This window comes from Protopterus annectens, chromosome 4.part0 (genome assembly GCF_019279795.1).
Source record: "Protopterus annectens isolate FY-2018-M chromosome 4.part0, PAN1.0, whole genome shotgun sequence".
Lineage (NCBI taxonomy): Eukaryota > Metazoa > Chordata > Ceratodontiformes > Protopteridae > Protopterus > Protopterus annectens.
This window is the reverse complement of record NC_056733.1, coordinates 312269795-312413973: the sequence shown is the minus strand read 5'-3', so window position 1 is coordinate 312413973 and position 144179 is coordinate 312269795.

The following is a 144179-nucleotide window of genomic DNA, read 5'->3' as shown; positions in this document are numbered from 1 at the left end:
TGTCATCTACATGTATACCCAGTAAATGCCATACTAGAATGTATATGTAGTTCCATTATCCAGCTGGGCCAACATTCATTACTAATACAATTTTGACTGCATTGTCCACAAATGCACACTATACTTTACCTACCTCCTTGTCAGTATAATCATTGAAGGACTACCCACTTTGATATAGCAGCTAGTGAACAAGTCAGCATTTATTTGATGTGACTCAACAGATGTTGAAGGACTCACCACCTGACAAAGGTATTAATCTAAAGACCTCTGGATTACACCAAAATATTTATTCAACCTCTTACACCAAAAAGGAGCAAACACCTCTTCTCTTTGTATCACTCAATAATCACTCTCTTATGTCTATCTGGCTGTCTCAGTGCTGACTTCCAATAACCTGTACCACCTAAAGCATCTCAGGCTAAAGTGTCCTCTGCTACAGTTAGTACAGACATGTAGAAATTTGCAGGCTATCAAGTTACATTTTTTTTTTTACTGAAGGCTTAAGAGGGCGTCCTAACAATTCTTTTGTCCTCCATCCATTGATTGTCTGCTTCTTATCAACCATGACACCGAGCCATATGATGGGATACATGACATCCTAATGAAAGGACTAGTCTATGGCCATCTTATGTCAGAAAGCTTGATTAAAGGTTGATTATAAAGTAGCCATGCTTCCTGACCCCCCATTTGATGTGTTTCTTATTAACAGGTCTGTCAGCATTAAACGGCCTGGTCTGACTTATTCAGAAGAATAAAAGCAATAATGCTTTGAAATTATGTTTAAATAAATGTTCATAGGTTCATAGGTAGGTACGAGACTATTAGCCCTAGGGCCTATATAAGCCTAGCCAAAAAGGTACCCTGGCTTTTGCCACCCAAGAAAATTATTTTCCTGTGCCCCTGTTGAGCAGAGCCACAGAAGTGATCCCTGGGGTGAATTTCCTATTTCCCATCTAATCATCAAGATTTTTCTTGAAGACTGCTAATGAGGAACTCTGTTTGACAGAGATAGGTAGTCTGTTCCAGAGTATGGGAAGTATCTGGGACAGGAAACTATCCCTCCAGCATGTTCTGTTTATTGTGGTGACAAGGTTTAGGTCCCTAGCGCATGTAGCTCAGAGGGATTGGGATTTCTTTAAGTGGAGCATGTCCAACAGCTCTAGTTTTGACATAGCTTTGTATGTTAGGCAGAGATCACCTCTGAGTAGGCGATATGCGATGGAGTAAAGCTGGAGTTTTTTGAGAAGGTCTGCATAGGGCATCTGTTTGAGGCCAGTAATCCTCTTTGTGAGGTATTTCTGTGGCCTTTCCAGTTGTTATAGATGTCTTGTGAGGTACATACCAAAAGGGGCATTGCACTCTATACTGGATCTAATGAGTGATGAGTAGAGGGGAACAATGACCTATTTTTTTCTGGATGAGAAACCTTTTGTGATGAGGTGAGCCATGTTGAAGGATTTTCTGACCACTGTGGCAATGTGATTATCAAAGGAGAGACTACTGTCCACCTGTGTCCCAAGGTCTCTTATCACATTTTCGGCATTAAGTAGATTTCAAATTTCAAAGCCATCAAGATAACAGCAAAACAAAACCAGTGAGGGTGGGTGGGGAACTAACTGAAAAACAGAGTCAAAACTGCCACTTCAGTTAATATTCAATGCAACACAAATAAATCAATTAAAATGCTGTATTATTTGAAAAAAGTGCAGATAAAAGGTACTTAAATTCTCTTATATGTCCAGTTGAATACAGATAGATCTTAGCAGGCCAAAGCCAAGGTTTTAAGCAGAAAATATTCCAAAATGTACCACTTAAATAAGCAGTAACGGGATATCAATGAATGAGACTATCCCCAACTATAATTACTGTCTATGCAGGAATTCTAACAGGCAATAAAATCTAGCAAACACTAACTGAAAAAACAGAGTCAAAACTTCCATTTCAGTTAATATTCAATGCAACACAAATAAATCAATTAAAATGCTGTATTATTTGAAAAAAGTGCAGAAAAAAGGTACTTAAATTCTCTTATACATCCAGTTGAATACAGCTAGATCTTAGCCGGCCAAAACTCAGGTTTTAAGCAGAAAATATTCCAAAATGTACCACTTAAATAGGCAGTAACAGGATATCAATGAATGATACTATCCCCAATTGCAATTACTGTCTATGCAGGAATTCTAACAGGCAATAAAATCTAGCAAACACTAACTGAAAAAAAACAGAGTCAAAACTTCCAGTTCAGTTAATATTCAATGCAACACAAATAAATCAATTAAAATGCTGTATTATTTGATAAAAATACAGATAAAAGTTACTTAAATTCTCTTATACGTCCAGTTGAATACAGCTAGATCTTAGCTGGCTAAAGCCCAGGTTTTAAGCAAAAAAATATTCCAAAATGTACCACTTAAATAGACAGTAACATATATCAATGAATGAGACTACCCCCGACTGCAATTACTGTCTATGCAAGAATTCTAATAGGCAATAAAATCTAGCAAACACTAACTGAAAAAACAGAGTCAAAGCTTCCAGTTCAGTTAATATTAATGCAACACAAATAAATCAATTACAATGCTGTATTATTTGAAAAAAGTGCAGATAAAAAATACGTAAATTCTCTTATAGGTCCAGTTGAATATAGCTAGATCTTAACCGGCCAAAGCTCAGGTTTTAAGCAGAAAATATTCCAAAATATACCATTTAAATAGGCAGTAACAGGATATCAATGAATGAGACTACCCCAGACTGCAATTACTGTCTTTGCAGGAATTCTAACAGGCAATAAAATCTAGCAAACACTAACTGAAAAAACAGAGTCAAAACTTCCAGTTCAGTTAATATTTAATACAACACAAATAAATCAATTAAATGCTGTATTATTTGAAAAAAAGTGCAGATAAAAGGTACTTAAATTCTCTTTTATGTCCAGTTGAATACAGCTAGATGTTAGCCGGCTAAAGCTCAGGTTTTAAGCAGAAAATATTCCAAAATGTACCACTTAAATAGGCAGTAACAGATATCAATGAATGAGACTACCCCTGATTGCAATTACTGTCTATGCAGGAATTCTAACAGGCAATAAAATCTAGCAAACACTAACTGAAAAAACAGAGTCAACTCTTCCAGTTCAGTTAATATTCAATGCAACACAAATAAATCAATTAAAATGCTGTATTATTTGAAAAAAGTGCAGATAAAAGGTACTTAAATTCTCTTATACATCCAGTTGAATATAGCTAGATATTAGCCGGCCAAAGCTCAGGTTTTAAGCAGAAAATATTCCAAAATGTACCACTTAAATAGGCAGTAACAGGATATCAATGAATGAGACTACCCCCGACTGCAATTACTGTCTATGCAGGAATTCTAACAGGCAATAAAATCTAGCAAACACTAACTGAAAAAAACAGAGTCAAAATTTCCATTTCAGTTAATATTTAATGCAACACAAATAAATCAATTAAAATGCTGTATTATTTGAAAAAAGTGCAGATAAAAGGTACTTAAATTCTCTTATACGTCCAGTTGAATACAGCTAGATCTTAGCCGGCAAAAGCTCAGTTTTTAAGCAGAAAATATTCCAAAATGTACCACTTAAATAGGCAGTAAAAGAATATCAATGAATGAGACTACCCCCGACTGCAATTACTGTCTATGTAGGAATTCTAACAGGCAATAAAATCTAGCAAACATTAACTGAAAAAAACAGAGTCAAAACATCCAGTTTAGGTAATATTCAATGCAACACAAATAAATCAATTAAAATGCTGTATTATTTGAAAAAAGTGCAGATAAAAGGTACTTAAATTCTATTATATGTCCAGTTGAATACAGTAGATCTTATCCGGCCAAAGCTCAGGTTTTAAATGTCCAACACTCTCAGCAGTATGGAGCATCACAATTGAGTTGTGTTGCTTATGGAATGATTGCAATTGTAGCTATTGTGTTTCTTCTGGCATAACATTAATAGCAGACACCTATAGAGAACCTAGTGATAGCACCCACTTGATAGTGGTTCATAAACATAAATGGAAGTCAAAAGCAAGCAGACAAGCCCATAAGCAGGAAAGTTGACTATCAGGCATGCCTAAAAAAGGGAGGAATAAATTTTAAATTAAAACAACTGAGTCCAAATCCCACCACTAAACACCAGTCCTCATTCAGTAATCATCAATCAATCTGTGTGTTAGTTTTACATTTGTAAAGACATATATGGTTTCAGTTTGGAAATATGGATAGGAAAAGTATGTATAAGAGAAAATGTGATTGCATACCATTCAAACCAGATAGACACCTTTCCATACCACAGACTTCAGCAGCACTATAACTGTATGCAGTGAACACTGAAAATGTAGTGCTGTATGAATATGTGAATTATTTTGAAAACAAGTGAATGGTAAAAATTACAGGTTATGTGTCCTGAAATATGCAGTCATAAAAATGCTGTACTGTCATGATATCCCAAACAAAAGATAAAGAGGTCCAGAAAAGCAGAGCCCACTAGTTTCCTCTATCCTACCAATGTTTGATGTAAGTGAGGCTGTAAAGCAGATGAAGACCAAACCAATAAGTCATAGCAGAGTCTGTTGCTATGACATCTGCTGAAGCATTGAAAGCTTCCCACAGTTAAGAGTTTGCTGTCACAGGCAATATAGCAAAACAAATAGTTTAGTCAGATACATGCCAAAGAAACTGCTTCTGAGCTTTACAATGTGCTACCAGATAAGAGATCTCTGATGTTTGCAGAATTCTTGATAAAGTCTATCACTGCACAGATATTAACAGCATTCTACTAATGCTGACAATAGAAGAGAACCTGAAAAACCTCTACAGGACAACAGTCTTTGGTAAATCGCTGGCATCTTTGCAGTACAGCTGTTATTATACAGGTAACTCAACACAATGCATACTCATATGGGACTACCAGCAAAATATGATATTGTTGGTGTATAGCATGATGAAAATAAAACTGAGAAAACATACAGTACCCTCTTTAACTGTGTGCAAGAAATGACCAAATCCTGGCCCAGAGTTGCAGCCTCACTTCATATTAACTGATTTTGAATGGTCAGCCATTTATGTAACCTAGTTCAACTTCCTGACTACCATTCCAAAAGGTTGATATTTTTGTTTCCATTGGAATATCTGGTGCAAATGCAAAGCAATGGTGTGATGAAGATTATGCCATTTCACCTCTGTCTTGTCTTGAATATGAATCAGATGGCAGCTTTTGCATTCCTGGAAGTAGAAGAAATCGGTGAAGCCCCTATGAGAACTTGAATTTGAGCATATCTAGCTTCTTGTTTTTTTTCCTAGAAAGTATGGGGCAAGATTCTCCATGAAAGTGTACCTTCCTCCTGCAGACGCACTCTACTTTATGAACAGTTTCAGATTTAGTTGCTGTTGCCCTATCTCAAACTTGGAGTAATGTAATAATTTAAGAATTGATGTAGGCCCTTATGTAGCTAGTAATTTTTTTTATTGTATTAATGCATCAGATGTTCATTGATGTTTATTTTTTATTACCTTTCATATATTTACTTATTTTTTTTCTGTTTTGTTTGCCTTCTGCTATTTGACATCTGTTAGTACCTGAAGTCTTTCTTCAATCTTCATAGCCAAAATCACTCACCAGTGCTCAGACAGCTTCTCCTGCTACAAGTGAAAAGAATATTTTGGAAATACTGGTGGAGTGAAGAGAAAAGAGTTATGATGCCATCCTGTTGGCAACCAAAAGCTTTATGTTTGCCCTCAGTGTGCTAATTCATGGCAAGAGTGCAATGCCTGCAGTGTAAAACTTGACTGTGGACAATTTGCCAGTGCATTCAACATACTGCATCTAAGAGGCAGCTTCTGGTTTCTTCCTTGGGCTGTAGCTCTAACTAGAAACCTTTGTCTGCCACTGGAAAAGAGAAACCAATAAAATGCAACTAATTTTCACCTCTGTGGCAACGTGTTAAAAATAGGTCTACTAATCAAACTCATGACTCCTTGGTAACAAATCAAGACTGAATCAAGCTACCCCTCGAGACTAGAATCAATGTGATCTTGCATGCCACTTGTGAGGAACAGATATAGACAGCTGCAAAACACACATCTGGGAGCCCAAGCTGTGCCACACAAACAAAAATCATTGTGTTAAAGGAGAAGAAATGAGCAGTAGAACGTGTTCATGCCATAACACACAGTGTTGCACACATCTAAGTCAAATGAACACGTTTGAGTTAAACCACACTGCTCATTCTTTCATGCAGGAACTACACCTGTTTATTCATTGGATGAGCTAGACTGTTGCACTTAACATGTCCTGTCTCAGCTGCACAGCTCATGCATGCAGTTTTGGTACATACTGCTTAGCAATTGCTGTATTTCCATATTCAGCATCTCATCCTTTGGGGCAAAAGTGCTTAAGACACATCCTACAAGCATGCCTGCTTTTATATGCTTCAGCCTTCTGTACATGATTTGTTAAGAAGACCAATCTCTGACACTCAAATAAAGATTTACCCCTCCCAAAAAAACACAGTAATTTGCACACTTCCCATGATAACCTACTTTCAGAGATTGATGCTGCCTTACTTTGACAAAAAAAATAATTTTCATAAACCTATACAGCTGGAAATGGAAACCCATTGTTCATGCCACCTGGGTGCATTTTTTAGATTAACCAAGCTTTCAAGGGGAGGGGAAGCAATTAGCACTGTACTGTCATGTTATCTGACCATCAAAGAGGCTGTACTGACAAGTTTTTCAAATTATTTAAGCCAGCTATAATCTAGTTGTTCTTCACGACCTTCTTGTTTTAATACTTTTTTTCTTTTCTAATGAAAGCCCACCATGCTTTTGTAGATATGTTTCACATCACTTATGTTATAACTGATTCAAATAAAAATGTGGTGTAAAACTGTTATAGATTTTATATATTTAATATTTTTAGCTCTTTGTGAAGGTTAAAGAATGCATCATCTTTTGCATATAAAGTTACTATTTGAATGATTAATAATTATCCATGGCCCTTTCAGTATTATTCCTAAAAGAACTGTTGATGAATGGGGTTTACCCCCTCCAAGCTGCTGGTTTGATAGGCTTTGTTTTCGTTATATCCAAGTGTTTTAACTTTCATCTGGTGGTTAGGGATCTGTTAGCAGTTGCCTCAGAAAAGTTTTAAGCAACTGTAATTGCCCTTTTAGAACGGCCTAACCAATGGCTAGAACAATACATTAAACATGCATTTGAGCAGCTACCTTTATTTATTTTCTTTCACCCTTCCACTTGATTTGCTTACAACAGCAACATAGAATAGGCCACATGGTGAGTATCAACCACAAAAGGAAAAGAAACTGTTTAAATTCCTTTGAAACTTTGAATAAGGTCCTTTGAAAGTGTAATTCTACATTATGATGCTTGGAAAGAATCGCAAAAGCAACTAGTTTTGTTTCCATGGCAACATGCTACTCACTCTGTCTCTATTGGGTAGTCAAACTGATTGACACACATCATGTCAAAGGCCCTTTGTCAAGTTTGTTCTTGTCTGTTAGGAAAACACTGGTCTCCTGTGGTTTTCTTTTACTTTTCTTTGACGTATTCACTTGCTGTCTCATATTCAGTTGTGTTGCATCCCCCACCACAAAGAATACCTCACCCTGATTACTAGCCCTACCCATTATGATGAGGGGTTATTCCTTATACCAGATAAGATGTGTTATACTGATTTTTTTAGAAAAATGCACAAGGGACAAGGAACATGGGAAGTCATGAAATATAAAGTAAGAAGAGTTTGAGAGATGGTCATTGTTTGCATTTTTCCTTATTTTAAATACTGTTTTTGTTTAAATGGGTGAATGAAATGACACAATATGGACCTTTTTTAGCTAGACTTCAGCCTATGACAGTACATACTTGCAATACATAATTAAATCAAATCACAGAAGATGATACTTATAAGTCGGAACTACAAGTGTGAAATTGGTATGAAAAACAGCACAAATCTTATTAAAAACTGTAACAGACAAAAGCAATCACATACCAGTTCTCTGAAACATTCACCTCCATTTAGTGTAAATCTAAAAGCATTCATTTTCACAGTCCTCTTGATTATACAAAGTGTCTCTGTGTGGAAGTCCCAAGGAGAGAAATGTCCGTATCACTAGTTCTGATGTGCAAGGGAAGACATCTCAGTTGTGTAGATATTATATACATAGCTATAGTTACTCTGCAGTAGCCATGACTTTTCTACTTATATATATAATGGGCTGCATTAAAGGTAGCTATGTAACTTGTGCTATATTACAGTAATCGCAAGAAGCAACGTTTAATTCATTGTCATTGTTTTGCATGATTAGTGCATTGGTGGTACAAGCACAAACTAGCTGAAAAACTTGCACCCATGGATACATCATTATCTGTTTCTGAATGATGCATAATGAAAGTTGCATATCACAGTACTAACAAAGGTAGTTTGGGTTTTATAATGCATGTGATAAAAAAGTCCAGGCAAATCTCTCTACACTTCTGAAATGCCAGAGATGATTCTCCTTACATTATTTGTTATAGGTGTATAAAATCTATATCTTGTTAACTTCTTCACTCATTTTCATCTCCTGTATTTGCGTCTGTCTTTTTAGCTGTAAAAGAAATGAAAACAATTTACCTCTGCCTACTTTTTACTTAATGAATAAGCTTAGGTTCATATGTTCATGGGTAAGTACTAGGCAATTAGTCTACAGACCGTTAAAATGCCTAGGCAAAAATTCTATCCAATAATTCCTTCCAGCCTCAAGTGGAGAAAAACAAACTAGACAAGGGGAGAATTTAAGATGGTCCATCCAATTATGTAGGTTTACCTTGATGGTGGCAAGGGTGCTACTCTGCTTGACATGTAGTAGATGTTTGTTTAAGAGGTGAAGAATGTATTTAGATAAGAATCTATAAAAAACAAGTAATCTCAATGGTATCCCCGAAGTCTCAAAACAACCCACTAAAGTGTAGTGGTTCCAAAAACAAAACAGTGTAAGAAACATCTCTGTGTGGAAGATTTTCAGTCCATATATTTCTAGTTAATCACTGTATATTAATCAGATCAGACAATAGTAGTAGAAGTAGCGAACGTAAACTCGTCTTAAGTCAAAACAAAACAAAAAGTAATAATAGAAAATATATAATTGTACAGCATTACTAAGTATTCAAAAGTAATCCAAGCAAGGCAGGCAGTCTGTTTCCAGTCGAAAATCCTTTATTAAGTACACAGACAAGCGATCCAAGTAAAACAAAAATAGAGTAATAATTTCCTCACAAGCTTTCTAAATATATATATACTTTTTATCAGGCATGGAAGTGGTTTATTGTGCTGTAAAACAAAGTGTTATTGGTACACGTTAAATTCACATCCCTTCTCCCATCAATGTGACATTCGAGCTGGTCCTGCCCTACTTAGTAGCTGTCATAATAATATATAACCCTTATGTACTTTAAATAAAATTTATAATGATGTGGTACCTCTTATTTAACCAAATTATTAAGCAGATTATTAAGTCTGTGATTTTATCCAAGACAATATACTACATGGCTGGAAATATATCAACCTTAGTTCATTTGGCAATCAAAAAATATATATAAATATATACATATACATTTTGCATGTAAAAATCAATTTCTATTTTCATAACCTATTGTTAACAAAGATCGCTTTTGTCCTTCTAGACTTCTTCAGGTCTGTGTACAAGAACCCTAAAAAGCACTTGAATTTTCTAGGCATAGTCTCTTAATTTCCTTAATAGTAAATACTCTAATTTTTGCTGCAAGCACTAGAATCTCTAGCAACCTTTCAACTGAAGTGCCTAATATGACTGAAGTTATTTAAAATCAGGAGTGGCATAATCATGCAAAAACTCACGTCTATACCATATTCTACAATTATGCAACCCATTTCTGCTTTTCTTAAGGTCTAGTAGACTCAATTTACTCAGACCATTCTTTCTCAAATGCATGTTTGCTCTCTGAATCTATTGAGTTTACATTCTGAATCGCTCAAATACCATCTTGAATCCCACCTCTAAACAATGATGTTGCAATCACCATAGCATGATCCTTAGAATAGATTTTCTTAGGATGGTACTTAATCATAGAATCTCCATTTATCAAAATCCCTTGGTTCTGAGCAAGTGAGCCTTTTTCTAGCATAGCATCTGTAAAGGGAGGAATAACCCCTTCACTTAATGCACTCTACACTTTCACAAGAGCTTTTCAGCATACAGCTGATTCCTACTACTCTTGCGGGATGATGCTGGTACAATCTCAAAATCTAATAATGGATATATTTTTAATATTAATAGTGTTAGTGAAAGGATCACTGATATACAGTGATATTTGATTTCCTTCACAATAGGGTTCAATTGCGATTATTATGTAACAATGCAACACAAAGGGTAGTAAGCTGCTACTATTTTATGATAAACCAAAACTACGAATGCCCAATAAAAGACATTGGGCAGGATTCACGAAGGCTTGCACGGAATCTAAGAGTAGTGCAAGACTCCATGCAGCCCTTGCGATCCAGGAACAGCCCAAAATTCCGTGTAAGAGACCAGCTAAAATGTCTCTTACATGGACTGGGCTTGGATATGCTAATCACCTCACTTGTAGCCGAAAGGCTTGCAAATGAGGTAGATTAGCGATTCAAGAAGCCCAAACCAGCCCGTGTAAGAGCCGTGTTAGCTGCAGAAATGTACTTAGTTGACAACTGAGTACGTTTCTGCAAATAACACAATGGGGCCATGTCAGCTCCAAATAAAGGGTGCATATGTGTTAGGCAGCATGCCAATGGCCAAATATGTGGCCATTGGCAAGGTACCCCGATGCAAATATGAGAAACGCAGCGCAGCCATGCGCAAATGGGCTGCGCTATATAAAACATAAAAATGAAGGTTATAAATCCACAAATGTGGGTTTCATATAATACATGGATTTACAATGCAGGGACCAGCAGACCAAAAACAACATGGCCACTGTTTAGTGGTTGCTAAGGGAGGAAGCTGAGTCTAAGACATGTAACTAACCATTAGTAGGCAATCTGATGTAAATGAGTGTTAGGATACTGAATCCCACTGTCACATAGCAAATGAGCACATTCTGAGTAGTGTAAGAGTTACATAAGGGGGAGGAACAGAGTAGGAGATAGGTGACATCACAGGGGGGAATGGCAGAAAGAAATGCAGTTCATTGGAGGTCAGTGTTACATGACAGATGTCAGACACATATCATGGAAAGAGGAGTGCCACAAGATAAGCATGGGAAAGTCAAGAAATGGAAGGTGTACACTGTTGCTTACACCAAAGTTTCTTTCTGGGCGCATGCATGTGCATGCCATGAGGTGCGAGTAGGGCAGTGTGCGCGTGTGTAAGGCAGACTGAGCATGTGGGAGCCTGTTGGCAGACTTCTAAGACTGTTTGCGCTGGTGTGCGCGTGTTTTAACCCGAATAAGAAGATTCTAAACCGTGTAAGCATGTGTGCGCGCGTGTAAGCCACTGTGAGCGTGTTTCTGCTGGTATGCACGTTGCTCCCCCCTGAGGAAACAGAAAGGAAAAAGGAAGCAACAGAATTAGTAGGAAGCTAGCAGGGAATACTGCTGGAGCTAGCAGGTGAAAACAATTAGAAGCAGGCAATTACACAAGCAGAATAGTAGCCCAGCCAAGCACTTAAAACTCTGCAAACAGCAGTGCAGGATGTTTCTCTCAAGAGACACTGCAAGACAGGAGTAAGCTATTAGAAGTGAAAACTGAAAAAGCTGAACTCAGAGCAGGAATGCTAGGGGCTGCCATAGCTGTCATAAGGAGACATAGGCGACTTGCTGAGGGTGGTGACAATGAAAATGGTGCCAGACAACCCACAGTGAGGAGACGGAGAAGAGTGTACAGGCCCAGGGTCACCTACCATGGGTTACATGAGCTGGAGATAGTGGAGCACTATAGAGTGGACAGAGACCTCCTGCAGCAAATTGTCGAGCTGTGCAGGCCATGCCTCACACACAGTACCAACAGAGGGGAACCCATCCCAGTGGAAACCAAGGTATGTGTTGCCGAGGAATACTAGCAACAGGTACCTTCCAGGGACCAACTGGTGATATGATGGGGATATCACAGGCATCAGCCTCCAGGGTACTGCACCAGTTCCTGGATGCCATGTCAGCACATGTCGGTGATCATGTATATTTCCCCAATGCCCGTGAGGTATTGGCCAGCAATATGCGTCTCTTCCAGCAAATAGCGGAATACCCTGAGGTAGTGGGTGCAATAGACTGCACGCACATACGCATCAAAGCACCAGCCGGTGAGCAGGGTAGGGCCTACATAAACCGCAAGGGCTTCTCCTCCATCAACTGCCAGGTCATGTGTGATGCCCAGGGCATAATAATGAATGTGTGTGCTGGCTGCCCTGGGAGCTACCATGATTCCCATATCTGGCATTTGATGCAGCTGTACCAGACTGTACCAGACATTTGCCAATGGGGACATCCCACATGGACACCTAGTGGGGGATGCAGGTTATGCACTGGAGCCGTGGCTGATGACACCCATCAGAAACACACACACATCTGAACAGGAATGCCATAATGAGGCACACGCACAAACACGTAATGTAATAGAGCATGTGTTTGGGCTGCTCAAGTCATGGTTCCGGTGTCTGGACACATCTGGTGGAGCCTTGCAGTACTCACCAACTACATGTACCCAAATTGTCATGGTATGTGCTATGCTACATAATATGATCTTGCGAAAACAGCTGCAGCAGGACCAGCATAGGGCCGGGCCAAACAGCCCCCCACCATTGCCAAGGCCAACACAGGCAGAGCGTGACTCAGAGGAGGAACAAACTGAGCCTGCCCCAGTAGGCAGAAGGAGGCATGCCCAGTATGCATAGCACATACACTGGCTCAGTAGGAACCCTGGGAATTATACCCCTCTCTGACTCACTCATATAATAACAGGGATGCCTAAAATGACATAACCTGCTCTCAAATATGTACAGGGAGTGTAGTATGTGCATCTGACAGAGGCAGCCCTGCAGCACCACCTGAGGCATGAATGCCATGTGTTAAGCAATGTAACACCATGTAGTATATGCAAACTTGATGACCCTGACTAACATCTTACCCTCACCAAGCATGATGCCACAATATGACAATGAGATGATCAATTGCAATAATTGGCTGAAGTATTGCTGTTAGTCAAAGGGGATCCAATGTTTGCCAGCCTGGGATGACATGCTGAGCATGACATGATGCTCCACCTGCTAGGGGTGGCGTGCACCTATCAGTCCTGGCCTTATGGATACTGGCAAAGGCTGTTGTTACCCACAGCGTGCCTTGAATAGGTAAGGCTCAAAACACAAACCCACCTCCATAGGTATCACAAGGGATAAGAACCTAGATGTAATTCTACCCAATGCCAGAAGTCTAAACAGCAAGATGCATGCAGTCTAAACTCCCCCAGTATGGAGAATGTTGATATCTGTCCTGTAACAGAAAACTGGGTCAAGGCTCACAACAGCACCCTAACACTACCAGGTTACTCCTCATACTGTGCTGTACAGCCTCAAAACATGGAACAAGCTTCAAAAGGAGGGTGACTAGCAATAATTGTCAAGGATAACCACACCCCCATGTTGGTACCACAACAAGAAGCAGCATGGACTAGCCATGGTCAAGTAACAGTGGCTAAAACTGCCTCCCAGTTTATAGCCTGCTACAGACTACCATCCTAACACCAGGAACTGCACTTGGCCTATGTTGGAATACATGAATATATCAAGCCCTCCAAACCACATTATATTGGGTGACTGAAAATACCCAAACATAGACTGGGAGCATTATTCTAGCTCCAACACTGTAGGACAAAGGTTCCTAGAATCCATAAACCAAAATGCCCAGGAACAACGTACCACTCCCACAAGAGGGGTAAGTATACTGGATGTGATAATCAGCAACATGGGTACTGGATGGCAAGATGAGAAGTGTATCCCTCACTGGTAAGACCAGACCATAGAGTAATCACACCGGATACACACATCCTGACCACAGTCCCTGGCCAGAAAACCACAGTGAAAAACATGTGTAAAGCAAAAGTTGCACTCCTCCAAATTGATGTGGAATCCATTAAAGGCCCTGTGCAGGTGCAAAATATGGGCCACACCTCAGAACCTGTTATACAGGCATTCCATGAACACTGCCAGGAATGCATGGATTATGCAATCCCAAATAAAACCAAGACACAATGCCATACACGCAGGCATCTGGCATGGTGAACTCCAGCCATTACCAAACCATGCAAGAGAATGAGGAAGCTACTACATGATAGAGCAAACATAAAAATGGAAGTAATCTCTGATCAGTAGTATGGCAATAAAATATGTCCTCTCATACAATCCACTAAGGCCAGCTACAACAAGTTGAATCTGTGAATCTTGAGGCAATGTTACACCTGCCCCATGTACACAGACAACCCTCACCTCCCCCCAAGAAATACAAATATATGTGAGAGGTGCAACCATTTATCCAAACCGGAGGCTAAGCTCTCAACTCAGTACTGTCAAAACTAGTCAGGAGGAGAAGGTAACCACACACACCACAAACCCAGTCTCACATAGACCTATCACAACTGCAAACCAAAGACATAAACACAGAAAAACATTCCCGGAGGCTCTAATTACAAACACACCACATCAACAGAGGCCTCCAAAGCAGACACCCAAGCAACCACTACCTCCAAACATAGCACATGCAACACATAGTACACAAAGCTGGTGTGCCAAACAGTCACAGGCCAGAAGGAGAAACAACATGCCTGATACAGTTGTAATAGGTTACTCCATAGTCAGACACACTGCTGTCCCGCTCACCAGACTGAACAAGGGAAAGGGTACAGTAAGCTGTCTGTAGGCTGCTACAATACACCACATAACACAAGCACTCAGGTCACACCAAAGCAAGTAGAAATATGATGCAGTCATTGTCCATGCTGGCGTGAATGACCTGAGATGTACCTCCCCGGTACATGAAAAGAGACATAGATGAGCTCTCTGATTATGTAGTCCAGGCCGGTATGACACTGACCATGTGCAGCATCCTACCCTCACCAAGAATGATGCCACAGTACAAACACAGAATGATCAGCTTTAACAAGTGGCACAATTACTGGTGTCATTCCAAGGGGATCCAATGTCTGTCTGCTTGGGATGTCATGCTTGACAAGCCACGCTGCTGTGCCAGGGATGGCTTGCACCTGTTACCCCTGGGCGTCTGGATATTGGATAAGGCTCTTGCCACCTCCATAGAGCCTTTTGTAGGTAAGGCTGAAAAGACTAACCCACCTCCATAGAAAACATAAGTGAAAGAAACATAAGGGTAATGCTGCCCAATGCCAGAAGTGTAAACTTCAACATGCATGCTCCCGAGGCCCTCCCCAGTATGGAGAACATCGATGTCCGTGCAGTGACAGAAACCTGCAGCAAGGCTCCTGACAGCACACCAGCACTACCAGGTTATACCTCATATCATGCATTATGGCCCCAAAACCTGGACCAAAACATAAAAGGAGGGGGAGTATCCATATTCAGCACAGACACCCACACGTCCAGGTAACTGACAATGCATGAAGCATCGGAGACCACCCATGTGCAACTAACTGTAGGCAAAACTGCTGTACAGTCTGTAGCATGCTACAGACCACACTCACACACAGGAACCCCACTCAGCCATCCTGAAGACAGTGGACAGTATGAATGTCTCACCAAATACCAAACAAGGTACTCACAAATTACCACATAGGTGGTAATCCATTATGTACGGAAAGAGTAATCAGGGACCTAGGGACACAAGTGGACAGTAACCTGTCATGTGACACATTGCCAACGTGGCTAGGAAGACTGTCTATATTGGACACCTTATCATGAAAGGATTCACATCTACGTCAACAGAGGTCATTGTGCCCCTATCCTGTTCTCTTATCAGACCCATAATTTAGTACAATGCCTCATTTGGGATGTACCTTACCCGACACCTGCAGCAGTTAGAAAGACCTCAAAGGTACCTCACCAAGAGGATAAAGGGTCTCAAATATATGTAATATGCTGCCTGGCTGTAGACACCCCAGCTGTATGCAGTCACATACTGCCTACACAGAGGCATTGTATGCCTGTTGTACAAGGCCATGTCCAACACAGGAGTAATGGACATGCTCCACCCCAGAAAACCCAAATCCATCGGAGCTGTGAGAGTGAGAGATGTCAACCTCAACACATAATGAAATAGGATGTGCTGGAGGGACAGATACATAACCCAGAGGCTCCCTACACCCTGGAACAGAATCCCACTCCATGTTAGGCAGAGCCCCTCACTGACTCTCTTCAACAGGAATCTTGCCAAGTGGATGGGTGATTGCAGATGTACACTGGGGATCTTCACTGTGTCACGTCCAGACAGAGGCACAGTAAAGTAAATCCTAAATGGCCATAATATTCACATAGCAAGGGGTGGCAAAAGCCACACACACTCTGGCTAGGCTTATAAATGCCCTAGGGCAGATAGCCTAGTATGAACCTATGAACCTATGAAGATACAAATTGTACAGGACACTAAGGATAATCACAAGGCTTTCTTAACTGATGGTAGGAACCTTGTTGGGAATTCACAGATATGCTCTGAATCACTCAAATATTACAAACAGCATACCAAACACACACACATATTGCCAACATCCAACCTGACAGGTGCAGTGCAACCCCCCAAAATGCAAAATATCTATCCCAGCAGAGTGCTGGCCCCCTGACATTGCAGATGCTGAGGTAACAGCCAGCATCTACAAAGCAAAACACACAGCATCAATGGTACAAGATGGTGTCCTGGGCTGAGTCCAACATGGACTCCAAGAAGAATGGAATGCCAAATAACACTACTGCTCAATGTCAGCCTTACCACAGGATATGTACCCAAAGAGCAGTGTACAACAACAGTGGTCCTTCTCCACAAAGGTGTTGCCTGATTGGATACTGCAAACTACCACCCCAGAATCCTGACAAGCTTGGTCTGCAAAGCTATGGAAAGGATCAGCATGTAACTCAGACATAAAGATATTGGGGACCTACTGACACTGGACCCTACCCAGTGTGGCTTTCTTAAGGGCAGATCCTGCCCCTTAAACATGTTTGACTCATTTGAAACAGTCATTAAGGTCATTGATGAGGGGAATGTGGTCCACACAGCCTAGCTGGACCTTGCAAAAGGCTTCCATACAATACCCCACGTGTTCATTATAGATAAGCTCACCAGCTTAAATATAAACCCCTATGTCAGTAGAGGGGTTGCAAACCAGACCAAGGACAGAACTGACATGGTCAGAAATTCTGCAGCCATGTCAGACTACAAACCAGATATAACTGGCATCCCACAAGGCTTGGTCCTGGGACCTCCCTTGTTTGGTATATATGTCCCATAGGTACAGGCCAACATGAAAGGACTGTGTCTGAACAAGTTTGCAGAGGACTACAAACTGGCCACCATATCTGACCCTCCAGCTGACACAAGCATCCCACAAAAGGGCCACATAGAAACAGACAACTGGTGCCATAGCCATGTCAGCAAGCTAATTGCAGAAAAGTGTATAGTCAACCCCTGTGGATATACAGTAAGTGCCCACCAATTACCACATAGGTGTTAACCCATTAAGTACTTAACATGTAATAAGAGACCAGGGGACACAAGTTGATAGATATCTTGCATTGGACAAGCATGTGGCTGTAGTGGTTACAGAAACATACCATATACCCACCTAATCATGAAGGTTGTCAGATCTAGATCAGGGGAGGTCATTGTGGCTCTGCAGTCATCCTTCATCAGTGTCACAATTGAGTACAATGGCCCCTGTGGGATGTACCTCAGCAGACACCTCCATCAACTGGAAAGACCCCAAAATACCTCACCAGGAGTATCAAAGAGCTTGAACAGATGCCATGAGTTGCCTGATTAAACAAACTGCAGCTCCACACACTGCCATACTGCCCGCCCAGAGGCAAGCTGTGCCTGATGTATAAAGCCATGTCCAAGCTGAAATCAATGAACATGCTGCACCTTGTACAATCTGAATGGCAGTGAGCTATGCACATGAGAGACCTGTACCCCAGCACTGACATACATAGGACAAGCTGTACTGAATGATCCATAACACAGAAGCCACCCCCACTCGTGAGTAAACTCCCAGTACAGGTTAGCCAGAGAGTCACTCATCGACTCTCCTCAAGAGGAATCTTGATGAGTGGATCTGAGATGGTAGGTTTACCCTGGGTATCACTGTTATGTCATGGGTAGATGGAGGCACAGTATACTAACCATGACATATGTCATGGCAAACTCCAGTTACAATGTGTGTCGAAGGACAAACACACTCTCTGACTAGCATTAGAAATGGCCTAGGGCACATCGCTAGTGTTTGCCAATGTCCACCTATGTTGTGGAATACACTACCAATGTTGGACAAGCCTGGTTTAAGTAGTCCATATCTGAACATAATGCAACATGGTCATATGTGCACAACTGGCCCCTAACCAGTCTGTTGTGCTCACTATGAAAATTTAAAGCAGTGATAGGATTAAAGCCCAGGATACTGTCCACCACAGTGAAAGTACTGAACCAGTACACTATACGGTACTACAGTGCTAGGTCAGTATGAAAGGATGTTGACAACTGTATGCAAAGTATCCCATGCAAACCCTGCAGGCACAGTATAATCCCTGTTGTGTTCAGACACAAAGCAGTTGGACAGTAAGTACACAACACGACACACAACACACAACCATAAACGTGAGATATTGTTGAAGTTCACACTCATCCACAAATGTGGTGGACTGCAGAGTTCAACATATGGAAAGCTCACACTGGGCATGCTCACACACTTTGATAAATGAGACATATGTCAGACAACATGCCATGGAAAGCCTGAACTGGGCATGCTCACACACTTAGGCCATATCTCAGTTTAGCAGTTGGCCACACATATCTGGTATTTGTACGTGTTATTCCAGGAACCAACCACATTACAGCAATCTGCCCAGTGCACACAGTTAAATGACTACAGAGACATAAGTGATATAGTGGATCCCTCTCATATTCAAACATCTTCCACAGATACACAAGTTGTTCATAGTAACAGGGAATGCTATGGCAATAAAGGCCTGCAAACTATCAGCAACAAATATTGTGCATCTGACAATTAAACATATGGGTGTAGAGGTCAATACTAGGCTGTTTGCCCTAGGGAATGAAAGCTTAGCCAGAGTGTGCTTGGCATCTGCTTCTCCAGTACAGCAGGCTACTGTGCCACTGTAAAGTAGGTCACATAAGGCACTGTTTGAGGCTAGTGTGCTGTGCCTCCATCAAGCAGGGACACAGTGGAGATCCCAGGGGTTGAATTTGCTATGCCACATCCATGTTGTTGGTGTGTGCTGGAAGAGGGTTGGTGAGGACCTCTAACAGTAAGTGGGCATCAATAACAGACTGAGGGGAGCCTTATCTGCAGTGTCTGGACAATTTCACTGTCAACATTTTGTCGTGATGATTATGAGGGATTGAAGTGTCGTGCCAGTACTGTTCAGAGATGTCCTCCCTCTGTGGGCTACTGCTCTGCAATGTATTAGCTCACTCCATCTGTTGGACAGCTCATATATGGCTGGTGTACACCTGACAGGTGTCCTGTTGTGGAGGAGTCATGGGTATATTTGGGATAGCATGATCAATGCAAACCTTCCACATGCTCATAGAATGCAATTGTCAATGATTATGCAGAGTGGCCTGTATACTCCCCCAGCATGGGTCCTTTGAAGTCTTCCACCCCAGTCTTCACAAGTGCAAAGTCTGCTTTTGATAAATATACTTTGTTTGCAGTGACAACCTTGCCTGGGGGTGGGGATGGGATATGGATGTCCAGGGAAAGGTGGGTATGGTCAGATATCAACAATGGTGGTCTACCTCTGGTGTGGAACAGTGAGTACCCATGTTGCAGATGGTCAGGTGCAATATGTATTCCCCTTGTGGCTGTGGTGAGTGGTCCTGCCATAGCACATGGACTCACAAATTGTAGTGGCTGTAGGGTAATGTTGTAGAGGCCTGAGTAGTTCCCACACACAATATACCTGTACCTGACGTTAACAACTGGAATGGTGTATGTGAACACCGTCATATCTTGGCACTGTTCCCAGGGAAGCAAAGTGTGTGTCCTGGATGTGGGAGGGGTGGTCTGAACTGGTTGTGTTGTGTGTTACAGGTCCTGTGGTCACGAAGCATGGTATAGAACATAACCTGCCAGTGCTGATGTGCATATCTGACCCTGAAGTAGGTGGCTGCAAATGCATATATATGCTATCCCCCACCTGACAGGTAGTAATAGATACACATACCTCTGTATAAATAATGATGTCAGCACCCTATAAATACTGCAGGTGCAGAACAGGTACCCAGTAATTTGGATAGTGCGCTCTACTAATGCGTCTCTCTCAAGTGTCATGATATAGTTAGGTAGGGGTTTGAATCCTGCAAATGCTCAGTGTGTGGGTGAGTGGGGTTGGTGTGTGTGCAATTCTGTGTGAGAGAAATGTCCCTTTTGGCAACTAGGAGAACACACTACAGGATGCACATTCCCCTTTCTAAACACTGATGATGTCAGCACCCTATAAGTACAGCAGGAGAAGGGAAACCTCCCAGTAATGCGAATAGCATGCTCTGCTAATGCATCCGTCTTGAGTGTCATAACATAGTTAGGTAGGGGTTTGAATCCTGTAAATGCTCAGTGTGTGTGTGTGTGTGTGTGTGTGTGCAATTCTGTGTGAGAGAAATATCCCTTTTGGCAACTAGGACAACACACTATAGGATGCACATTCCCCTTTCTAAACACTGATGATGTCAGCACCCTATAAGTACAGCAGGAGAAGGGAAACCTCCCAGTAATGCGAATAGCGCACTCTGCTAGTGTGTCCGTCTTGAGTTCTGCTGTGGAGACCCCTAACCGGGAAAAGCTGAAAGAAGAACAACAACATTCTGTAATTCTATGGAATTCTTAAATTTAGAGTAGCCTCATAATCTCAGCCTATACCCCAAAGAAGGGTTGTGATAGTGAGGAAAAGAGTGCATTCATACAACAGTTGCAGGACCTACTAGATAAAGCAGGACAACATGAATTGGTGTTGATAATGGATGACTTGAATGCACATATTGGGACAGGCAGAACAAGATATAAGGACTGTCTGGGTTCACATGGGTGGAGCAACAGGAATAAAGGTGAGGCCATTCTAGACTTTTGTCTGGCACAAGTCTTGATAGTAGCCAGCACATGGTTCATAAAGAGAAACAGTCACAAGAGCTCATGTAAGAGTGGCCAACATGCAACTCGGGTAGACTTCCTCCTAATAAGGAAAAGGCACTGGAGTAGAATCAATGACTGCAAAGTTATCCCCAGTGAAACAGTCAGCCCACAGCATAACCACTGATTGCCACAATCAGCCACAAGCAGTGGTCAGAGAAGGCTCTACGGTCACATCCATCACAAAAGGCCTGATCAGATCATTCACGACTATTATTTGCTGACTGTGGAGATGGTGGCTTGAAGCAGGATGTCATTCTCGTTATTGGAGAATTTGACCTTCCTCTCCTGTGGCATGATTATCTGAAACTGAAAGGAAATACATCTGTCAGAATTTTTGAAGTTGTATCTGATATAGCTATGCATAGCTATAAAAATCTATGGGACAGGGATATCAAGAACCATGTGCCACTAAAAATGTAATGGTAGCTACAAACAAGTAAATGTGGGCTCCTTTGGGAGGTGTTTTCTGTGCATGGTCAGAGTGTTGCTTGCAATCACATAGTGCGGGTGTCACCATGTACTTTAGAGGATGACCCACTCTGCAAACATGCTGTTATGCAGCACTTCTTCTGTCACCTGTAGATGCATATCTTTGTAGACAAATGCCTATCCCTGTGTAGATGTAGGTATTACCACTCCCAAACTATGCACTGAAACACAGAAATCTGAAGTAGCATAGTCCTGTCATATAATGCCCTGTGACAGTATGCCACACCTGAAGTTCATAAATGTTACACAGACCATGGAGAGAGCATTCTCTTGTGTGATTTATCATCAAGCCCAAACAGATGCGTGCATGGAGGAATGGTTTGTATCCATATACCAGGGCATACATGATACACATCAGGTGTAAGTCCAAAGCCTCAACAAATTCAGTAATACCCCAGAAAACTCAACAACATATACAGTACATGTGCATTGGGGAAGTGAGTTGTGTCTGTACACTACCATAAACATTGAAGACCTGCATGGGTACGGCATAAAGTTCCACAATATTTACTCTATGTTCCACAATGCTGTCTGTTCCCTCCCACTTTCAAACATACAATCCACACTACAACACTTGCAGTGTAAAATTCTTAGCATTATGGCACATGGCAGATGTTAACTGTTCCACTGAGTAAAATATACATATACCTTCTCCTGCAAAACAGTATAATACAAGCAGTACTGTAGCAGCATCTGCTGTAATTTACACATGGTACAAGCCCTCCAGAAACTGTGATATCATTAGGCATTAAGTTGAATACTCAGTCCTTGACTTATGGACTGTAGCAACACACAGAACACACAGAAATGAAGTGGAAGTTGGCCTGCACCATCACTTACACCCCATTCCCCCTACCAGGGCAGTAGACCCTCAGTTAATATAACTCTCCCCAGCACAGTGGCACATTGCTATACCTTGGAACAGCAAGAATATCCTGGAGCATAATAAAAAGGATTGCGTAGCAAGCGATAGCAATACTATTTCCCCTACATTTACCTTTCAGAGACAGCTGCTGATTTTAGAAATGGTTCTCAGCAATTTTCAATAGTGCTTGGCTTGTTGCCGTGATATAATATTCCACAGTGCAAGTAGGTTCTGGTAAATGAGGAAGCTTATAACATACAGTTTCAAAGCCTCAGTTGTAGCCTGTATGCCAATGAGAAACAATATAATGAATCATTTTAACTTGCCCATTTTTCTCATTTCTGCAATAACCAATACCTTGTTAAGAGGCTTGCTGTCCTATATGCACATGCATGAGCACCTGCAAAGTGCAGTGAGCATGCATGGGCATGCCAGTAACCCCTGTAAGGATGTGGGAAAATATAATTTACTTCTGTAGTTTATACAGACTGTAAAGAGCAAACCTGCTATCAGTGATGAACACCTTGAAGCATGTTGATATTTTCCATGTAGTGCTCACACCATAACACAATTGTGCCATGCTAAGTATTTCTGTGCTATGTAATTAAAATAAAAAAAAAAAAAAGCAGTGGTACTAAGCCATAGGAATTTTTAATAAATCCGCAACAAAATCATCCTCAATAAAAACATTAAGCACTTTCGTCCATTAACTGGAATCCATCAGAATGTAGAAAAACAGAGCAGAACAGCAAATAAATACTTGTGCGAGCAATCCTATATGGCCTCCCATCGGATGTCAAGTTATTGCATTGCTCAGTTAAAAAAATTCACTTTACAGGTACGTGGCACTTTAAGGTTTTTGCTCTTTGGGTTTCAATAACCTTCAATCATTATTTAATTAACTGCGCAATGAAGTCCAGTTAATGGACAAAAGTGCTTAATGTTTTTATTGTGGATTTATCAAAGATTCCTATGGCTTGGTACCACCGCTTCATTTTTTTAATTTAATTTTTTGTTCAGTTCTTAGATTTGTATTCACTGTGCTATGTAATCGTGATACTGTGACTTGTAATACTAACCAGTTTTCTGATGATGAGTGTCATGTATAGCTAACATCAACATGCAGGACATTGAGATGGCTACAGTATATCCCTGTTATGTAACCTGTTGAATGGTCATGGCTTCTAGGCCACTGATGTTGGTAGAGATCCCAGGTGGTATAGTAAAGAAAGTAAGACCTTTATACTCACACTGCCAAGTGTAGAACCCAGGCCCCTCTCAACTATAGCACACTCCATTAACTCACCATGCTACACAGGCATTTTTTTGTTTTTTTACTGCATAGGAACTACTGGTAGCACCTAACTGGGGACTCCTATAAGGAGCCCAGTATAAAGTGACATCTGTCACTGTCTTCCCAGACTGGTGTCTGATGCTACCAGCATACTTCAGTCTGGTGAGCAGTACCATCTCTTCTACTGCAAGCTGTAGAGGAGCCATCCATGACCTTTTTAGTCAGCTGAAAAAAAATATTAGAGCAAGGGCTCCTGAGATATAATGAAAGTAGTTTCAGTATTTCCCGTGTTCTGTTTTTTCTCTTTCAAGTTATTCTGACTATACTGTCATTTAATAAAGGAGTTATGCATTGTTTTTCCTTCCTTGTCAGCTCAGGCAGTGACCACAAAGAACTCCTTCTTGTTCAAGAGGAGAATAGAGTGGCTCTCCAGGCAAACAGGTAGACAAGCTTTGCTGCAATATCAGAAAGTGTATCTGTAGAAGTAGTAATATTTTGTTACAGTGCTGCTGTTTGCTGTTTACATGTTACCAGTAAAGTAAGTCATATTTATCATAGGATCATAGGATCATAGGAGGTTACTAGGCTAATAGCCCTAGAGCCTTTTTAAGCCTAGCCATTCATGCTCCAATGCTCCTAATAATCAATGCCCACAGGCTAGAACAGCTTTGGTATATGCCCATTCCTTATGGCATCAAAAAACGTCTTCTGTCCATAAGGGTCATGGGAAACAAGTCAGGAATGAATTTGTGATTTCCCATCAATTGGTCCAACTTGCAGCTGAATAGGCTTAGAAAAGAGCTAAAATTCACATGAAATGTGAGTCTGTTCCAGAGAAAGTGAAATCTCTGAGACACATACCTGTCCCTCCAACTTCTTTTGTTTATGCCACAGATGATGTTAAGATACTTAGATTAGGTCATTCTATTGTTTTTTTTTTTTTTTGTGAAAGTGTAGCAGAGAACGGAGAATGTCTTGTAGCTTAGGAATAGATTGGCCCTTAGTAGTCTGTAGAAGACTGAGTACAGGGACAGGACATTGAGATGGTCTGCATAGGACATATTACTTACAACCTGTATTCTTTTAGCAAGGAACCTCTGTGGCCACTGCAGATGTTGCAAATGCCTGGTCAGACACATAGCGAAGGGTGCATTGTACTCAATTATTGGTCTAATGAGGGCTGAGTATAGTGGGATTATGATATCCTTAGATCTAGATGGCATGACCTTATTTATAAGTTGCACCACACAGAAGGTTTTTCTCACTACCATGCACACATGGAGAATAAAATTCAGGTTACTGTCAACCTGAGTTCCATAGCTGCTTACTATGGGGTCTACTCTTAGGGAGATATTATCAATGTTGTAATTTGCCAGGGTGGTCATCTTCCCAAAAGATATAATTACACATTGTTTGCATTGAGTTTTAGGCTATGGTTATGGCATCAGTTATTTGTCCGTGTTAGACCCTCCTGGAGGAAATCTACATCTTTAGGGGATCCAATGATTGTACCCAACTTGCAGTCATCAGCAAATTTGGTCAGCCAAAGGCCCTCTACATTTCCCTTGACATCAGAGAAGTATATTCCAAACAGGAGAGATCCCAGTACCGAACCGTATGGGAAACCATTAGTAACAGGCCTATTAGTGGGGTTGGATTCCCCCACCATAATCTCATGAGTCCTATCTGTGAGCCATTTAACTGTCCACTGGGTCACATAGGGATTTATGCCCAAATTTGTGTTTGTCTATAATACACTTTGCCAGGTCAAGATAGGCAGGATACACCATTTTGCCTTCATCCATGGCTCTAGCAACCTTCTCAAAGAAGTCCATAAAGTTTAGTAGGCATTTCCTGCCCATGATACAACCAAATTGGGATAGTTCTAGTGTTTGAAGATTTCCTATGAATTGGTTTATCACATCCACAATAATTCTGTCCATGGCCTTGCATATAAAACTAGTCAAACTTATTGGTCTGCAGTTTCCTGGGTATACTGATGGTCAGACTTTGTTTAGAGGGTTGGCTGATGCAGTCCTCCATTCCCTTAGGGATGAAGCCTATCTGAAGGCTATGGCTGAATAGAGACTTGAATCTGTGGGTCTGATAAGTCATGCTTGAAGCTATATAGGATGCATCATGGGATATTATCAGGACAAACTGATTCAGTGTTTTTAGCTCTGGAGGGTGCAGTGATGACCCATTCTTAGTAATATTTGGGGAAGAGGGTCTTTCCTGGAGAGGAACTGGGTGTAATAGGGCAGTGAAACTGGAGCTAAATTTATCAGCCAGCAAATTTATTATATCATCCAGTTCCTTTTAAGGTCGTGTACATAACTGAAAAATGCCTTATAGTTATCCTTACCCTGGGAGGCTATTTTTTTCCTTAATGTTGGCTTTGGTGGCTTTGATTAATTCCCTGAGTTGTTTGTTGAGACTGATGGGGGAGTTCTTTTGTCGTTTGGGCAAACATAGCTTTTCCTATTTTTGGACAGGATTTTATTTTTTTTTCTTGTACAACCTATTTATATTGGGGGTCCACCAAGGGGCTTGTTTTTGGAGTTTGTCCTAAGTTTATTTCAGTTTGGTACAGCAGCTAAATCTGGATCTAGGTGATTCAGTTGTGTTGACTAATGTCGCCAAATGGGCATGGATATTTGCTGGTAAGATGTGGGTTGAGGACCCAACCAACTCTAACCATTGCCAGGGACCCATGCTAATGTTGGGAGTAGTGTAGGTAATAAGAGAAATGAAAAATGCAAAAAAGAAAGTTAAAAGGAACACAAGCAAATTTTAAGTACTGTAGTACAGCTTGTGAAAAATATGTTTAAGAGTACAAGGTCTGAAAATAAGAGAAAATGGAAAGTAAAGAAATTTCCAGAATAAGTTAAGGAAGAAATTGAAAAAGAATTTGATGAAGTACTTAAGAAGGTAAATGCTGATTCAGTGTGAGGCTCAGATGATAAAGAAGCATGGAATGTTCATGGTTGAAGGAAGAGTTTGTTTACAAAGAGTTATGTAGAGTAGGAAGCACTTTACTATCTCGAAATACTGAAATCTCAAATTTCAGTATCTCAAGACGAATGTGCCAAAAGTGAAGTTGAGCGAAACTGCACTTCCTCGAATTAGAAATGTCAAATCAGCAGTTGTGGTGGCGCGTGATGTGGGATTTACTGTGTTGGGAAGGTGCAGTGCGCTGTGGGATATGGTTTGCGTGCCATTGTGTGGATATGTATGGAGATTCAGGTAAGTGCTGTTATTTTTAAGGGTTTTGGGTAGGGGGTTGAGTGTGTGTGAGTGGGTTGGGAAGTTGTAGGTGTAGGTTAGGGTAGGTAGGTAAGGGTGTGAGTGTGTAACTGTTGAGAGTGGTGGTGTTTGTAAGTATGTGATATGTTTGTGCAAGGGGAATATAGAGTATGTAGTGGTGGATTTAGTCTCTTTGCCGTTTTAGTGTGACATCAGAGTTAGTGTATATAAGTAGGGGGTAGGGGGCAGCCCCCCCCACATGGGATGCAGGGGGGTTTGCCCCTCTGCTTCTACTTATATGTAGGTTAGGTGTGTGTGTTTGTGTTGTTGTGTATATGTGTGTATTGGTTTGTTGTAGTGTGGGGAGGAGGGTGTGTGTATGTTTCTTTGTGTGCAAGGTTTATTTAAAAGTCGCGATTTTGAATTTTGCGTTTTTGGGATTTCGGTATTCTGAGTGTTTGGCTTTATAGTCTCAGGATACTGAAATTCGAGATTTCAGTATTTCGAGATTATAAAGTGAATCCGTAGTGTGATATTAACATTTATTTAGGTGATAGATAAGAATGAAATAAAAACATGGAAACCCATAACACTAAATAGCATGGATTATAACATTTTTATGGTAATAAAACATATGAGAACAGAAGGAAGGATAAGGGATATTATGGAAGAAAGTATACATGGAATAAAAGGGAAGGGATGTCAAGAATTGTTATTGCTTATGAGCAAAATTTTGGATAACATATATGAAATAGTGGATGTAAAACTTATGGTAGGTGATATTAGCAAGGCATTTGACACAGTAGGACATGATGCTTTGTGGGATTTTATGGAGAAGTATGGAATAGGTAGTAGAATAAGGAGAGTGTGTATGACAGCATATCAAAATAATAGAATGACAGTGTTAGTGAATAGGTGATTGAGTAAAGAAATATACAAAAAATGTGGTATAAGACAATGGAGGATGTCACATGAATAGAATATTGTTTGCATTGGTTATGAATGGGATAGTGAGTAAAGTAGCTTAAAAATGAATGATGATAGATAATGCAAAACAAGGAGGTGACCAGTGGTTTTCACATACACGGATGATATACTTGTAGTTGCTAAGGACAAACTATGGATGAGGGAATTAGTGGTTTGTATGAATGGATGTTGAAAGGAAATATAAATGACCTTGAATAAAGATAAAAGTAAGGGTTTGTGGGATGTGGTGAAAATTGAGGTATGTATTTTTCAATGAATGAAGTGTCTTTGCTAGATAAACAGTTTAGGAAATGATGTAATTATGGCTCATTGTGTGGGTTTCATAAAAGAAATAAAAGAACTATGTCTTCTGTGGAAGATGTATAGATTATCATTCCAAAAAATATGTATTGGGTGAATTCAGTACTAATGGGAAGATAGCATAAATGTCAAATGTTTGTATGATTCCAGTAAAATATGAAAAGAAAATTGTGTAATTGGTGTTTTCTTTTATATGGGGTTTCAGTGGTGTGTTGTACATGAGTGAAGATGAAGGGGGATTGAGGTCACTAAATTCAGTCGTTTATTCTGCTTTTTTAAACTTTTATAGGATATTAAAGTGGGCAAAGGAAGAGAATGAGAATTTAATAGGGAGAATGTTTCCATTGGGATTGGTATAAAGGTTAAGGTATTTACCTCACAGACACGATGTAGTAGGTTTGATTCTCACATTTGAAAGGGAAGTTAGCAAGGCTTAAAAGGGCAGCTAGTCTAGTAGTTGCCTATGATCGTGGGAACAATAATTCTGGGAGACGAGAATTAGAAAAAGAGAAAATTAATATGTAAGTGAAGAAATTTAAAATTATCAAGAAAATACTAACATGGAAAATAAAAAAAAAATGATGATACAGAAAAAGATAGAAAGATGTGGTATAATAACATGATAAAACAGTATTATTATGCAAAGCCATGAGAAAGTTTACCAGAAGAAGTGATTAAAGCCTTTAAAGTAAGTAGAAAAGGGTGTGCCAAAGTACTAGATTGTCAGAATTTCCTATGGAGACAGGCAATAAATAAGTTAACAGTAAAGGGGACTATGCCATATAAATCTAAAGTTGAAAGAATGTGATTTTGTGGTGAGGCAGGGACAGCATAGCATTGTTTTTAATGTAAATGAGGAGTGCCTAGAAAAAGCTGTATAAAGGAATTATTTTGAGTATATTAATGACATAAACAGTATAGATATGAATATGATTATGTATGGCTATCATAAGAATTAAACAAAAGTAGTTTGTGAGAAATGTAGATAAGAATTTATTTTACGTAATATGGGTTATTTGGAATGAAAAACTGAATTAAATGTGTATTTTGGCAGATATATTGCAGAAAATTAAATTATGGTTGTGGAAGAAAGATAGGGGTCGATTAAGGGAGAATAACAATTAGGATGTTTTAAGAAAAATGATAAATAGCAAGAAATAGAAATTGGCTACCAGTCACTTGACCATCAGCAGTATATTTAAAATACTGCGATATGAACATTGGACATCGAAAGAAGTCCCGAACAGTTTTAGATGACAGTGTTTATCTTCTTTTTATTTAAGAGTTGTTTGTGTTTTTAACTGTGGTACTTTGACTTTTGGATTTATCATGGTCTACGTGGGTTTGTCTTAGTGGTCTGATGCTTCATTTGTTTTCAGTTTGTCTTTCATGATTTACAAGTCTGTGCTTAAGAAATAGAAATGTCTATATATGTCCTATAAATATGCAAATTTTGTGAATATGTAAATATTTTTTTTATGTTGTGTTAAATAAAGGACCCCTACTCTTTTCAATAGGTGCCTTGGGATTTCCTACATCTACCAGAGCTACCAACAGATGAAGCATATGCGACCCTGGTTTAACATCTCATATGAAAGATGCCACATTCAGGAGGGCAGCAACTCATTTATGCTGGACTGTCCTGTCAGCAGTCCATCTACCAGGTATGGAAATACAACACACAACTTTCTGCACTAAAGATGAGTGTGCTAGCTGCTGCTTTTCTTGGCACAGCATTGGATATTTAGTTACAAAGCTGGGTATGTTTGGTTGGTTATTTAGGGATTTTAATGCTAGCTATGCATGTGTGCTTAGTGTAGGTAAAGACAGGTTATGATCAGGTCCTTGGGTATTAGCTACCACAGTAATCTCAAAAAGCCATTGTCAACTACCACTGTATAAACCTATTATGAGATACAGTTTTGATTTACTGCATGTAGATTGGACAGCTGAATCCTGTTTGCATTGTCAACATATCAAAATTCATTCAGTTGTTTTAGACTTTCTGTATAAGATTTCCTCTTGGAATCTCAAAGAAATTTACCTCCCAGCTAAAAGAACACTTTCTGGTACTTGCTATATAGTATAGATGTCTGAATCTATTGTATTTCCAAAAATCAGTCGAGTCATACTTAGAATTCATCCAAAAGGAATGGATCCCACACTTATCTGCAGGAGACTCTAGTACAGCAAGCAGTAATAGCAATAATATTTCAACTAAACTCTGATACTAAAATAATTGGCACCATATGAGGTCAAGAGGGAGGGTTTGCTGCATTAATGAACACATATCCAAACATAGGTTAACGCTGGATTATTATGTATGCTCTCTTTGTCAACAGAAAGTTTAATTTCTCAAAGATATGGCAAAATGTATTTTGACATTTCATTATCACCCATTTATTACAGCAGGAGATTGAAACTTAGCTTTAAGCTCATTATTAGATAAGTTGGATCCTAGCACAAACTTGACTAGCAGTGAATTACTGATACTGCAAGGAATAGTGCTGGCCTTTTGACTAACAAGAGCCATATATGGCAAAGTTCCCTAAAGAAACGAATTACTTTTATTTCCAGCCTCACACAGATCATGAGTTATATTAGAATATTTTGTTTTTCAGTTTCTGAATCTTTAACCTATTCAGCACAACAAGTACATGTGGGTCTCATTTCCTGTCGCTTGTCCTTGTCTAACATAGATGACAAGCAGGCAGTGTACTTCATTTAGATGCTTTAACACATAGAAACATATCAGGATGGATAGCAGCATCATAAAATATAAACAAACTGATTAACAGACAGACCTTACATACATACATGCTGACATCTCAACAGCTTACTACAAAATGGCAGTCAGGCTCACATGTGCTCAGTATTTATACACTTGTGCAAGTCCTTGGATAGCTTCTTAAAGGTAAATACACACACATTGATCTACATTCTCCCTCTTAAAAAAGATTACCTTTAGTAAAAACAACATTGGCGTTAGACATGCATTGTTATAGACATTAAAAACAAACACAATGTTCATGTCCAAGTTGACATCTATCTATTACATGGTCTGGATATGTGACTGGATCTGATAACATAACAACCTGTACTGGATTTAGCAACAGAGACAGTCTTCAGTAAACAACTCATATCAGGAACTTCTAGATTAGTCACAGGAATGGGAATATTCTCTAGAACTGGAATACTAGACAACTCACTCTGAGATAAAGAGTCTTTCTCACATGCTATGTGCTGTAGTATAGGCTTGAACACTGGCATCAAATATTTCCAGTTCTGCTAAACTCTGCTCCTTGTGATTCCACAATGTACAATTTTGACTCTTAGCAAATGTTCTTCACAACTCCAATCCAATCATAACCTTTGGACGTTTCCATCCTTACTACATCTCCTTCTTGCAATTTATTGGGTGGTTTTCTGTTCTTATCATAGTAGGACTTCTGGGTTAATTGCTTCTTCAACAGATTGGTTTTCACTGACCTGTTGTTCTTGACACATGGAACAAACAATTGACTACTGATTGGTAATGTGGTTCTGGTTTGTCTCAACAGAAGTCTCTGGGCAGGGGAACCAAGATGTTTATCACAAGAACTATTTCTGAGATTCAAGAGATTCAGGAAAACATCACTGTTGCCTTGTTTCTACTTCTCTAGTAACAGTTTTGCTCTTTGAACTGCACATTCTGCCACACCATTTGACTGTGGGCACTCAGAGTTATTCATGACATGAGTAAAGTCCAATTCTTTGGCAAATGTTTTGAACTGTTGGCTTGTAAACTGTGTGCCATTGTCAGAAATAACTTTGTGAGGACTATCATGGACTGCAAAATGACATTCTCTTGGTAATGACAGTACTGGATGCTAAGTTAGGAAGTAGGTCAATCTTGAACCAATTGGAGTAAGAGTTTACTAACACCAAATAATGCTGACCATTCCAATCAAAAATTTCAGTAGCTTCTGTCAACCAAGGTAGTTCAGGAATCTGGTTTAGCTGAAGTGGTTATTTCTGTTGATGTGGCTTAGTACTATTACACACATAAGATAAAAGTACTGTCTCAATGTCTTGTGACATAGAAGGCCAAAATACTAGTCCTTTCACCCTTCTTTTGGTAAAGATGGTTCTTGGGTGACTACAATGCAATATAGTAATGCACTTTGGAACAATTACTTTTGGACCTTTCATAATGATACCTTTGTCAGACAAAATCTCATCTCTGTATGGAAAATATAGCTGCACTTGTTTAGATAAACTAGATTGCTTTGATGGCCATCCTTGATTGATGAAGTAGTTGAGCCTCTGTAAAACTGGATCTGTGGCTGTGTGATCTCTCAGCTCATCAAGATGCATGGAAGAAAAAAAATCTCATTTCCATGACTTCAAAATCAAGGTTCTCATTCTCATGCTGTTCGGTGGTGCTTCTGGGAAATCTGGATAATGTATTATTATTTCAAACATTTTCCATAGTAATTTGAATATTTCTTATCAATATCAGACATATCAGTTTATTCGAATATCGTTTAGAGCGGTCTGTATGCCTTGTTTTATATTATTCGAATAAAACATTATTTGAGTAAGTTTTAACATCTGAAATTTGTTTCTGACCTGTTTTGCAAATTATACATGCAGTAGGGATGATCCACTCCTATATATTCCTCTAATACCAACTGGGTGACTCTCCAACTCAAATTAAAGAAACTGGAACTCTTTCTGGCAATAAGTCATTTTGCAAACAACCATACGCTCCGCAAGGATGGCATGCAAGGTCAAACCAACAATGTAAAACACCAATGACCAGCAAAAATGATAGTGAACATGCAGTAATGAAGAAATAATGATTATTTATTTGTAATTCCTCCAAATTCAGACCGGTTTCGGCTATTCAGCCTTTATCAATGAATACAATAAAGTTTTTTTTTAATGAAATGTAGCAGCCTGCATTTATACTAGTCTTTAATTACCTGGAAGCAGTATTACAGCACCACCCAGTGGCTGGAGTATCAAAGTGCATATTCCTTCTTAATTAAAGCATATGACCAGTGACATAAAAAAGCCAGAGGTGTAGAAATTAAGTCATATTTTTAAAGATAAAAATCCAAGCTCTGGAAAAGAAAAGGAATTATTAATAAGTCATTTTGGCCATACTTCCTTTCGCACCAAGGCCTTTTAGACATGCCACTTATGACACCATGTTGCTTGTCAATCTCTAACACAGATGACAAGCAGGATAGAAACACATCATGATGGATAGCAGCATCATAAAATATAAATGGACTGACAGACCTTGCTTACATACATGCTTACATCTCAACAGCTTACTACAAAATGGCAGTCTGGCTTGAATGTGCTCAGTATTTATACACTACATACTCACACATTGAACTACATATCCTATACAAATCACTTGTTAGTCACCAGTTTATTAAACCTTTCCAAATTAATGCATCCTAGTATAAACTAGAAACTGAATTTAAATCTTCTTAACATGATACTGTTACTGAAGCAATTAAACAAGAATACAAGGAAAAAACACAGGCCACGCATTTGCCACAGTCATACATCCCAGGGTCTGTTGCTATCCCTTCCTGTGGGGATGGGCATTTGTTTTTCTCAAATGAACATCCTAGGGAAGAGGTTTGTTTGAAGCAAAAGTTTGGGGCTGCCCCATGTACAGTTGTTAAGTATTTCTTTCCCTCAAGGATGTCCCAGTTGTTTATAAGGACTCCTCTAATTCTGAACATGTCAGTGGACATAGGCAGGGGAAACTCACCACCCAGTCCCTTTTGTTTGGCCTGTTCAGTGATCTTGCTGTGAAGCCAGTTTCCAGGCATGGCCTGTGTTTTTGTATGAAAGGGTAACATCTCTTTCCCGCACTGCAATAGAACTGTCCGATTTCATGACCACTTTGACGGCAACTCTAAAAATGTGGTTTACTGTGCTATTTCTGTAAACTGTGAAAGTTTTTATATAGGCAAAACCAACAGAAAGCTAAGTGATGGCATAAAGGAACACACCACAGCAATCCGCAAACAGGACAGTTTGAATGCCTTAACTAAACATAGCACACTCTGCCTGAACTTCACAGGCTTTAAGTTTACGGCATTAGAAAGAATAACTGAGATCATAGGAGATGTGGACACACTCTTGCAAGTCCAGGAGCTAAAATGGCAGATTGAACTTAGAGCAGATGTAAGTCCAGGTCTTAATGAAAGCTTAAACATCAAATGTGCCTTAAAATGGTATAGAGATTGAAAGTATTGAAATGTGAGTTAACTTGATTTCATCAGATGTATGTCATATAGTATCTGAAAGTATAGAAATGCGATCTGACTGGGTCTTATGAAGATAATAAAGTTTTTTTTTTTTTTTTTTTGCACACGACCCCACTTTGCACACAATACATCAGGCTTCTTTCCAGGTTTCTGTTCCAGGTACAAGTATTGCACACAACCCCGGTATGCACACGGCACTACAGGATTCACATGACACCCCACCTGGTTAATTGATCTACCTTTTTAATGATAATGAAGATGCACACAGCCATTGCAAGACTACTGTTGTTACATTATTATTGGATAGGAGCTGTTGTGTTAATTTAAATAAACTACTTGAAGTGATGGATTTAAACAATGTTAAAATGATTGCTTGTTTTAATGAAACGTGTCATTCTGAAGAAGTCTTAATATTGAAGAAGGGAAAAGTGCTAAATAATACAAGAGTTGCTGGTGTTTTCCTTTTAGTTCTTTTTGAATGCTTTTGTGTCACGAAGTTCATTCTTAGTTAATATATATATATATATATATATATATATATATATATATATATATATATATATGTGTGTGTGTGTGTGTGTGTGTGTGTGTGTGTGTGCGCATTGATTTTCCTTTTGTATAATAGTTTAGTATGATAAGATTACCTGTCACCTGTAAGTTTACAGATATCTTTATCTATTCAGGTCCCACTTTGTTAATGTACTTAAAGACTTAGTTATAATAATGCTCAATGATCAAATAATTTAGGAATATTTCATGGATATTTATACTACTATTACATAAATAGGTATAAATACTCTATTTATTGGATTATTTAATATTTTAATAAATAGAAGAAGAGTATTACACTTTTATGTAGTAGTGGGAAAATAGCTTTAAATGTCACAATAAATTAACATAATTTTACAGTACCTTATTTTTAACTTATATATAATATTATATTAATTATTTGTAAGTCACAGTAGCTTTTGGCTAGTGTTTTTTTTTTAATGATTTTTAGGTATTGGTTGGTAGAGACAGTGTACAGTAGTTTGTCTATTTAAAAGGCAAACTAGGAACTTTGATATCCATGGTAGGTTGTTTTATTAGTAATACAAACAGTTACAGTGGTAGACTTGTTTTTGTTTTTGTTATTTATAAATTATAGTAGTTTAATTTGTAGAAATGAAGAATTTAAAAAAAAGTGTAATATTAAGATAGTTTTGGAAGAATGCGTTACAATCATATACAATTAAATTAATATGGTGGATGAATGCGTCATCTTTTAAAATAAATCATTTTAATACACAATATGGATAGATTTAATATATTATCTATTAATTTAAATGGGCTAAATAATAGCAATAAAAGGAAATCATTAATGAGATATCTAAAATTAAATAGAGTAGGCATTCTTGCAAGAGACTCACTTGACATATAAAGATATACAATACTTAATTTAGGTTACAAAATGTTATCATCTGCTTTTTTTAACAAAAGGAGGAGAGGAACAGCTATACTTTGGAGAAAATCTAATGTAATACCTAAGGTCATGGAATTCATTAATGCTTTCAAAGGAATGTATATAATTGTAATAAATATAATGGCAAACTCTAAACACTAGCTATTTTTTACTGGATCCCTGGAATTGGTGAAAGAGTGGCTAAACATTGTTTAAACTTACTACCAAGTCACTGGAAGGGTAGTTTAATTCTAGCAGGATATTTTAACTGCGTATCTATTCTAAAAATACAAATGAAAAGAACTAAGCTAAAATCCTGGCATCAGCAAGAGCCCTAAACAGATGGATTAGTAATAATAATAATGTAGTTGCTTTAACAGTAAAAGTTGAAGATAAGTCATTGTTCTTCACTCATTATTGTTATACACATGAGAAGCAGACTAGAATTGATAGAATTTATGCCACTACATATTTACTTAGTAATGTAAATTATTTTAAACTTATTCCTTGTCCTTTATCTGATCATAATGCACTATGTATTAATATACAGTATTAATGGATATAAGGACAGTTCAGATTATTTATAGAATCCGAGTATATATGATGAAATTAAAAGTATTTAAGAGTTATATTAAGGAGCAACTTAAGATTTTTTTTTTATCTTTGAATGATAATGGTCGGAATAGTAATAAGGCATAATATGGAACTCCTTAAACTGTATACTAAATATAGAATGGGAAGATAAGCTAGTACTAAAATGAAGACATTAAATAAAGAGTTGTTAGAAATACAAAATGAAATACACAAATTGAGGTTTGAACAAAAAAGAAATAAATTAGATAATACTGAAGTCATTAAAATTAATGACAAAATATCAAACAGTTTTAATGCACAACGTGTAGATAGTTTAAAAAAATAAAATTGCACAGCTATTTGATGACTTAAAAAAATCTACATAGATTAGCTAATAGGAATAAGATGCTAAGCAAAAAGAACAAATCAATAATGTCTATGATCCTTACACTAATATGCTTACTTCAGGCATAGAGGAAATGCTAAATATTAAAAAAAATCCATGAGAATCTTGATAAAGATAATAATTCCAATGTTTACAAAATTGGCATGTATTTAAAGAAAAATGTTACTAATAAACTTAATGATCAACAAATATCTCTGTTGAATAAGCCTACTACCCTAATAGAAGTTAAAGAAGCCTTAAAAAGGGAAACATGGTAAAGCTCTAGGATTAGATGGCTTAAAGATGGGATTATTGAGTTTCCTTCCATTAAATATTTTAGAATTGCTGAGTGATATTTTCAGGATAATTCAGATTGACAAAATAATGCCTCCCTCATGGAAACTTTCTGCAATCTCACCTATAATTAAATACTGAAAGGATAATACAATTGTTTCCTTATTTATTGTTAAATGTAGACTATAAAATATTTACTTCCATCTTCACTATAAGATTAAGAGATATAGTAGGTAAATTAATTAATAAAGATCAAACAGGATTTATAGCCAATAGATTAATGTATGATAATATAAAAAAGGCAGTAACTATCTTAGTTAGCAAAAGGAATGAACAAGAAATTGTCCTTAATTAGCTTGGATATTGAGAGAGCTTTTATTGCAACTACGACCTTAAAACTTTAGAAGCATATGCATTTCCAGAACAATTTACTGGACTATTAAAAACTGTATAGAGACTCCAAAGCATATGTTAAAGTTGGATCTTACATTTCTTAAGGATTCACTTTAAACAAAGGCACAGAGGAAGGGTATCCACTGTCCCCTCTACTATTTGCATTAGTTATTGAATCATTAGTTAATAATATAAGAAGCAATGAAACAATTGATGTATTCTCAATTTTCAAGGACTGTAAATCTAAAATACAAAATTTTGCAGACAATATTTTACTAACTACAGGAGATTTGAATTATTCAATTGAACAACTAGATGATGAAATTGAAAAGTTTAAAGATGTATCACTACGGAAATTGAATATTAATAAAACTGACGCTTTAGTGTTAAATCACTAGATAGTAAATTTAAAGATAAATATAGTTTACTATCAAAATTATGAAAGCCGAACATCACATCCCGAACCAGAACAATGGAAACTGTCAAGCCAACTGCTTAGAATGTCAATTCATTTGGAAGGCAAGATTTGACATTCAACAGTTACAGGACCACTCACCATCTAAAAAAAACACCACTGTCCAGGCATATACATCTAAACTGTTTTGTGGGGGGGGGGCATGCCACCACACCTCCATGTGGGGGGCTGCACCCCCACACCCTCTGCTAATTATATATTGTAACTCAGAGATTGCACTACAGTGAGGAAAAACGTAATTTTTCTGATCTCCACTGTAGTGCAATCCAATTCAAAACAGTGACTCTTATAACTGCTAAAGCAAGTTACATGCCAATGTTTCAGAGTCAACAGGATTTTCATTTGCAATTTTGCCTACTTGCACCTTTACCCTTGACCTTATGAATGACAGTAAGGTGATTTCATAATTTTGATAGTAAACTGATAAATATAAGTATAATTGGTAACAAATAGAACTAAAATATCTAAAAATAAAAATCTATCAAGATTTCAGTAAGATTTGTAATAATAATTTTGAAAATAATTGTAAAGTATTAATTTTTATTAAAAATGGAATGATTTTTTTTTTGTACTTTTGAGGATGCATTAGTACTTAGTAAAATGATTATATTATCCAGGATTGTGTATATATATATATATATATATATATATATATATATATATATCTATATATATATATATATCTATATATATATATATATATATATATATATATATATATATATATATATATATATATATATATATATATATATATATATATATATATATATATATATATATATATATATACATATATTATATATATATATATGTATACGGGATCCGTACATATGCTCGACTGTATCTTTCACCGAATCCCAATTTGGTGAGCATACTTGCGTGAAAGTGCTGTTCGCCAAAGCAGCACTTTCACGTAAGTATGCTTGTTGTTCTGGTCATACTATGGTGCAGTAAGGGAATATTTAATTTTCCCCAATGTAGTGCTACTTCGAAGTGAGAATATTAAAGTAGGGGGGTGTGGGGGTGCAGGGGGGCTTGCCCCCTACATTCAACTAGATTTTGTGTTTTTTTTAACATACTTTAACAAAAGTGCTTTTTTGATGAAAGCACTTTCGTTAAAGTGTGTTTGGTGGTAATGGATTTGGGCTTTTGATCTTTTGATCAAAAGTCCTAGATCTATATATATATATATATATATATATATATATATATATATATATATATATATATATAGTGCATTCAGTAACTTTTATTCCTGACAAAAACTTTTAAGGAAAATGAAAAACCTGTTAACTTTATTCTTATAGCATCCTAAAAAGCCAAAAATTGCTTGTAGAAATCATATAAAATTATGGGATTATGGTGGTATTAGCTTTTCAGATGTATAATCTTATTCTATTGTTGCAGTTTTTAACAATATTACACTCTGGGTAAACTCAACTTCTACTAGTCAATAGAAAACCATTCAGGAGCAAATTTTTTATGTTCTTATAAGTTTGTCAAATATGGTAAATTAGAAATATGTAACAATCCTTTTACCCGGTTGATAAAATTTACCTTAGAAGAAAATTCTCTTCAATCTTTAGACTTTGCATATATGATTTCAATACATAAAACATTTAAGATATATGTTTTTAAAACTCCATTAATTTTAAAATGGAATTTTTGGTGCCTTCCCAATGCACACACTTCTAGACTCAGATCACTGTTAAAATTAATTTTCTGAAAAGGAATGGTCTGATTGCTTTGAAAAAGGAAAAGCTAAGTCACTAGAATATTTAACAAAGGATTATAAATTGGATGAATTGGTTACTCAATTAATACTATCCATCAATAAGAAAGTAAATGAATTTGTAGATAAAATTAATGAAGATGGACAGACCACTATCCCCATTATGTACGTGCTGTCATTGAAGGTAAACTGACTTACAAAGGAATCTTGTCAAAGTTATATGTCAATTATAAATTATAATAATAATAATAAGTTTGATGCAGAATTCTGGTCCATTTTAGATATTAGTGGACTGAGTATCTCAGTACATGGTAAGTGTGATGCTCCTGCACTGGCCCAGTAATCAAGGATCCACAATCTTCCCCACTGGCAACAGTGGGGAACATACACACTGGGAGGATGACAAGTACACACACAGTAAAGTGCAATTTCCCTTAAGAGCACACAGAGATCACAGTCAGTCTGGGGCTGGTTTCACCTTCTTTCTCCAGATCCCCAATAAGACTCCCCACTGGCACAGCTATAGAATTGAGATCTCAGCTGAGTGGCCAAGCTAAGACCTCCAGCACCCTGTCTGTCCAACCAGTGCTTTGTGTCCCTAACCAAGTAGCTGACACACACTTTGAGATTTGATTTATATACAAAAACACACACACACCTGGGAAAGGCTGGGCCAGGTTTACTAACTATGCCCCTTCTGTCCAGACTATAAGGTAGTTTCCAAAACCACCAGCAACTAATTATCAGCTACTTTAAGGCCCTTAGCAAAGGGTGTCTAATCTTACTGTGTGATGTTACTATTAATCCAAATGGTTGGTTGACCAAGGGCCAGACTATTAGGAGTGCCCTGTACAGTGTCACCAAATAGACATGCAAGTACTTTAAGAGCTTAAATGTGTCTCACAAATATCAGCTACAAAGATAGGTTTAAATATATTTAATAATAAATAATAAAAGAACAAGAAAATATTCAGTAAGTAATCAGTTACATCAGAGTTCAAAATCACAGGAAATATTTAAAACAACATTGCAGAACAGTCTCAAATAAATAAAGAAAACATCTAAGCTATACTTCACTATATTCTTAACTGTATCTAAGAGAAATTACAGTATCCTAGACTTACTTACAGAACAACAAGCAGGCAGAAGTGGTGAGTGGATGTTCTTGTTAGGTCAAAGACAAAATGCAAAATGCCCCCCCCCTCTCACAGAGAGTTTTAAATTAATATCAAATATTACTGCTGGGTTAGCTTGAATGACATCACTTTTTGTCACCTGACTTTTGCTCCCAAGCTAAACCCCCACTGTCAGAAACTGCCATCATTTAACATCTCTCTGTGAAAATACACAGCCTTCAGATGTCTGCAACTCCTAGAAGACATAAAGCAATAAAACACTTACAAAACAACACAGAGAGTCTCCTAGTATAGACATCCTGTCTCCTGTTGACTGAAACTGAAAGCTAACTTCTCTTGATTATGTTCCATCAATAAAGCACTTCAATCTCAATTATTCTTAAGTTTTGCAAGCTAATCTCCTGTTAAAATGTATACAGCTAAACAATTATAATAGTGTATAAAATATCTCTTCAGCACACATGTCTATGCGATATGATATGCAGTTCTAATATAGTGGTAACAGAAGCAATTGCACCCTGCTGATATTCACAAATGACATACAACTATTTACAAAATTCCATATAGCTCAGCTGACAACATCTCCTTATTTCACACTTCTATATAAATCATATTAATATTCTCAAATGAAAAAATTATTTACAAAATTCCAGATAGCAGGGCTGACAATGTGACACCCCTCTCTGAAAACTCAAGCTAGTTTTTCAAGTGACCCCTGAGAAACATTGCTTGAGTGGGTTCAGCCTATCTGGGAATACCTTTTCCCATTCCCTGTCTTGAGAGACCATTTATGTTGCCATTACTTACCCCACTGCTGTGCTGAACTGTCATATCATATGCCTTCAACCCTAGGCTCCACCTTAGTAACTTGGCATTTTGTTGGCTGGCTCAATATAGCCATACTAAGGGATTGTGGTCTCTAACTACAGTGAATTTTCTTCCATATAGATAAGGCTGAAATTTCTTCAGTGTCCACACTATGGCTAGACATTCCTTTTCTACAGCAGCATAGCACTGCTCCTTGGGTTGGAGCCTAGGACTGAGCTATACCACTTTGTGCTCTTCTCCCTCTGAGGAGACCTGACTGACTACAGCCCCCACCCCATGGCTTGAAGCATCTACCTGCACAACAAATAATTTTCAGTAATCTGGACTGGCTAACACAGGGGGTCCTTCCAAAACTCCTTTAAGGTTATAGAATGCCTGCTTACATGCTGGTGTCCACACTACCTTATCTGTCCTGTTTTTATTCATCAGATCTGTGAGCAGAGCAGCTATGGCACTATAATTGGGGACAGACTTTCTGTAGTACCTTGCTCTCCCTAAGATACCCTCACCTACTTTTTGGTAACAGTGGCACACCATGGATAAATGGCTTCCACTTTGGCAGGTTCTGGCCTGATCTTACCACTCCCCACTCTATATCCCAGGTGGGAGACCTCTGCCATACCCACCTGACATTTGCTGGGCTTAATGGTCAACCCTTCCCTCTGTAGTCTACCCAACACTTTCCTGACATGCTGAAGGTGCTCTTGCCAGGAATGGCTGCAGATAGCAATATCATCCAGGTAAGCAAGGGCAAAATCTCCTGCTTCTGCTAGGATATGATCTACCAGGCTCTGGAAAGTCGCTGGGGTATTTTTCATCCCAAAGGGCATCTTTGTGAACTCATACAACCCAAAAGGAGTCACAAAGGCTGACCTCTCTCTAGCGCTGGGAATCAAGGGCACCTGCCAGTAACCCTTGGTAAGATTAATAGTGGTAAAATACTTAGCCCAACTCAGCTGCTCCAGGAGGTCATCTGTCCTAGGCATACAGTAAGCAGCTGACTATGTCTGACTATTTAATTTCCTGTAGTCCACACAGAACCTGGTGTTGCCATCCTTCTTTGGTACCAGCACAACTGGAGAAGCTGAGGGACTGCTGGACATGTGGATTACCCCTAGTTCCAACATTTCCTGTATCTCCTCTTTCAGGGTCTGTTTGACTCTCTCAGGCACCCTATAAGGGGCCTGCTTAATAGGCCTTTGGAGTTCTGTATCCACATGGTGCTGCACAAGGTAGGTGCACCCTGGTTTCCCAGTGAACATGTCCTCAAACTCCTGTAACACTGCTCAGATTTCTCAAATCTGGGTAGGGGATTTCTGCTGGGACATTGTTACCCCTTCCACTGAGATGTCAGTCTGAGCATCACTGAGGAGATCAGTCACAAGATCCCCCTCAGACTCCTCCTGCCGTCCACTGCAAATACTCAGCACAAAGGCCTCCCTATCATGGTAAGGTTTCATCATGTTAACATGGTACAATTTATGCCCCTGGCACCTGCCTAGCAGTTCTACATAGTTAACATCACTGACCTTTCTTACCACCTTGAAGGGTTCATCCCAGGCTGAGTGCAGCTTGTTGTGTCTGACAAGAATGAGAACCATTACCTGCTGCCCCACAGCATACTCTCTAGTTTGAGCATTCCTCTCATACCAGACCTTTTTCTGCTGTTGGGCTTCTGCCAATTTCACCTGGGCCAAACCCATGAGTTCCCGAAGCCTTGTCTTGAAGTTTAGTATATATGCCACAGCAGACTCCTTGTGAGATTCAAACTCACCCGCCCAGTCATCTCGAATCAAATCTAGAGGCCCCCTCACCTTATGCGATACAACTTAAAGGGTGAAAAGTCTGTGGATTCCTGGGGCACCTCTCTGTAAGCAAACAATAGATGGGGCAGTTATTTGTCCCACTTCCTACTGAACTGGTCTGCAAATGCCTGCAGCATGAGCTTGAGTGTAGGGTTTAACCTCTCAACAAGACCATTAGTCTGGGGATGGTACGGGGTGGTCTTTAGGTGCTTCAACCCACAGAGCTTCCACAGACAAGCCAATAGGTCTGACATGAAACTGGCACCTCTGTCAATCTGTATTTCTTTTGGAAAACCTACCCTGCTGAAAATCTCTAACAAAGCATTTGACACCTTTTCTGCCTCAATGGAGGAAAGAGCCACCTGCCCTATGGTATCTGGTAGCATAATCTACTACCACAAGAATACACTTTTTCCCTGTGGAACATGGGGTGCTCAGAGGCCCCAGAATATCCATTGCTACCCCCTCCCTCTAAAATGGCTCCTCAATCACAGGAAAGGCATCAAAGGAGCTGTGGTCATGTCTTCTGCCTTGCCTACCTTTTGGCAGTGCTCACAAGTCCTGCACTACCCTGTTACATCTCTGCAAATCCCAGGCCAATAAAAGATCTGCATAATATGTCTCTTTGTACATTTTATGACCATATGACCTGCAAAGGAATATCATGGGCTATGGCTAGAAGTGCCAGATGGTAGGTTCTGGGCACTACCAATTGCTGTATTCTTTAAATGACTACCCCTCCCTCAGGGGTCTACTCTCTGTACAGTAAACCTTTGATCCAGTATACAGATTCCCTCTTTCCTTGAGAATCAGGTGCCTCACTAGCCTTGCAATGTAGGGTCTGAGAGCTGAGCCTTTCTCAGCTCTCTCTTTGTAGCCTTTCCCATCTTCCCTTCCACAGGAAGTCTGGTATTTTCTGACAGTGGTACCTCACTGTTAGCCTGGGTACTACTACTCATCTCTGCCCTTGCAGTCACTCTGTCCAAGGGAACATCAGTACCCACAAGCAGCTGTGGCTCACCTTCAGTCTCACTACAACAGGGTAGCTCCCTCCCTGAATTAACCACCTCAGCAGCCCTGGCTGCAAGTCTGCAGTCTGTCTGGGTCTCCCCCAGACTACCAGACCCACATGCTTGTCTCCAAGCCTGACCGCTTGTAACTCCATGCACACAAGGTACTGCACTATCAAAATCATTCCCTGTCAGGACATCTACATGGATATCCTCAAACACACCTACTTGCTGGCTTCCTTTTCTACCCTCCCAGTCAAGGTAAACCCTAGCCAAAGGTATTTGGAATGGGGTTCCTCCTAGAGCTCTAACAGAAGTAGACTGCCCAAGCAAGTAGTGCTCCTCTTTAATCATTGCAGGCTTCACAATGGTTAGGTCAGAGGTTGCTCGTCTCTGAGCAATGGCCCCTTACCCATTTGCTAAGATAGGATATAACCTCTTTTAGTAGTTTGGTACGCTTGTTGTCTCGAGACAACTTACTACTAGCATTCTCTCTTACTGGCTTTCCTATCTTTTGTTCCCCACCTTGCCTCCATGGATATCTATATGCTACATGGCCACACTAGCTGCATTTAAAACATTTAACCCTTGGTCCTAGACATGTACCTGGGTTAGTGGCTTCTCCTGGTACTGGTGGACTTTGCTGGGGCAGTCTGGGCTGCTAATCATGGGTTTCCTTAGACCCATGAGCAGCACTGGGTATCCCTTTCCTGTGCATTGATGCCCTGCTTGCTAGGTATAAGTCTCCCTTTTCCCCAACTTGTCTGCTGTGTTACATTTTCTCTCCACTAGCCAGACTCTCATGTCCTCAGGCAAAGTGCTAAGGGCTTGTTCCCTCACCAAAAGTCTGCCAGCCCTTCAAAAATGGTAACCTGACATCCACTCACCCACCTGTGGAAATGAGTACTTAGTTCAGAAATATATTCAGACACACTTTCATCTGCCTTGCGTTTATGCTCACAAAACATTTTCCTATAAGCTTTAGATGTTAACTTAAAACATTCTAACAGACAATTTTTTAAAGTATTTTAATTTAAGCAATCAGTATCAGACAATTTAGAAATAACAGTTACAGCTTTACCATGGAGTAAGGAGGACAGGCGCTGAACCTAGAGCCCTTGGTCAACATTATACTGTTTACATACCCTTTCAAACATATGAATGATTTTGTAAATATGTTAAATTAATTAAAAAATATTTAAAAAGAACTGCCATCTGATCTATTTGATCAAAACATAGTCTTGAAAATAATGACAATGATCATGACAATGAGGTTAAAGTCAATAATTGCCTTATTATTTGAGAATCCTATACTAAAAAAGAACACCAAACTGCTGTACGTTTGAATTTTTTAATTCTGGTACCTCGGCCTTCGCCTTCTCCTGGAATACAATTCACATATCAAACACCACCCATATTTAAACAAACATTTAATTGTTTAATTGAAACACCATCCCCTAATTTTTCAATTAAATTTCCTTAATACTATATATAAAAATATATGTCTTTCTGGCAACAGCTTCCCTTTGCTTATATGGAATACAAAAACAATACATGACTCTTCTTTTTATGAATATAATAAATAAATACATAAATACATCAATGTGAATAGATCTTGTTTCCCTAAAAAACCCACACGGAAATTAATGCATGGATACATCAATGTAAATAAATAAATCATATTTCTCTGAAAAACCCACACAAAAACCCACACAAAAATCCACCCAAAAATTCTGCTACATATCACATATAATCTTGGTGGATAAACTATCCTAGAATATTTAGTAATATCTTCAAAATTTTAAATACCTCAGAATTTTCTTAAAATTTCAATATTTATGTGATTTTTAAATACCAATAGATATGTGGAATAATTTTAGACCTCCAAGTTCATCCCATTGGGAAACAAAGTTTTCAGATTGAAAATGAATCTGGATTCCATTAATAACAATTTCTCACGAAACATGGTTTCATTTCCAAATACATTGGGCCTACCTAGAACACCAAACATAAAACCCTCCGGAACCCCCTTATGTTGTTCACAAAAGTGTTTTCCTATTGGACTTTCTAACCTCTTATTTCTTATATCTCCCAAATGTTCAAGAATCCTGAGTTTGACCTTTCTAGTTGTCTGACCTACATACCATTTTGGTTTCTCACAACCACACCCAATAACATACACTACCCCAGTGGAATTACAGTTGTAATAGTCTAAAGCTTTATATCTGACCTCATTGATGTATCCATGCATTAATTTCCGTGTGGGTTTTTTAGGGAAACAAGATCTATTCACATTGATGTATTTATGTATTTATTTATTATATTCATAAAAAGAAGAGTCATGTATTGTTTTTGTATTCCATATAAGCAAAGGGAAGCTGTTGCCAGAAAGACATATATTTTTATATATAGTATCAAGGAAATTTAATTGAAAAATTAGGGGATGGTGTTTCAATTAAACAATTAAATGTTTGTTTAAATATGGGTGGTGTTTGATATGTGAATTGTATTCCAGGAGAAGGCGAAGGCCGAGGTACCAGAATTAAAAAATTCAAACGTACAGCAGTTTGGTGTTCTTTTTTAGTATATTGAAATTCGTGCAACTTGAGGAGGAGTGGTGGAGTTGTTTTTGTTATTTGCAACATGTCGGTGAACACCTCTTCTGTCACCCAGCCGGGTGCACCATCCATTCAACCAGTTAATCTGGCATCTTTATGGAGAGAAAGGGAAGAGAAAATGGCCACTAGTGACCCATGGGAGAGCGCTGCCACAGATTTTTCCGAGAGGTATGTGGAATTAGAGAGAGCTCTAATCAAAGAAGTCACAACCTTCTATGACTTGAAACTGCTAGAGAAATACATTGGGACTAACATCACACCGAGGGGTTTGAGGGTTGAGCGTTTGCCAGCCTTTGAGTTCTCCGAGGATGAATCGGATTTATCCCTTGAATGGAGAGACATTTCCATTAAATGTACTTTGGGATGGCTGGGTGTGCTAGCCAAAAGAAACGAAAGGGTGCTACAGAAAACTCGCTCTTCCATTTTGCTTTTACAAGAAAAATTAATAGAGGAGAGTTCCGCTTCTATTTTCAATAAAAATTTGGTGGAAATCAAAACTAAAGTGTCTAAAATTGAAGCAGAGGTTATATCCAGAAAAAAGAGAAAATACCTTTGTGATGTCAGGGATCACGATTCGGGTAAGCTGTTTTCCTGGCAGTACAGCTTTAAGAGGAAGCGAGGCGCTTCCCGTGATGTCATCAGGGGCCCGAGATCGTCTGCAGGAGAGACCTCAGCTTCGTCGGCGGATGAATCAACCAGCAGGAAGAGCGTTTCTTTCGAAAGTTTGAATATTGAGCATGAATCATTTACGGAGGCCAATGGAGCTGCAGGTGATTCCGAACAGAACTCAGTACAACAAAAAGGAAGAGGGCGCCGGTTTCAAGCGAAGGGAAGGAGAAGATAGTAGTGCATCGATAAAAGAAGAGGAGGGAAATGTTTTTCAAAAAACTGTTTTTTCCAATGAAAGGGAAGCACGACAAAATCTTATGCAGGACTATGTGCAGGACTCAATGTTATATGGAAATGTTGGTTTTGTGAGTGAAGAGAATGTGCTTCAAGAAATTCCATCAGGTTCTTGTAACAATACGGACACTCATGAAGGTGAGAACCATAATATAGTTAACATTTCTGATTTACACATTTCTGAGAGTGCTATGCAAGTCCTGTTTAAGGGTACTAAATTTGTGCCCGTAAGCTTTCCTTCTTTGGCAGATTTATGTATGGAAATCAAGCAGTTTTGCAGAAAGTTGTACTTAAGGGATTTTTTTGTAGATCAAAATTGTTCGTCTCATGATAAAACCCATGAAGCAAATGTGATTGATGTTGTTGAAAATTTTGATTACACAGAAAATGTTGAATGTTTAGAAGATTCTTTGCTAAATTTAACATTACATGAAAATGAATTTGTGGATATTCATGCACATGAGGAAGTGTGTGAACATGGGGGGGGCTTTTCTTTTAGTACAGGCTATGGCAGGCTAACAGTTCCCAAAATTCCCTATCACAGTGAATTTATGCCACCAAGAAGAAATTTGGTCATTAACGTTTTTGAGAAGACACTATTGAAAATTGTGGAAGAAGAACACAATAAATTTTGTAGGAAAAAGAAAAAATACAATTTAAATAGAGAAGAGTGGAAGGCTCTGTCACATTTAAAAGATGTTAATGACCAGTATGTGTTTTCTCAAGCTGATAAAGGTGGGAACTGGGTAGTTCTTTCCAGGGACAAATACAATTCTATGGCTCTGGAACTGTTAAGGGACACCATTACTTATTCAGAACTACCCATAAATCCATTAAGAGAATACAATGCTTTACTATTAGAACTATTGGAAAGAGGTGAAAGGTTAGGTTTTCTAACATCGGGGGATGTAAGGAAGTTGTATATCAAGAATCCGAGGATAGCTAGATTTTTCATCATTCCTAAGATACACAAAGATATGATTAATCCTCCAGGGCGTCCCATAGTCTCTGGCAAAGGGGGTTATTTACAAAATGTAGGAATATTCCTCGATTCCTTATTGAAATGTCATTTGGCTAGGGTACAGTCACATGTTAAGAACAGTGATGAGGTGTGCTTGGAAGTTAGTAAAATCGTATGGGATGATAATTTTTATTGGGCTAGTGTAGACGTCAGGTCCCTTTACACTAGCATCAATAGATTGCAAGGTTTAAAGGCAGTGGAGAAAATGTTGGGGGATGGACCTAGGACTTTCTACATTACCAGTTTATTGGACTTCTGTCTAACACACAATTGCTTTGGTTTTGAAGGGAAGCAGTTTTTGCAGAAGGAGGGTACAGCAATGGGGGCAGCTTTTGCGCCCTCATATGCTATTTTGTTTATGGCACATTTTGAAAACAATTATATTTATCCTTCTGAATTTTATAAAAACAAAGTAGTTAAGTATATGAGATTCATTGATGATTTGCTATTTCTATGCAGGGGCACTCCAGAGGAATTCACAAACTTTGTTTGTGAGATGAGGAATAATACCTGGGGACTAGATTTCACTTACATTGTGGGGGGCAGAAGTATCCAATATTTAGATGTGGAAATCTATTTAGGTCCTGAAAATAAAATACAGTACAAACCACATTATAAAAAGACCGCAGCTGAGAATTTTCTTCATGCATCCAGCATGCATAGTGATTTTTTGATAAAATCTTTACCTTTGGGTGAATTTAAGCGAATAGGTAGGCACACATCTGAAAAGAAACTGATTCTTAGTGAGTTCGATAAGGTTGAAAGAAAATTGATAGGAAGGGGTTATTCCAAAGGAAGTGTGAGGGAAGCCAGGAGGAAGGCAGAATATGAGTCAGGTCTTGGTGACCGAACCGGGAAATGGGGTGAGTCATGGAATTTTGGGAAATCTAGCATTGTTGATGACGATGACTATGGTGAAGATAGGTCTGGTGACAACATATTTTTTGTCACCAGATACTCACAATTTTCTAACACTCTCAGGGAAATAGTGCGGAGATTTTGGCCCATTATCAGTGAGGATGAAAAAATAGGAAAACTTTTTCCGTTGAGGGTTACCTTTTCTTATAAGAGGTATTTTGATCTCAAGGAATTGTTGAATTTCAGAGGGAACAACATACCTAATAAATGTAACAAAAGAGGAACATTTAGATGCGGAAAGTGCAAGGTTTGCATTTGGGTTAAAAACTTGGATGGTATCAAAATCAATGAGGTCAGATATAAAGCTTTAGACTATTACAACTGTAATTCCACTGGGGTAGTGTATGTTATTGGGTGTGGTTGTGAGAAACCAAAATGGTATGTAGGTCAGACAACTAGAAAGGTCAAACTCAGGATTCTTGAACATTTGGGAGATATAAGAAATAAGAGGTTAGAAAGTCCAATAGGAAAACACTTTTGTGAACAACATAAGGGGGTTCCGGAGGGTTTTATGTTTGGTGTTCTAGGTAGGCCCAATGTATTTGGAAATGAAACCATGTTTCGTGAGAAATTGTTATTAATGGAATCCAGATTCATTTTCAATCTGAAAACTTTGTTTCCCAATGGGATGAACTTGGAGGTCTAAAATTATTCCACATATCTATTGGTATTTAAAAATCACATAAATATTGAAATTTTAAGAAAATTCTGAGGTATTTAAAATTTTGAAGATATTACTAAATATTCTAGGATAGTTTATCCACCAAGATTATATGTGATATGTAGCAGAATTTTTGGGTGGATTTTTGTGTGGGTTTTTGTGTGGGTTTTTCAGAGAAATATGATTTATTTATTTACATTGATGTATCCATGCATTAATTTCCGTGTGGGTTTTTTAGGGAAACAAGATCTATTCACATTGATGTATTTATGTATTTATTTATTATATTCATAAAAAGAAGAGTCATGTATTGTTTTTGTATTCCATATAAGCAAAGGGAAGCTGTTGCCAGAAAGACATATATTTTTATATATAGTATTAAGGAAATTTAATTGAAAAATTAGGGGATGGTGTTTCAATTAAACAATTAAATGTTTGTTTAAATATGGGTGGTGTTTGATATGTGAATTGTATTCCAGGAGAAGGCGAAGGCCGAGGTACCAGAATTAAAAAATTCAAACGTACAGCAGTTTGGTGTTCTTTTTTAGTATATTGAAATTCGTGCAACTTGAGGAGGAGTGGTGGAGTTGTTTTTGTTATTTGAGAATCCTAGTCAGGATCTATGGAGGGAAGACAAATGCAAGACCATAAAGTAAAATTTGAATTAATATTGCAGTATAACACCATATTACATAATGATGGCACTCTGCACTTGACAAGGTATATATTCCTTTTGTAAGCAAGCTCTTAGGTAGCCAGAGCTTTCCAACTTCCTTTGTAGATTGTTTGATGCTTTATTCAGAATAATATCTACCTCAGATTTGATTAATGGGAGCATTTCACCCCTCCAAGAAATCAGTATGGGGGGATAGAAAATAATGTCATTTATCCACATGCTTTTGCATTTTAATTCCTGAACTCTTATTCAATATATGATCTTAAACCCTTTAGTAATTTGCATTATGTTTGCTAATCATTATATCAGTATTCCAGCATTTATGGATGAGTTTGATATGCCTCCATAATCCTAATGTTTCTTTTAAATATCTACTGAATATTGAATAATAGTAAAGTTTCAAATTACAAGCTTAATCCAGAGAAATTCACATTTTTTCAACTCAGCCTATGACTAATGACCTATGGCAGAACAAGATACGAAAATGTAAAAACACAAAAGCACCTACTATAAGGATGAGCGAACTCCACACTACAAAGAACGAAAAAATAAAAAATGAACAGTGCGGACTCCAAAACATGGCCAGTTCGTAATAACACTCCTTTATTACAAATACAAGGTAAGCGTTTTCATGACATACATGCTCGCTTCATCAGACCATCTATATGTCCTTTCATATTAAAAATCTCTAATGCTTCAGTTTATAAACCTGTTCATTACTCAACATTTCATGCATACTGTTATTATAAAAAGAAGTGTCCATGATGACTGGTGGTCCACCCTTATCAGCAGGTTTTATAATAATATTAACATCCCACTGTAGATCTTTTAAAGTTTCTTGCTCATGCCTATTTAAAATATAAAAACTTCTCTTATTATGTGTTTGATCAAATAGAGAATATAAATCATCTATACATAGCTTGCCAAATGCTTCTAACTATGGATGATTAATAGGCATGTAATTAATAGGTTTTACAAATGTTTGTATTACCAACAGTACCTGATTCAGATGCCAAAAATTGCATCTTCAACATCACATTCCGAATAAACATCTTTACATCCAATATGGTTTCAGTTAAATCCACTGGCTGTGGAGGTATAAAGGTCAGTCCTTTTTCAAGGACAGAGATTTCATGAACAGATAAAGTATTTTTGGAGATATTCCATACTAATGAGGGCTCACATTTCTCCACATCTTCTTGATCACTTGGAGCCCTTCTACTTCTGGTGTATGTTTTCTTATCCCTCTCCCCCCTGCTTCTGGATTGACACTGACTGTATCTTGTCCTTTGTCATATGGGAAATGGTAGCCCATAAAAGAAGCGTACTGTTTTTCTGAGGCATTTTTAGAGACAGTCTATGAAATGTGTTTCAGCTGTACAACTGCCTCTTCTCCAAAGTTTACCATAATAGTAACAGTAATGCCAGATGGAATATGAGTATTCTTATCTCTATCTATATCCTCTCCACAACTAGATAGCTTCTCTATTTCTTCTGGGATCAAACATCCATTTGTTATAGTGGATTCAGCCATACCAGAGTCTGCATTACTAAATGACACAGATGTGTTTGGACTGGTATGGTCACCTGCCGCTGTCTCCATAGTACTGGCCATAACAGTCTCTACCCTACTGGTGTTTTGTTGTTGATGCACCTCTTTCCCTGGTCTGGGCCAAAAGAATACTTTCCCCAGATGAAACTCCATCATGTCTCTTTCTATCTTTTAAAATTTCCCTTGTATGAGTCTTTTCCCATTCAGTTCAATAGTATCATATACATGTGCAAGACTGGAATCCAGAACCTGCCCTGAATATTTATGATACAACTCCACTTGTTTCCTAATGGTTTCTTTCAGTGACTGCTCTTCATGCCAAAAAAGTTTCATATACAAAAGCCCATTCTTCAAGTTAGTCACTTGCCATCTGGGAAATGCTCACCATGGCTAGGCATACTGAGTACCCTAAAACCATGAGGGACAATGCGGTACATCAAACATGCCTCAAAATGCTGTCTCTGTGCCTGATATCTCTTTAACTTATACATATTATCTTCAAGCGCATGTATACATTTATTCATTTCAAAGCTATTAGTCTGCAGCATTTCCAGTTCTAGATTACCCAAGGCTTCTTTATCCATACATAGCAAGGGATTATCTCTGATATCCAGCAATAAATCCAATATTCTGTGAAGTTTATTGGTTTCATAACAATGCTCTTCAGGCCTCCTATTGACACCAGCAGCCCCACCGATATGTTGGTTATGTATAGCTGCCTGCTCTGGATTATAATCCAGTTCTATAATGGCATTCCCTTCGGCCATGCTCCCAAGTAGATGCAGAACAAGATACAAAAATGTAAAAAACACAAAAGCACCTACTATAAGGATGAGCAAACTCCACACTACAAAGAACGAAAAAATAAATAACAAACAGTGCTGAGTCTAAAACACAGCCAGATTGTAATAACACTCCTTTATTACAAATATAAGGTAAGCATTTTCATGACATACATGCTCGCTTCATCAAAATACTATAAAACAAGGCAGACTTTTAAAATCAAATCATCCAATCAAAATATTTCTTCAGTGTCACACCCCTCTTTTAAAGAAACTACAAATTAGATATATTTAAACATCCCTACAACACAAAACGTGCACAAACTGTATGAAATTAATGTAATATAAACAACTCACACTTACTACATTAACTAAATATATAAATGCACATATAATAAGATATAATAAAACAAGACTAACGTTAATCAATTAAATCACTATAACAAATATATATATCAAATAGGACTCCTATAAAATATACATGGGTATATAAAACATATGAATACAAGTAAACATCCTATACTTACTAAATAAGTAAATAAAACAATTTATATGCATATCATATACATATAAATGTACAAATAAAAACATAACTCACATTCACTTAAAGATCTAGCTTTTAAAATGGGCTTCAATGGCATTTGTCCATTTAAGCCCATCTCACCATCTGCCTTAACTGGATAATCCACTTGACTTCATTGACTTCTGTATAATTACAAAAGTTTTCTTTTCGCTCTCTAATTTTTACTTGTTCAATTACCATAAAATCAAATTGGTTTTCAGTGGTGTTACAACTAACATGTCTGGCAAGGGCATTATTTTTATTTTGATTACTAATATTATATAGGTGTTCTCTTATTCTATCTCTAAGTCTTCTGTTGTTTTTTCCAACATAAGAAATATGGCACACTGTGCACTGAGCTAAATATACTATATTAATACTATTACAGTTGGCTTTCACATACAATTTATACTGTTTTTGTATGTCTTGATGAATAAACATACCACTGCTATTGATATATTGACAATAATTACAAGCTGAACAAGGCTTAGTACATCTAACTAATCCATGTCACCCATGGTCTTTATAATTATTTTCCCTATATCCATACAACAATCTCTTTATGGATTTCTTATTCTTATATCTAAAACTCGGGCAATCTCCCACTACATTTTTAACTTTCATATCAGTGGTTAAAATGCTCCAATATTTACTAATAATTTCTCTGATATATTTATTGTCATTGCTATAAAATAGTGAAAATTTCACATTATTATTCACTAGTGTCTGTGGCTTTTTTGCACATAATTCATTCCACTTTGAAAAATAGAGGCGAACAAAGGTGGCTCTTTCATGACGTACATTATCAAAAATAGGGGAGATATAAGAATCGCTATATCCTCTCCTTGTAAAATTATCATTTAAATTTAAATTCATTTGCAAACCCTACAGCAGATACCGTTCAATCTAGAAGCTTTAACAGCGTGCCCCTTTACTACATTGGCAAATACATAAGGGGAGGGTGCATGCTGTTCCTATGGAGCAATTTATTACAATAATACAATTATGAATGAGTTTGATATGCCTCCATAATCCTAATGTTTCTTTTAAATATTTACTGAATATTGAATAATAGTAAAGTTTTAAATTGCAAGCTTAATCCAGAAAAATTCACATTTTTTTCCACTCAGCCTATGGCTAAAGACATGTGACCAAGTAAGTATCCCCATGCTAGAACTGTGAATAAAGTATAACTCAGATATAAAGTTATTTTTTTCAATATAATATTACAACTCTATTAAAATAGAATACCAGACCTCGAAAAGAGAGCAAAATTAAATTTCATTTTTTTGTCAATTCATTTATCAAATAAACAAATTCCCTAATAAAGTCTTGCAAATTCCACCCACATATTAAAAAAAACACTTACTTTCATAATTTGTTTGGAAAGAGAAGCACCTTAAAATGAAAAAAGAAAAACTGATGGGACCAAATAATAACATCTGTCTGTAAATTTTGAACATGTATCTTTATTGAAATATTTCAAAATTTTTCTAACTACTTTCTGATTGCCAGATATATAAAATGTCTAATGATCAGTTACTATTATGGGTAAATCATTTCAGTTTTCAGCAGTTAATGAGGAACACCTTCCTCTAGTCTTATTCTTCATCCCTCAGTTTTCAAATTTTCAGTAGATTACTAACTTATGAATATTAAAATTTATTTTGATATTAGGTTTTTAGGTGGAATTTAACCTACGCCAACTCCATCTCAAAAACACACATGAGATAACAGATAAAAAGCCTTTATCATATTCAGACTTTCCCTTCCTCATGGGGAAAGTTTTATTTTAATACATTACAGAACTATGCATTAGCCTCACTTTCAGAATAAGAGAAATGTGGGGAGCACTGCTTCATCTCCCCTTTGCCACAAATGTTCTGATATCTCCATAATTGCAGAAATGGGTAAGACTGTCTTGCCATGGGTGTTGAGGCTTAAAGGTCCTCATTCCCTTTCAGATTTTTATAACAATATAGGGCCTGATTCACAAAGGCTTGCACGGAGTCTAAGAGTAAAGTAAGACTCCATGCAGCCAACATGTCTGCCGAGGAATCCAGGAACAGCCGGTAGGGGCGTGCAACAGAGCTCCCAAAACAAGCCCTACACGGACAAGGCTTGGATATGCAAATTACCTCAATTGCAGGTGAAAGCTATGCAACTGAGGTAAATTTGCAATCCAGGAAATCCAAACCTGTCCGAGTAAGAGTAGTGTTATTTGTAGAAATGTACTCAGTTGACAACTGATTACAGTTCTGCAAATAGCAAAATGGAGCCATGATAGCTCCAAAAAAGGGATTCATCCAGTTGAGGAAGCATGCCAATGGCCAAAAATACAGCCATTGGCAATGTTCACTGATGCAAAATAAAAATAAAATATATATTTTTTTTTCATCCCGATCCCCGGGGTTTAAGCATAGCGCAGCACGCAAACGTACTGCACTCTAAAAAACAGAAAATAAATAAGTAAGATGTGGATTTTATTGCTATTCTGAATTAACAATGCAAGGGAATGGCAGGCTGAAGACAACATGGCCACCGAGTAGAGGTTGCTAAGGGGGGAAGCTCAGTCAAAGAGATATAACCAAGCTTTAGTAGGCAATCCTATGCAAATGAGGGTTAGGATAGTGAATCGCAAGTTTACATAGCAAATGAGCACAGTCAGTGGAGTGTAGGAGTAGGATAAGGGGAGTAACAGAGTAGAAGATAGGTGACATCATGAGAGGGGTATGTATGAAAGAAGTGAAGCTCATTGGAGCAGAGTGGCATGCGTCAGCTGTCATTTGCACATCACTGGAAGAGGTGTGCCAACAGGTATGCTAGGTAAAGGCAAGAAATTGAAGGTGTATGCCGTGGATAACACTAAAGTTTCTTGCTGAGCATGTATGCGCGCGGGTGCGTGCCTGTAAACCTGAGTAAGACTGCGTGCACGTGTGTAAGTGTGTGTGCGCGCGTTTAAGTCGGAGTAAGCATGTATAAGGCTGTTTAAAGTTGTGTAAGTGTGTTTGTACTGGTGTGCATGCATTTTACCAAGAATAAACAAGTTTTAGTCAGTGTAAATCCAAAAAGTGCCAAAACGAAGCGTGGAGAAAAACTCAGTTTTATAAATTTATTAAATCCACACCAAAACAGATACAGACCAAATTAAAAGCACATACAAAACACCATCGCCTTAAACATTCAACCTTGTGTTTTCGTCTTTTTTACATAGACTTCATCAGATGACCAATATACTCAATATTGAAGAATAATTTTATATATTTTAATGGGGAATTTTATCAACAGACACAGGGGGTAGCAATGGGAGCTGCTTGTACCCCTACTTATGCTAATTTGGTCCTAGCAAAATGGGAGGAGAAATACATATTAAATACTGAATTCAAAACCTGCTGGACACTATACTGTAGGTTTTCGGATGATATAGTTATTTTTTGGACAGCGGGAAAAGAACAATTTGAGGAATTCATGGTGTATATGTGTAATACAACTAATTTTCTAAGGTTTACATACAATATCTCTGATACCAGTTTGCAATATTTGGACATAGACGTATATAAGATGGGGACAAAGTTTGAAACTAAAATATTTAGAAAATCATCTTTTTGTAATTCATTTCTACATTTTGAGAGTGCACACCCCATGCATTGTAAGAAGAACATTGACAAGGGGCAATTTGTAAGGGTTAGTCGCATGACTAGTTCTGAAAATGATTTTTTTAAGGAATGTGAGTTACTGGAAATGATGTTTTTAGAGAGAGGCTACTCCCTGAATTTTGTTAAGCAAATAAGGGAAGAAGTAGTAAAAGGAAGAAATAGTAAATTTAAACCCATACAAAAATGTAAGGAATACAATAATGAGTTCAAAGATAATAAAGAAAATAATGGGGATGAATTTCAACAGGCTTTAATATTAGAAAATAATGGTGTAAATAATAATGTTAATTTTTTTTTAAGGGAATGGGAGAGATTTGTTTCTCTTTCAGATTTAGAGAATATAAATAACATCCCACAAAAGGTAATTTATAAAAATTCACAATGTATCAGAACTATTTTGGAAAATAAACACAAAGGTAGTCTTAATAGAAGTAGGGTTGGTACATATAAATGTGGTCATTGTAATCAATGTACATACCTTTTGAATACAGAGAAGTACTACCTGAAATGTAGAAACAAATGGATTAATAGTTCTGACCATTATAATTGTGAAACCAAGGGAATAATTTATCTGGCTATTTGTAAAGTATGTGGGTCCTTCTATGTTGGAAAGATGGAGAGGATGTTAAGAAGAAGGATCTATGAACATACTTATGAAATTTCAGTGGGGAAGGAAACTAATGCCCTTTTTAAACACACTAAGGCATGTTCTGAATCACAATTTGGGTTTATGGTATTAGAACAAATTAAAAATGATATTGGGGGTGAGCCCGGGAAGATAAAATAGAATTTAGAGAGTTATGGTGGCAGGTAACCTTGGAAGCAGGTAGCCCCCTGGTTTGAATGATTACATTTCCATTTTACCATTATTAAAACTAAGGTCTGCCAAACTTTGAAGGAACATGAAGTGTAATATTAACAACAGCCACCAGATGGCATAAGTAATCCACTGTCACAAGGATTCTCTGTATTTCACAAACACATTATAAGCACTTTAAAATTAAATTTTAAATGTTATTTAATGGCTTTTTGGATATATTAACTATTTCTCATTTTAAACAGACAATTTTAAGTGAATTAATTAAATTAATGTAATTTTTATAGTAGTTTAAGTGGCAACAAGTAAAGAATTTTAATGGTTAACATTTTAAATGATTAAACAAAATTAGAGCTGTGGAATCATTGTTTTTTTTTTTAAGTGGTAATTAACTACCCATAGGTTATTTATTTAATTGTTTTTATATAAATATTGGATTTCCTTGAGTATTTTGGTCATCTAATGAAGTCTATGTAAAAAAGACGAAAACGCAAGGTTGAATGTTTAAGGCAATGGTGTTTTGTATGTGCTTTTAATTTGGTCCGTATCCGTTTTGGTGTGGATTTAATAAATTTATAAAACTGAGTTTTTCTCCACGCTTCATTTTGGCACTTTTTGGATTTATTGGTTAATTCGTGCAGTTTATCCACTACTTTGGTTTAGTCAGTGTAAGTATGTGTGCGCGCATGTGAGCTGGTGTGCGCGTGTTTGCGCTTGTGTGCGTGGTGCTGCTCCCCTGAGGAAACAGAAAGGAAAAAGGAAGCACAACAAATAGTAGGAAGTTAACCAGGGAGTACTAGCAGAGCTAGCAGGTGAAAACAATCAGAATCAGGCAATTACACAGGCAGTACACTAGCCCAGCCCAGCCCAGCACTTAAAACTCTGCAAACAACATTCCACTATGTTTCTCTCAAGAGACACTGCAACACTGTAGTAAGCTAATAGATGTGAAAACTGAAAAAGCTTTACTGAGACAAAGTAATGTTAGGGGCTGCCATTGCTGTTAGAAGGCGACATATGCAACATGCTGAGGGTGGTGACAATGCAAATGCTTCTGGACAACCCACAGTGAGGAGACGGAGAAGAGTGTACAGGCCTAGGGTAACCTACCAGGGGCTACATGAGCTGGAGATAGTGGAGTGCTATAGAGTGGACAGAGACCTCTTGCAGCAAATTGTTGAGCTGTGCAGGCCACGCCTCACACACAGAACCAACAGAGGGGAACCCATCCCAGTGGAAACCAAGGTATGTGTTGGCCTAAGAATATGAGCAACAGGTACCTTCCAGAGACCAACTGGTGATATGATGGGGATATCACAGGCATCAGCATCCAGGGTACTGCACCAGTTCCTGGATGCCATGTCAGCACATGTCGGTGATCATGTATATTTCCCCAATTCCCATGAGGTATTGGCCAGCAATATGCGTCTCTTCCAGCAAATAGCGGAATACCCTGAGGTAGTGGGTGCAATAGACTGCATGCACATGTGCATCAAAGCACCAGCTGGTGAGCGGGGTAGGGTCTACTTCAACCGCAAGGGCTTCCCCTCCATCAACTGCCAGGTTGTGTGTGATGCCCAGGGCATAATACTGAAAGTGTGTGCTGGCTGCCCTGGAAGCTACCATGATTCCCATATCTGGCATCTGACGCAGCTGTACCAGAAATTTGCCAATGGGGACATCCCTCATGGTCACCTAGTGGGAGATGCTGGCTATGCACTGGAGCCATGGCTGATGACACCCATCAGAAACACACACACACACCTGAACAGGAATGCCATAATGAGGCACACACACAAACACGAAATGTAATCGAGCATGTGTTTGGCCTGCTCAAGTCACGGTTCTGGTGTCTGGAAACATCTGGTGGAGCCTTGCAGTACTCACCAACTACACGTACCTAAATTGTCATGGTATGTGCCATGCTACATAATATGATCCTTCGAAAACAGCTGCAGCAGGAGCAGCATAGGCCTGGGCCAAACAGCCCCCCACCATTGCCAAGGCCATCACAGGCAGAGTGTGACTCGGAGGAGGAATAACCTGAGCCTGCCCCAGTAGGCAGAAGGAGGCGTGCCCAGTATGCTTTTGCCTTGGCAAAGAGGCAACGCATAGCACATACACTGGCTCAGTAGGAACCCTGGAAATTATACCTCTCTCTGACTCGCACAAATAGTAAAAGGGATGCCTAACTTGACAGTATCTGTTTCCAAACATGTATAGGGAGTGCAGTATGTGCATCCGACATAGGACACCCTGCAGCACCACCTGAGGCATGATTTCCATGTGTTAAGCAATATAAAGCAGTGCTAAACAGCTTTCACCACCATTTAGTATATGTAAAGCAATTGCACGCACTAACACTAGCACAACTGTGGTCAATGTTGAGCAATACTGGGAAATGTTCTGTAATGTTGGTTAACATTGAGCAATGTTGGACAAGCCTGGTCTACATTGGGCATAGCTGAACAAAAGCCAACATGCTCATATTTGCTCTACTGGCCCTTAAGCAGTCTGGTCTGCTCAGTATGAAAATATAAAGCAGTGACAGGCCTCAAACGCAGGATACTGTGCATTACAGTCATAGTACTGAACCACTAAACCATGACAGTATTGCACTGGTCTGTCTGTATGAAGAAATGTTGATAAGTCTATGCAACGTATCTCATGGAAACCCTGCAGGCACAGCATAATCCCTGTCGAGTTATGACACAAAGGTGAGCCCTGCAGTAAGAATAGAACCTGATTTTCAACACACATATAGTATAATTGTTAATATTGGTCATGTTCACACACATCAACAAATGTACTGGACTTCAGACAGCAACATACTGAAAGGTCACACTGGGCATGCTCACACACTTGAATAAATGAGACAAATGTCAGGCAACAAAACACTGAAAGGACAGACTGGGCATGCTCACACACTTGAATAAATGAGACAAATGTCAGGCAACAAAACACTGAAAGGACAGACTGGGCATGCTCATACACTTAGCCCATGTCTGAGTATAGCAGTGGGCCACACATATCCGGCAGTTGCATGTGTTAACACAGCAACCTCTCAGTATTCACCAATCTGCCATGTGCACACAGTTATATGACAACAGACATAGATATAATATATCGGAACCCTGTCATAATAAAATATGGTCTGCAGATACTTAGGTTGTTCGTAGAAAGTGTGAAAGCAAAGAAGAGAAAAAAACTGCAATCAGTATCGTCAATAAACAATGTGCATCCCGAACATTACCATAGGTTGATACTAGCCTATCTGCCCTAGGGCATGTATAAGCCTAGCCAGAGTGTGTTTGGCTTTTGCAGCCCTGTTAGATTAGTAGACTGTGCCTGTGAATAGTAGGACACACAAGATAGGCCTTTTACATTTGCTTTATTGTGCCTCTGTCCAGCAGGGACCCAGAAGAGATTCCAGGGGTAAACATACGATCACCCATCCACTCGTCAATATGTCTCCTGTAGGGGGTCAGTGAGGGGCTCAGCCTATGTGGGACTGGTATCCCATTCCAGAGTGAGGGGAGCGTCTGGGATAGAAATGTGTCCCTCCAGCATGTCCTATAAATATCTGTGCTGAGGTGTAAGTCCCTGGATCATTTAGCTCTAAGGGATCCGGATATCCTGAGGTGGAGCATGTCCATTAATTCTGTGTTGGACATGGCTGTAAACAACAGGCACAGATCGCATCTGAGTAGGTGGTAAGTGACTGAGTAGAGCTGGAGTTACTTTAGCCAAACTGCACAGGGCATTTGTGTGAGCCCCTAGATCCACTTGGTGAGGTACTTTTGTGGCCAATACAGTTGCTGCAGGTGTCGGGTAAGGTACATCCCAAATGGGGCATTGTATCCAATCATGGGCATCATGAGTATAGAGGCACAATGACTTTACTTGATCTAGATGTGAAACATGTTGGGATAGGGAGGGCTATATAGAATGTCTGTCAAACCACTATGGCAATGCGATTGTCAAAGGCAAGATTACAAACCACTCATGTCCCCATATCCCTAACAACTTCTACCATACTTAATGTAATAACACCTATGTGGTAATGTGTGGGCACTATGTGATTCCCAAAGGGGATGACTATGCATTTAATGGCATTCAGCTGTAGGCCATGGCTCTGGCACCAGTTATCCATCTCTGTGAGACCCTTTTGGAGGATGCTTGTGCCAGCTGGAGAGTCAAATATGGCACCCAGTTTGCAGTCATCTGTGAACATGGTCAGCCATATTCCTCCTGTGTTAGCCTGTACGTTAGAGGAATATATACTGAACAAGACAGGTCCTAGGACTGAGCCTTGTGGGATGCCACATGTAACTGGTGTAGAGTCAGACATGGCACCTGCAATACATACCATGTGGGTACTATCCCTGATCCATGTAGCAATCCATCTTGTGACATATGTGTCGATATCTAAGCTGGTGAGCTTATGTATGATGCCCGAGTGGGGTATTGTTGTGAAGGTTTTTGTGAGGTCCAGGTAGGCTGTGTGGACTACCTTCCCTACATCTGTGGACCTGGTAACTGTTTAAAGAAGTCGACCATGTTCAAGAGGCAAGATCTGCCCACAACAAAGCTGAATTGTGTAGGATCCAGTGCCTGTAGGTTCCCGATGTCTGTGTGTATGAGTACCATGATGATACGCTTCATAGCTTTTCAGACCAGGCTAGATAGGCTTATAGGGCGATAGTGCCCAGGGTCTGTTGTGGCACCACCTTTGTGGAGTGGGACCACTGTTGCTGTACGCCATTCCTTGGGTACATAGCCTGTAGTAAGTCTGATATTGAACAGTGACTTCATGTGAGGGTTATGTTCTTCATGAAGCTTGTGTAAGATGCAGGCTGGGACACCGTCCGGTCCCATTGACGCTGTGTTGTCTGTTTTGGAGAGGGCAGCACTCACCTGATCATCTGTGATGTCAGAGAGGCTACACTCTGTTGGGATGGACATTTGCTCATTAGGGGGGATGGGGGGTGACATTTGTACTGAACCTGTTTGCCAGGATGATGGCAATGTCTGTGGGTTCAATGTATGTATTGTCATTTTGCAGTAACACACAGCATATCTGGGAGTTGGCACCCAGGTTCATGACATAACTAAAGAAGACCTTGTGGTTGTTCTCAGTGTGTGGTGCAATTTACCTTTCAAAGTGGGTCTTAGATGAATTCATGAGTGAATGTAGCTTCTTGCTAGTACTGATCAGAGATGCCTTCCCTTATTGGGATTGTGCTCTATCATGTAGTAGCCCCCTCCTTTTGTTGTATAGCTTATTTATGGCCGTGGCCCACCAGACAGGTCCCCTGCCTTTGGAGGAGTGAGTCTTGTTCTTATTTGGGATAACACGATCCATGCATTCCAGTAGGTGTCAATAGAATGTGTTTGTAAAGGATTCAGCAGTCTGAGCCGTACTTACCTCTGTCCCAGGGTCTTTGAAGGATACCACCTTGGTTTAGAGAAGTGTGACATTTGCTGTTGGTAAGTACTTCACCGAGAGAACCTAGGATGGGGATGGGGATGGGGACGGGATATGGATGTCCAGTGAGATAAATGTATGGTCTGACCTTACCAATGAGGGGCATACCTCTGGTATGGAATATGGAGTCCCTATGTTGGTGATGATCAGGTCCAATATGTTTTCCCCTCATGTGGGTGTGGTGACCAGTTGTGATATAGCATTTGTGTTTAGAAATTCTAGCAACTGTTGGGCGAGGGTGTTGTGGCTTGAGTAGTATTCCCTGTCAATGTTTCTGTAGTTGAAGTCACCCCATATAATGGTGTTTGTAGAGACTGTCATATCCTCCAGTGTTCCCAGGAAAGCTGAGTGGGGTTCCTGAGTTTGGGAGGGTGGTCTGTAGCAGGCTACAAACTGGAAGGCAGTTTTGCCCACTGTTAGTTGCACATGTATGGTCTCTGATGCTTCCTGCGGTGCTACTAACCTGGAGGTGTGTGTATCTGTGATGTATACGGATACTCCCCCTAAATTTGTTGATCGGTCTGAGTCTTGTGGCCAAAAAGCACGGTATGAAGTATAACCTGGTAGTACTGGTGTGCATTTGGGAGCCTGAACCAGGTGTCTGTTACTGCCCAGATAGTGACATTCACCATAGTGAGGGAAGTCTTGAGTGCATGCATTCTGGGGTCTAGACATCTGGTGTCGAGCAGCATTACCCGTACTCTCTTTTGCCTTGTATTGTCCATGGAGGTGGGTTTGTCATTTGAGCCTTGCCCAAAAAAGGCACTGTGGGGGTGGCAACAGCCTTAGCCAGTATTTGAAAGTCCAGGGGTGACAGGTGCAAGCTGTCCATAGTGAAGCTATGTGGCATGTCGAGCATGTCATCCCAGGCTGACAGACACTGGATCCCCTTTGAATGACACCAATATGTTAGCCAACTGTTACAATTGATCAGCTTGTCTGTATACTGTGCCATCATTCTTGGTGAGGGTAAGATGCTGCACAAGGTCAGGGTCATACTGGCCTGGGTAACATGATCAGAGAGCTCCTCTACGTCCCTTGTCATGTAGTCCAGGGAGGAACGTCTGAGGTAATTCACACCAGCATGGACAATGATGGAGTCATATTTGTACTTGCTTTGGAGTGACCTGAGTGCATGTTTAATGTGGCAGAACCTGACACCTGACAGACAGCTCAAAGTGTCCTTCTCCATGTTCAGCCTGGTGAGTGTGACGTCAGTGTGTCTGACAATAGAGTCTATTACAAGTGTATTCGGTGTGTTTTTAGCCCTAAGGGCAGTGACTGTGTGGCACACTGACTTTGTGAACCATGTGATATGTGGGTAATGTCGTGGGGTAGCAGTTGTCTGGGTGTCTGCTTAGGAGGTCTCTGCTGCTTAGGCAGATATTATGTAGAGCCTCCGAGTATATATTTGTGTGGTAATGTAGTTTGTTTGCTGTCGCTATAGGTCTATATGTGACGGAGTTGTGGTGTGTGTGTGGTTACCTTCACCACCTGATAGACTGTGCCAGTCATGGTTCAAGAGAGCTCAGCCTCCCGTTTGTCTATATAGTTGCATCTCCCACATATATCTGAGTTTGTTGGGAGGAGGTGAGGGTTGTCTGTGTGCATAAGGCAGTTGTAACATTGCCTCAAAAGTCCCATATTCACCAGCTGGACTGGAGAGTACACTCGAAACCAACCATTGGACATGCCAGGATATTATGATGACATACTCTCTGTTGACTGATCAAAAGGGATCAGTAGGGTGTTAAGTGTTTAAAAGAGTATAACAGGAGTTTTGTGCTCAGGTATGTTGGTGTTTTTGAAAGATTATCTGCGAAGGAGTCCAGACAGAACCATGACACTTCCTTCAGCTATGTCATACACAGCACTGTACACACATATATGTCCTGAGTCAGGGCCATCTGTACCTGACTGACAATGCCGACATCCTGTCAGACAGGCCCATACATACATACCCACCTCCCTTTGACAAATGTCCCTATCATCATACCAGGAGATATCACATGTAGAATGGGTAAACAGCTCATTCCAAAGCTGAAAACATGGCATCAATTGGATGACATTGTTTCCCGATATGTGTCATAAGTGAACTACAGAACAAACAGACCCTGCACCTGAACAGTCTGTTGAGCCACACCCTCTCTACAGGATCTGAAACTGTTGAATGTGTTGCAGCAACATATGGCACACCCCACAAGTGTTGGTGCACAACAGACCATGGGAACTATAGTCCTATAAGCCTATGACATCTGATCTGCAAGGCCATTGAGTCCATCATGATTGAAGTCATGAACAGAGCTATTGGAAGCCGACAAACACACAGCCCTACCAACTGTGGTATGATCATGGGCAGATCATGGTTCCCAAACCTGCTAGACTGTTTGCAAGGCAACCATCCAGGACACACATCACTGAAGGGAGCTACACACGTCCCACATAGACTCTGAGTAGCCCTTTATCAACATCACAGACACATGTTGTATCCACAAATTCAACTACCTTTGCATAAATATGTATTGTCATATGAAGAAATGGAAATTTGTCCACAGAGAGATCACACAAGCTAAGAATTGTGGAGGCCTGTTCAAGCTGTTAACACCTGTTGTCTCACATGGTTCATTCCTGGGATTGCATAAAACAAAGTGCACACACATTACCATGTCCAGTCTGATGATGTCAGCATCCTACAAATATAGCAGGAGAAAATAAAGCACCCAGTTAAACATATAGCATGTCGTGTTAATGTGTACCTCTGTAATATCATAACATAGTTAGGTAGGGGTTTGAATCCTGCAATTGCTCTGTGTGGGGGGGGGGTGATTTCCTGTGAGAGGAGTGCCCTTTTTGGAGACAAAGAGGTAGATTCTTCTTTGGCAAGTCTGATGATGTCAGCATCCTACAAATATAGCAGGAGAAATAAAAGCACCCAGTAAAGCATATAGTGTGCCATGCTAAGGCGTATCTCTGTAGTGTCATAACCTAGTTAAGTAGGGGTTCGAATCCTGCACTTGCTCTGTGTATGTTTTTTTGTGAGAGGAGTGCCCTTTTTGGAGACTAGGAAAACACATGAAAAGAGGTAGATTCTTCCTTGGCAAGTCTGATGATGTCAGCATCCTAGAAATATAGCAGGAGAAATAAAAACACCCGCTAAAGCATATAACCTGTCGTGTTAGTGTGTTGCTCTGTAGTATCATAACATAGCTAGATAGGGGTTTGAATCCTGCAATTACTGTGTGTGTGTGTTTGATTTCTTGTGAGAAGAGTGCCATTTTTGGAGACTAGGAAAACACATGAATAGAGGTAGTCTTCTTTGGCAAGTCTGATGATGTCATCATCCTACAAATATGGCAGGAGAAAAAAAAAAACACTCAGTAAAGCATATAGCACATCGTGTTAATGCGTATCTCTGTAGTATCATAACATAGTTAGGTAGGGTTTTGAATCCTGCAATCGCTAAGTGTGTGCGTGTAAGACACTGTTGGTTAATGTGCTGTGGGTTTTGCTTATACAACTGTATGACATATCAGTAAAACAACAGTATGTGCATTGCACACTTCTGGTATCTGTGTGGCACATACATATATGTACAAGTGACCTCAATTGTTATCTGTGTGGCAAATACATATATGTACATGTGACCTCAATGAGTTCATAGGTGTGAAGCCTGCTTTCTACACAAATACATCTGTTACCACTGACATTCTGTGCTGCTGCTTCTCAGACCTTAGGTCACATATGTATGTATGTATGTGTCAAGGCCAGCCACTGTCGTGATCTGTGGCCTAGGTCATCTGTGTCACACACACCCATGACAATTTCTATAGAATAGTGTGAGTGAGGGTTCATGCCTGGGGTATATGTCAGACATGTTCAAACACAGCACAGTCTGTCAATAATGGCCATTCATTACAGGTGTACAACACCTCCGTGGATATGCATACAGACCCCTTCATGCTTATGTGATGCACTGAGGGACATCAGCATACCTTTGGAAATGTGAATACCAAAGGACAGATAACATAACATGTGGCTGTATGTACACACTGGTACCCCTACTACATGTTGTGGGCTACTAACAATGTGGTACTGTCAGGATACCATGTATTGTAAATGTAGATGACTATGCTATAGTTAGCTTATAGCTTTACAGCATGTGTTGGTCAACAGGTATCTGTCTGTATGATACCCTTGTGGAGGATAAGTGTCTCATCTGGAGAATGCATTGTAGGCCACTGTATACATTACCAGATCTGGACAGAGATATCCCTAGTGTGCTTGCTTGTACCTGGGATGTCTACATGCCAAACAGGAGTGGTCCCAGGAATGAGTGGCGGCCAATACCACTGGTTACTGGTATAGTGTAGTACCAGAAGGACTCAAATGCTACTGTGTATCCTACAACTGTGTGTCAGTTGTCAAGACATCAGCTAACGACTGGGTAAAGTCAGGCTGTTGAGGTTATGTATACTACCAGTATGCAAAATAATGACCTATATAAACAGTATCACCCACAGCATAGTGTCAAACCATGTCATACACACATGTGTACCCAACTCGTAACATATGTGCAGTAAAATGCATACTGGCAACCAATAGGAAATATGAAGTGCTAACACTGTGTAATACAGGGCATGTCACCCTTCCCATGTGTCCACTATGCACATACATGCAGATGGTGCACCTCCACCATGTTCACAAATGTACACCTGCAAATCTGTACTGCGCACATCACACACATACCATCCACTCACCAACACATGCTGCCAGTACCAAACACATCAGCCAAGTGACACCTGGGTGGACAATACAGTATTGGAATTAACACTGGTGTAAACAATACTACATTGATAATCATAGCTTTAATGCATCATGCCTGCTCAGATATACCTACAAGGATATCAGTACACCTTGCTGTTGACAACATACTAACATTGCTACACTGCTATTAGGTCACCCTGTGCATCAGCACCATTTAAGCCTGTTCCTGCATCATTGTCACAGATGACAGGAGGTGGCACAGTTTCATCATATGCACAGGGTGTGTTATTGGTTTGCCAGAGCCCAACAATGACCCATCCAATCGACATGTGTGTGTGTGTGTGTGTGTGTGTGTGTGTGTGTGTGTGTGTGTGTGTGTGTGTGTGTGTGTGTGTGTGAGGGACAATAGTACAGTATGGGTCAATGTTGGTGTAATGTGTGTGTGTATGTGTTAGCCCTAGATGTTTGGTTTATGTGTGTGTTTGCATGCACACAGTTCCACCTTGTGGCTGCCACATACAGGTGATTGTGGGACAGCCATGGGTGTGTGTGTGTGTGTGATCTGTACAGCCTCCGGCCACGGACAAAGTACCTGTGCCTGCCAGGGGTGCCACGGACAGTATCGGGTACCAAGCCAGACTGGGTACTATCGTCAGAGGCAGAGGGATGTCAACTGGACCCATGTCCCTGCTGGGACTGGCCAGAGCCACATGCACGTGGTCATCTAGGATGGTCTATTGACAGCCCAGCCCCAACATTGCTGGGGCTGGTACTGCCACTACGGGAGCGGCTGGGACTTGTGTGTCATCCATGACGAGTGCCAGCTGATGATGTTGCTGGCATATGTCCACGTCGATGTCTCAGCCATCCTGCGCTGTCCTGGCACATGGACATTACATTGCAGAGGATATCTAGTGTCTCCCCCCAACGTCTATCAATGATCTTGGTGTAATTACGGATGGCACCGGCAAGGTCACAGATACTGTCATTGATAGCGGTGTTGTGAGCCCTCTGCGCCCTTAGTCCCTGCCTGGTGTACCGTTCCATATGTGCCTGTGCCTGCATTACAAACCGGAACATAGCTGAGGTTGTGAGACCTGTGGGGGCACGTTTGTATTACGACCAGCAGTGCTCCCATGAGCACCCCTGGACATATGCCTATGTGGTACCATTCCAGGTGTCTGGGTATGGCTGCTGTGTGGGGTTGCATGTGCCATAGATACCACACTATCCTGGTTGATGCCTACTGTATGCTGTTCCTCCGCTAAGGCCATTGGTGTTGAGGGATGTATCGGCAGTATAAATGTGTGCATAGATGGGGTGGACAGCTGTGTACTGTCGATTGGCGGACCATCGACAGAACCTGACAAACCTTCCTGTGCCACTACACATGTGTCATCATGCCCACTATTTGTGGCAGTGACTTCAGTTTCCCTGCTGCACTCATCCAATACCTCAGCACCTGTGAGAAGGAGACAGGAAACACACTTCACAATCTGTACAGGATGTTAGCGCACATGCACACATGAACACATGCACACATGCACACATGCACACATGAACACATGAACACATGCACACATGAACACATGCACACATGCACACATGCACACATACACTACTCAGTCAATTTGACACACACACACACACACACACACACACACACACACACACACACACACACACACACACACACACCAACAGCAATACGGAACATATCCATTAGTGGTTGATGGTGCAGTACAGTATCACAAGCCAAAGAGTCCTATCACATGTGTCAGCATGCAGGATGTGTGTTGCTCAACAGCATGCAGTGTGAGTGTGGAGAGTCCTTGTCGATAACAGTATACATGTCTTTGATGCATGTGTGTTGTTCAATGATTGTCCTCACCTTGGAACACAACGTGTACATGGACACAACATTGCTGTGCAAGTCTGGAACGCTTTCCAATGTCCTGTGCACCATCACTCATAGGTATACATACCATGGCCGGATGCACACAACTGTCAGGTGTATAGCAATGAATGCTATGTGTAGTACTGTAGTTACTGTAACTGGATATAGTGCAGTACCATGAGCCATCATCAGGCAGCATCATGTGGTCACTCAAGGCCAATAATGTATGTCACACTGGCAACTATCTTGCTGTACCTGACCTGCACCACTTTGACTACATTAACCATTTCACAGCCAGTTGTTACATGGGTATGTAAGGTGTTCAATAGGGAGCATTGCCTCACATGAATGTGTTGTGTGTTGAAGCGTGTCACACCTCCCCATGATAGTCCTCTACCCCCAGGTATAGTATGTGTGCTGTATTGTTGACATTTGGGATACTGGAGTATGACCTTACAGCAGGTGTCTACATACACCATGTGTATCAAATTAACACTAACTGCATATGACAAAGTTTTGTATGTTGTGTGCATGTGTATTAACTCTGCCTATACAATGTCCACTACAGTGTACCACAATTGGTTGGGATGCTCTGTGTATTGCATGTGTTTGAGGCAGATACTCATGTTACTGGGATGTGCATAGTCCCACAGAGAACGTGCAGATCATGCATTATGTGTAGGTGTTTTACATGTGTATATGGCCTACAAGTCTCCTATGACATGCACATGTTATATGCTATATTAAATGTAGAACACTCACCAGCATGGGTGTGCTGTCTTGCTATCACACCAGAGGGCCTACAAGGATATGTGACAGTTTGTCAGTGTCAACAACTATGGTATTGCTGCTGTGTGTTTGCAATTCCACAGTAGTACAAGAGGTGACAGTCACAGGCATGCAAATTATGTTCCAAATTATCAGTATTGCATGACACCAGGCTACACATCTTCTGAATACACAGTACACATCTGGTAAATGCATGTTCTAACAATTGATCTAACAGTAGTCTACAGATATGCCATGTTACCTGCACGCTCTGTATTTACGTGCTGGGTGACTCCGGCCTCCATGATGATGGATGTCTGTTGTACTGGTTGGCCAGGAGCCACCACACTGAGGAGCAGCTCTTCCACTCTGGTGAGGGGGGGATGTGTTGATGCACCACCACCTGTGGCAAGCTTTTGTCTGTGGACATCAGAGGCATGCTGCTGGACATGTCTGATTAAATCACTGCAGTGATGGCGTACCTGCTCATAAGTCCGGTTATGCATGCCTACATCATTCACCTGATGGACAACATCCTGCCACAGTGCAGTGCATCCATGCTGGTCCTGGCTAGATCTGGAGAACAGCAGGTTGTAATGCTGTACCAGGGCATCAAAGATGACCTCCTCCTCCTCCTCCTCAGAGGAATAGGCAGGCTTCCTGTTGTGAGACATAGTCCTGTAAGACAATAAAACAGTAATTGTGAGCAAGTCATGTGGCACACTTAACATGCTAAAGTACAGACATCAATGAAATGCCATATATAGCAACCTATTGGCTGTCAGTAGATACACACCTTTAATACCACATAGGACTGCTCAGCCCACAACTGCCTGACAGTGCCTGGCACATACTATATTCCAAAACATGTTCTGCACAGCAACAAAGTGGAACCAGTATGTAAGACTATACAACAGTACATGGCACACTCTATGTGACACAATGCACCACCTAGCCACAGGGGGTGTGTATGAAGCTAATGCATGCAGACATTTGTCATCCATTGAAATTAATGTTAAGTACAGTTTAAGTACTATCAGTACACCACACTACTTGTTGATAGCAAACCCCTCAGTAACAAATGTGCACATTCATCACTATAGGTGGCATACTGCTGTAATACAATACACATGTTGCTAGATATGCACATATATCCTGTGACACACATACCACCAAGGCCATGTTACAGGCATACCCACACACACATCAGACATACCTACAGGACACAAAGGTATGGCAACCCAGATCAGTTTTACCTGTGTAACATACAGTACTGTGTGTCAGCACCTACAAAACCTCATGCCTGAGGTTTGTAATGTGTGAGAACTACAGGTAATAAACAAAACAGTGTGTCCAAGTAATGTGGATATAAACCATACTGTGCTGTTTAGGCCTACAACTTCAGGTAGTACTATTGTTCATACAGGATTTGTATTCACTAGTGCTACCAATCAATAAGCATACATGTACTGCTTAAGCCTACAATGGCACACTCCGGTCAACACCATGGGACTAAGTCACACCGTATGCCTTACTGCTTTTCCTGCCTAGCAATAGCATATGTATTCTTTGCTGGGATTTGAGCTACAACACTACATACCATGATATACACAGTTTCCCACTAGGCTATCACACATATACACAACTTTGACACATTCGCTTACGCATTCACCATCACATCCAGTCAACCTCACATAGCAAGTAATCCAACAAGTACATGCGTGTGTGTATCGAGTCCTAGGTAGCTAATAGGCTCTTATCCGTAGGGCCTATGGAAGCCTAGCCATATGGTACCCTGCCCTTCCACACCCATGTAATGTAGGTCCATGTGCCCCTGTCATGCAGAGCCACAGTGGTGACTCCCAGGTTGTGTTTCCTATCTCACACTCACTCATCATGATTATTCATGACAACTGCTAATGAGGACCTTCATTTGCTATTGATAGGTGGTTAGTTCCAGAGTATGGTATGTGTCTGAGATGATAATGTACCACTCCAGCATGTTCTGCTTTTTCACATTACAGGGTTTAAATCAGTGTGTAGCTTGTATGGAGTTTAATCTGTATATATGGAACATATCCAGCACCTGTGGGTTTGGCATAGCTTTGTATGTTAGGCAGAGGTTGCCTCTGGGTAGGCGATATGTGACACAGTGTAGCTGTGGTTTTGTAAGACAGTCTGTATAGGGCATCTGTTTGAGTCTGGTAATACTCTTTATGAGGTATGTGTCTGGCGTCTACTGTCGCTGTGGATGTCTTCTGAGGTACATACCGATAGGGCCAATGTACTCTATGATGGGTGTTATGACTGATGAGTACAGTGGAACACTGACCTCTTATTCCATGGATGACACACCTTTTCTGATGGCATATGGACCGTACTCAGTTTACATGACTAGTGTGGCACTGTGATTATCAGTAGGGACACTACTGTCCATCTTTGTCCCGTAGTCTCTCATCACACTTTCGGTGTTGAGTAGACTACCACCTATGTGGTAGTTCATTGGTACAGGGTTTTTAACAAGAGGGATGTCAATACATTTACAACATTGAGCATGGGTGTACATATGAACATCCATTGGTGTACAAATAGATATACATATAGGCACATATACAGTCCACCTTTCATGGAAGGAATATCAATTATGCAAAGGTTGAGAGGGATGCAGTTATGTAGTGATATTGCACAGTCTTGTGCAGAATGCATGGAAGGTAGTCTCAGCCCATGTACCTTTATCAGGACTCCCTATCTGGAAGACTAAAACCTGAGGAATCATACCCACTGTGTTTAAACGCCACATGTCATATGCCAGCACTGTATGCTGTCTTGTTTGCCATACACTACCACCTACATATGAAAATGCACATAATAACCTGCAACAACATATAATTGTCCACCCTTCACAAATAGTTGCAGTATGTCCCTTGCTCTATGCACATGTTCAGATGCTAATTTATCAGACACATACATATCTCTCCATATGTGTGTGCCGTACACACACAGGGTCCACAGTGTTGTAAGTCCATACACCTCACTGATGACCTGTTGGGCCATGCTACAACATGGACAGTTGTCACATGTGTGCATACAGTAATAGTGCAGGGAGTATATATAGCTGCAAATGCTAACATTTCTATACTAGCCTGGTACAGCAGTTGCCAATGCTAAGCTACAAATTAAGTTACTATCATGCATGTCATACTCTGTCACATCCAAGTTTATATAGGTGTTTGCACTACTCCCCCAAACTGCCATTATACGCAGTACTGTACAGACCATAGATAACATGTTCAAATGTTCGACATATAATTCTGAGATACGTATGTCACAGTTATGTCCCACTGCACACAGCTACACCCTAATTTGTCCATGGCAGTAGTTATGCATGGCATCACTGCATACATACCTACTGCTGCCACTTATGCATGTTTCTGAGTATGTACAGTACTATTCATAAACATCTACTACTTGCCGGTAGCTACAAATCTGTTACATACCTGTTACTCACTGTCAGGTCCGTCTGTGTATGCTTTTCAAGGTTTTGTTTTATTTACTGAGTAAAGTTTTTTACTTTATTATTATTGGTTATTAATTAAGTTTTTTTTTTTTCTTAATTAATATATTTCGGTTTTACACGAGTAAATATAATATTTACTTAAGTAAGGTTTCTTTATTAAGTAATAAAGTTTGTCAGTAGTTGCTGACACGTGCAATGTAATGATTGCATGTGGGGATAGCAAGTACAATCTGCTTTTATAGGTATCTGGGCATGTGCATGTGATGCCCTCTGCACCAATTGATGCCCAGCATTTGGTAAATGCATACAACCTGCTGTGTGCTAATTGCAGTACTCACTGTCATAGCAACCCAATGCTATAAATTGCTTAGGTATGTAGGTGTAGCCCTTTCAGATTTCCATAGTGGAGCCCATGCTTGTTTGCTGTGGACACTGTTGTGTAAGTCAGAAGGTTGGTATACTTCTTATATCTGAAGCTAGAGGTGTAGACAGTGATGTACATGTTGTACTCAGGCCTGACTGTTGCCACTTGCAGTACAGAGCTATTGGTGTAGAGTTTAACTCAACCCTACAAATGCTTACACAACATTTATGTGACTATGTTTCTTTTCTACTCATATAATTAACTGCCATACAAACGTAGTTATTGAGGAGTATTCTTTTGGCATATGAACTGTTTGTGAACTGTTATACTGTGAATATTAATGTACTCACTTCTGCAGGGTTTGTGGTTTTATTGTTGACATTAGCACAGGGTTCACAGGACAACTGGACAATTCCAGTACTGTGTACGCCAACCTACATCCTTGGTAGACCCTAAACACACAAGAGTATTTAAAGTGTGGAGGGGGGTTGCTGACATACAGAGAGCATTTTGTATTATTGTGTGAATGTTATCTTACTAGACTTAAAGGATTGGTGTGTACCTGTTGGTTTATCAGGTCAGGTGGTCTGTCTGCATAGTTCCCAACTGTGAACCTATCCAGATGGTAGTCAAATGTTACACTGTTATTCTTTGTCTGTACAACCCACAGGTGTTTTCATCACTAGTACAATGGCATTGTTACAGTCAGTTGCTACCAGTACATGGCTACATCCTTTGGCATTTCTGTGTTGTACTCCTACATAAGGGTATGCTTGTGGAAGTCCTACCAAAGCAATTTGCAGAGTGTGTAACAGCAGGATAGCTGCTATACCTGTGTGTTTGTGCCTCTGCCAGGCCTATAAAACACTCAGATACATCTTTGCATGGAGTCAGGGATAGGTAGTTATATGTGAAGTTCACTTACACATAACAGAGACAGTAAAAGTCTAGACTTGTGTGAAGCAGTGCATATGGATTTGTACTCCTTTTATGAAGTACAAGCAGTGTCTACTGTTATTATTGTCAGTATTCATTGTGTAATACCCCACCTTTCTGACTGACGTCAGTACTTTTCAGAGGGATTCAGAGGGACACAGCTTAAATATGTTTCACAATCAGGGACATCCCTGTAAAGTAGTCACAGTTAGGTAGTATGGCCTCTGCCCTAATCAGATTTGCCACTGTTTGTCCTGCTATGATACTGTGTGGGGGTTGTAAAGTGCCTCTGTAACTTTATTTGCTGCTAGAATGGCTGCTTCTCATATCACACTAATGTAATGCATTTCACAACAATTGGTGGTAAAGATCCACAAACCTTCCTATTTTTCCTTTACATTCAGTCATTGAAATGCATGATATATTTATTTGAGCACCAGGTTATTATATATCTGCTGTGGCTTAGTGGTAATTCATGCAGTCTATTGTGCCAATGGTCTGGGGTTCGAGACTGGCAGAGGTATTTTCTTTTGCTGCTGAGCAGAACAAGGGCCCTGACATAGAGTGACTAAGGCACTTTTAAGCAGTTGTAAGTGGGTTTGTGTGGGATTGTGTGATGCTTAGCGATGCTTAGCTAAGCGCACACATGCGCACACTTGCTTAAACCTGCTTACTACTGTTTAAAAGTGCTTACCCCTGCTAACCCCCGCGCTAATTTCTTTGAAAGAATAGAAAATGGGGAGATAGGAAAGTGGTGAAAAAGGGGGCACAAAGAGGGAAAGACAGTAGGAAAACAAGCTCAGGATGTGCAGAACTGGTGTAGGGAAGGTCCATAGCTGCCATTTCTTTACCAGCAACAGCTGTGCATATGCAATAAATTTGGAGTGACATTTGAAACTTTCCACCCCTGGAAGAGGGGTGAGGACAACAAAGTATGTTGAACTGCCAATTATAATTATCAGTTTACATGTCCAGTGGACATGTGTGTGAAATGGGCAGCTATGTATGGGGCGTAATTTTTTTGTGGGCACAGATTGCCCTTTTTTTTTTTTTCAGGTGAGAGTGGAAAGTGAGGTAGAGGAAGTAGGTATGTTTGGGGAGGTAGGCTGGGGAGGTAAACAGACAAGACAAACAAGACGCATACAGGGGCGGTGTATGACACATGGGGTGGGTGAACACAATTGACGGGGACGGAGGTTTGGAAATCGCAAGCCCATGAGCCCACAGATGGTAACAGTGGAACTGAGATTCCCCACCCATGGGCAGTCACCACTGCACCTTCACAGCCCCAAGGGTGGCTGTGCTGGGGGCTGCTTAGGTCAGGCAGGCTCACCCGTGAGAGGCGCCACTCTTGCCTCGAGCTGGCATAGGGGATTAGCGAGTGAATGCTGGATCTCCCTACGCACCACAACCTGGACCCTTTGAAGGGTGACAGCTGGCCTTTCTCCACCCACGCTTGCATGGGGGGGATGAGCCCCATCCCCTGCAGCACTTCTACCCGAAGGTGGCACAGGACCAACAGAGGAGGGGAGCCTGGGCTGGGCACTGGGCCTGCTGGTGCCAGGTGCACTCGCCAGCTGAGATGGGACAGGTGGGTCCGCTGGGACCGGCTTTCCCATATGTTCTGTGATTAGGTGTGTTTAATTACAACATAAACAACAGCATTCCAAATTAGTTGTAACAGCATGCAGTAATATTCCCATTAACCCAACACACCAAGGTTCCAACAGTTGAACAGCAAGCATAACACATGCATATATTGAACGACACTGGACATTCCAACAGCATGCAGGGATTATTGGTAGCAACAGGCCACCATGATTGTGGTTTTTGAACAGGGCACATGCATCAAAGTGAATGCAGATATTTATAGAGTAATAGGACATATGTCCCAACAAATGTTTTGAAATTACACATACCAATTGAGTTGTGGAATTGATTGTTTATGCACATACAGTAGGATGTAGAAAGAAACCTCAATTAACATCTTATAAGTACTTTTAGTCTACACTACATTCCTATTGACTGCAGGTGTATATCCCCTACATGTATTATTACACTTGGCAACATGCGTTAGGTTGTGTAATGGGTTTGGCTAGTTCATTATATACCTGACCTATATCTGACATACTAACTGTCCAGGATGCAGATGTTACTGCTGCATATTTATTGTTGTATTTATATTTCTTTATCTACATATCTGGATGTGTTCACATGACATTTTCAGTTCAGTTTGTACAGAACCCTGCATTTCTTGTAGCACACTCACATTTCTGGGGAACAAATTAACAAGTTACTCATGTGCCAGATTTACTTATGCATGCCAGCCAGTCACTGACTGTTGAGGACTGTATATATACATCACAGATACTAGCACTTCCATCACGCACTTTAGATGGGACTGCCCAACTGTGGGTTGCCAGCAATTATTAAAACAGTACTATTTGTATAATGCAAGGGTACAACAACAATACAAAGTAAGTGACATAGACACACTCCAGGTTTTATACCTTTATTAATTACATTACAAACTTTTCCACAGGCTCTCTCCTTTATTTGATATTACAGTGCATATGGAAGACATATTCAGAACATATTATACATTTATTAATAGGTTAGAACACTCTTTTTCAGGCTCACTCACTTAAGTTATATGACAGTACCTGCAGAGATGTTATTCCAGACATATTTTACCTTTCTTAATGGGTTACTACACTTTTTTCTGGCTCTCTGACTTTTTTATATGACAGTACATGCAGAGGACTTATTCAGGGCATTTTATGGCTGTATTATTGGACTACAACACTTTATTTCATGCTCTCTCCCATATTTTATATAACAATACATGCAGAATAATCACTAACCTGCCTGGTGGCACAGCCTTAGCAGCCTATCTGCATAGGCTTGCTGATTTGCAGCACGGTCACCTGCAGCTGTGAAGTAAATGAAGGGATATTGAGACATACCTATCCATTATACAGAATCAATTATCAATTCTTACATACTACATTCTATGGCTACCTACTCAGTTGTGGGGCATCTTGCATCCCACGGGCCTCCTGTATCCATTGGTTCAGTAGGTCCTGCTTCCATCTCTTCAGGTCTGCATGGTGGTGACGGACCTGCTCACCAGTCCGAGGAACGCCTGTGACACTGGTGAGGTCACGAGCTAACCAGTTCCAAGCCTCTGCCTTGTACTCCATCCCTTGGAACTGGCCCTGCAGGAGTCTTGACTCATGATGGTGGACAAGGAGCCAAACCATGTATTTCGACTCCTCGATGCCCCAACGTTGCACTCGGAAGCATGTACCCTCTCCAGCACCAGCCATTCTAACTGCAGATGTGAGCTACAATCAGTTATGGTGAGTTATCCCACCTATGGGGCTTAAATATGCCGCATTTCCCGCACTTTTTTGTAATTGGACATTTTTGAAAATTCTCGGCTGACTGCAGACCTGCTTAGTAATAGTTAATCTACCATTTCTAAGTATATGTATGTTAACAGTGGCTGTGTCTCCTAAGCTGTCATGGCTTAGTGGTTCAGTACTTTGATTATGGTGCACAGAGTCCTGGGTTCAAACCTTGTCATTCATTTTATTTTAATACTATCCAGACAGGCTAGGGGGTGTGGCTGTGTTTAAGCAGCTTTGCTCTATGTTGCTCCACATTGCCCTACTTTGCACTGGTTGGCGTGGCACGCACCTCTGTGCAAACCGATTGCACTGGGTAAAGCGCTATTTAGCTATGGGCAACTACATTGCGCTGGGTAAAGCGCTATTTAGCTATGGGCACCTATATTGCGCTGGGTAAAGCGCTGCTTAACTGTGGGCAATTGTATATCAGGATCCTTTAAAAATATATATTTTGTTCACTGATACATAGGCCATTTCACTGCTTTTTAGTAATATTTTAATCATAATATGTCAGGTATTATTTCATATACTGATTTAAAACATAAATTTGAGGGGGGGTGGTGGGACTCGAACTGTGAATGCCTCCTCTTTGTGCGAACGCTCTACCATTATGCTATTGCTATTTGGTGTGATTTTCATAAACATTCTTTCTTATGCTCTTCCATGTCGGGATTGCTAACTGCAGCTAAGCAATGGGCACACTCGCGCACACATGCGCAAATACAGGCAGTTATTTCGAGAATATAAAAAAAATAAAATTTTAATGTTTTACTTTTAATAACTGTGATGGGGGGTTATAATGTCAGGGAGTGTGTTGTTGGGTGCATGGACATTTGAGCAGACTCGCTCTTCTGTGTTTACATTTTTCTTTTCGAACCCTTGCAGGGGCATGGACATTTAGACTGCTCGGCAGTTGGACACACCCCCTGCTTTCCTACACGGTCCGTGTTAGACTTGCGGTTGAATCAGCGTGCCCTCATGAATATTCATGGCACGCTGACATCATAACGTTCAACTGCAGCCTCCGAGTAAGACTTATTTAGTCTTACACGGAGGATTCATGAATCCGGGGGATAGTGTGATTGGTACTTCAGGTATGGTAACCATTAGGCATTAGATGGGGCAGTTAGGTATTAGCCTAGTGTGTGCATAGAGTTACAAATGAATTAAGAAAACATGTTCTCAGTGTTAAAAGTGGACAAGAATTCACAACTCAGAAAAGCCACTATAAAAAATGACAAATATTATCAGAAATGAGAGGGTTAGCAAAATCAAAAGAAATTTCAATTTGTCTCATGTCTACAAAACAGATCCAGCTAAAACAAAATAAATAAACTCCCACAAGCATGCTTGGTTCTCATTCCCCTCCATTTCTCCAAAGGAAAGGCTTCAACACATGTGTTAGATAAAAAACATGTGTCAGCCAAAAAGAAAAATTAAAAATAATGTAGCATGCATGCATAACATAAACACCCAAATTATTTTATTGTACTTCATTAATTTGTTAACTGGTTAATCCAAGGACTACAGGAAATAGCTCTCTTAACAGATCGCAGCCCTAATACTCAAAGCTAACTATCAGATTACCATGTTATTATAGGGAAATATATCAAAAGTTTGCATTATTAACATCACTCTGCATATGAAATAAGTGGCAATTGTGGTATACATTAACTGGCTTGTACTACACCTGGGATGATTGTACGGTCTGAAGATGTTTTAATATTTTCTCCACAAATGATGCTTAAAACCATATGGGTCAATGACCAGTGAGCTTATACAGATCCAATAACATAAGAAAATTCAGTTTTTCCAAGCTACTTTTAAAGGAATAGAAGACTGCCACTAGCTACAAACAATAGTGGAACAAGTTAAAATGTATTTATGGATACAGTTCCTTATGCTTTTCAGATAGCATACCAAAATCAAAGTTCTATTAAAATATAATAGCATCCCAAAATGCTGAGGGCTCACTCAACTCCTCCACATATACTTTAAGTTCTCTACTTTAAACCACAGGTGCACAGGAAACCAATGAGTTCCACACAGAGATGTATGATACTCCAAAGTGTTGTAGTTTAAAATAAATAGACATGAATCGTTGGGCGGGGTATGGCATAATCAATATGTATTTGTAAGTGAGTAACAGAAATGCACAAAGCATTTGCAGCAGGATTGTATACACATTGAATAAAGTTGGGCAAGATGTATGTGTCTAAGTATTCAGCATGCCAGGTACCTGATCATACTGCTGAGGTGATTTTTTTTTTTTTTTGCTGCAAGTTAGTGGTGTTTTATCTTACCTAGCACACTGCCTCAGCATATAGGCATGACATTCACATTACATAACCTGTGAATGGAAGGTGAATATATATGTCAGCTTGCCTATTAAACTGCAGTATAGTACATATGCTGAGACAGACAGATAGATAAATAGATTGCATAGCATCATCTTTATCTTAATATGCTATCTATAATGTTAACATTAATTATCTCTAGTACAATGCAGTACAGTAATAAAAAAGTCTCCAGGTACTACATGCAAAAGAGATTAAAACCAAGAGGTTTAAACCAAGTTCTGCAATTAAGAAAGACAGTTATAATTTAATCACGAAAAGGAAAAATACAATAGACACCCAACAAAAGCAGTGTATTATTCACAAGTTTCCAAACGATCCTGCATCTAGTCCAAGTTAATCTGGGCTCAGCAGTACTGAACCAATGTCTGTTAACTTCAGGCTTCCCTGGGGCCAAAACAAATGGAAAAGAAACTTGACATCTCTTGTGTACAAGCCTACTGGCACTCACAGAAAGGCCAGTTCTAGCTTGCCAGAATGTTTCTTAGGGAGCTTACATTATTACATTTTCAGAAAAGAAAATGTACCAGGTGTAAGCCTCATAAACATGCCTTCATTTAAATGCATTGTCAATTGAAAAATAGCCGTTTTATTTGATAGATCCATTCTGGTTTGGAGAATGATAATTTTCAGTAGATATAAGTCAAGTTCATATCAGATTCATACTTTACAAATAACTTCTGTAATCATTTTAATATTCTTACAGTTTCAAGTTGCCTTTATTTTCAGTTGAAACTTTCCCAGGATGACAAAAGTTAGGATATGACAAGTTGCTTCTAGCAACTCTTGCTGCTGCTGTTGCTTACAAAGGAAGTTAGACCAGAGCACTAAGGCATTATGGGAATTGTCTAAAGTCAAACACAGAAAGCTTAGCTGTAGCAGATTTCACCTTGTGATCTTCCAGCCTCAGTACCAGTATTGCCTATTAAAAAGTGCTGCTGTCCCTGAGTGCTGATTTTCATCATGAATTCTGTGTTGCTGAGCACAATAAATAATTCACTACACAACTGAATGTTCATATATTTGTCATGGTGTTGTAACTAAACTATAATAACAGTAGTGGAAACAGAATATCATTAAATAAATCTGAAAAGATTGTTCTTCCTAAGTGAACTAGTATGTCAGAAAGTATAATAAAAAGCAGCTTTGGTGTAGCCATGAATTCACCCTTAACACCACATCATACATTAAAAAAGTCCTTATAAATTAACCATGCTTTTTGTTTTAAGTTGTAAATTTTATCAAACAACATTTTTTCCAGAATGCCAAGAAAACTGTTTTTCCTTAAACCAGTCATTTCTGGAGTTATGTTTCCACTGTTAAAATGAAAGGTATGCTGTCCAGAAACCTGTGCTATCTGGGTGGGTGGGTGGGGGGTACATGAAGCACTAGTGGGAGGGGGCTACTTTTTTGGAAAATGTCACACAGTTCCAAAACTCATGGCTATGACCCTAGCAGGCAGTTTATGTTTTATAAGTAAACAACCAATTAGGATGTATGATACTAAATGTTCATATGCATTTCAGCTTTACCTGGAAAACAAAAAAATAGTTTTATGTCCCCATGGGAACAAGACTCTGCATTCAAATTTGGTTTTCTCAAAGGACACTAGGCTTGCCACCCCTCCGTTTTTTTTCCGGACTATCAGGAAATCAAACTGATTCTCCGGTAGTCCGGAAAACACTGTACAAACTCTGGTATTCTGTTTCAGAAAGGAAACAGACTATCGGAGTTTGTAAATCGGCTGATTTACTATGCTTTTTTTACAGAAAAGCATAGTAAATCAGCCAAAAGCAGGCAGCGGGAACGAAAAAAGAGGGCTTTCCCGTTGAGTGATGCTGTCGTGACATCACAAAATAGGAGGTATGTTGGCGGGAGAGGGGGTTGGGGTGGGCGGGGTTACTGGTGACGCGAGGGTTGTGGCTTTGCTCCGGTTTTAGCCGTGAAGGAAGGTGGCAACCCTAAAGGACACCCTGCCATATCCATAAATGTACTAGTTACATGATACTTTGTGCATGCTATGTAACTATGTAGAAATTTCAGTTTATTGTCTGTGGTGTGGTCCATAACTGCAGTTCATACTAATGACACATGAAAATTCCTAGCCTCTATAAACAATTGACAGATGCATCAATATCATCTCCTGATGGACTATTTTAAAATTACAGTCATTCACAGCAAACATCTGCACTCACAAAATATCCTCTTTCAAGAAAGGTCTGTGCAGTTGCAGATGTAGTTTAGGGGTATGTAGTTCATGTGTAGAATGTAGCTCATGAAGATTTGAATACTGAATGACTACTAATTTGGGCTGTGTTGTTGGTGCATATGGAAATCCTACATACTTTTGTTTGGTACATGCTAGCCATCACACCCTTCCAGAAAACTAACTAGATGTAAAATGCATACTGGCTGGCTCTTAAAACTTGTATGAATGCCATCAATGTACAGCCATGTGATATAAACAGTCCCTAGAATTAAAGCAGTCCTCAAAGTTAGTCAACATTAGTCCTGTTTTTCTATTGCTAGCAATGTAGAAAGCACTACTCTAGAAAGTTAAATCCTACACCATAGGAGGTATCATCCACCCATATCCCCCTAAAAATCCAAACAGAGAATAACATTTCAAACAGCAAAGTTAAAGTAATCCTTTTTATGGTAACACAGTAGGTCTGCTCCCTGCTTCATCACTGCAATAGGCAGCAAATCATGATTGTTTAGGGCACTGTTGCAATGACAGCAAAGTCGAAGGTAAGTTCAGTAACATGAACATGTTGAAATATGGTGGCTAAGGTACTCACATTCATGGGAGCTTGCTCTTTTCTTTCCTTTTATTTTCTTCTTCTTATATTGCAAATTTGCAACAAAAAAAACAAAAATATTAACACATTAACAGTAAAACATCACTACAAAGTCAATACCAAATTGCTCATTAACAATAATAAAGCAAAAAATGCTATAACCACAAAAGCCTACACATCTGCTTCTGCATGTTATAATAAACTGTAAAAACAATATGACATATGTGTCCATGGTTGCCAGAAAATGACAACAACCTACCCTAAAAAGTATCCCCGTAATACCAAAAAAAAAATTCTAGTAATTATGACTCAGTATAAAGTTCTAATAAGAGTGATAGAAGCCAGTGGTAGATTCAGTAGCAGATGAGGAATGATCCATAATCCTTCTCAGATATTGTATATTCCATCTACACAAAGTATCTAAATTCATCTTTGATGGATCTTTCCAATATGAAGCTATATAGGCTTTCACTACTGCTGCAGATGTATCAACCACTCCATGCACTGAGGCACTAAATACTTAAGACAAGGATGCAACAATGTGAAAAAGGTACTGTGCACATAAGGGATGAAGAGGCATAATGAGTTATTAGTCAGGCTTCCCACTTATCTTCATAGTGCATGCACTAATGGAAAGGCCCAGAATTTGTGAATGACATCAGCTTATTTCACCTAAAAGCTAACACATGATCCCGCTTTCAGAAAGCCATGATTTTCACTATCTGACAGTCCAATACTTGCCAAAAAAATAATAATAACAAAGATCCATTATAAAGAAATGGGCATTTCTTAAACTGCAAAATCCTATTCTTCAGGGCTATAAATTCAAGCTCTTGTGTAAGCCCCCAACCCCAGCTGCCATACTGCCTCCCAAAACCTCAGTTCAGTGTTTCTGGTATTATGTCTTTTCAACCATCCATCCATACACTGCAGATATTTCAATCCCATTCATTCCTTCCTGCTTTATCGCAATACCGCTAACCCTAAGCTAGGGAAAACGTGGGAGTTGACATGGTCCCCAAACTGCATATCTAACCCTCAGATATCTACTGTAATCTTTATTGCCTAGTGATCACCTCCTTTGCAAGCTCTGAAATGAGGCAAAAGTGGCTCTCCATTAAAAAAATTGTGACAGCTCTACTATCCACTTAGATCCTTTATTATATCAACTATTAGATCTGAAGTATGGAGCATCCTTACAAAAAAGGGCTAATCCATAATGGTACCGCTTGGTCTTATCAACTATCCCTGTTCTGGAGGACATTCATATTTTCAAGCCCAAATTACCCCTGTACATGATGTTCCCATTTTTGGAGGTAGCTCCCTATTTTCAGGCTTGATTTACCCTTCACACAATTTTCTGAATTCCTCTCATCAAACATGATCTTTAAGCAGTCTAATACACACACACACACACACACACACACACACACACACACACACACACAGAAAAAACCCCACTATGTGACCAACATAATAGTACCAATAATTTAAAGCAAGAGGATTCACATCTTGTATCTCCCTCTTTTAGAAGTAAAACTAAATGGCTTCATATGTTAGAGTTTTACAATGCAGTTTATTAAAGTCTATACGCTGACTCTTTGATAATGTACTTATATTTTTTAGCATTTTTGTTGGTCTGTGTTTTGTAACATATTTCTTAGTAGTATCCTGCATTCCTACTGGAAGGGTCATGTGCTACTTGGTATTCATATTTTATGCTAGTCAAATGTCAGCTTTTTATAGTTGGATGTATCTAATTTTCAATGGTCTTTGCTTCTATTTTCAATCTCTACAAGTTAAGAAGTATAATAAGGCAAAACCCCACACCATAGCTAATGATATCACCTAATTAGCTGTTAAAAAGAGTGATGTACTGTCTGCCAATGTCTGAAGTACTTATGCAGTAAAGATTTAAACCACCATAAGCCCCATGGGTTAGTTGTACTCCAAACTGCAGCTTTCACTTTAACCCGATCAGGTGGTACACCTAAGTCTACCATGAAAAAGTTCACCAAGGCAGAAGTATAGTTGTACCATCTCCAGTCATGTACTCCTAAATGCATACTAAATGAAGGCAAATTAATCATATACTTGGGTATCCTATGAATGTTAAAATACTATATAAAAAGGTATATTAAGTATCTTAATCAACAACGTGTTGCTGATCAAAAGGGGGACAAGTATTTTAACTAAGTTTGACCACTGGCAGCAGCAGTTAAGAAGTTTGCATACCTCTCCATCACTTAGCTCAAGATATCTGGATAAAGCCTGAAGTAAAGGATGAGCAAAGGCTCAAAAGAGGAACATATTTTAAATATTGCTCGTATAAAATTACAACATTGCTTAAATAACAGGATTTGGATTAGCATGCATTTTCTGAAGTGCAAATGTGTGTGTGTGTGTGTGTGTGTGTGTGTGTGTGTGTGTGTGCGTGCGTGCGTGCGTGCGTGCGTGTGTGTGTGTGTGTGTGTGTGTGTGTGTGTGTAAGACAGAGAGAGAGAGAGACAGAGACAGAGACAGAGAGAGACAGAGAGATCAACCACTGACATCAGCAGTTAAAGGGTTTGCATATCTCTCGACCTCTTAGCTGAAGATATCTGGATAAAACCTAAAATACAGTGAGAGTAAAGGCTCAAAACTAGGAACAGATTTTAAATATTGCTCTTATAAAATTAGGAAGTTGCTTGACTAACAGGATTTGTGTTAGCATGCATTTTCTGAAAGAAATAAAGTCCAAAAACTCAGATTTATATCACTATTTAGTTACGTCAATCCTCAATTATTGCCAACAACCCATACATTTTAGGAGTAAGGGACCAAAAAAATGAAGTAAATATCTGGACATTTTTTGAAAATATCATATGTTACATGCAAAATATTTCCTGCAACACCATTTACATATACTGCACCAAGTTTGAAGCACTAGGTGGAGGAACTATTTTACATCAAAAACATAGAAATATACGAATAAAAAATAAGTAAAAGACAGTTTTATGGACAGCCCCTTCTCTAAATGCAATAATGTTCTCCAGAATGTGTGCTACTGTGTAAATAATGCCTTTTCAGGGGTGTAGAGACACTCTACCTACAGCATCAGGCCTCAATACACCCCTGGGTAGGCATTATTTACACACTAACTCACACCCTGTTGAGTATTATTTCTTGCTTCATACATTTTTCTTTGCTTAGCCACCCATTCACTAACACTCTCATCTTACTTTTCTGACATATTGACATACACACTCTCCCAATTGTATTACCTGTTCCACACTTTTCCATAGCATTTCACAAAGCATAATGTCCCACAGTATCAAATGTCTTGTTAATATCACCTACCATAAGTTTTATATCCTCTCTTTTACTTCTAAAATCATCTGTAATTTCTCTCACAACCAGTAACAATTCTTGACATCCATTCCCTTATATACCATATATACTTTCTTCAATAATATCCTTCACCCTTCTTTCAAATCTCCAATGTATTATTTACATGTATAGCCTGTGCTATTTAATGAGATGAGTCTCTACTTTTTTATTTCATTCTTCTCATCATTTTTCCATATAAATTTTAATATTCCACTCTATAACTTTTCATAAAGAAAACCCTCTTTCAACCATCATTTAGTGCATTTATAAAATATCCTCTTTGCAGGTCCATTAATTTCTTGTATGTTTCATGCTCTTTGCTATCTGAGCCTAATAAAGAAACATTTACTTCATGGCTGCTTTATCTAATTCCCTAATATACATTTCTTTTCAAATTTTTCCTTAACCTTTTCTGGAAATTTACTTTCCATTCCCTCTTATTTTCCATTCTTATATTTTTAAACATATTTTCCACATCCTGTGTTGCAATATTCACAATTTGCTCTTGCGTTCTGTTTTACCTCTCCTTTTTATTTTTTTTTTCATTTCCCTCATTATACTAATATTTTATTTTACTATGTTAACCAAATATGCAGACATCTCCTCCATTCTCCCTTGTGATTAATATCTCTGCCAAAGCATTAATTCCTTATTTTCCCCAGTTTGTTTGATACATTTCTTTTTGTATATCATAATACTCTCTTGTATTATTCTGCAACTTCTCTAATATATTTCTATAAATCTTTTTTCTTTTACTTTCCTTATCCTTTCTTACAACATCCTGTCACTGGAAAAAATACCATTTGTAATTCTTTTTAAATTTAATCCACTTTTCAGACCAATTTTTATAGAAGTCCTTCATGGATATATGATCCTTTCATAACTGCAATACTTCCCACTTTCCAATTTCACCTCATAATTTCTCATGTATTCTTTTTAGTCCATTTCCTATTTAAATATACCCCCATTCTTCTATCCCCTCCATCCATATTGCTAAATGATCCGAGATACTTGTCACAACTGTATCACCATTTCCTAGCCCCAAATCTTTTGATAAGACAACAGATTCAAAAATTTAGTCTCTCACGTTCATATATTAAGTCACAAAAAGTTTCTATCCCTATATGTATGAAAGATTGAATATCATGGGCTTTAAATCCCTGAACAGTTACCAAATTGCCCCATACATAATATATGTCTATTGAAGTCTTGCTCTTAATCTTAACCCCACAGTTACCTTTCTCTTCTTTTTAAAACCAGTTTTACATGCAGTTTCTCTTTTTCTACCTGCTTTCACTGCTGCATACATTACAACTGCTGCATTCTCTGCTGCCACATTGCCTGGTTCTTCTTTATATTACCATCCTCAGAATTAAAAATGTTATTTGCCACATCACACCATGAAACAGCAGAATTGTCACCTGGATTATCCTTTTCAATTATTTTCAACAGAATGTCATCCACAATCCCTACTGACACCAGTTCTTTAATTTGCACCACTCCTATGGACTCGCTTACTTCCTTTTCCATTGAGACAGCTATATGCTGCTCATGTGTATCAGTCGCCACAAAGGCATCTTTATCTGCAGTCTAATTCTCATTATTGAATTCATTTATCTCCAAGTTCTCATTTTCTACCTTCAAATACTCCATAATTTTTCTCTCTTCCTCCATGTTGATGCTTCCCTTAGACCTCTTCCTTGCTGATGTAGCAGCCCTCTGGTGCTATCTAACAGTTCCAAAGAGAAAAGAGTAGAAGTTCCCTGGTGCCCTGGCCAATTTCCCCATATTAGAATAAATGCACCTCATGTCTCCTTTGAAAAGAAATAATTAGCCTAGTGGGACTAACCCAGTAAACAAAATAATAAATAAAGAAATTAGACGGAATCTTCCCTTGACAAATAGAAACTGCTAAGGGTCATGTCTATCAGGATATTCAATATAATAGTTTATGAAATCATTTATAATTTCATGGCTTTAAATATAGAGGCCATCAGGCTGATTGCTTTACAATTTCCAGGATTGGCAGTAGGGACACCCATGTGAACAGGCATCAGGGATAAAGCCTTTAGCTAAACTTAAGTAAAAAAAGTTGGAGGACTGGCTCTACAAGGAAATGCTTAGTGCTGTTTATGAAGCAATAAGACATATTGTGATTCCCTATGGAAGAGGTATTTTTGGTCTTAGATGTCTGACACTTTCAGTATATGTTTCTTTTTCATGATGGGAGTAAGAAATTCAGACACACTTTGAGTTTGGCTGAATGTCTCAGGGATAAAGTTAGCAGTGGATTTGTTTGCATATATGTTGGTAATAGTTGGATCTAAATGTGAGATGCCATTTAGAATGAGTTGATAGCAGAGATGGGAATTATTTCTTATTTTTCTGCAGTAACAAAAGAAGGATTGTTTATACTAAGCCTCAAATGCTAACCTAAGTTTATGTGCAGTTTAGTAGACATAAGTGTTTTTTTCTCTTTTTGGGAGTATTTTTGATATTATGTTTGATGTGAGGGTTTAGGGTCTGCAGTATAATTTGGGGGAGTTTTTTTTTTTCTTTTGTTGTAAAGCTTATTGACATAAGTTGGCCACCAGAGGAGTCTGCTTTTGAATTTCCTAATATATATATATATATATATATATATATATATATATATATATATATATATATGGATTCCATACATTTGGTCAAATTACACTTAGTCGAAAATGATTCCAGGTATCTCACTTCACTGAAAGCTCACCTGATTGAAAACTCACTTGGTCGAAGTTCATTTGGTTGAAAATGGAATATAGTCCCTGCCCTACTGCAGTACAACCCTGGAGTGAGAATATTAAATAAGGGGTGGTGTAGGGGGTACATCCCCCCACATAAGGGGGTGTGGGGGGCACAGCCCCCCACATTATGCCAATAGTTTTGTACTAAAGATATATATATATATATATATATATCAATGCATCTCTAATGGATATACCTTCTTATAATAGTGAATACCCCCACACCCCCCCCTTATTTAATATTCTCACTCCAGGGTTGCACTGCAGTGGGGCAGGGGCTATATTCCATTTTCAACTAAATGAACTTCGACCAAGTGAGCTTTCAGTCAAGTGAGCTTTCAGTCAAGTGCAATGTCTGGTATCATTTTCGACTAAGTGTAATTCGACCAAATGTATGGAATCCATATATATATATATATATATAGTCATAAAAGAACAGCTCCAGAAACAATGTACAAATTTAAAGCAAGCTCTGAGGTGATGGACACACATCTTTAAGCTTAAATACTGATATTTCACCACCTTTTGCATCCTCCAGTTTTTAACTTTGTCTTCAGTAACAGTAACTCTGTTTGCCTAATGAGGCATAGAGAAGAAAATGGTAGTAGAAGCCATGAGTGACCCATCATTAGAAGATCTGGCAACTTTGGAGACCCCCATGCAATCCCAAAAAAATTGCTAGAAAGAGAAGGGGTAGCAGGAAGTTTGGACTCCTGCATTGTCAGTATTGTTGTTTTTATGTCTTTCTACACTGAGAGACAAGGACATTAACTCCAGGTAGGTTTAAAAGGATTTGGCTTTAAGATGAGTATACATTCAGGACATGAGTTATGACAAGGACACCCTTTTTTCACAAACAGTGCAAGAGCACTACACAAACATCCAAGTAGTCTACACAACCTGACAAGGCAAACAAAGGTAGAACAATGTTTGGAGGTGTGTGGTTTTACATCCCCAAAGATGATAACACAAAAGTGGGGGAAAGGAAGAGAGACAAATACAGGCAATTAAGAAGGAATGAGAGAAACTCCCAAAAGAATCCCTACAAAATTAATCTTATTATGGCTGAGAGAATGGGCCAACTGTACATCAGCACCATGATTGGAGAACAAACATTCTCCGGCAGGGTATTAATGTACAAGTAATGCCCACTGAAACACAAGTCTGCCTCTTCATGCCAGCATATCAAGCTGCCGTGGAGCTCAGACTGCAAAAAAACGAATGGATACCATTACTTTATACTCACTAAGCAGTGCTTTTGCTGTTTAGCAAATGTAAAGAAAATAAACAGAAAAAAGTGTGTGTGTGTGTGTGTGTGTGTGTGTGTGTGTGTGTGTGTGTGTGTGTGTGTGTGTGTGTGTGAGAGAGAGAGAGACAGATAGATCAACCACTGACTTCAGCAGTTAAAGGGTCTGCATATCTCTCGACCTCTTAGCTGACGATATCTGGATAAAACCTAAACTAGAGTGGGAGTAAAGGCTCAAAATTAGGAACAGCTTTTAAATATTGCTCTTATAAAATTAGAAAGTTGCTTGACTAACAGGATTTGTGTTAGCATGCATTTTCTGAAAGAAATAACGTCCAAAAACTCAGATTTATATCATTATTTTAGTTACTTCAATCCCCAATTATTGCCAACAATCCATATATTTTAGGAGTAAGGGACCAAAAAAAAAATAAAGTAAATATCTGGACATTTTTTGAAAATATCATATGTTAGATGCAAAATATTTCCTGCAACACCATTTACATATACTGCACCAAGTTTGAAGCATTAGGTGGAGGAACTATTTTACATCAAAAACATATAGAAATATACGAATAAAAATAAGTAAAAGACAGTTTTACGGACAGCCTCTTCTCTAAATGCAATAATGTTCTCCAGAATGTGTGCTACTGTGTAAATAATGCCTTTTCAGGGGTGTAGAGACGCTCTGCCTACAGAATCAGGCCTCAATACACCCCTGGGTAGGCATTATTTACACACAAACTCACACCATGTTGGGTATTATTTCTTGCTTCATACATTTTTCTTTGCTCAGCCACCCATTCACTAATACTCTCATCCTACTTTTCTGACATATTGACATACACACTCTCCCAATTGTATTACCTGTTCCACACTTTTCCATAGCATTTCACAAAGCATCATGTCCCACAGTATCAAATGTCTTGTTAATATCACCTACCATAAGTTTTATATCCTCTCTTTTACTTCTAAAATCACCCGTAATTTCTCTCACAACCAGTAACAATTCTTGACATCCATTCCCTTATATACCATATATACTTTCTTCAATAATATCCCTCGCCCTTCTTTCAAATCTCCAATGTATTATTTACATTTATAGCCTGTGCTATTTAATGAGATGGGTCTCTACTTTTTTATTTCATTCTTCTCATCATTTTTCCATATAAATTTTAATATTCCACTTCTATAACTTTTCATAAAGAAAACCCTCTTTCAACCATCATTTAGTGCATTTATAAAATATCCTCTTTGCAGGTCCATTAATTTCTTGTATGTTTCATGCTCTTTGCTATCTGCGCCTAATAAAGAAACATTTACTTCATGGCTGCTTTATCTAATTCCCTAATATACATTTCTTTTCAAATTTTTCCTTAACCTTTTCTGGAAATTTACTTTCCATTCCCTCTTATTTTCCATTCTTATATTTTTAAACATATTTTCCACATCCTGTGTTGCAATATTCACAATTTGCTCTTGCGTTCTGTTTTACCTCTCCTTTTTATTTATTTTTTCATTTCCCTCATTATACTAATATTTTCTTTTACTATGTTAACCAAATATGCAGACACCTCCTCCATTTTCCCTTGTGATTAATATCTCTGCCAAAACATTAATTCCTTATTTTCCCCAATTTGTTTGATACATTTCTTTTTGTATATCATAATACTCTCTTGTATTATTCTGCAACTTCTCTAATATATTTCTACAAATCTTTTTTCTTTTACTTTCCTTATCCTTTCTTACAACATCCTGACACTGGAAAAATACCATTTGTAATTCTTTTTAAATTTAATCCACTTTTCAGACCAGTTTTTATAGAAGTCCTTCATGGATATATGATCCTTTCATAACTGCAATACTTCCCACTTTCCAATTTCACCTCATAATTTCTCATGTATTCTTTTTAGTCCATTTCCTATTTAAATATACCCCCATTCTTCTATCCCCTCCATCCATATTGCTAAATGATCCGAGATACTTGTCACAACTGTATCACCATTTCCTAGCCCCAAATCTTTTGATAAGACAACAGATTCAAAAATTTAGTCTCTCACGTTCATATATTAAGTCACAAAAAGTTTTAATGTGTTAATGTGTAATTAACATCTTTCCAGGGGTGTAGATGCCGTCCGCCTGTGGTGTCAGGCCTCATAACACCCCTGGTGGGTGTTAATTACATATTAACACACATCCTGTTGGACATTATTGCTTAATTGGTTATATAGTGTATTCTACTAACCCCCATCCCCCACCCCAGGTCAGAAGTACATTTGCATAAAGGTGGAAGTTCTTCTGAAAAGTTAAGTTTACCACAAATCTTGAAGGCAGAATTAGAAGCCTTTAGCAGATCGATTACACAGGAAGAGCTCTTCATATTTATATACCATCTACCTAAAGACAAAGCTCCAGGTCCACATTGGAATACCAGAGTAATTTTATCAGACTTTCTCTGCTCACCCAAGTCTTCAACTATAAAAGCTGCATAACTACACTGAAGAAGTAGGTCACCTGGCATAAACATCCTGTCCAGACTTTAATGCATTTTTTACCTGAAGGGGAAAGGATATTTAAGTGTCCCTAGGGTATAAACTATCTCATCATTGCAGACTGAAACCAAACGTTATGCCAGAATTCTGGCTAATAGTCTGGAGAAGGTTTTAACAAGACTGAACCATCCCTCACAACAGAGCTTCATTAAAAGTAGGCATGGTAACCCAGACTTATATGGTTACTGTTGAACTTCACCTAGATTGTAGGGAAAAGTGACCATTGTGTGGCAGCTTATTCTTTTAGATTTTAAAGACACTTTTGGCTTTACTGTGGAGATGGACTTTCTTTGGGAAACAAAAAAGTCACATGGCATTAAGGGAACATTTCTAGATAAATTCAAGCTTTTATTCAAAAAGCCCATAGCTCAGGTTCTTACTAATGGTGATATCTCCAAATCCATTTCTTTACAAAGAAGAATGAGATGGGGGTGCCCTCTCTCTTTAATGCTGCTCTTTGTTCACAATAGAAATTATTGCCACAGAGCTTCATATGCATCATAAGAAGGCTAGTATAAAAATTTTCAAAACAGTTATTTATTCCTCCTCTTCCGCTTGACTTGCCATGGATGGGGTGGTGAACACAAGGAAACTGCTGTATAACCTGCTGCCACTTTTGGAAACTAGTTTGAAACAAATTTATGGCTTACATTAAATAAGCTAATGTATAGTACTTTCCTTGTACCTGGTAGCTACTCATCAAGGAAGTGACATTTTAAATTTAAGAATTTACGCAGCCCAAGAGCATCATTATATGAGCATGATGTTATTGACAGATGTTTGGTGATTCTCAGGTATTAAGTTAAGGTCTCCATTACAGGAAATTAGGGAAAGTCTAGAAAGGTGGAAACTTCTGAACATTCTCTTTCTTTCAAGGATTAAGGTGGTCAGGATGTTTTTTGTCTTTCCAAATATTTTTTACTTAGAAGCAAATTCCCTTCCTAGCTAAAACTAATTACCATAAAAGGCTCAAAAGGTAATGTTGGACTTCCTTTGGGAAGGGAAATCTTCTAGAGTGTCTAAGCAAAAGATATAAGGTGCAATTATAAGAGGTACTTTGGAAGTACCAGACTTTAGGAAGTGCACTAAAAAAGCTACAATATGCCAAATTCTACAGGTGAGAACAGTCCCCTACCCCTATCCGTGTGTCTGAAAAGTTGGCTTCAATCCAGAGATACAAGTATTTACTGGCACTGTATGGTAGGAACAAGCTATGGGATGAGTGGGGGCAGTCCAAAGACTAAATAGATTTGTTAGCATCAAAAACTGCAAAATTATCTGTTAGGATCTAAAAGTGCATGTCATGCATGGGTTAGGATATAGGATGCACTGGACTATCAGATAATGCGAGAAGCTTATACACTGTCAGGAATGGATAGATCAAGGAACCTACTATTGACAAGATCTAGTCAGGCCAGATGGTGGTAGATTTCTGTCATACTAAGAATTCAGGAATAGACTTCAGATTAGTAAAACTAAATTCTATCTGCAATTAAAATCAGTTTATACCAAATGCTCACCTACACATCTATTTTACAATTTCATCCCTTCTCTGTACTCCAGATTTATATATTTTTATTATACCAGAAATAATCAGAAAGGGCTCTTATCAGTAGTTTATTCACACTTGACAAAATAGACTGCAGGGGATTAAGAACATTAAGATTAAATGGGCATCATTAACAAATAAACAACGGGAACCAGTTATAGGGGCATGGAAGAGTTTCTGTGATATTCCAGTTTTCGCATTTACATATTACAAAATTGTTCACCAATGGCAAAATTCATTTTAAAAATTTTTCAGATGAAAGGATCCACAAGCAGTAGTTGCTGGCAGTGTAACAACCCTGATGCAGATTACCTGATAATGTTATGGAATTGCTAATCAAGGAAATGTGTTTTGAGTATGAGATGCAACCTCCTGCGCCCTGTGCCGCAATGTACCAGGGAGTGATAAAGCAGGGTATGGGCTGTTTGATATTGGCTTAGTGAAGCTTTACTAATCTACTGCACTGCATATGTAAATAAGAACGGTTTCCCTAATGACAGCAGCAATTATTTTCAGTGAGTGGAAATCAGAGCCAAAGTTATTTTTCACGAGCAAAAGGTAAACTCAAAATGTGATACAGAATTTAAAGATTTTTGGACTACATTTTTAGTCTGCATGGGAAAAAGAATTTAGATGTAAATATGAAAGGAATGACTGAATTTAAATTCAGCTTTAGTTAGGTTTGTATCAAGGTTTATTACGTATACATTTATTTTATTTTAGTTTTGAATATATTTTATTTATAAGAATATTGTACTATTTTTATGTTATTATATGTAGGTGGTTGATATATGCGAATTTTATATATAGAAATGAGATAAAATTTTGTAGAAATGTACATATAATAAAGGTTTAAGATTAAAAATATAAAAAAATATATGTATACATAGATATATAAAATTAGCTTTGATTTGATTTTATTCGAGAAAATTGTGCCTGTCACAATTATGTCAGTGTTCATTTTGCCGAGGAGTCTCACCAAAATGTATGTAAGCACTTGATGAAATTGTAGGTGAAGGGGCGTTGCTAAAAAGGGATTCCTGATGAGTACTATTGTTCTGCACAGCTCCACCTCAGATGAAACATTGTGTTGCTGTGCATCCTCACTCAGTGCAAACATGATGCACCGTATTCATCTGAATTTGAAAGAACTGAAAGTAAACAAAAATAGTACTTATAATCCTGATGAAAAGAGGACCTTGATAAGAACTTTTAATTACCCCAAGAAGACTAAGTTCAAGAGGGTACTGTCATTAAAAATGGCTTGTACAATTAGATAGTGGGTCAGATTCCAAAAGACTTGCTCTCAGGCTAAGTCACTTACTCTGAGACTTGCTCTTAGAGTAAGTGATTTTACTCTGATAGCAAGTTGTTTGGAATGTGACCCCTTGTGCAAAAGCTTATTTATAAAAAGGCCTCATGCCAAAGTAAGTAATTTATTCTAACAGCAAGTCTTTTGGAATCATACCCAGTACATATAAACTGCCTGGGAAATGGAGAAATCCATGGAAGCATTTAATTTTATAGAAAAAAAGTAATACGAGTTGGAAGACTTCCTGAAGATGTTCAAACATGCATGGTATGCACAGAATGTAAATCTTATGAGAGCTGTAAAGAAAATTATTGGTATGTATAATATGCAGGTTATGCAGAATAGAATATAATCAGTGTAGGTAAGCCAAACTGTCTATAGCGATGCTTCTGTGTTTCTGTCTATTTGAGATGTAGCCAGCAGTTTGTAGCCAAAAAATTAAAATGGAAGAAATTACTATTCTATTAAAGTCTGTCTTCATTGCCCCTTTCTAGCTTGAATAAACTACATCTCTTTCCAAACATGAGTCACCACTATAACAAAATATTAAGCAGTCCCATGGACTGAACACTTTGTGCCATGGAATTTCTTTGCAGTTCTTTTTTTAATAACTTTAAAGGAAAATAGCCTTTGCATTTCTAAAAAAATGTTTTCTGATTTTGAGTCTATATCACTTCAGCGAAGTGACAGTTCAGGGAACAACATTTCATTGTTCATCTAAATCCGCTGTTGTGGAAGGCTGTGCCCCCCACACCCCCGTTAATTGCATATACCAACACCGAGATCACACTATAGTGAGGAAAGGGCAAATTTCCTGATCTTCGCTGTTCCGCAATCTCAGTTTGAACAGTTCGACGAACAGCATGTTCAATGTAAGTGAACTGAAAATGCCATTCGCTGAACTGAATTTTCACTGCAGTGATATAGACCTCTGACTTCTATATTGTTTTATCCAGAATTCTGCTTCCTATGTTTCATTAAGATTCTTGATAAAATATCTGTCACGTTTAGGTTCTAAGTCTGTAACTGCTACTATTAGTGTGTTTAATCTGCTGAACTATGCACTTGTTAAGAGTGTTGACTATCATTAGATACGACCTGAACACTGACATTTTTCTAGAATCCCTCAGAGTTAAAGTTTTAGACCCTTGCCCTTCAGTATTAGAAAACTGTAATGGTTAAAGTAGTCTTACAAACATTATTAGAAATAGTATTACTTCAAGAGACCTGAATGACAGTGGGAGACAGTGAATCATTTCAAAATGGTTTTGAACATTTCACAATGAAGGGGCATGTGCAATTTATAACTAGGAAGCTAAAATTCAGATTCAGTTATAATGTATTTAATTTTTTGATATATTCTTTAACATTCATAATTTCTGCAACAATAAAGCCATACAACAAACTTTCAGAGATTATGACCAGGGGAGGAAAAAAATAAAGGTTGTAAGCTCTAGTTCACAGAAAATTAGCATTGTACTAATCTCCTTGAAGTGATACAGTAACAGAAAAAAGTACTGTTCTGTGAGATACTCACCATAATAACTGATATCCAAGGGACAAATATTGTTTCACTAGTAAAACACATGAGTTTAAACCATCTACAACTATTGTGAACTGTCTTCTCCATTAGCACATTTTCATTAGTACAACACATGGGGTCTAACCATTCCACAATTCTCTCTGACTTATTTGTGGCATTGGCACCTGCCTCCCCTAACATAAGGGTAGGTCCACATGGTGCAACCTTGGCAAATCAGTTGGTGGGTTATGCCAGTTACATAAAAATAGCATTACTCTCACTGTAACTTTTTTTTTGTTGTTTTGGACCATGTTTCCATAACTACCATTCACAAGCCTGCCAAAAGTGATAGCCATTCAAACTGCTACTGCATTTCCATTACTATCAAAACGCATTATAACAATAACAATAACAGTAATAATAATAATAATAATAATAATCAGTATTGTACACCTAAAGAAATGCAGGAAAGACATTTTCATCCCACTGTTTCTTTATGGTTACTTTCTGGAAATAAGAGACATTTTGGGTGGAATTCAATAAGGCCTACATGGCGTGATTCTCCATGTAGGCATAGTGTTACAGCCCCAACATTGAACATGGCCACCGAGCGATCCAGTAAACAGGTCGGAGGGGTGTAGATGAGCGTGCTGACATGGAAGTGTCCACAGAATGTAAATCACCTCATAAACTGGTGAAAACCATGCAAATATGGTTGATTTGTGATACAATAAGCAGAAAGGCACCCATATAGGTGCCATGTTGGTGTAAGAAATGTACGTGGATAGAAACCATGTACTGGACTGTGAATTTTAAACAGGGGCTGTAAAAGCCTAAAAAAGAGTGTATATGGTACCGTAGGCATGCAAATGGCCAAAACTATGGCCAGTGAGTCCAGAAAGGAATGCAAATCATTAAAACATATATATTTTAATACATATATTACATTTGCACAGCATGCAGCAAAGAGCAAACATGCTGTCATGGGAAAAAAAATTAAAAAGTGTAAAAAAGCGAAAAGTAGACATGCATTATAGTGCCCAGCATGCAGAGAATTACAATGGCAGGTGTCAGTGGTTGCTAAGGAGGCAGGCCCTGGAGTAGTGAAGTATCCAAGGTATACTCAATTAGCTGTATGTAAATGAGCTGGGGTTACTGAATAGCTCTGCCGCCCTCAAGTCAGACCCAGAGCCAACAGAAGAGCCAATGCCAGTGAAAACAAAGGTATGTGTAGCCCTTAGAATATTAGCTAAAAGTACTTTTCAAAGACCAAGAGGTGACATGACAAGGGTCTCACAGGCATCTGCACCAAGAGTATTCCACCAGTTCCTGGATGCCATGCAAGCACATGCCAGTGAGCACATTTATTTTCCCCACACCCTTGAGGAGAGGGTCAGCAATATGTGTCTCTTCCACCATGTAGCACACTATCCTGAGGTACAGAGTGCCATAGACTGCACTCATGTGCACATCAAAGCACCACACAATGAAGAGGGTGGGGTCTACGTCATCTGCAAGGGGTATCACTCCATCAACTGCCAGGTTGTGTCTAATGTCCAGGGCATTATCATGAATGTGTGTGCTGGTAACCCTGGCAGCTATCACAACTCCCACATCTGGCATGCCTCACAGCTGTACCAGTCATTTGCCAGGGGGAACATCACATACGGCCATCTACTGGGGGATGCTGGCAACACACTGGATCTGTGGATGATGACGGCCATCAGAAATGCACACACACACACCTACTGAAGAATGACATAATGAGGCACATGCACAAACTAGAAATATCATAGCGCATGTGGTTGGGATGCTCAAGTCATGGTTCCGATGCCTCAATATGTCTGGTGGAGCCCTGCAGTACTCTCCAGCCACATGTGCACACATGTTCACAGAATGTGCCATGCTATACAGCTGTGGCAGGAACATCACAGGGAAGGGACACACAGCCCCCCACCAGTGCCGAGGTCCCCACAGCCTGTAGGCAGATGTAAGCATACCCAGTACGCCCTGGTCGTAGCAAAGAGCCAATGCATAGCACATGCACTGACAACCTAGGTCCTAGGGACTGACACTTCAGTCTGACTCACATACATAGTAAAAAGGATGCCAGCCACATCACACAACCTGTACCTTACCATGTATTGGCTGTATACTGCATGCATCAGACAGAGACAGCCCTGAAGCACTGTTACCTCAACTGCTGCAGGCACAAGGTAAGTCACTCTTGTTTACAACAAATGAATGGGGTAGTAGACTGTGGTAGCATATGTATGGACCTGCCGCATGAGTGGACTACCAAGATAGCTGCAGGCAACTGACATCTGTGTGGGACAACAGGAACTCTCTGTCCAACACTGGCTGACCCATAATAGGCAGTAGGTCCCAAGCCAGCAAAACCCACTGCACTATGAGAGGGAATGCCATACAGTGGGGTCACAGGACAGATGCTTGACTGTCAATGCTAGAGTCCCCTACCCCCAACACACCCATGTCCCTATACAACTGCAGTCACTGTATATCTGAGAGGTAATAGCAACAGACCACACAATCCCTGGGTTATCCCAAACAACCTGGTGACATGTGCCATTTCCCCAATATGCAGGAGTCAAAGTGCTATGTTTGTCTGTGGTTGATAGTGTCAGGATGTAGGCTGCACTGTCTAGTGGCTGTCATGGTTTAGTGGATAAGTATATTACCATGGTTGATGGGGTACATGGTTTGAGGCTGGCTGCACCTACTGTTTTTGCATGTGAGCTACACCTATGGTAGGAGTTCTACAGACTGTCCATAAGTCAGTATTTGGTACTGCAAGCAAGATAGACAAAGACAGAAACAATGAAGGGACACTGGACCACAAATATGGACAGTACACAACCCTGAGTAACCTAGATGGTGGCTAGTAGAACTGCATGTTGTAACATGTTAGTGTAGCACAAGGCTGTCATGTAACTTTGTCAGTACTTACAAGTCAGTGGGCACCATCCATACCTCACAAATGTACAGAGTTTAGTGGAATGTACACATTTATGGCTCATATTTCTGTTCTGTTTGTGATAACATTGCAGTTTTCTGGTAAACTAATGGCAAATCAATAAAGGTTGCTGTGAGAAACTAATAACAGACAGTTGAGATGCAGACTTCATACCCACTGGAAAATGCATGTCTATACAAAACCATTTTACTAACTGTCTAAGTTTGTAAGAGCAATATTAAAATATTTTCCCTTGTTTGGGCCTGTGTCCCAGATTAATGGCTGTAAGAGTTTGAGAGGTATGGCAACATGCAGCCTTATAATAACAGTACAACACAAACCATCTGAGGACCAGAGCAGACATATGGGGCACATTGCTGGACAACCTGTAAAACAGGTACAGTCAGAGATGTGAAGCCCATAACCCTGTGTGTGGTGTTAAATCTCTTACAACAGTCACAGCATACCTACAAACTATATTGAGCAGCAACTGTGGGCAAAGCCAGGAACTGGAGCAGGGTAGGGCAAAGGCCCACATATAAGGGGAAGGAGTAACTACTGGCCAGACAAACATAGAATGTGCAGAATAGAACAGTCCATGTAGTAGCGTGGGTTCCCTGCAGTGTATGGAGTCGGTAACCCAAATGTCTGTCAGCGGTTCCTCACATCAATCTATAAAGATCTGCCTCTGATGTACCAAGAAATCACAGTGCTATGTAAAATGTACCAGACATATTATGCAAAACTCTGTTCAGTCCAATGCACTCTGTACACTCCCTAGATATGGGTCAGATATTACAGACAGCACACAGTCAGGAAATCCCTCAGACATTACATCAGAGAGGTGCTAGACTGTTCCTTCAGGATCAGCAGACAATTGTATGTAACACAAAATATCCTGGACTGGAGTACAGTTAGGTCTGGCTTGGAGTCCCATTGTAATTAATGATGGTCATATTGGGCATGCTTCTACACTTAGCTAATTTCAGACCATGTCTGAACTTACATATGACTATAGAACTGTGATGCCTGTATAGCTCTGTGCATACAGACAGCTATGTATACCTTAACTGTCTCTCCCTTACCCCATCAGACATGATTACCCTTATCTAGCTGTATGTGACATATATAAGATTTATCTGGATTAGCTGAGTTTAATGTAGACATACATACAGATAGGTAACACACACACACACACACACACACATACACACACACACACACACACATATATATATATATATATATATATATATATATATATATATATATATATATATATATATATATAGGCAGACAGAAGGGGAGAAAGACTGACAGAGAGAGAGCAAGAGAGAGACACACACAGAATAGTGTGATGTAGTGCTGCAGTCACTCATGCACTAACTGTAACCAGTGGTGCATGCAAATAGTACAGTGAGCTCTAGTGTGTAACAGTAGGTAGGTAGGGGTTCTAATCTCACATCAACCACTGTGTGTGTGTGTGTGTGTGTGTGTGTGTGTGTGTGTGTGTGTGTGTGTGTGTGTGTGTGTGTGTGTATATATTCCACATACAGCAGAATACACACACCCAGCAGGCCTATGTATGTGCAATGGTCACATATTTTATGGCCCTGTGACTAGTGGCCTCCACAACAGTGGCCTCCATGTCATTAGCTTCTGATGTCTTCCACCGCAACAGCAGTGGCAGACATTATCCAAAAGCATAAGTTCCATGGCACATGTGATAACTACATTGCATTATAGTGTATACAGCTAGATAGGTAGTGATCCTAATCTCAGCAATGGCAACTCAGTGAGTGTGTATGCATGTGTGTAAGTATATCCCCTTGCAGCTGCGAGTATTTCTTGCCTATGTGTGTGCAATGCCAATGCATACCTCTGAACCCCCCCAATGGATTACTTTACAGGGCCTGCTGGTGTCATCCACCTTAGATGCACAGTTAGACACGTTCCAGGCACATAAGCTCTATGGCACATACGATAAGTATGTAGTACTATAGTACATGCAACCTGATAAGTATGGGGTCTAATTCCAAAACTGCAACTCTGTGAGAGTGTGTGTGTGTGTGTGTGTGTGTGTGTGTGTGTGTGTGTGTGTGTGTGTGTGTGTGTGTGTGTGTGAGGTATATCCCCTGTAGCAGTGTGGCTGCCTTATGTGTGATGGTTATACCATTTTCAGGGCCTGTTCCACCCTGTTAATCCCCCCATTGGATTACATTACAGGGCCTGCTGATGTCATCCACCTTAGATGCACAGTTAGACACTTTCCAAGCACATAAGCTCTGTGGTGCATGAAATAATTATGTACCACTATAGTACATACAACTAGATAGGTAGAGATTCTAATCTCAAAACTAGCAACTATGTGAGTGTATGTATGCATATCCTCTTGCAGCAGTGTGGTTGCCTTTCCTGTGTTTGCATGCAACAATTAAACCATTTTAAGGGCCTGTGCAAACCTACTAACCCCCCAGTGGTAACCTTTACAGCACATGCAGATGTCCTCCACCTGAATAGTAGTGTCCAGCACTACAAAAACATATAAGCTCAGTGGTGCATGCGATATGTATGTAGGGCTATAGTATGTACAGCTAGACAGGTAGGAGTTCCACTCTCAACAAGGGCAGTTCGTGTGTGTGTATGTATATCCCCTTGTAGCAGTGTGACTGTGTTAGGGTCAAAACCAGCTCCACTGTGCAGGTTGCAGTCCATGTTTGGCCAGGTGTGTCTTGTGAAAACAACTAATACAATACATAGGTCCCAAGAGTGTAGAACAACAAACATTTCCTACATGTGTGTAATAGTTCCATAAAGCAGTCATTTTACATCAGAAACACCTTAATGTTCTAAGACATAGCATAATCTAGGGAAATGATACAAAAATAAGATGTCATATTGGCAGACCAAGAGAAGTCCTGTCCTTTGCACTTGCTGTGGGTATGGTTTGCCCTGGCAACTCTCACACTACATGAAGTGTCCCACATTGGGCATTTCTTAAGGTGGCATCCCTACTCTGTGTTGCTTATGTGTGTGCAATATGTATACATGTCGAGTCCCTGTGAGTAGACACTGCCCCAAATAACTCACATGTATCTAGGCATGAATGCTAGCCACCACCATCAACATTTGTAGGTACTGACTAAGGCTGTGGCAACTGTAAGTTGTGTGCTGTCTGTCACTGACCCACCAAATGATGTTAACACACTCCAACAGGGTCTTACATTGGGTACAGACAAGTGCCAAGGTCCTGGCTTCAATCTAAATGCATAAAACAGTACCATCATACCATATGGCAAGGAGGTGGCCCCACTGTTTTCTACATCATTAGCAACCCCATACACACACAACCTGTGTTGAGAGACCTGCTTACTCAGTGTGATAACAATGTCACATTTAACCATCATGTAGTGACAGTGGCAGAAAGCCCTTGTGTATGGTTCAACTCATAGGTAAAGGGAGTGCATCCAGAAAAAAGGTGGACATTACCTCTGCATAGTCCTCGGCCAGTAAAACAATAATTTAATACAATGATCCATCTGATGTGTACTTATCCAGACATCTGCACCAACTGGAAAGGCCATGGTAATACCCACAAAGGTAATCCATGGCCTTCAAAACCTATCCCAAGCAGACAGCCTCTAATCAGTAGTTCCCTACTCGGTATCAGACAGGTTGGCCAGAGGTAGGCTGTGGTAAGCCAGACCCTGTCCTTCAACAGCTGCCCCATATATGTGAGTCTAATTACTCACCCATTACCAGCACAACATCCCTGAATCTGATATGCAACATCAACAAAATCTGCCTGAAAGACATGTTTGCCTCCTGGAGGCTGCCTAGTCTCAGAAATGCACTTCCCATACATGTCAAACAGAGTACCATGCAGACCCTCATCAAGTGTAACAGTGCTGAGTGGATGGGATACCATACATCTGTCCCAGGGGTCCTACCTGTGTCCCTCAATGATAGGGGAAACAGGTGCTGATTGATGATTCTGATGCAGATAAACTAATAGCTAGGCTTGTAAGGGCCTCAGGGCCAATTGCCTAGTAACTTTCATTGATCCTATGATACTGGAATCCTGCAAAGCAAACCCCAAGCCCACATTGGTGACATTCACTACAATCATCTCCCCTACTTCACATATGTCTGCAACGTCAAAGGAAGCTCTCAGATCTGTTCAATACTGTTGGTCAAGGTTCATAGGTTGGTACTAGGCTATTGGCCCTAGAGCCTATACAAGCCTAGCCATAACAATTCCCTGGCTATTTCTTCCCACTATATTTACTTCCTTGGAACCCTGTCTAGCAGGGTGACTGACGTGATCCCGGGGTGAATTTCCTATCTCATAACCAATCGTCAAGGTTCCTTTTGAAGAGGGCCAAAGAGGCACTCTGCTTGACATGTATGGGGAGTCTATTCCAGAGTCTGGGAAGTCTCTGGGTCAGGAACATATCCCTCCAGCATGTTTTGTTCATTGTGATGACAAGGTTTAGATCTCTGGAGCGTGTGGCTCTGAGGGATTGGGATTTCTTTAAGTGAAGCATGTCCAACACCTCTGGGTTTGACATAGCCTTGTATGTTAAGCAGAGATCACCTCTGAGTAGATGATATGTGACAGAGTATAGCTGGAGTTTTTTTAGATGGTCAGCATAGGGCATCTGCTTTAGGCCTGTGATTGTTTTAGTGAGGTATTTCTGTGACCTTTCCAATTGTTGCAGATGTCTTGAGAAGTACATACCAAATGGGGTGTTGTATTCTATAATGGGTCTAATGATGGATGAGTACAGTGGGACAATGACCTCCTTTTTTCTGGATGAAAAGCCCTTAGTGATGAGGTGTACCACATAGAAGGATTTCCTGACTGTTGTGATGATGTGGTTATCGAAGGTGAGACCACTGTCCACCTGTGTCCCTAAGTCTCTTATCACACTTTCAGTGTTTAGTGTACTGCCACTTATGTGGTAATTCATGGGTACATGTTTTTTTCCCAAAGGAGATAACTATACATTTCCTGGCATTGAGCTTGACACCAGATATACAAGTGCTGTAGGTACAGCATACTTGCTGCCTTTCAGATTCAGTGTAGCTTCACCCCCTGTCCCCCCATCAGTACATCAGGGCATCCCCAGTACCTGCCCCCTTTCCCTTATATGTAGGGAACAGGTCACCCCTGCCACCTCAATGTCATGGTATACAGCTGCCATGGGAGCCTATCACATCACAGGATGCATCCTACATACCCCAAGCATGACCTTGCAGCACCATAAGGCATTGTATTCCACAAAGGCCTGATTATAACCTTTGTCCCAGCTGAGTGGAGGACACACACTGTCACCCCTTCACACTAAAGTTGGGTGTCCACCAGTCTGGCACATTATAGACCCATCAGCCTAACTAGGCTGAGCTGCAAGGCCATAGCACAGTTTATAGTGTACCTCATTAACAAGGACATTGGTGATCTCCACACACTCCATCACGCATAGTTATGCTTTGGCAAGATGGGGATCATGTCTGTTACAATTGGTTGACCTCTTTGACACAGTCATCAAGGCCATGGACAGGCCATGACAGTGCACACTGCCTACATTGACCTGGCTAAACACTTTGACAGTATTCCCCACTTGGCCATAATAGATATACCCTTCCACCTAGGCATCAGTTCATATGTTACCAGATGGGTAGCAGACTGGCACACTGACAGGACCCACCTAGTCCACATAGGGGAGTACCCCCAAGCAGTAGACCTATAACTAGTGGCATAACCTAGTGTTCTGTGTTTGGGCCTCTGTTATGTGTGATGTAGACTTCTGAGGTGCAGGGCACAGCCACTGGGCTATGGCTGATCATGTTTGCAGACTACTGCATGCTGGATGCTGTCACCAGATTCCCTAGTGATGTGGTCATCTGCTAAGATGGTCTCACACAGACACATGACTCATCATCCCCTTTGGAGAGAGTGACATCCCCACATATTACCATAGTACTAACAACATCCTAAGCACCCAATCAGTCAAGAGGATTATGTGCACACAGGTTGATAGCAACATGACATTTGCCGACCATCTTGCTTCTGTTGTAAGGAAAACCTTCTACATGGCTCACCTCATACATAATGGTATGTCATCCAGTGACATGGGTATCATAACATCCCTGTATTCCCCCTAATAAGGACCCTGTGGTCATTTACCTGGCAAAGCACATGCAGCAACTGTGGAGATCACAGAGGTTCACCAGCAGGTAATACTAGGGCCTCACACATCTACTATACACAGATTAGCCCATCCTCTACCCACTTTCATACAGACTCCTCAGAGGTGACCTCTGTCTGGCATAGAAGGTGATCACAGACTCCACCTTGATGGGACTGCTGCACAACTGCAAGTCAGGCTCCACTCTATTAACCCACACACACACACACACACACACACCATCAAACTGGTGTCACATCAACAGGACTTGTTGGCAGGTCAGATTTGTGTCTCACATACTCACCAGCTGTGAAATGGACACCCTGTCCACATCAGCCAGAGTAGCTATTTACACATTTTCAAGTGAGACCTGAATAACTGGATGGTTAACAGGACATACAGACTTAGAATACTGCCTGTGTCCCTGTTGAACTGGCGCATCAGGTGCTGACTTACATACACATGGGCTAAACTCTGGGCTATGCTCTTGACGGGCTCAGGGCCAATAGCCTAGTAACTTCATATGATCCAAGGTATACCAGTTATGGTGCTGTGTACAGCGATAGACTGTGTTGTTATGTGTCCACTCCCATCACTGCCCTCTACTGTGGTATGTCCACTATGGACAGCGTACCAGTACCATGTCATACATCCACCATCCGACAAATAGGTGAGTAGTACCACAGGTGTATGGGGACAGTCCAGCAATATCTGAGTGACACAATTACTGACAACACTGCAAACATGTTATAGGATATCCTCCTTGTGGGTTTCCAACATCAGCAGTACACAGATATTTGCAAAATATGTACATGTGCTTGATATATGTGGACCCTCTGCCAGACAAATGTAGATGTCTGGAAAACAGTTGGACAATATGTAATGGTTGTTTCCAGACTGTGGGGAATCTGGCTGTCACAGGTCGGACACCTCAGAAAACAGATATGGTACTTTAATATCTAGCACTTTATTCATTCCCTCATGTTGCATGCTCAATATGTACACTCAGTTGCTGAGGTGAAGCCTGTGTCCCCCCACTATTACTGGCTATAACCTGCAGTCCTCCTGTAGGGGGTCAACAGGTATGCTAGCCATAGCTCTTAAGCGATGATGCACAGGTGCTGAGTACATAATCACCTAATCAGAGTATGTCATGAACAGTCAGAGACACCTGGACAATTTTTGAACTATGCCTGTGTGACATTCATAGAGTGAGAGGGGTAGACTGACAGTACATCATGTGATATGGCAGCTGTATCCACCACTAATGACTGTCACTATTGTCTAATAGACAATCCAGTCACATTTGTACATAAGCTGACCATTGCATGGGAGGGACTCAGGGACCAGAGCTGTGATCTATGTCACAGCAGAAAGAGCCAAAAGGGAAGCCTGTAGCTGCTGAAATGCTGACTAACAGCAACATTTAATTCCAAGATATTTACCACAGACCTCTATTGTTATAATCCCTATTTCCCATGCCTGCATCCCCCAACTGCATCTGATTACATGGGGAATACTATTCCATACCTGGTATAGTGCTGAACTCCTTTATGTGCAGAAATCCTGTGGTAGAATGCTAGGATAGCACAGTCTGTCATCATAGAGAAAGTCACAGACCTGTGCACCATAGGCAGCAGCTTGCCTTTTGTAGGTAATGTTCATGAAAAGGTGATTGCCTGTGCACCCACCTGTGGCTCAGACTTGCTAAATGCATTCAGAACAGCTGGGTTGCATTTTCATTAGCCAAAGTCATGGCAACATAGTGCTGTATTTAAGCCCGTCATGTAGGACTTGACTCTTTTCCTGGCCTGTGAGAAGGACATTATCGAGGTGTGGGGATTACAGAATCACAGAGGGTAATTTGAAACACTGTCCACTGTTTGGATTTATGTGGTATGTCCACAGTTTTGCATTCTATGTCTGGCCATTGTGGACAGAATTTCTTATTATGTGGCAGTTCACTGTTTAACAATGTGGGTTGATGTCAGTAAGGAGACAAACAGATGTGAGTGTCACACGTCATTTGCATCAGAATATGCATTCTGCTGCAGTAGTTGCTGGTCTATCAGCTGTGTATGTTTGCAGGGGAAGACTTTGACACATGTCCTTGCCAGTTGAACATTCTCCCCACCCCTTTATGTATGGGTGCTGTGTGGATTCCCTGTTCCAGGTGTTTAGGAGGTATGGTGGGTCTGTAGCAGGTAACTCAACATACTGATGAATATGTTGCAGGCTGCAGCTGCTACACTCTGCCCAGAAGCCATACTGGGGATTGCATACACATTGTGGGACAGCAAGCTGTATATGTGAGTGTGGGAGCAGTGTCAGCTCTTTTGTCACAGCATAACCAGGATGAGGGCACCCATAACAGTCCAGGTGAGGCATGTGCCTATGGTACGTATGTTATGTAATAGTGTCATCCAGAGAGTGGTAGGTGACATTTAGGACACCTATACATATTAGTGAAGTATGTCTCAACCTACAGGCTTTTGAGGTGCTGATATGGGTGGCAGTGACTGCAGTAGCAGAAAAAAATTATGTGTAAAATTGTATGGAGCAGTCATTTAATTGTTCCAACAATGATGTACTTGACATGCAACATACTGGAATGGAAGCCAGAACCGTGGGTGGAAACATTTTTAGCATGATAGGAATGTAAGAGACTGAGCTATAGAGTCAATACAACAGCAGGTGTATTTGCAAGTCATATGTGCATGCATATGGTCTGTTACACATGATTGGCATGAACATGTGTGATCAGATGTGTATGACATGTGACACTGAAGTATATGTCATGATTTCATAATCTCAATGTTTATTGCCAGTATGTCAGCACACAGCATAGGTTGTGTGACAATTGCGCCAAATGTATGTGGCACAACTGTGGACATTCCACAACAGTCTGCAGTTGTCATGTCATCTCTACCTGATATCCTAGGCCTCAAGTACATTCATCAACATTTATTTGTCTGTATACTGGTTTGGTGTCTGTATCACAGTCACAAGTATGTCATCATTTTTCCCTATATGCACAAGCAGTGTGTCAGTAACAATAAGGATATGTTTATAGAAACACCTGCTACTCCATAAAGCTGAGTGGTCTAGTTGGCTAGTGTATTGTGCTGTAGTTGACAGGGTCCTGGGTATGAAACTTGGCAGGGCTGTATACTTTTCTGCTGTGCATCACTGATAATCAGGATATGTTTATGGGAACACCTAGCAGTCTTCAAAGCTGAGTGGCTGATGGGCTAATGCACTGTGCTGTAATTGATAAAGTCCTGGGTTTGAAATTTGCAGATGATTTTTTCTGCTGTGCATCACTGATAGACAGGATAAGTTTATGGAAAGAGCTGCTAGTGTTTAAAGCTGAGTACCCCCGTGGACTAATGCACTATGCCATAGTTGACAGGGGCCTAGGTTTGAGACTTACCAGTGTGGTTATTATGCTGATGTGCAGAACAATGTCAGAAATACAGAAATTGATTAAAGTAGTTTTAAACAGCTTTAAGTGGGTTTGCATGGGTTTGCGCGCCATGCCGTGATATGGCATGCTACTTAGCCTTGCTTAAGCCCATGCTATTTCCAAAAAAAAAGAAAAGAAAAAAGGGGTGATAGGAAAGTGATGAAATGGGGCAAGCAGGGGGGAAACAATATGAAAGGCAGGTAGGGATGTGCAGGAGAGGTGTAGGAAAGGACTATAGCTCTCCATTTCTTGTACAGCAATAGCTGTGCATGTTGTGACAATTTAGAATTTGGAGCCTCACATCCCAGAAGGAGGGGTGTGGGTGACATAACTTTGCTGATCAATTGCTGTAATGATTGATTGATGGCAGTGTAGGTGTAGGTGAAATGGAGAGCTATGTATGGGGCGATATTGTTTTGTTGGACAGATGCCCATTTTTTTTAAGGAGAGAGTGGAATGTTGGGGAAGCATATAGGTACATTTGGTGAGGAAAGTTGGGTAGGAGAGGTAACATTTGCAAACAGACAAGACAGACAAGACAGCAGACAGGGGTGGTGTATGACAAATGAGAGGGTAAACACCTTGGACAGGGAGGGTGTTGTGGAATCAGAGAACCAAGTGCCTCCAGACGGCAGCAGTGGGACTGAGCTCCCCACCCATGGACAGTCACCACTGCACCTTTACGGCCCCAAAGGTGGCTGTGCTGGGGGCTAGGCACCAGGGCCAGCCTGCCCCTCCAGGTGCACCAATCTGCCCTCAATCTGGTAGAGTCGATTGTCCATATCACACTGGAGAATAATGCGCACCATCCCCTCTGAGCTTCTGCCGTGTGATCACTCCCTCTCCACACCTGTGCCTGGGGGGTGCCCCATTCCCTGAGATGGTTCCACCCATGGGTGGTGCAGGACCAGCAGAGGGGGCAGCTCCAGATTGGGGCACTTATGTGTTGGGGCCAGGTGCCATGGCCAGATGAGGTGTAGTAGGTGGATCCACAGAAACTGGCCTACCCACTCATGTTATGGTGTTGAGGTTTTTTTTCAATGTGTATTGGTTAGTCATGCACAGAACATTTAAACGTTAGTTATAACAGCATGCATGGGTGTTCCAATAAACCCACAACAATAAAACTGCATAGCATACAGAACCCAACAATAAATGGAATAACAGTCAGTATTGCAACAGCATACCAGTAACAGTTATGGGAAAAGTCTGACAACATTGGTATTTCAACAAGGTATGTTAGTATGCAATGTTGTAATATGTGACAATAATGAAACACAAAGCACAACATAAGGTTTTGAGAATAACATATATGAAATGGAAACCATAACCATAGTATAACAATAATAATATTTGTGATGCAGATAAGGGATTGGGGGAGGGAGAGATATTTCATTAACAACAGTATAGGCTTATATTTATTTCAAAAGTACTGTTCTATACTCTACCGGTGTGTCCTCACTTTTATGTCTATAAGTGCCCTATATCTTTTGTAGTACATACATACCTTTCAAGCTATCTGCATGGGGCAGTATGGGCCAAGCTGTAACAGCTACAGGTACACAACTACAGGGGACTATTACATGTCAGGGGAACATGCATGACTACCAAGGTGTACCGTGCAGTGATGTTGTGTAAATGTGCTACTGACATACTTCGACTGGATGTTAAATCTGTGTCCAAGGGTTTTGGCAACAGTGATCACTATCCATGACAGTGTGACACTTGAGAGACATGTATCGTGCATAGTACAGAGAGTTTACACATATCCTGCTGTCCTTGGCAGGCATGGGGTTAGATTATCAGCAAACATTCACAGACACACCAGGCATGCAGCTCTAACAACAATAAATAGTTTTGTTTGTCCTATTAACTTGGAATAGTAGTGTACTTGTGGATGTTTAATTTAATTAAGTCTTATCACCTTGCTAAGTAATGCTGTTTACACATTAGTACATCTGGACACACAAATTAGTATACCATTGAAACAGCTACTACAGACAATTTATTTATCTGTAATTCCTGTGGAGAGAACATCTGTTAACAATACATAACTGTTTCTATGCATATTCAGTAGTACTTGTCTGTTTCTGTAAATATATAGTAGTACTTCTCCCTGGATTTGAACCCCGGTCTGTGTGTGGAAAAATGAACAACATACATATCATTTAGCAAAATGAGCTTCTGAGCCACTATTGTACATTGATTGATGATATGTACCTAGAGCTCACCTGGTAAATTCTGACCTGGTAATGTAGGCAGAGTGTCACTCAAGACTGCAGTGACACTTGAACATGCATGAGATGCATGCATGACAGAGATAGTAGGTGAACTGTGTATTACTACTTGGAATGCATTTAACCCCTAGTGGATGGAAGTATTTGTGATGTATACAGACTATATCTGGGTGCTGGGTTAGCTACCTTACACATATACAGTTGCAGATGGTATATTTGCAGTCTACAGCTATTACAGTTTCATACTTGCCTGCATCAGCATAACTATGTTCAGGAATGCATATAGCTGAAATGCAAAGGTTAACACAGGACAGTCCTAAGGGAAACACACTATAATACCTTACACATTACTATTCAAGGTTCTCATCTTATAGTGCAGAACAAATATCTTGCTGCAGTATATCTTGTAGTACAGCTCCACATCTACACTTTATCAAAACAGTTCTTTATCGGTCAGACTTCAGTCACTTCATGATATTATACCCATGTTGACTTCACACCACTTGTAATACTCATTTTTTTGACCAACAGCCCAAAATACACACATCACATTTAGCACAACAAACCTTTATTAAGGATGACATGAAACAGTTAACAGTCTTTTTATTGTTGAACACTTTACATAATGCAGGCATTGAAAGACAGTTGTTATTCCACAATGTATGCAGTACTATCTTTATTTCCATAACAATTCTGACTACAGGTGTCCTACATTTCCTGAAAATTATGAATGCAGATGATTTATTCCCTTCACATTATGAATCTAGCTGTACTTTATCACCAGAACATCATTATTAATACAGTATACACTTGTTATTCCTTAACATTATTAATGCAGTAGTAAATCACTTTATTTAACATTATCAGGTTTCATACTTTCATGTATATTGAACTGCACCTGGCATTACTCACTTATATCAGTCCTGGTCTATGAATACATTCATTGCAATACACTCAAAATAGAATATACCTACTGTAAGTTACTACTGTACTCTTTCTTAATTATATCACTATATATTGCAGGATATAGCTGTCCTCACCACACTCTTGCTGCAACCTGCCCAGGAGCCCTGCATGGGCTACCAGGTTGTGAGCTCTCTCCTTTGCAGCTGTGGGGAGAGAAACACACTATTATGCATACCTATCAGATATTCATACTAGACCTTAGTAAATCAATGCTTCCTATACTTACAAACATGTGGGGCATTGTCATCCCACACATCTTAGATCAACTGGGCCAAGAGTTCCCCTTTCTACACTTCAGGTCATCATAGTGGTGATGCACTTGCTCACCAGTGTGGGGGATGCCAGTTGCAGTGGTGAAGTTGCATGCCTGCCAATCCCAGGCCTTTGATTTGTATTTAGACTTCTGGTAGCAGCCCTGCAGCAGACAGATGTCATGACCTTTTACGAGGAGCCCAATCATGACCCTGGACTCCAATATGCCACACCACTGCACCCAGAAGTATGCGCCCTCTCCAACTCCAGCCATATCTCCTGCACAGATCAAACTCCAACAGATTCTGACTGTATTCCTGTGTGTTCAGCTTGAATAAAGCTGTTTTTCTACCCTTTGCTGCCATTGGACCATTTTTAAAAATGCTAAGTGAAGCTTAGCACAGCAGAAACCTGATAAGCTTAGCTGAGCAGTGCTTAAACTGGCAAGTGCTTATCAATGCCCAAACCAGCTATGCGGAGCTGTGCATTGCTAAGTACTGCTAAAACAGGTCCTGTTTAAACATTGTGTGCCTTGGGTTAGCAATGCTTAGCTGAGCTTAGTTATGGACAAACCAGATTTTTTAAAAAATAAAAAAAAATATTGAAAGTAATTGTTCATTAATGATACTTTATTACTATGTGTATCTATTTTATGTTATATCTCCTAACCTTATGCATTTTAATTACATTATCTTAGAGTGTGACTTTAATGTATTGGACACTTGTGTGCAACTGGGGCTTTTATCCTCTGGTCTCCACTTAAAATGGGCTTTGGGTACAGCTGGACTAACCCAGTTAGCAAATGTCAATGCATACATAATTAAAAATATATTTTTATAACATTTTCCTATCGCATGCAAAAACTGGCCTGTCTGTGTATTTGAACCGTGCACCTACTGCACACAAGGCCAAGATTCTAACCATTCAGCAACTAAGGACATGGTGATAACAGCTATACATTTATATATGGCTCTCAGTTACATTTAAGCACTGCTGAGCACTGAGCCACACCGCACAAACCTGCTTAGTTATGCTTAAACTTGACCTTTCCTAAATAATTAAATGCATCCGGTTTCTATTTTTAGATGTCTGCCACGTGTCTATTGTTAACTTCTGTGCTGCACAAACACACAAAAAATTATTTAAACATGTTTTACTTTATTATTTAAAGTGCTATCCAGCACTTTAACAGTGGGGGGTGTGTTACTCATCTCCAGACACTGTAGCACACCCCCTACACTGATTCTGTAACTGTGTTACACATCTCTCTCTCAGTCAGTAGCATGCCTTCATTAATGTGCAAGGCGTGCTGCTGAGGGGGGATGCAGATATGGCCACAGTGCACTCCATGTTGGACTTACAATTTTCCTATATGGAGTTTATTAAATCTGGGAGTTTGTTTATTTTTCTCACTCTCTTGCCTCCCAATCTCTCTTGTCTCTCAATGAGATGATTAGATTGATGAATCACTGGCCTTTGAAGTTTCCTGAACTAGCTGCTGCACTATACCTAGTATGTTAGTTTTGTATGTGTATATTAATATTATTATTATTATTATTATTATTATTATTATTATTATTATTATTACTATTATTATTACTATTATTATTATATGGGATAGATACCGATTGTAATACTGAGTATCTCCATTTCATTTACCATTTGTCATTTAAACTCAAAGTCAGTGTTTAATTTGCTATCAAGATTACTGTTGTTTTTGTGATCAGTATGGACAGATCTCCAGCTATCTCAGACCGTGATTTTATTGGAAAGTTGCACTATATTTTAGAGGAGTAAAGAGAAACATTAAAAAGTAATGGCACCTTTTTGCCCTTCATCTGACTGCTTTCCTGAAGACAAGCCTGTTAAAGATTAGTGAGTGGTACAGTTGGCATTTCAGTGTGCCACTAAATCATAACTGATAAGTCGAGAGTAATTGAGCATGAAAAATAAAAGGTAGTCATATTCATTATCCTGACAAACTGCTCCGTTTGCATGGTTGATGGTCTTGATGTTGAACAGGGATATGATGTGAGTTTTATATTAAGGATATTCATAAGACGTCATACAATTTTATATGTATTTATATCTATAATATATATATATATATATATATATATATATATGAGGTCTTTGCTTGTTGTAGACCCACATTTTACTAAATTATAATCACAATATGGTAAAAGATAACGGACCAGATAAGGAATTCCAAGCTTCACATTTTTATAAGGTTTTCCATGTTGTTGCTAAAATACTTTTTGTCATAGTTATGACTGAAAATAAAAAAATGGCCTTGCAGAAATATATCTTTATTTATATATGTTAATTAGATAGAACACTGATCCACATGTACCCTTTTTATACTCAGTGCAGGAGATCTGTCTGACTTTCTCAAAATCAAACAGTTAGGCAAATGTAGGCTGAAGGAATCAAACCTTGTACCACTGGAAGCAGCTTGTCACCGTAGTCCTCTGCGTTAACTGCCAGTTGTTTTAATTGTTGCTGCTTGTGTTTGCATTCTACCACAAGTAACACGGTTCATCAACCCCAACATCATACTTCATTTTCAGTCCTACCAGCCCCTTCCCTACCTCAAATGAGCTAAAGACTGTCTTCCTTTCACCATTTCACTACTTTATTGACTGTAAGTAGAAAAACATCACATTCATTAATCATAACATTTTAATTCCTAAAGAAAATTGTGAGTGGGGGTGGCAAGTCAGCAATGAGTAATGCCCATGGTACTGTTGAGCAGTCAGTACTCATGGTTCCAGCCAACTCAGTGGCACAGACACAGTGGCATATGTCTGCATTGCTACCACAGCTGAAGTATAGTCAAACAATCCGCTTATGCTGCACAGCTGCCAACCTTCCAACTCCAAAATATGAAACACTAACTCTCATCATGTGGAACAAATAGGCAAAATGTGGAACACATGTTAGCAGCTTGCTAACAGCTTCAACTAGGAAGCTCACACGATGGTTAATATGTGTTATTGTATATAAGAAGTTATTTAGATGAATTAATATGATTCAGTTTTGTTTATCATGGATATCAGCTAATATTCTTCCTTGCATGAGGAACTGTGAGGAACAAATACTTTTTTAAGACTCAAAATGTGGAACATTCCTCATAATGAGAGGTATGTTATACTCCACTGACCAGGTATACAGCGAGTGGGATTTAGCTTTATTGGTCTGAATGTACCCATAAAAACTTAAAAAGTAAAAAGTCATGAGCATTCAGAAGCCATGTAGCTGAAACACTGGTATGTCCTTAAGAGGTCATTTGCATATATATCACAGGCCTCTACTACAGGAAGGTGAAGTAAGGTGTTATACAGTGAAGACACTAGCTTGGCTAGGCCTTTTTTGCAGTTTTTACTAAATGGTTTGACTGTGTGACTTTTTTACTGTTTGGTTTGGATTTCACTGCTGCAAGAAAGGGACTGAAAGTAAGCCCAGGTTACCAGATACCTGATAATGAATAATAAACATAATGATGACACAAGGTTTCCATTTCTCAGAGGAGAGGGATGGGTCTTGTTGTTAGTACGTCATCAGGGATTTGATCCCTAGCTAGTAACATGGCAGCTCTTTGGAACCGTATACACAACAGCACAACACCACTAGATATCTTTTATGGGGAGAGTAGAAATAGAAATGCCTGATGTGGGTAGACAAAGGCCCACTTCTGGATCAGAATTGCCAATACTGCCTACCCAACAAGAAACATTTCAGTATTTTAAAGGTTAAAAAAGGCTATGTACGTTTCTTATCTCTTTGCTGTCTTTCATAAAAGTAGGGCCAATCACATTATAGGGTGCAAACTGTAACAGATAAGTCATCTTTAGAAAGGTGATGGCCAAAACTTTTTGGGGAACTTCAGAAGAATTCCTTTATGAGGAAAGTAGTATGCATAAGTACAGCTGACAGACAGACATATAGATAGATAGACAGACAGATGAATTGACAAACATAAAGATATGTATTTACACAGATGACTAATTAGAGAGTGATAGATCAGACAGACAGACAGAAAGACTAAGGCAGGCAGACAGACAGCTTGGAAGATAGGCAGACAGACAGGTAGAGCAACATGCAAGTGGGCAGATATAGATAGATACTGATTTAAGGGAAAACACAGAGCAAAAATATTAGTACTTATGGCAGCAGTTGTGTATGTTTTTAGATTAGAAGCAGGTCAAGAGGACTATCTTACTGTTTAAGGTATTACATCATGCAGGTAATGGAATGCTTATTATAGTCTACACATACACAGTATCTGATTCTCTTTACAGACCTGTGAAAACAGACTCCTTTCACAGGTAAAGATTACTTAAATCTGTACCATTTGTATATATGTCAGTTCTTCGGGTTAACCAAGAGGCCATCCTCCGGAGAGATTATTTTATGTTTATCTGATACATTATTTGAATTTCCTTATTGCATTGCAAACCACTATCTCTAGAAAGACTTCTTCTTCAGTTGGGTGGTGCAGTGGTGTCATCTTACAGCAAGAATTGCTCCTGTTCGATTCTCTGCTGGAGTGCCTTCTGTGTGGAGTCTGCATGTCCTCCATGCATTTGTGTGGGTTTTCTCTGGGTACTCTGGTTTCCTCCCCCATTGCAAAGACATGTGTCTGGAGTGTTTCTCCCTGGGCCTCTACTGAAAACACATGTATTTTCCAGCTGCTTCCTTTCTGCACCTTCAGATAAAGTGAATCTCCCCATCTGTCTGTGCAATGCAATAATTACATTAGTGTTCTATGGTTAACCTCTGCCTGTATGCATCATAGTCCCCCACTATGACTACCTTTATTATCAATTGTACTCTCTGCTTAGATACTTCGAGGCAGTCTGCAGAGGTGCTGGTAGATGCTGAAGGCTGGGGGTGAGGTCCCAAGCGGCATGTAGTGACCTGGGGAGGGCATTTTTACTTTTTTTTTCTAATATTAACTGTAATAAAAGATGCACATGCATGATACATGTTGAATAGCTGCATATACGGCTAACAGTAGTTGCATCAAGAATAATTCCATGCAAATTTCATATTAAAATAATGAATAAAACTACTGCCTTTCAGCACCCCATTCCAAGTGTGAATGGGAAATATACTTTTACCTGAATGCAAGGCCTTTGAGTATACCATTCACAAAGATGGCATGTGTGCTAAAAACCTGAATGAGTAAATGAAAGGAGGACAGTAGTTTTAATAGGTAATGTTAAACTCTGGCTACTTTGCAGTATTTGGGCATTCCAATGCTTAAACTAGATAGTGGTAAACAACAATTGTAATTGCTATATGGCATGGGCATTATGGCTTCAGTCTGTTTCTGGCCATAGTCCAGACAGCCTTGTGTACACTTTATATTGTGAAAGTGGATATAGTGAAGATAGGTTGGCCATTTCCAAATTCAGAATAAAAAATATACTCTGAGCTGTCAGCACTATAGTCAGAAATAGACTTAAACCAGCGTCCATGCTTCTGTTTCCTCTCCTACGTCTTGATCATTGCAGACAATAAATGCTGGTTTCTGAGTTTGATTAAAAGAAAATATACACACACACACACACACACACACACACACACACACACACACACACACATGCACAGTCATACTTTGCTACTTAAATCTGCACTAGTTTTCAGTCTAACTAGTACTTTAACTGTAGAAAATAATATTGAAATAAAATACAAATTTAAATGTGCACATTATGGGTTGTAGAAAAGTACAGTTGTGTAAGTAGACAATATAACAGTAGATGTTCAAATGATATCTGCTGCAGTAGCCCAAGGTATATGTGTTATATTATGCAAAGCTTCATGGCATCTTCCACGCACCCAAACCATTAGTTTGAGTTGAACTAGCTAAAAGACTGGTTTGTGTGACAAGATCTTCAGAGCTTTCATGCCAAATGAGACAGGGAGGCTGAGCCCTGAGAAGACATTGCAAGGAATAACAAAAAAAAAAAGTCCACATAGTGGCATAAAAAACATCACCAAAAATGGAGGACAGAGGGAAGGAGTGGCTACTGCAGCAGTGATAATTCTAACATATAATGCTATGCTAAATTTATTTAGACAACTGTACTATGTTCAACATATTAATCATTGCTGCAGTAGCCTGAGCTGCATGGGTAGATTACCATGGCTTAGAACAACTGGGAGGTGGAAGAAGGAACCCCTGGAGAATGGTTCTAGCAAAACTTGACGTAGACCTGGAGAGTGAATATGGCTTACAGTGCTTTGTAAAAGTATATAAGGAGGACTAAGTTGCTGCTTCTAGAATTCAGATAGCATTCAACCCTTTACAAAAAGCCATATATGAAGCCAAGGCCCTTGTGGAATATGGCTTTACCCTGCCTGGAATATCTTTATTGCAGTGGGAATAACAAAAGGTAACAGCCAGAGATATCCATTTGGAAATAGTCTGCTTTAACACAGGTTGTCCCTTCTCCTTACATTCACAAGAAATAAACAACTGATCAAACCTCCTGAAAGATTTTGTAATGTCAAGCTAGTACCTGAATTATCTGTGGACATCTTCCTTGCTTATGTCTCCCTCATTTTGTGGTTCAGGGAAGAACACAGGGAGATGGATAGTTTGGCATTAAGTAAATTTGGATACAACATTAAGCATAAAAGAAAGCTTAGTTCTCAAGAAAACCCTATCCTGTGTAAAATGAAATAAGGTTGACCCACCATACGAGTTTACAACTCAGATGCCCTTCTTGCAGAGGTCAGAGCAAGCAGTAAAACTGTTTTCCATGTTAAGAACCTCAAGTCAGCCAGATGAGCTGGTTCAACTGGAGCAAGTGTTAGCTTCTCTAACACAAAATTAATATCCCAAGGAGGAGTCACTGGTTTTCTTGGATGTCTGGTATGCAAACTCCCTTTCAAAAACATTCTGACATTGGAATGCCTTGAAAGAGGGGGATCCATGGGCAGATATGCTGAATTGGCAAACAAATGAACCTTGATAGAAGAGTAAGACAGGCAATAGGAAAGTAACTCTCACAGATATTGTAAAAAAAGAGAAAAACTACACTGAATGGGTTCTGGTTATGTTTTAGCACCAACTTGAAACTGTTTTCTATTTGCTAATGTATTATTTTCTAGCAGAAGACTTTCTCAGTGAACAGGTGCTAAAAGGTATTAAGACCTTATCATCCAGGCAGTCAGTTAACGTTGTTTGGGGTGGGTTGTATAAAATATGCCAGTTAATTTTTTTTAAAAAACAAGACAAATCTTTATTAAATTATCACTTATAACATAGACAGTCATACATTTATATAAATAAAAACAAACTATACTGAAATATTTTCAATTGCAAACATTATACATATTGACATATTTTCAGTTGCAAACATTGTACAGCACTTATAATCTATCTAGTCATTGTCAGTCAAACATTACAAAGCTCATTTGATTTCTGCCTTCCCTTAAACCTCATTCCTCCTACAAAACATTATTCTGCACGAATTGTTCACACAATTCCCATTTTTTCTATGCAATTTGCTCCTACCCTTTTCTAAAGAGTCCACCTCCAGTTGTTTTATCTATATTAGTTTCTTAACTGCTTCTACTACAGTTGGTTTAGACTTTGATTTCTATTTTCTAGTAATTGCGTTTTTGGCAGCCACCAGAAATAAATGCAGAATATTCCTTCCCAAGGAAAGGAAAAGGCATCAGTCTTCAAGGACTTCTTGCATGAAGTCCTGGAGCAGAATTTTGCCAGCTGATTGTTTACTGAGAAGACAAAAAGGCCTACTTGAGAAACTCCCCACAGATGGATCAAATCTTGGAAGACCCCCAATGTAGTTTCCATTCATGAGGGTCTGCTTTTGTCCTGCCCAACTTGTCTAACACACAGTTTTGCTCTGATAGAAGGTGGGATGTTGAGTGAGATTCTGATGTATATATCCTGTGATAATGTGGCTAGTCTACACAGGAGTAAGACCTGATTCTTCCTTGCTTATGTACCACATCACTGTGGTATTGTCCATAACAACTTGAAGTGGTCCTGGGGATCAAAGGTGATTTAGAGAGTTGAGTGCCTTGATAAGAGCAAGCAACTCTTTTACATTCATATGCTTGTGTTTGCTATTGTTGTCCCAGATACTTTCCACTTTTATCTCTCTTAATAATGATCCCCAAGCAAAGTCCACGGTGTCTGTGGTGACTGACTGCTTTGGAGGAGGAGAGGGAGAGACCTAGATTCAGGGTATCTGATGTCTCCACCAATTGATTTCTCTTCTCACACATCCCAGAACTGGAAAATGAAAGATAATAGGTGTTGATGCTGGGACCAAAAAAACATACCTCTTAACTGTCCAGATTTATGCAGAATATCCAGGGTTTTTCCTTCATATTTTTGGTATGTTTCTCATAAAATTGTGGGTTTCTGGCAAATCATTGGAAACTGAAATCAGAAAATAATAGCAGACATTTGAGTTTCAGACTTCATACCCTTCAGAAAATTCATGCTAATTTAAAACCTATTATTCTATCAACTTTCCAAGTTTGCAAGAACAACATTTAAAAAAAAATGTCTCTATTTTGGGGCCTTTGTGCCCCCATTATTTATGGCTTTGTCCAGATTTATTGCTCCAAAAGGTATGAAAGAGATTTTAAATACCATTGTATGTTTCTCATGTGGAGTATGGCCAGAGGCATCATGAGAATCATAGATGCCATGGCAGTCAGAATCCTGAGATATTCTCTCCCCGGGTCTATATTACGTGATCGAATGGTCAAATATTCGAACACGTAATAGTCGACCCATAATAATCGAACCACCACAATGTTGAATGGTTCAATGGAGATCTCCGTACAGTGTGGAAATGGAAGTTTTCCATTGTCTGCACTGTAGCACGATCTCAGAGTTGGTATATTTAAGTAGCAGGGGGTGTGGGGGTGCAGGGGGGTTGCCCCACTGCGTAGAGTATTTAAATGGTTTGTTTCGGTGGGTTTTTCTTTTTTTATTTTCCGTTCAACATTGTGGCTGTTTGATTGTTACGGGTTTCAGAACCCATTTGCCTGATACAGCCTGTTGCCAAAGTGAGACATGGAGATTCAGACTTTCCGGAAGGGAAAACAGACTGCCATGGTGGGAGCCCCTTACATAATTATTTTGATTTATTTGACTGTCCTTTGCTCTGGGAGGGTTCCTGCTTTCTTTTAGGGAATCTCCCAGCCATTGTCTTTTAATGTCTGCTCACCAGCATATCACTGAGACTTTGTTTCTTGCCACATTTGGACAAGGGAGCAAAAGAGCCAAAAAAAACCTTGAAAAATTTAGAAAAGTATTGATAAAAAATCTGAGAAATTCCCTGTATTAGCTTAATCATTTCATCACATTTTTGTTAACCTTTGCAGCAGTGGGACCAAAATGTCTATCCAAATGTGAGTTTAAAATCACATTTTTATATCCTTTAAGAGGTTCTGAGAATGAGCACTCCTCAACACAGAACCAGTGGTAACCTCAATGGATGTAGTATCTAAAGTCCTAAACACACTTTAAATGAGTAGTGACCTGAAAAATAAAAGAAACCAAACCACACAAAACAGATTTTTCCTCACAGGAATGAACTGCAGATAAAACATAACTCATATGTTCACAATTAACCAGAATAAACTTTAATATATGAGCCAATTCAAAATTCTAAAAATTAAAGTTGCTGAAGCAAACACTTTTTTCCTCTAGCATAAAAATTGTTTACCATCCTTGTCAGAAGGGAAGGATATGAGTTAAAATGAATGGCAGCAGCTGGATAAACTAAAGCTATAGCTGCTGGGTAAAGTTTGGGAACAATGTGTTAAAACTTCAGAAGACTGAGTAACTTTATAAGTTCAATTTGTCTTTTTAGGGGTAGCAGACTGAGCATCAGAAACATTGCAGGCAGTGACACACACTTTCTCCAGAGCTGACAGAACTGGGGAAATGGGTGAAGGTGCTGGAAATTCCTTCTGTAACAGCTGTTAGTATTTCTGGGGGACTGAGATACCTCGGTGTTCTCCCATTGAATACACTTGCACATTCTGGAAATAGTCTAAGAGAAAGAAAATCATTGATAGGGAGATTCAGGTAACATACTGTCCTCTAAGTCTGAATCAGAATTCTGAGGGAAAATAAACTGTATCTTTTCCATTACATTCCTACCCAACTTTAATTTCTTGAAGCTCTTTAGAAAAAGAGAGATCCCTTTTTGTCTTACAAGAAATCACCTGCTAAGAAAGATCAATAGACTATACAAGACCCTGGGCCAGACTTAATAAACTACTCCTGTCCAGTGAAACTGGAGCAGTGGAAGCTACACTTTTAGTTTTCTGTTTCTTTTAGACAGGAAAATTAAGACAAATACATTTTTAATGGCAGCAATAGCTTTCCTAGGGATAGGCACAACACTGGTTAAGCAGGGGTACCATGCCTTTCCCCTTCTCACAACACCAACAAAAGTGGCTCTCCCTTGTCCACTAAGGGGACCCCAACAGCTGTATAGGACATTGCTAAGCCCCAGTCCATAGTGGTTGTATTTCAAAAGTCAGAGGGATCTGAAGAAAAAGAAGAGCGGTCTGAGGAACTAGCTTGGTCACAGCAGAGTCTCTCATCTGCGTCTGAGGCAAATTACCAGCCAGCAGTAGTGGGAAAGGCTGCTTAGTTAACTTTTTAACACTTTTATTGAATTATCATTTAAAACATAGGTAAACATACATTTATGCAAAAGCAAACAAACCATGTGAAGAACGTCTACTAGCTAAGAATTGGAGTAATGATCCATGAGATATAAGAAACTATTTTTTGACAATTACTCATATAAAAGTTTGTTAACTGAGCATAACTAAACACGTTAAAAATATTGTTTCTGTGTGGTCAAAACCACCATACCTGCCTGCACTGGTGTATTATTATCTGTTAAAGTAGCTGCTTCACAATAAAAAAATGAGCTGCTTTCCCAATAGGATGACTTTGCACAGAAATGCATTTGTTGAGTAACATTTGCAAAATTTTACATTGCTAGCTTTTAACTCCAAAAATGGGAATATTGCAATAAAATGAATAATTAATATTTTCCCTGAGTGCCTTCTGTGGAAGGTTGGGCACCGGGTTGGCAATTCAACACTGTAAAACTCCACTGCCAATTATGATCGGACAGGTGATCCACTGTGGCGACCCCTAACCGGGAAAAAGCCGAAAGAAGAAGAAGAATATTTTCCCTGAATGGCTATGAAGGTTATAGGTTATAATGATAAAAGTTGTCTGTCTACATGCAGTTTTTCAGAAAAGTTAAACTGCTACTGATTTTGCAGCGCAGGTACAACAAAATAGCATGTAGAGAGAGAACTTTTATCAGTCTAACATATACCTTCACATCATACCTGTCAACTGTCCAGATTTTCACAGAATGTCCAGATTGTTGCCTCATATTTTTGGTCTGTTCCTCATAAAATGTGTTTTTTTTTTTGCAATTCACTTAGGATTGAAGTCATGAAATAAAGACACACATTTGAGTTACAGACTTCATATCCTTTGTAAAATCCATGCTAACACAAATCCTGTTTCGTGTTATTCTACCAACTTTCTAAGCTTATAGGAGCAATATTTAAAATCTCTCCCTATTTTTGGTCCTGTGTCCCCCCTCATTACTTTAGGCTTTGTCCTGATTCCTTACCCTAAGAGGTTGAGAGGTATGCTGAAACATGCTTTTAAAGTTTAAAAAAAATGTTCTCTGGAGCAACCTCACTTATGCAAGAGTCTGAACCCAGTCCTTCCACACACTCATGCATGCACACACATACTCACGTATACTTGCACACATGTACTCATGCATACTCGCATACACACACTTACTCACATTTGCATACATGCACTTGCACACACTTACATATACCCATGCACTCATGCACATTCACATATACACACACTTACTCTCACATGCCCATATACACACATCTGCGAACACGTACATTCACACTGTCACAAACACTCTCATACAACTGGAGACACACACACACACAAAAAAAACTTTCTCTTTGGAAAAGAGTCTGATGTCCATTTTGTGACTGGACAAGCACAGCATTCCTAATTACAAAAAAAAAACAAAAAACAATCTGTGACAGGAGATGGGGTTCAGTTCATGATTTCATTTATAGTGGGGGGGGGCTCGGCCCTCCACTCCCTATGATTCCAGTGCCATTGTCAGTCTGTGATTTTTTTACCACTTCCTTTTCCAGATAAACAGTTGCTACAACCCATTTCACTATGCATTCTACCCTTAGATACTTGTTTCCCAAATGCACTCTGTATTTCTTTAGATTAAATATAAATTGTATATCTCTGGTCATTGATTCCAGATAGAGTAACAGATGTCTCATCATTTTCACACTATATTTTGTATATCAGTGTTGCTGATGAATAAATTATCAAATAAGTAATTACTGACAAAATCATGAACTAAAACTATATGCCTTTATCATTTGGGAAGTAATCTACCCCAGAGAACTACCACATTGACAATACACCCCTAAAAGTTGACCAAGTTGCTTGGGATTTATGAGCTTATATGGACATTGACCTAACTTTTGATCAACATGTGTTCTTTCTTGTAAGAAAGTCCTTCTATATTGCACAACTTATAAACAAAGGAGCTGTGTTTTGATCTAGGGATGCCATTGTCCCCCTTTACTCAGCCCTCATTAGGCCAGTCATTGAATATAGTGGTCTCTTTGGCATTTGTCTGTCCAGACACATGTAACAACTGGAATGCTCATAGAGATAAGTTACTAAAAGGATAGAAGGCCTAAACAACATGTCCTACATGGACCAATTCAAAGCCCTGGCACTATACTTGGTTTTCTATACACTGCTAAGAGGTGACTTGTGTTTGGTTTACAAGGCATCCTCTGACCCAATACTGATGGATTTACTGTACATCAGCAAGTCAAATGGCATCAGAAATATTCAGTCTAGGGATATAACCCTCTTCTGCAACATCAGTAGAAGAGTTTGAAGGGAGAGTTATATCTTGGAAAGGATACATCTGTTCTAAAACAGAGTCCCCATCCACATAAAACAAAGTTCATCCCTGTCCACATGCAAGCACGACTTGGTCTATTGATGGGAAACAGAAAATTTAAACCAGGACTGGTCCTGTATCATTGATGGACTCTGGAAGTTCCTAAATACTTTATCCCATGGATGTGTCCCTTCAAATTATTTTTGGTATGTGTCCCTTCAAATTATTTCTGGTATGATTCTAATTATTCTTATTAGAGGTAATACATAATTATCGACCATGAGATGGGTAAGGCCAGTCTCTAACCAAATGGGACAGGTTAAATCAAGCACAGAAAGAGAAACGGGCTAGACTTGAAATGGCTCACAAGGGTAGCTATCCTTGTACTTAATCCATGGACCTAAGAAATCAAGTTGCTTATCTCTCTTTTTCAGGGGTGTTCTGCAAAATTCTTTTTTTGATAAATCTGGTGAACTGTGTTAATTCAATGAAGACTAAAGAATGCATAAATAAAAAAGGACCAAACAAGTGTGCTTATAGGTTCTGCACTTAGGAGAACATTATAAAAGTAACTACTCATAATCAGACCTCCAATGAAAAAAATAGATGTCTAATGTCTAGGGCAAATAAATTAATCTTCTAGACAGTGTTACATCCTAGCACCAAAAAGTTTAGAAATATAATAACTCTTGAATCTCACTTTTAATTTTTTTTTTGGTTCTTTTAACTTCAAAGTATATAACTGCCAAGGTCATATGTACAACAGCTGTTTAAATTAAGGAGAATACAATGGATACAATGATGAAATCAGACAGTAACATCGCTATGCTAGAACAGCCATAGGTAGAGAAAATAAACATTGTTGACATTATATGAAATTAGCCATAGCATAATGCTAATAAGGGGCTCCAGGTTTTTATGTTGTGCACAGTAACATCGCTCCTAGAGAATGTCAGACTACGAAGCTTGGCCTCATGCACTGACTGACAACAACAGGAGGGATGTTATTATACATTAGCATACTGTATTAACCTTTACTGCTTAATGAAAAATGACATCTATTCAAATTGCTGTGTCACGTCCTTAGAACAGAAGGATACATTATAACACTAGCTGTGAGGATGATAAAACCTTAGCCTTTCAGAGAAGTAGCACAGCACGTTAATAAATTAAATAATTAATTCTCTGACACCCGCTTTATCCAGTGGAGAGTCATAGGGGAGCCATATCCCTTCTTGGTGTACACTGCTGGCTGTTATATCTGGTAACCTAGCTCTAACTGATCATATTTGCATCTGTTTTGTCATCAGTCTTTATGTTTTATAATGAGATCAGCTGAGCATCCCTGCTGTCTTTTAATAAAGGCTTCAGGAAGTTCCTCTTGTTTGTTCCTGCCTGAGACATTACAAAACTGCTTTAAACATCTGATACTCTATAATTAATCCAAAGAGGCTATTTTTTTTTTCATTTTTTCTGCACAACTTGCACTGCATTCACATTTATTTAACTATCCCTGCCAATTTGCTGTTGTTTTGACTATTTTTTTCCACTTAGTTTGCTGTTTGCATTAGTTACTTCTAGCTTAGTTCAGTGAAGTCAGGTATGGGAGCCATCTTGAAGCACTAGTGGTTTGTGCAGTGACAGTATATTGACTGCTGCTGTTTCTGAATTGCCAAGCACTAAATGGTCAGATTTACAGCTGTTATTCATTGGTCTTTACTTTTGACTATATGCTTTAAACTAAGATCAGCTGCTTCAAGCATACTGCCAACACTGATGTAACTAAATCGTGGTATGACTGTGCAAGTGAATTTTTCCTTAGTCAATAGTGTAAAAAAAAATCTTTTGTCCTTTCTATCTGGTTTGACTGAAACTACCCGGGTTTGTGCTGACCTGTGCAAAACCATTCAAACTTGTACAGACTTGCAACCTGTTTCACAGGACTGCATGCTCTATCAAATATGGATTCCGTTGGACAGCATAATCTCCACCCTTCTTCTTCCTCAAACGTGTCCCTTCCCCATGCACTGGTCAGCATGAAGAGACAACAGTCTACCTTCTCTACTACTGCCAGCCATCTTGCATTCAGTATCCTAAGGCAGCACTATTATAAATATTGTTACAGAGGTGACATAGAAAACTGTGGAACAATCCTGCTCCACCTGATTGGCCTTTCACCTGCTCAGAATAAAGACAATATTTTAGTCGCAAATGATCACAGAAAGTTTAGATGTACGAACTGGATCTGAAGAAATCTACAAGGATGAAAGTGCATATCCTAATAAATCCTATAAAAAGAAAGATCTGAAGTCAGTCTATCATTTGAAAAAGGAAAACTTGGAACTAAATTTATTTTGGTTTTAAAAATAAAGGAATTTCGTTAGAGGCACTCTCAGTGATACTGTTTTGGAATTTCTGAAAGGCAGTGTAATAACTGCTACATGCCCACATGCTCACTAAAATTGAACTCTTGCTCTACTAAATGGATTCAGTCTGTGAGAGATATAAACACACAGCTAATTTGGAGGCAGCATTCTTGAAATGCCATGCATGCATGCAGTAAGCATCATAGTGTTTCACTCCCACTCATCCAAATGCAACATCCTTGTACTATTAGCACTGAACACTCATACACTAATGCTGTTGACAAGTTATTACCTAAGTCTTCTAGAACTCATAATGGTAAGCATCAGTGAAACCCCCAAAATACATCTGCTACATGCATTCCTTCATCAACATGACCCAAAGAACAAAACAACCCTGAACCTAACAAGAATAAAACAAATTCTGGAAACATCCTAGTAGGCTGTGGCTCCATTGTTAGATACATTGATTCCATACTCATCAGGATGAACAAGGACAGGACTATGTTCATCTGTCTTTTGGGGCCAGGATGCTGATATTTCAAGAGTCCTTAAAACCCTGTCCTCTACTAAGTATAACTGTTTTATGATTGTAGTCCATGTTAAAGTGAATAATCTGACACAAAAAAAACTATAAAAGAATTTGCCACTCATGCTTCCATCAATAAAAAGATTACAGTCATAAGTGCTATCCTCCCCTCACTGAGAATTCAGCCTAAATTCAAAGCAAAGATAATTGGTTTCAACAATTAGCTTGTTGGTGTCATTCCACAGGGATCGACAGCCCTTATTGCTTTGCCAAGGGTGGTCTAAATCTCTCATTCAAGGACTTCCACATATGGTTGCCAAAACCTTTGCTAATCCCATTGTGCTATTTTAGGCAGAGTTCATCTCATGAACATCACAGCTTAAACAGACAGCATCAGGTTGGCCATTCTCAATGCCAGGATTTTTAATAACAACCTGCCAGATTTGGAGGCACTTTGCATGTGGAACAAGCCAATGTTTGTGTAGTCATTGACAAATAGTAATGAGACCAACCCCTCTTCTGCTTATGTTCTTTGCCTATCATGCGTCAAGCCCATGGGTAGGGGTGATGGTGGCTTAATTTTCATCAGGATCTCATCCCTTTCAAAGTGACACCCAATGAGCCTCATGGTCAGCCCCTTGAACTCACACAAGGAAAGTCAGACTTTTCAACTTCTAGCCTGTTACCAGTCCTATTCCATGGCCCCACAGAATCATGCTAAGTCCCTGGCATTCCTAGATAACATCCATATTAGAGACTGAGCACTAATTCTTAATAATTTCCACTTTTCCTCCATAAACTGTAATACTTATACCTCTAATATCAGGCAAGCACAACATTTCTTAAATTAAGTATATGACAATTCTCTGGATTAAATTACCCATAACCCCACCAAGTACAGTAATAGCATAGATTTAGTTATCACAAACTTGGCTCTGGTCAGCTCCCTACCCATGGCTGGATCCTCACTTGTTATGTCTGATTGGTTATCTTTAACTTCGGAATATCCTCCCTCCAAGTTACTAACACCACCCTCTTCTGAGAATTCATAAAAGCTAATGTTTTACAATTGTACGGCAAAGTAACACAATTCTACCCCCAAAATGAAAGCAGGATATGTAGCTACCTATGCTAAAGATCTTTATGCTCATTTAAATAAATACATTGATAGGGATGCCCCTTCCAGAACCAAATTCAAAGGGAAATCCAATAACAAACCTCTGTGGTGGTCAGTAATTATAAATACATTTTACAGTAGAAATAAAAAAACGCTTAGGCTACCTTTTAAGGCCAGAATCCCTCATCATAATGAAAATGTAAAGTGAAACAGAAGGCATCAATTAAAATTAGCAAAACCTCCCATGAACATAGGGTAGCTCCTAAAGCTAAGGATAATTATAAATCCATCTTCAGCTACATTAGAAAACTAAGGGATAATTCACATCATTCCTCGGCATTAATGGCACCTCCTATTAAAATCCTTATTACTTTACCAACATACTGGCTAACAAAATTGCAGTAAATTTCTCACCCAAAACTATCATCCTCACCCCTAACGCTCATTATCTCCAAGCACCATATTTTTAAAGTGTTGTGGATGGCCTAATGGTTAACCTCACATAAGCACCTATGATGTCACTCAGCAAGATCAAAAATACTTACTCAATTCGTCTAGACAACATAATAGTTTATCTTATAAACAGTATAAAGGAGGCCTTTTCTGAACCCCTCCATAAGTTGTTCAACCTAAGCCTTGCCAAAGACTATGCTTATCAAGCAATGATGCACTGTGATGATAATGTCCTTTCATAAAGGTGACCCCATCATTGACCCAAACAACTACAGACCCATTAGCTTTACTAGTCTTGTCTGCAAAGCCATGGACGACATCATCACTGACCTCATGAACCAGGACATTAAGAATTTAATTAGGTTTGACTCACAGGAATTCAGATTCACTAAGGGCAGATCATGCCTCCTCAGTCTTAATTTCTTCAAAACTGTTAAGCAGGCTGTGCACAGTGGTCAAACTGCTCACGATGCCTACCTATATCTAACAAAAGCATTTTTTTTAATTTACATGATGAACTTGTAATAGCCTTAAACAGAGATCCTGATTTAGTAAGATAGATTGCAAACATGCTCAAGGACATTGCACATGCTGTCAGGGTCAGTGATGCCTATTTAGTTAAGGCAAAGGTAACCAGTGGCATTCCCCAGGGGTACATAATGGGCCGTCACCTTCCTGACATTTATTTCTCTGATCTCAGCACTCATAACAAGGATATTTGGCTGATTAGGCTTATGAAGGATTGCTAGTTGGTGATAATTGTCAAGGCAACAAATTATACAAATTCTGTTCAAACAGAACTATTTTATATTAACATCTAGTTCATTGAAAAGGGTTTCATTTGTCAAAATTCTCACTAGATGTATCAAAAAAAAAAAAAAAAAAGGAAAGGAAAGGAAAGGCAGCAGAGGTTCCTAACTAAATGAATCTTGAACCTCAAACATCCTAGTTATCAGGAATGGCTGGAATCATTCTCTCTGTACTCAGAGCATATCTATAAAGTAGGATTATACTACAGTAAGCTGCTTACATCAATAGCAAGTAATTTGGAATCTTGACAGGTTTGCACCAGGAGCAAGTCTTTTGGAATCAGGCCCAACATCTTCATTTTTTGAGCTTCAGAAATCTCAGTTAAAATATTTAATCTATACAATACTATAATCTTAACTAATCAAACATGGTCATAAAATACTTCAAGCAACTGTTTTTGTGACTGCAGGGGGTAAAACTTGCATGTAGGAGGCTGTTTCACCCTAATCTAAGACTCCAAGAGAAGATTGAGTTATTTTTTTACATTTATTTAATTGAATTGCAATTCTTTAATGCTTATAATTGTGCTATACAGTTAATCTACTTCATTTTGCACTGTTATAAAGATTTTTTTACTGTTTCACTGCATTTGTGTACTGTTTTATTCAGTTTTAACTGTATTTTTCATTGCTAGTGTTTCATTACTGTAAATGCATTGTTACTGAATTACTTAACTGTAAACGGATTTTTCACACTGAGAGTTGTGTTTTCTGTTTGTGAGTGCTCTATCTGTGCTTTTCTGTGCATTTTTTGTGAGATTTCTGTGTTTTAGTCAGGTAGCATAATCTGGATAGAGGCTGGATGTTTGTTTGTTTTGATTTCCTGCCATGGAATGTATTATATAACCAATTTGTGCGCAGTTAAAAGCATTCTCTAGAGTCTCCTTGCTCCGCTATCTGTTTAAAGCTTTCATTTATTGGCTCACTGCTGTTTTTCCTGCTGTTATACGTATTTCTGTAGTGTTTTCTGCCTAATAGTGTAGCTAGTAGCTGTAATAGTTTCCCATCTCACCTCCCTCCCTATTGGTGTCTTGTTCTTATACTTTGGCTTTGCAGTTGCCCGCCCATACTGTAAATTTGATCTGGGACACTCCTCCTAGTCTAGTGTCATTAGCTCATTCGACCTAATACAGAGAGAACATTTGAGAAGGCCAACACACTTAAGTTCTTAACCTTGAATTGTCTTCTGTTCCTGCTGTCTACCTTTCCACTTTACTAAAAAAAATGTATTTAAAATATATTTGCTTTAATATTGCTACACACTCAAATGTGCTAGCTTGCACTGCACTTGAATTGTTTTTAGTGCTGTTTTAGCTGCTTTTCTGAAAAAAAATTTCTAAGCTTGCTTCCTGCCTTTCCTGTAACTTGTCTAGTCCATATACAGATTTACTGTATCTAGGACAGTGTGTAAGCTTTTGAGCCCTGCAAGCCTTTCTGTGTTGGAGGGAAGACTTTTTTCTAGCTTATCGGTGGGAGTGGTAAGCACTAGGTAGCTTATCTACCTCAAAAGGAGTGGTTTCTGGCCCAGAAATTGTAGTTTATTGGCCGTTTGGGCAGTTGTTTCTGTCTCTTCCAAATTTCTGATTTAAAAGCCCGCATTTGCACTTTCCTGCCTTTCCTGTAACTAGTCTAGTACAGATACAGATTTGCTGTATCTAGGACTGTATGTAAGCTTCTGAGCCCCCCCAAGCCTTTTGTTGTTGGAGGGAACCTTCTAGCTTATCAGTGGGAGTGGTAAGCACTAGGTAGCCTATCTACCACAAGATGAGTGGTTTCTGGCCCAGAAATTGTAGTTTGTTCAGAGAAAGGTTCAGCCATCAATCCTGCTAAAAACTTGAAACTTGAAAACTTTTAATAAAAATAAAACAATGATAAAATAAAACACACTGGCTCATAAACCGGATAAGCGCTTTCAGTGTAATACCTTTTTCAAATACTAAATGTTAGCCAGTAAAACTTCCTGTTAAATACCTTCATTCTCTGGTATTCAATCATTCAAAGATACGTGGTAGCCACAGTAATGTATACACCCTTTCAATTAAGTTATTTAGAGTGCTGAAGAGGTTTTCCTTTTAGTGCAGGTTTTAAAGGAACAAATGCATTCAGACCTGGTGGCTGATCTGAACGCAAGTTCATTATCCACTTCATTTCTACAATTTCTGTTTGATTTACTAAATCACCACTGCTTAATGTTTCATGGAGCCTAGTTAGTGTCATAAACTTAAAAGAATGTCTATCATTTGCACTAATATGCATATAAAGTGCATTACTAGTAACTTTATTTCTTATGTCGGATAAATGTTTTAGGATATGTTCTTTAAACATTTGGTTCATTTTTCCTGTGTAGTATACCTTGCAGTGACTGCAGGTTGCCACATATATGATGTTCTTACTCTGACAATTTGCAAATCCTTCAAATTTAAAGTTTTTCTTAGTTAAGGGGTGTGTAAAGATAATTGAGTTGTTAATGTAAAACATGCCTTGCAACTTCTACATCTGAATGTACCAACTCTCCTACTCATTTGAAAGCTCCTATTTTCAGGGATGGTTTCAGTTTCTGTTTTATAGCATAGGTTCATAGGTTCATAGGTTCATACTAGGCTATCTGCCCAAGGGCATTTATAAGCCTAGCCCATAGTTATTTGGCTTTTAGTTTGAATAAAACTATGCCTATTATTTTGCTGTGCCTCTGTCAAGCAGTGACACTGAAGTAATATCCCCATCCATTGGTCAAGATTCCTCTTGAACAAGGCCAGCGAGGTGCTCTGCCTCACATGTACCGGGATTTTGTTCCACAGCATAGGAGTCTCTGGGTGATGAATCTGTCCTCCAGCACGCTCTATTAATAACCGTGTCAAGGTTTAAGTCTCTTGTGGTTCTGAGGGATCTAGATTTTTGAGGTGAAGCATATTCATCAAATCAGGGTTTGACATGGCCTTATATGTCAGGCACAGGTCACCTCTGAGCATATGAGACTGAATAGAGCTGGAGTTCTTTCAGTCGGGCAGCATAAGACATATTTTTGAGACCCTTTATCCTTTTGGTGAGGAACTTTTGGGGCCTTTCCAGCTGCTGCAGGTGTCGGGTCAGATACATTCCGAATGGGGCATTGTACTCAATCATAGGTCTAATGAGTGATGAGTACAGGGGGACGATGACCTCCCTTGATCTAGATGTGAATCCCTTCATGATCAGGTGGGCAATGTAGAAGGTTTTCCTAACTACTTTAGCAACATGAGTGTCAAACGAAAGGCTACTGTCAACCTGGGTCCCCAGATCTTCTTCTGTGATCAGTGGATTGCCACCTATATGGTAGCTAGGGGTAACCTTGTTTTTCCCGAAGGGTATGACTATGCATTTCTTGGCATTTAACTTTAGGCCATGGCTCTGGCACCAGTTATCCATCTCTGTGAGGCCCTTCTGAAGGATATCTGTGTCAGATGTGTTTAGTTTGCAGTCATCTGCAAACTTTGTCAGCCATAACCCTCCTGTGTTTGCTTGTACTTCAGAAAAGTAGATGCCGAACAAGAGTGGAGCCAGGACTGATCCCTGTGGGACACCACTTGTGACAGGCTTTGAGTCTGACATGGCTCCAGCAACTCTGACCCTGTGGGTTCTGTCACTTAGCCAGTTTGCAACCCATCTTGTGATGTATGGGTTTACATTCAAGCTGATGAGTTTTTCGATGATACCTGAGTGGGGTATTGTGTCGAAGGCCTTTGCCAGGTCAAGGTAGGCTGTATGGACTGCCTTTGCCTCATCAATGGCCTTGGTGACTGTCTCGAAAAAGTCAACCAAGTTTAAAAGGCATGATCTGCCTTTGACAAAGCCAAACTGGGTTGGATCCAAAGTCTGCAAGCTTCCTATGTCTTTATTGATGAGTTCCATTATGATCCTCTCCATGGCTTTGCAGATAAGGCTTGTCAAGCTAATGGGACGGTAATTTCCAGGGTCGGTGAAGGCACCATCCTGAGGTGAGGCTAAGATTAAACAGCTGTCCTAACTGCGGGTTTAATTCCTCATTGAGTTTGTGGAGCACAGCGGGGACACCATCCGTCCCATGGATGCTGTGTTTTGCTTTGAGAGAGCAGTTCTCACCTGGGTGTTGGAGATGTTTGGGGGCTACAATCCTCTGGTATAGATATCTCTCCTTTGGGGAGGGGAGAAGTTTGCACTGAACCTGTCAGCCAGTATGTTGGCAATGTGTGTAGGTTCAGTAATCTTCACATCATTTTGAACTAATTCTGAGCATATCTGGGAGTTTCCTCCTAGGTTTCTAACATAGCTAAAGAAGGCCTTATGATTGTCTTTGAGTCTGGCGATTTTTCTCTCAAAATTTGCCTTGGATGATTTTATGAGAGCTCTTAGTTTTTTACTTATAATGATCAAAGGTGTCTTACCTTTCAAGGATTTTGCTCTATCTTGTAGTAGCTTCCTCCTTTTGTTGTAGAGCTTGTTTATGGCTGGGGTCCACCAGACTGGACGCTTGCCTTTGGTACAAAGAGTCTTAGTTTTGTTTGGGATTGCCTGATCCATGCAGTCCTGTAGGTGCTGCTTGAAGGCATTTGCAAGTGATTCAGCGGTTTGAGTAATGTTTACCACTGGCTCAGGGGCCTTAAAGGAGACCACATTAGTTCTTAGAAGTGTGAAGTCGGCTTTTGAGAAGTTTTTCACTGTGGTCTTTTTTATTTCAGGTGGGGGCGGGATGAGGACCTCCAGCGAGATTAGTTTATGATCTGATCTCACCAGTGAGGGTATACTGTGTTGAACATTTTGATCCCATGTTCGTGATGATGAGATCAAGTATGTTTTCTCCTCTTGTGGGGATGGTGACTAGTTGTTCCATGGCATTTGAGTTTATGAACTCCAGGAACCTTTGGGCTAGAGTGTTTGGGCTTGAGTAGTGTTCCCAGTCTATATTAGGGTAGTTGAAGTCACCTAGTATGATGGTGTTTGGAGATACATTTATTCCTCCATTGTTTTCAGGAAGGCCATGTGAGGTTCCTGAGTTTGAGAGGGTGGCCTGTAACATGCTACAAATTGCAGAGCAGTCTTGCCTATGGTTAATTGCACCTGGATGGTCTCCGATGCATCTGCCACCAACCTTGAGGTGTGGGTGTCCTTTATGAATATGGACACCCTCCTTTCTTGGTGTTGTCCGGATTTTGGGGCATGATATGAGGTGAAACCTGCTAGTGCTGGGGTGCTCTCAGGAGCCTTGAACCAGGTTTCTGTCACAGCACAGACATCAATGTTCTCCATACTGAGAAGGGCGCATCTTGAGATTGAGACTTCTGGCATTGAGCAGCATTACCCTTAGTTTTTTACATTTTTGTGTTCTAGGGTGGTAGGTTTAGAATTTGAGCCTTGCCTAAAAAGGCACTATGGGGTATCCGAAGCCTAGGGTGACAGGCTTGTCCAGCATGTCATCCCAGGCAGACAGACATTGATCCCCTTTGAATGACACCAGAATTTAAGCCAATTATTAAAGCTGATCATCTTATCACTGTATTGTGGCATCATTCTAGGTGAAGGTAGGATACTGCTCAAGGTCAGGGTCATACCTGCCTGGGCTACATAATCAGAGAGCTCCTCAATGTCTCTTTTCATGTAGTCCTGACACCAGCGTGACAATGACTGTGTACCTGCTGTTGAGAGACCTGAGTGCTTGTGTTATGTGGTGGATTCTAGCCCAACAGGCAGCTTACTGTGACCTTCTCCTTACTCAGTCCAGTGTGTCTGACTATGGAGTCACCTATGACAAGTATGTTTGGTGTTGTATTGCACACTGATTTTGTTGTTTATGTGTTGTTTGTGTGGTGTATTGAGTTTGCAGTTGCTTGGGTGTCTGCTTTGGAGGCCTCTGCTGTTTAACTCAGAGCCTCCGAGTATGTCTTAGTGTGTTTATGTGTTTGATTCAGTGGTGTGGTTGAGTTATGTGAGACTGGTATTGTGATGTGTGTAGTTGCCTTCTCCTCCTGCCTGGTCTTGCCAGTCCTGAGTTGAGAGAGCTCAGCCTCCAGTCTGGCTAAATAGCTGCATCTCTCACAAATGTTAGTGTTAGGAGGAGAGGGTTGTCCGTGTACATGAGACAATTGTAACATTGTCTCAGAATTAGATTCACCAACTGGGCAGGAGAGGACGCCAGCATCTGACCCTTCGACATGCTAGAAAGAATTATGAGTTGGTATGAGACAGAAAAGTAGTGGGCTTAACAGGGAAGTGGGCACTCCTGGGGGGTTTTGCTAGTGAGAGATTTGTATAATATAGGAGTGCTTGACCTGCAAAGAGAATGCTTATAAGACAAGGGATATGCTTATAAGACAAGTGCTGAGCTTTTTGAGAAGAAAAAGCTATTTGGAACAAGTGCTGCACTTTTTAGTGTAGGTGTAAACTGTTTAGGTTCCTAACAGAGCAGTTCTAAGGGAAAAATTGAAGAACAGACTTTCTGCAGTCTTTTTAGATTTTTCCTGTTTTTAAAAGAAAAACTGGGTTGATCTCCAACAATTTCTCTAATTTTATTGTCAGATGTTAACACTGGCCAAAATTTCTTAATGATGTTACAAGTAGCAAAATTGTCAGTACTATATGTTAGCTGACATCTCAAGTTAGACTTTGGCTCTTTTTGTTTGGCCTTAATTATTCCTCCTTGGTCCAAAAAATAAGCTCTTGCTGTCTGAGATCGTCATTCCAAAATAGTTGCTTCATTAGTTTGTATTCCTTTGATTGTATATCCCCTCTTGGTAAAGTCATTAATGAGTTTAGTTTGCACTTCCATATAATCTTTGTTCCTCATACAAAGTTTAGATACTCAAGTTAATTGGTTGGTCACTATATTATCAAGGACATGTCTAGGAAGCATACTGGTACTGTGTAACGGATGATTATGCCATACAGGTTTTCTATACATTCTAGTATTGATACATCCTGTATCATCCAGCATCAACTTAACATCCAAAAATTATATCTCCATATTAGAGGAGGTCATTGTGAATTTCAAAAATGAAGTTGTGTTGGTCAAAAAACATACAGATTGCTCCAAAGAAGTTGTCACCTTCCCATAGAAGAAAAATATCATCCATGAATCGATTGTAGAAAATTATATTATTGTTCCATTTGTTATTAACATCCACTTTCCATAACGCTTCCCATCTTGCCAGGAACAAATTAGCATAGCTATTTGTGCATGGGGTTCCCATTGCTACTCCTGATTTCTGCAGATAATAGACACTACCATATAGAGATACATTATTATACAAAACCAATTCTAGGAGATTGCATATTAAGTAGATATCAATAGTTGTTTTGTGTTTCACACCAAAGTCTCTGATGGCTTCAATTCCCCATTCATTAGGTATGGAAGTGAATAAACTGTTTACATCCAAGATTACTAATAGTAAATCCTTAGAGATGTTCATCTGTTGAATTTTCTTGTAGAGCCTATTCAAAAATTCAGCCAAGTCCTCAATCACTGCAGATGCATGGGGTAAAAATTTCTTTAACTCCCCTTCTATAAAAATAGAAAGGGGTTCAGTTGTCCATCCTATTCCCAAAACTATAGGTCACATAGGATGGCCATGTAGATTCTTATGTATCTTAGGCATTCCATAAATGTTAGATGTAGGATGATGTACTTCAAAAAAAAAATCAGACAGCTCTTTACTTATAGAGCTATTCATCAATTTGTCATAAAGAGTATATTGGACACTTCGTATAATCCTATTTAGTTCTCCTTTATCAATTCTCTTGTAAATAGCTATATCTGTTAGCAACTCCTTCATTTTGATATCATAGAATGGCATATCCATAACTACAATTGCCCCTCCCTTATCAGCTTGCTTAATCATAATGCCCTGCATATTCTGTAGTTCAGATAATGCTTTCTTCTCATTTAGAGTTAGGTTATGGAAATGTTTACTTCCCTTCTGTTGTTTATATTCAGCCACTTCATTTTCACATAATTATATGAAGGCATCTACAGTCCGATGACAAACAGGAACAAAAGTATTTGGTTTCCTGTATCTAATTAGCTTGAGATCCTTCATTATTTGTATTCCCAAAAAGATATTTCAAAGTCACATTTCTTCCAAAATACTTTAAATCTACAGTAAATTCACTCATGGTTGAGCACAAGGAAGGTATAAAACTCATTTCCTTCTCTAATAACCGATTCTGGTCTCTAGTTAACTCAGTGCTCGATATATTAAACACAAGGGAATAATTTATTCTTGAAACCTCTGTTTCTTCCTCTCTCTGCTGTAAGGGCGTGCTTCCCTCGAGGTGTTATTCTGCAACAAAAAAGGAAGCTGTTGGTAAGGTGGTAAATGTATCACTCCATCTTTGGGTTTAATGGCATTCTGCATATCCAGATTCTTGTTGTTATTTTGAATAGATATATCTTCTTCACCTTGCTCTGATAGTATTTCAATACTCTCAGTATCAATTACCAAGCTAACATTGTTCTCCAGAATTTGAGCCACAGCTTCATGAGTTTTCAAAACTTCTCTATTATTCTGTCTTGGATTAGTATGCACTTCTACTTCTAGTACAATTTTCACTTGTTTCCTAGTAGGAACCTTTTCCTTCTCATAATTTGTTGTTAATCCAGTGTTTACATTTGTTCTGGTCTGCATGGCCGTCTTCTTATTTTTCAGCCATTCAAACAAATGGCCTTTCTTAAAATCATTAAAAGCCCTTGTCAATTTGCTACTTTTCACTCCTTTTAATTTAGCATCATAAGCATCAAATCTATCTTCCAGCATTCCTAGTTTCATCAAGTTATTATCAGATAACGTCATGTGTGCTAGTTCATTTTGTTTTTGTTCTAATAGGGTTGCTGCTTCAACTTCCTAAGGCTTAAAAAATTCTATCAAAAGTTTCATATAGATGAAACTGGTTTCTATATTTATACCTTTGCCATTTGACAAGTAGTTCAGCATACATATTGCCATAAGTTGGCATACATCTTACGCTTAAGCTTCATGGAATTATATGATGATAAAGGCACGCCTCCATACTGAAAGCGTTGCCACTGTAAACATTTTAATTTAAAAGCTGCATTCTCTACTTCCTTGTAAATGCTCTCAAATAGCAAAGTTTCTCCCCTGCTCATCACTAGTTCTAAAGTGCCATTTTCAAAATTGAAATCAAGAAGTGGGTTAGACAGACCCATTAAATTATTAGCATAAATCCTTCTACTTGTCATTTCCAATGTTGGTTGCTGTGAAGATGTTGATTCCATAGTGCAGTGAATGTGTGATGCTCCCACCAAAAAATATGCAAGCAAAAAAGAAAAAGTAGGTAGTGTCACCAAAGACAGAGCACATCAAAATACAAAATTCAGAGAAAGAACGGTTCTGCCACCAATCCTGCTAAAAACTTGAAACTTGAAAACTTTTAATAAAAATAAAACGATAAAATAAAACACACTGGCTCATAAACTAGATAAGCAGTTTCAGTGTAATACCTTTTTCAAATCCTAAATGTTAGCCAGTAAAACTTCCTGTTAATTCACTCATTCAAAGATACTTAGTAGCCATAGCAACATATACACCCTTTCAATTAAGTTATTTGGAGTGCTGAAGAGGTTTTCCTTTTAGTGCAGGCTTTAAAGGAACAAATGCATTCGGACCTGGTGGCTGATCTGAACGCAAGTTCATTATCCACTTCATTTCTTCAATTTCTGTTTGATTTACTAAATCACCACCTCTTAATGTTTCATGGAGCCTAGTTAGTGTCATAAACTTAAAAGAATGGCTACCATTTGCACTAATATGCATATAAAGTGCATTACTAGTAACTTTATTTCTTATGTCGGATGAATGTTTTAGGATATGTTCTTTAAACATTTGGTTCATTTTTCCTATGTGGTATGCCTTGCAATGACTGCAGATTGACACATATATGATGTTCTTACTCCAACAATTTGCAAATCCTTCAAATTTATAGTTTTTCTTAGGGTGTATAAGTTGTTATGGGTACTAAGTATCTTTGAATGAGTGAATACCAGAGAATGAAGGTATTTAACAGAATGTTTTACTGGCTAACATTTAGGATTTGCAAAA